General features: G+C 46.9%; 4 protein-coding genes, 4 long non-coding RNA genes and 1 pseudogene across 12 annotated transcripts; 5 read left to right on the top strand and 4 right to left on the bottom strand.

Moving 5' to 3' along the window:
• The first annotated feature begins 783 nt into the window (after nt 1–783).
• Nucleotides 784–17,339, top strand: VAMP8 (vesicle associated membrane protein 8). 2 transcript variants are annotated; one of them, XM_081922610.1, is made up of 3 exons: nt 784–857; nt 12,399–12,560; nt 15,954–17,339. In XM_081922610.1, the coding sequence occupies exons 2-3, from the start codon at nt 12,420–12,422 to the stop codon at nt 16,095–16,097; spliced, it is 285 nt and encodes a 94-aa protein (XP_081778736.1). In that variant the 5' UTR covers nt 784–857; nt 12,399–12,419; the 3' UTR covers nt 16,098–17,339. The 2 variants fall into 2 exon arrangements, with proteins under 2 accessions (XP_081778736.1, XP_081778735.1); XM_081922609.1 differs by having other exon boundaries at nt 852–974.
• Nucleotides 17,340–49,925: 32,586 nt separating this feature from the next.
• On the top strand, nt 49,926–66,611 carry VAMP5 (vesicle associated membrane protein 5). 2 transcript variants are annotated; one of them, XM_081922608.1, is made up of 3 exons: nt 49,926–50,085; nt 61,359–61,496; nt 64,933–66,611. In XM_081922608.1, the coding sequence occupies exons 1-3, from the start codon at nt 50,083–50,085 to the stop codon at nt 65,119–65,121; spliced, it is 330 nt and encodes a 109-aa protein (XP_081778734.1). In that variant the 5' UTR covers nt 49,926–50,082; the 3' UTR covers nt 65,122–66,611. The 2 variants fall into 2 exon arrangements, with proteins under 2 accessions (XP_081778734.1, XP_081778733.1); XM_081922607.1 differs by lacking the exon at nt 49,926–50,085 and adding an exon at nt 58,097–58,254.
• Nucleotides 66,612–68,900: 2,289 nt separating this feature from the next.
• LOC309376339 lies at nt 68,901–70,000 on the bottom strand. Its single transcript, XR_014171171.1, has 2 exons — nt 69,745–70,000; nt 68,901–69,331 (listed from the first exon to the last, which is right to left on the bottom strand). It is a non-coding gene; the product is annotated as an uncharacterized lncRNA (long non-coding RNA).
• An 82-nt stretch (nt 70,001–70,082) lies between these two features.
• Nucleotides 70,083–78,073, top strand: RNF181 (ring finger protein 181). The gene is made up of 5 exons (XM_081922602.1): nt 70,083–70,249; nt 75,921–76,054; nt 77,389–77,504; nt 77,617–77,691; nt 77,841–78,073. The coding sequence occupies exons 1-5, from the start codon at nt 70,158–70,160 to the stop codon at nt 77,898–77,900; spliced, it is 477 nt and encodes a 158-aa protein (XP_081778728.1). The 5' UTR covers nt 70,083–70,157; the 3' UTR covers nt 77,901–78,073.
• Nucleotides 78,074–82,341: 4,268 nt separating this feature from the next.
• On the bottom strand, nt 82,342–99,429 carry TMEM150A (transmembrane protein 150A). Of its 2 annotated transcripts, none has more exons than XM_081922585.1 (7): nt 99,314–99,429; nt 87,984–88,031; nt 87,564–87,650; nt 86,826–86,893; nt 85,654–85,781; nt 84,870–85,047; nt 82,342–82,749 (listed from the first exon to the last, which is right to left on the bottom strand). In XM_081922585.1, the coding sequence occupies exons 1-7, from the start codon at nt 99,412–99,414 to the stop codon at nt 82,508–82,510; spliced, it is 852 nt and encodes a 283-aa protein (XP_081778711.1). In that variant the 5' UTR covers nt 99,415–99,429; the 3' UTR covers nt 82,342–82,507. The 2 variants fall into 2 exon arrangements, with proteins under 2 accessions (XP_081778711.1, XP_081778710.1); XM_081922584.1 differs by lacking the exon at nt 99,314–99,429 and adding an exon at nt 92,539–92,692.
• LOC309376337 lies at nt 97,699–98,757 on the top strand. Its single transcript, XR_014171169.1, has 2 exons — nt 97,699–97,789; nt 97,825–98,757. It is a non-coding gene; the product is annotated as an uncharacterized lncRNA (long non-coding RNA).
• Nucleotides 99,430–102,487: 3,058 nt separating the features above from the next.
• Nucleotides 102,488–104,569, bottom strand: LOC309376333. Its single transcript, XR_014171165.1, has 3 exons — nt 104,396–104,569; nt 103,593–104,363; nt 102,488–103,271 (listed from the first exon to the last, which is right to left on the bottom strand). It is a non-coding gene; the product is annotated as an uncharacterized lncRNA (long non-coding RNA).
• Nucleotides 104,570–105,511: 942 nt separating this feature from the next.
• Nucleotides 105,512–111,164, bottom strand: LOC309376330. Its single transcript, XR_014171162.1, has 2 exons — nt 106,887–111,164; nt 105,512–105,762 (listed from the first exon to the last, which is right to left on the bottom strand). It is a non-coding gene; the product is annotated as an uncharacterized lncRNA (long non-coding RNA).
• Nucleotides 111,165–117,579: 6,415 nt separating this feature from the next.
• LOC309376343 (tubulin polyglutamylase complex subunit 2-like) lies at nt 117,580–120,675 on the top strand (annotated as a pseudogene). Its single transcript, XR_014173500.1, has 2 exons — nt 117,580–118,468; nt 119,809–120,675. The product of XR_014173500.1 is annotated as a tubulin polyglutamylase complex subunit 2-like (transcript).
• Nucleotides 120,676–141,384: the final 20,709 nt, after the last annotated feature.

Consider the following 141,384-nt stretch of genomic DNA (forward strand, 5'->3'; position numbering starts at 1 on the left):
GCAAGGAAAATCAGCTCTCTCTCTTCCCTGTAGACTGGGGGCAGGTGTGGGGGCTTGTTTATGAGTGCAATATGGGGTGGGGTGGGGAATGGGGATGTTTGCTTCACTGGGCACAGTCACACACACAACACCAGCCAAGGGGGAGGGGATCAGTTGTGTATTTAAGGCCTTTGGCTAATTAAACAACCTATGGCCTTTTAAACTGGGGGGGGTGTTTGGTTTTAATTTATTACATTTGTACACCACCATTCATCTCAGGATGGTTCAAAGCATTACTATGTTATGTATTTTTGTGTTGTTATATTGCATTCTGCTCTGTGATCCTCAGGTGAAGGGCGGTATAGAAATTACATATACATATATATGTACCTAACCAACCCCTAGGTCAAAACAAAGTAAAAAAATTCCTTCCAGGAGCACCTTAAAACCAACTATGTTTGTTACTGGTATGAGCTTTTGTGTGCATGCAAACGAAAGCTCATACCAATAACAAACTTAGTTGGATTTTTTTTTATTTTGTTTCGACTACAGCAGACCAACACGGCTACCTACCTGTAACTACAACCCCTGTGTACATGGGTGTAGCCAAGATTTTTATTGGGGGGCAGGCCTTTTGTTGGGGATGGCAGAACTTGAGTCTGCTCTGTATTTTTACTGATTTTATTGCTTTAGGGGGGCAGGGAGGGGCAGCTGCCCCCCTTGGCAACGCCCATGCCCTTCGAGCCACGTCAAGGAAACACAAAGCAGCAGCAGCAGCCGCAGCCGCCGCGGGGGTGGGGCTCCTCCCGGGCCGCTCTCTCGGAAGGAGGCGCGGCGTGGGAGGAGAGGACCCGCCCCGGGCCACCTGAGACCAGAAGGTAGGCGGACAGGAAGGGGCGGCCGCCGGCGGGGAGCGAGAGAGAAGCAGGAAGTTTTGGGGAGCTGGCCGAGGACCGGGAAGCGGCTGCTTGGGGGACCCACTCGACGGGCTCATGGTGAGCTTTCCAGCCGCGCCGAGTTTGCTGCCTTCTCGCCGCGCCTCGACGTGGCTGGGCCGGGGGCGCGGAGCGGACGCCTGGCCAGGGAGGGCGGGGGCTGCCTCTCGAGGCCGCGTCCCTGGACGTGGGCGCCCCCCTGGCGCGCGCTCGGGGTTCCCCCGGCTCTGGCGCGCCTTCCTTCCGGCGTCGAGGCGGCGCGCAGGGGCGCAGGGCAGGAGTGGCGGCGGCGGGGGGGGGGGACGCGGCTCCGGCCCCCTCGGGAAACCTCTTTTGCGGGACTTGGCGCTCTTCCTGGGCTGGGCTGCTGGGGCGAGTTGGGCTCCTCCTCCCGGGCTTCTCCTCCAAACCTTTCCGGCCTTGGCAGACGCCCTCTAGAAACCAGCAAGTGGCACTTTTGCGAGCTCGGGCAACAGTTCGCGGCTTTCCGTGGCAGCCGGTGCCCCCCCCCCCGAGTCCCGCCCGCTCTTTGTCTTCCCAACAAGCCTGCGAGGCAGGTTAGGCCGGGAGAGGTGGAAGTGGCCGTGGCTGAGCGGGGATCTGAACACCGCCCGCCTTGACCCCAAGCCCCCAACACATGAACCGCTGCAGCCATAGAGGAGCCAACTCCTAGGGGTTGTGGGGTCTTCGGCATCCCAATTAAATATTTGAGGGACCAGCGCCCCCCAAAGCTGATGAGCCTTGCCTTCAAATAGTGCACCGTCTCATATGATCAATTATGCAGGGCAGGGAATACCTGCCCCCCCGCCCCACTTTTTATTCAAGTTGTCACCCTGGCTGCAGTTTAGCACTCTGTGGGGGCACTGAGATCTTGCCCCCAAGGTGCCCCAAATGTCATCCAGTCCTACCCCTGCCAATGCCAGAAGCCTATCGCTGCTGGATCCGTGCTCAGAAACCTCTTAAGAGAGTCCAGAGTCCGTCCCACTGCTAGGATATTTCTTCTGTTAATCTCATCACTGAAACTTTATTATGCTGCTCTTTCATCCTCTGGATTCTTCATACACCAGTCCAGCATTCTTGAGCCATAAGCCATCCAGCTGTCAAATCCACGCTGTACAATTACAGCATATTCAATGCACATTTAAAGCACATGACTTCCTCCCAGAGAATCCTGGGAATGGTAGTTTCCTCCTCACAGAGCTGCCATTTCCAGCACACTTTACAAACCACAGCTCCCAGAATTATCTGGGGGAAGTGTGAGGCAAGGTCTGCACTTTAAAGCTCTGTGTCTGAGCACCCGCCCTTTTTTTTGCCCCAGAATTTTCACCACAAAAACCCACTCTTTAAAGCTCGCTTGGAGCAAATGGCAATCTGTAGAAAACTTGAATTGACGTTTGCTCTGACTGAGTGCTAAAGAGCAAGATTTCACTGGGGCAAAAAAAATAGAGAAAACATTCTGACACGGAGCATTTAAATATGGATTTGTGCCTGGAAAGAGTGGGGCAAAATGTAAGTGTGGATGAGCCCAGAATCTGTTTCTAGACTACATTTCCTGTCACCTCCACCCAAGTTTGATGATGGGACCGATGGGAGTTGTAGTCCAAAACATCTGCAGAGCATTTTGTTGGGAGAGGCTGCTATGTTCACTTCCAGCTTCTCATTACTCTTGACCTGCACTCGTTGCTCATTAGCTGTGTAGCGGTTTTTCTACATGGAAATAGCTTTTATGGTCTGTTATTGACTGTCATCACAACAGCCGTGTGAGGTCAGTGGGTTCCTTGTGCAAAAGTGAGTGATAGCAGAGAGTGAGTGCCTATCCCATGACTTGGGTGTGAGCCCAGGACTGCACTGGGTTTTGACCAGATGTAACCTCAGCCCTGTATCCCCTGAACTGTGCTGGGTCTTGCACGGAGGGTGCACTTAGCTGCCTCAGGGTGACTGTAAATGGTGGTGGTGTTTTCATTGTGTAGAGAAGCAAGCACAGGGTATAGCAGACCTGCCCTGGTCCAGACTTTCGGACTCCCGCTTTGCATTTCCTAGCAAACAGCTTCCAGGAATAGGTCTGAAGATAAGGCAGCTATTAATTCCAGCCCTGGCAGTGTGTGGGATGTTTTGCTCCAGTTTTGATGTCAGAGCTGCCAAAAGAATGTTCAAGGAAAAGCCAAGCTTCTTTGTTCTGTGGAATGTTGGATTTTGAAATGCTGGCTGTCCAGGAAAGCCACTTCTCACCCCTCTAGGGTCATCCTTGTACACAGTTTAGATCAGTGGATCTGAAACTTTTTCAGCCACAGCCCCCTTAGTTCCATGAACTCACCCCCAGTGCCCCTGACCCCTGTCTTTGGCATCTGTCTGTCTCTAGAGTCAAACCGTTAGAGAATGGCAGCACCTGCTGTGGCTGTAGTGACTGCTGCCTCCCGTCTTGTTTCTGCTGTATTAGCAGCACCAAAGTGACTTTTCTGGGGTTCAGGCCTGGGCAATGTGTATGGAGGTCCTAGGCTGTCCAGACAAGACCCCTCTCTTGGCCTCACTGATGTGGTTCAAAGGCAAGCACCAGCTTGGCTGAGGGAGTTTCTGGAAGGAGGCATACCAGGTGCCATCCAACTGTCTTAGGGACTCTACTCCAAATTTGCCTGCTACACATCACAAAAAAAAATATTATTCAGAATAGATGCTTGTACAACCCATGGCCCCATAATAACATAATAAAATTCAAAACAATTTATTGCACATTTATTCAAAATTAGATTCCCTATGCCCTACCTTTAGCTGAATATATTACTGAATTTCTATTATTGCTTGCTTGTATTTGTGGTTCTGTAAAAATTGACCTCCGTTCAGACTCTAGCAGCTATAAGTAGAATGCTAGAGCACAGAGGGCCCCTCCAGATTGCTTTGTTTGTTTGGGGGGTGTACCATAACATGCCATTGACACAATCATTGTGCATTAGTGGTGTATTTATCCTGGACCATGCGCATATCGTTCCGCTTCCCCAGTGTTATTGTCTTATTGCTGTTGGGAGGTATCCTCTTGCACTATAGTCCAACAAAGATGAGACAAAAAAAGTAAACCAGAACATTTGTGGAATGAGGAGTTAAAGGATTTCAGCAGGAAGTTACAGGACATGTGTTGACCAGAAATGAAGCAGTGTGTCCACCCTGAAACTGTTGGTAGGCTCAAACCGTATTGAAAGTGGGACTGCTTATAACTGCCCCAATACCATCAAAGAATTATGAATGCAAATTGAAAAGTTCATCTGGAGCTGCCCAGAGACTATAATGGCTGAAGCCAAGCCTTTGAACCAACCCTGCAGGAGTGTAAAAATTGTGGGAACGAGAAAACCTGGGTATAGTTTACAAGGTTAATAATATGACTGTGAAAGAATTAAACCCAATAGTCCTTTGTTCCTTGGCAGCCAAATTAAAGTACTAGAGCTTGCTTATGGAGCTCTGATTACAAAGCCCTAAGACAAATGGAATCAATCCTTTTTGCAAATGCATTTGGGAGTACACAATTTTCTAGTAAGGAAGAAAAATCACAGTTGTGGGTTTGGACATCTGTGTGGCGAAAAGGAGCCCCGAGTCAAAGGGTTTGGTGCTTGGAGCCTCTTTGGGGCAGTGAGTGAGGAAAAACATTTCAAGGCACATAAGCGGTATGTGGATCTAGGCACATACCTTGGGGCATGGGAAGAGAAGACATGGCCCCCCAGACCCACAAACCGCCATTATGGCAGCTTGGATGTGAAAGACACCCCTAGTGAGATCGCCCTTCCAACCTCTGGAACTGGAAGTGTGTCACAGAAGAGGCCTGGCATGCGCAGGGAGGAAGTTAAGTACCCCCAACATCTAATCTAAGATCATGGCATCCATATTTCTCTGTGAATCTGAAGCTAAACTATGTAAAATAAAATCCCACCATACTGAGTAGAAATCACTGGAATCTTCCAGCCCTTTAGAGACCTGTAACGTACGTGCTGTTTTTTCCTGCAATAACCAATTTCCATATATTTTTATACCATAAGGATATAGACATATTTCTTTTAGTCATTTCCACTGTTGTGCTGTAAAAATCCTGACAGCTGACAGCATCCATGTCAAAATTTCCTTTTGGCAAAATGTCTTCGTGGTATATTTCAACATATTTAGTAAGGATAATAGAGGATAAATTTTAATATGTGTTTTACCGGTAATAATTTTTTATATCTCCTGAAAGATTTCATTTGAGAATACAGCAGCCTATGGGCATTCCCACCAGAGACAGGAAAAGTCCCTTTATTCCCTTACTAATTTTTTGAGGAGTTATACCAGTAAAGATGTTTTTAGGTTAGCCAACACTTCATGGAGAGGGTCAGATAGCCTAAAGCTCAGCATGAACATAGGCTTGCAAGTGAGGTCAAAAATAATAAAAATATTTTTTCCCATCTATGTTTGAAACAAGAGGAAGAACAAGCAGGTAGTAGGTCCTCTGTGTGTAAACAAAACAGAAATGCTACTGGGTGGCAGAAGCCGAAACTGCTCATCACCAGCTTTGCCTCTGTCTTCACTCAGAAAGAAAGCTGCGCCCAACCTGGTGGTGATATAATAAATGCTGCAGAGTGGTAGCTGCAGCCCAAGATAGGAAGAGGTGGTAAAGGAACACTTAGCTACTTTAAATTAATTCAAATCAAATCAAATCTCTAATGAGCTGCAGCCAAAGGTACTAAAGTAACTGCAGATGTGATCTCAGAGCCTCTGTCTATAATCATTGAGAATTTGTGGAGAACAAGTGAGGTCCCTGTGGACCGGAGATAGGCAGATGTTGTCCCCATCTTCAACAGCGATAAAAGAAGAGGACCAGGCAACTACCGACTGGTCAGTTTGAGGCTTATAACTGGAAAGATGCCCAGCAATCAGCTGGGTGGCAGGGAAAAAGACGGCTCTCCCTGTTCTGCTGTTAGAGCCCAGGGACAACACTTTTGGCTGCACCAGCATTGCTGGGCTCCAGAGGTTGAAGCCTCTTGCACTACACAAATGCACAGAGTATGGGAAACAAACAGGATGAGAAACAAACAAGATGAATTGGAGCTTTTAATACAAATACAACCTGGTAGGCATTGCTGAAACCTGGTGGGATGAGACTCATGACTGGAATGTAGGAATTGAGGGGTATAACCTGTTCAGAAGGAATAAGCCAAACAAGAAAAGATGAGGAGCAGTAGCATTGTATATAACGGATGTGTACACTTCTGAAGAAATCCATGACCTGGAGCATGAAAAGCAGATTGAGATTTATATGGGTAAAAACTGTAGGAGAGAGAAACAACATTGACCTTACTGTGTGTGTCTGCTACAGACCACCAAGCCACACTGAAGACTTGTATGATGCCTTACTAGATCAGATTACCAAACATTCAAAAGGGAGAGAGATAGTAATCATGAGGGACTTCAACTTCCTTGATATCTGTTGGGACTCAGACTCTGCCAAGAGTGTAAGGTCTGAGAAATTCCTCCATTGCATCGCTGACAATTTCAATACCCAGAAGGTGGAAGAACCAACAAGTGGCTCATCTATTTTTGATCTGGTCCTCACCAGGAGAGAGCAACTGATAATCAAAGTGGAAGTACTCAGAAACTGGGAAAGAAGTGATCATGTTCTCCCGGGTTTCAGGAAAAAAGGGGAAACAGTCAGCAACACACTCTGGACTTTAAAAAGGCCAATTTCAAAAAAGCTGAAGGAGCTACTGGGTGTGATCCCATGGTCGGAAATACTAAAAGAGAAGGGAGTCTAAGAAGGATGGGAGTTTCTAAAAGGAGAAATGTTGAAGGCCCAAATGCAGAGGATACCAACAAGAAAGGAAAGTGGGAGACATCTAAGGAGCTTACAGATGAGCTGGGAGTTAAGAAGGGCATGTATAAGAAATGGAAGAAAGGGGAAATCACAAAGGAGGAGTATGCACGAGTAGCCAACAGTTGCAGGTTTCAGTAAGGCTTTTGATAAAGTCCCCCATGATATTCTCACAAGGAAGCTGGTAAAATGTGGGTTGAATGAGGTAACTGTTAGGTGGATATGTAGCTGGTTGACTGACCGAACCCAAATAGTACTCATTACAGTGGTGCCCCGCAAGACGAATGCCTCGCAAGACGGAAAACTCGCCAGACGAAATAGTTTTCCGTTTTGGAGGTGCTTCGCAAAACGAATTTCCTATGGGCTTGCTTCGCAAGACGAAAATGTCTTGCGAGTTCCTGCGGGTTTTTTCCCCTTCCCCCCCTTTTTCTAAGCCGCTAATAGCGCTAATCCGCTAAGCCGTCAATGGGCTTGCTTCGCAAGACGAAAAAACCACTAGACGAAGAGACTCGCAGAATGGATTCTTTTCGTCTTGCGAGGCACCACTGTAATGGTTTCTTGTCATCCTGGAAAGAAGTGACAAGGGGGGTGTCGCAGGGTTCTGTCCTGGGCCCGTTGATGTTCATCGTATTTATAAATGACTTGGATGAAGGAATTGAGGGGGTGCTCATCAGATTTCCAGATGACACCAAACTGGGAGGGGTAGCTAATATCGCAGAAGACAGAGATAGAATTCAAAACGACCTTAACAGATTGGAGAACAAGCTAACAAAATGACTTTCCGTAGGGACAAAAGTAAAGTTCTGCACTTTGGCAGGAAGAACCAGGTTCACAAATATAGGATGGGGGACACCTGGCTTAATAGCAGTACATGTGAAAAGGATCTAGGGGTCTTGGTGGATCACAAGCTTAACACGAGTCCACAGTGTGATGCAGCAGCAAAAAAAAGCTAACACTCTAGGCTGCATCAACAGAAGTCTAGTGTCCAGATCAAGGGAAATAATAGTACCACCTGTATTCTGCCTGGGCCAGGCCACACCTGGAATACTGTGTCAAATTCTGGGCACCACAATTTAAGAAGGATTTTTTAAAATAACATTTTATTAATTTTCCAAAAATAACAACAAAAACACCATCAATTTTTTTTTTTAAACCAAGTCAGGCACAATTTAAGTAGGATGTTGACAAGCTGGAAGGTGTTCAGAGGAGGGCAACCAATATGATCAAGGGTCTGGAAACTAAACCTTATGAGGACCTCTTGAAGTAGCTGGGTATGTTTAGCCTGGAAAAGAGGAGACTGAGGACTCAAACCAATGGCTTCAAGTTACAATAAAGGAGATTCCGACTAAACATTCGAAAAAACTTTCTGACCGTAAGAGCTGTTTGGCAGTGGAACGGTCTCCCTCTGGAGGCTGTAGACTCTCCTTCCTTGGAGGTTTTTAAGCAGAGGTTGGATGGCTATTTGTCATGGATGCTGTAGCTTAGATTCCTGCATTGCAGAGGGTTGGACTAGATGACCCTAGGGGTCCCTTCCAACTCTGTGATTCTGTTACTCCCCACTAAAGCAACTCTGGACTGGGGATGAAGGAAACAACAGTCCAAAACATCTAGAGGGCCCCAGGTTGGAGAAGACTCTGTGTGTGTGTGTGTGTGTGTGTGTGTGTGTGTGTGTGTGAGAGAGAGAGAGAGAGAGAGAGAGAGAGAGAGAGAGAGTGTGTGTGTGTGTGTGTGTGTGTGTGTGAGAGAGAGAGAGAGAGAGAGAGAGAGAGGCAGGCTGTGATGCCAGGCTGTTGACTGCAGAGTGGCTCTGCTGGTTCTGGGGGATGCTTGGCATATTCTGCATTCCCAGTGGAAAGTATGTGTCACTTCTGCTGGGAACTTGCTCAAGACCTTTGGTGCCTTCCTGCACAGCATTCCTGGTTCTTTGCTGGAGCTTCTCCAGAAGCACTGACTTGGCAGCAGGCTCAGGTGCCGGGGCAGGTAGGATGGAGCACTGTTTGGGTGTCTCCCTGCCAACATCCTTAGATGTGTCTGGACCGTGAGCTGGAGTTCTTTGGTCTCTAGTTTTCAGGAATGGTTTCAGAAGATCCAGAATGGTTTCATGTGTTGAAGATGGCTGGTTGAAGCAGCGGTTTGGTGTCCTTAAGCTGTGGCATTTTTGCTCTTTGCTATAGAATTCACCACCAAACCTGGCTGGCCCCAAGCATTCTTGCCTACCACCAGGTGGTACAACCTGTTTTTAAAAGACTTCAGGCCAGTGAGATGTGGAAATCAAATTCCAGTTACTCTATGACATCTGAAATAAAATCTGTCCACATTTGTTTCATCTGACTTGGTACTAAATGACTGCAGCCAATGTTAGCTGTACTCAGAGTAGGCCTATTGAAAGTAATGCACATGACTTAGCTCCACTAAGTTCTGTGGGTCCACTATAACTTGGTGGGATACAGCCCTAAAGCAGCAATTACAGTTGGAAAAAATGAGCCTTGAATGATGTACCGTATTTTTCGCCCTATAGGACACACTTTTCCCCCTCCAAAAATGAAGGGGAAATGTGTGTGCGTCTTATGGGGTGAATGCAGGCTTTCGCTGAAGCCTGGAGAGCGAGAGGGGTCAGTGTGCACCAACCACTCTCGCTCTCCAGGCTTCAGGAAGCTCTGCGCAGCCCTTGGGAGCCCGGCGCGAAGTCACTGGAGAGTGCATCCAGGCTTCGCGCAGCTCTCTGCAAGCCTGGGGAGACCAGGGCGACTTCCCGCTGGGCTCCCAAGGCTTGCGGATAGCAGGCTGTTCTCGGGGCTGGGGTCAGGGGAAGCTCGGGCTTCCTCTGCGCCAGCCCCGTGCCTGGGGGGGGGGAATATATATTTTTTCTTTATCCCCCCCCCAAAAAACTAGGTGCGTCCTATGGGGCGGTGCGTCCTATGGGGCAAAAAATACGGTAATATGCTTCTATTCCCTAAAATGGTTATTATTTTTTATATAAAAGTGACACAGTGGTTAATAGGAAAGGTGGCATTCTGAGTACAGCTGTGATTTCCACACTGATCCTTACAGGGTCTGTCATAACTGATAATTGATTCTTATTTTATACAATAGTAATGAAATAAAATAGAATCAGTAAATACCAGGTCAGTGGAGGCTGCCCATTGTATCTCTGCATTAGTTCAGAAGACGTGTGTTGTAGTGTCCAGAAATTGTGGCCACGGTGACTGCACAGGAGCCAACCCCAGGGGCTGTGGGTGCTTGGGCACCCACAATAATATAAGTGTGGGGGCTGGGCACCCACAGAGTCAAGTGAGGCCCCCTTTTCCAGGGAGGCAGGGCTCCATGTCTGAGCCCCTCCCCACGGAAAAGGGTGCCTTGCTGGCTGTGAGGAGGAGGAGCCCCCCACCAACAGTGCAATGCGACTTTGTGCGTTGTGCCAGTGTGTGTGTGTGTGTGTGATGTCGCACGTCCTCGTTATGGTGGCGAGCACCCACAATCCTGAGGGTGAGATGGCAGCCCTGGGTGACTGCAGTCTCCACTTCTGGAGTTTGGTTGTCTTTGCTTTCTTATCTCCCAGTTTGGTCATCTGACTCTGATAATTTCTGAGGAAACAACTCTGTGGAACTCTTGAGTGAATCTGGTGATACCGGGATTGCAACATTTATGTGAATAAGGATGACGAATGGTTTCTCTTCCTTGAGACAAGTATTGTTTATCCGTTTGGCCTTGTCTAACACGCCTGGCATTTTAGTGGGGTTTCTAATGCTGAGTTCCTCCTGTGCTTTAATTAATATGAATAGTACATAATATAGCATAATTAATATATAATAAAGTACTTCTTCACATGGTCCATAGTTAAACTATGGGATTTGCTCCCACAAGGTGCAGTAATGGCCAGCAACTTGGATGGTTTTCAAAGAGGATTAGGTGAGCGATGGCTCCCAGTCACAATTCCTATGTTCTCCCCACTTTCAGAGGTAATGTTCCTCTGAATACTGGCCGCTGGGTTAGAGCGCTGTGGCTAGAGCGCTGCGGCAACCAGGTCCTGCTTGCAAGCTTTCCATTGGGGCATCTGGTTGACCAACTGTAAACAGGATGCTGGATTAGGTGGGCCTTTGGCCTCATCCAGCAGCCCAGCTCTTTGTAATGTTCTAATAATGTAAAAATACATTATGGTTTTAACAATCTTAATGTCACAGCACCTGTATGGTGCAAAAAGTTGCCCTCGAAGAAATGCGATGCTTGGGCCGAAGACAGCGGTGGAGCAAGCTGATCGGGCACCTGGGGTGGCGGGCGGGCAGTTTGGGGCAGTGCGGAGTCTGTGGGCGCCCAAGCCGCTGTGTCACTCCCAGGCAGGCAGGGTGAAAGTGGCCTCTCTTGTGCTCTTTCTGATCAGACTTGGTTCCTATTTTCAGAATGTGTCTTGGTGCAAGGCCAATGGATTAATTTGAGCTCTCTCCCTCTTTGGTCTGTTGGTTCTTGTTTTGCCCTGGCACAAGTGGCATTTGCATGAGCAGCCACTGTAGTGGCAAATTGTGTGCCCTGTTAGGAATAGGAGGAGAGCCTGGCTGATGGAGCAGGCCAAAGGGGGCCCATCTAGCCCAGCACCCTGTTCTTGCATTGGCCAGCCAGATGGCCCAATGTGAAGACTGTAACCAGAACCTGAGTGCTGGAGTCGTACTCTCGCCACTTCAGACTCCCAGGAACTGTCATTCTGCCTTGGACAGTGGAGGAACCACGTTGCCATCATGGCGAGTAGCTGTTGATACCCTTATCCTATATTTATTTGTCTGGACCCCTTTTAAAGCCATATGAGGTGGTAGCCATCCTTGCATACTGCGGATTCTGTGATAAGTGCTACCTCTTGTTTTTGTCTGTCCTGGATCTTCCAATATTCCATTTCATTAGATGATTTCTTTGGGTTCTAAAAGAGTCTACTTTCTCCACACACTATGCATGATCTTATGTGCCTCTGTCCTGTCCCCCCTGCCCCTTACTCACATTTTTTTAGTCCTAAACTAAAACTCCTAAAATGTTCCCTTTCCTCCTTGGGAAGTTATCTCCAGCCCCCTGACCATCTGGTTGCCCCTTTCTTCACCTTACCCAGTTCTACAATGTCCCTTTTGAGGTGTGGCAACCAGAGCTGTTTACAGTATTCTAAGGGCAGTCAAACCATAGATATGTATAAAGGCATTATGATATTGGCAGTTGTGGAACAGAGATCTTTTCTGAACAGGGGCCTAGGCAGTCAGCAGCTCCTTCATTCACAATCCCCTGGATCAACCTTGCACAGTCTGTCAATGGAGGCAGTGATGGCTACTAACCTAGATGGCTTAAAAATAGGGTTGGACAAATTCATGGAGGAGAGAGCTATCGATGGGTACTAGCCAGGGTGACTGCTCTGCATCCACGATTGGAGGCAGCAATGCTTCTGAAGACCAGTTGCTGGGAGCCACAGGAAGGGAGAGTTGCTCTTGTGCTTGGGTCCTGCTTGTGGGTTTCTCAAGTGCATTCTTGTTTATGTTTTGTGAGGGTTGTGCAGAAGACCTTTCCCGTCCCATATTTGTTGGTGTGTGGGACGCTGGGAGCTCCATTTGGATTTCCTTCTTCCGGTTGCCAACGTCCATGGCTGACCCAGGTCTTCCATCCTAAGCCCCCTTCCTTCCTTCTCTTCCCTCCAGGAGGGTGGAAGTGCCCCCGGGATGGCAAGCGACAAGGTGAAGAACCTCCAGAGTGAGGTGGAGGGTGTCAAGAACATCATGACGCAGAATGTGGAGCGTATGCTGGCAAGGGGAGAGAACCTGGACCACCTGCGCAACAAGACGGAGGACCTGGAAGCGACGGTAGGTTCTGAGACTTGTGCTCTGAGCAGAGTCGAAGGGGGTGAGGTTTTCACGGGAGGCCACCAAGCTCCTTTCATTGAAGAGTGGGGGGACTTGCCTAGTGACCTGGTAGAGAAGAGTAGAGTCCCCAAGCAAGCATTGGGGAAAGTGATGGTAGTTCCTAGAATCCCAAGGGTCATCTAGATCAATCCCCTGCAATGCAGAAATCACAGTTAAAGAATCTCTGACAGATGGCCATCCAGTCTCCGTTTCAAAACCAATGAAGGAGAGTCCACCATCTTCCGAGGGGGTCTGTTCCACTGTCAAGCAGCTCTTACCGTGAGAAAGTTATTCCTATTCAGTTTTTATTGATTTTCATTATTACATATACACATAGAATACATACACTCATTATACATTTATCCATCCACCTGCCGAGCTTCGGACTTCCCTCCGTCTCTTCGGTAAGTATCATATAGTTATAACATCGCGTATTCTATCTAATAAAAAAAAAGAGAGAGAAAGTTATTCCTAATGTTTAGTTAGAATCTCCTTTCTTGTAATTTGGGTCCACTGGTCTGGGTCCTTTGTTCTGCACCAGCAGAAAACCACCTCACTCCATCTAACATGGGACAGCCGCTTAAATATTTGAAGATGGTTATTCCTGGTTATTGGGGGGTTGGACTCTTGGTCTCTTCCAACTCCACAATGTTATGATTCGATTCTCTCTCAATGTTCTCTTCTCCAGGCTAAACATACCCAACTACCTTAACTGTTCCTCATAAGTTTTGTAGACCCTTGATCATCTTGGTCACTCCCTCTGCACATGTTTCAGCTTGTCAATACAATTCTTAAACTGTGCTGTCAAGAATAGGACCCAAAACTCCAAGTGAGATCTGGCCAAGGCAGAGTAAAGTGGTACTCTTCCATTCCTGAGCAGACTCACGTTAGGCTTGCGGTCCACAAAGACCCCTAGATCCCTTTCACATGTACTACTGGCCAGCCTGGTGTCCCCATCTTACATTTGTACATCTGGTTATCTCTGCTTGTGCCACATCTGCAAGTTTCCATGGGAAGGAAAGATGTTTTCCAGTTAGAAACACAGACCTAGGGAACCTGTGGTTGTCTTAAGTTTTGCTGAGCTACAGCTCCCATAATCCCTGACCATTGGCCATGCTGCCTCAGGATGATGGGAGGAGGCACCTGGAGGGTGCAGACCCCCTGCCCTCAGCAAACTAGCTCTGAGCTTGAGAGCTTCAGCTTGAAGGGGAAGTTGCTCATGGATAAAGCAGGGGCTTTTTCAACATAGCTGGGGCTCTGGCAATAGTGCCATCAGAACCATAAGGTGTGACTTGGTGTGATCCTCTGGTTTTCCACACAGGTTCAAGAATGTTGCAAGCGGCAAGCATGTTCTAACTCTATAGGTGTATTTAGACATGTGTTTGTAGCCCACTGTACAGCCAACGGAGGCATTCTTTGCCTTCACAGTGTTTCTGCTGCAAATTAAAACTCCTCCTCCTTATCCACGGATAACAGTGCCTCAGCCCAGCCACTGCTCAGAATTCAGAGCGGGCAAAATGTTTAGCTCCTTTGGCTTTAAAGTGTGATTTTCCCTGCAAGTAGCCTGCACACTTGTCCTGTTGGGACGGGGTCTTAAATCCCTCCTTACCACAGAGAGGGACTTGCACCCAGCACATTTTCTTCCCAGCTGCTCTGAAAATAACATGCAGGTTTTCTCCATGGTGCGCATCTGATCCCAGTTGTCCTTTTATCATTGCCAACTTGGGCTCTTCTAAACCGAGGTCTCCTCTGACTCAAAAGTCAGAATCTGGCATGTCATTTCTAGAGACAATTTGGTCTGCGTCAGCCGTGTGAGCAGCCTAGGGGTGCTGAAGCAGAGGGTGGGCAAGGCGCAAGGCCCAGCTCCTTTTAGGCAGCGCTCCAGAGGTCCTGTGTCTAAGGAGCATAGTGGACAGGGTGGAGCTGTTTGTAGTGTGGCTGATTAATCCCTGAGCAGCCCAGGAAGGCCCCAACCACCCTCCGCCCTTTATTCTACCTTTGGTATTTACAACTTCCTGGAATGAGGCGGAGCAGTTGGCCGTACCACCTAAGACTAGCGTACAGGAATGTGCAAGGTTTTAGCTGACTTTTGAATCTGTCACCTGGGTTTGGTGGCTGGAAAGTTGCTCAGCAGCCTTAATTGAGGGTACCTGATCGAAACAGGGTGCCATGAGCTGCCGTTGTTGTTGTTGTTGTTTCAATTTATTATCCAGCCCTTCAACAAATGCTCCCAGGATGGGTAATACAACAGTAGAATAAAAATATTAACTATAAAATATCTACAGGATTCCAGAGACACTTTCAACACAGAGACACACTTGCTAATTATTATTTTATTGGCATTTTTATCCCGGTTTTCAGCACACACAAAAAGTGCTCTCAAGCTCAGCTTACAAATATAAACGAGAAGATTGCCTCAGGCTTACAACCCAAAAGGAAATAGGTCGCGGGGAGGGGGAAACAAGCACTAATCCTTAGTTTTGGAGGTCTTGAGCAGCAGGAATGAAAAGAATTTGGAGCAGAGCCAAGCATTTGGCGGTCTCTTAGCAGAGCTGATGGAGAGGCCCTGCAGTTCCATTCCTGATGGAAAGGCTGCTGTAGATGGCCTGATAGAGCTGCAGAAGATGCAAACAGCACATAGACTACTGCCATGCATTGTGTGTTGGGCTGCCTTGGATGACTGGAAACCACAGCTAGGTGGCCACTTTAATAACTGGGACTAGGCATTCTGAACCCATCACAATGATTATAGCCTGGCTGCCAGTCCATTTCTGTGCCAAATTTATAACTGTTGGGTTTGACCTATATTGGGACCCCAGTAACATTAGGATAGGAACTGAAAATAAAACTGCTGGTAACTTGATGCAGTTACACAAATCTGCTGTACAACTGCATTTGGAATACTATGTTCACTTCTGGTTGCCTTTCCTCAAAAATGGGTTTTGCGGAGTTTGAAAAGCTCCAGGAAAAAGCAAGCAACTGATCAAGAGAATGGAGCAACTCCCCTGGGGGGTTTGCAGTGTTTGGGACTTCTAAGTTGAGCAAAAAGGTGACACAATAGAATTGTATAAATGATGCATAGCATGGAGGAAGGTTGTCCTCCGTCTCTCATAGCGCTGTAACTGGCATCTGGAGAGTGCTGCTAGCAGGTTTCCCACAGGCACCTAATTGGCCACTGTGAGAAAAGGATGCTTCACTAGATGGGCCATGGCCTGATCCAGCAGGACTCATCTCACGTTCTTAATTCTTGTTTGTTTTTTGTGAGGAGACCTTTCCCGTCCGACATTGGTTGGTGTGTGGCTGAGGGGGTCTCTCTCCTGTGTTCACAGCTCGCTCTCTCTCTCTCCATTGCAGTCGGAACACTTCAAGACAACCTCACAGAAAGTGGCACGCAAGTACTGGTGGAAGAATGCCAAGATGATCATCATCATCTGCATCATTGTGGCCATCATCCTGATCTTGATCATTCTCTTTGCTACGGGTGTCATCCCAACCTAACTCTCTTCCTCCTTGCATTGGATCTTCTCGGCTCACTCCAACCCTGGCTCCTGTCTGCCACTGCTTCTCTTAGTCCTCAAAATTACTAACGGAACCACCAGGCCCTTGGCTGAGCACAGCCGTCAGGGGTCCTTGACTGCTCCTTCAGAACACACAAACACACTCCCCTCCCTAGACTGCCCTTTCCTTCCTGACCAGCTCCTCCTCTCTTTAGCCTCAGGGCAATAAGAATCTCTGCCACCAGACCTTAAGAGCTTCGTTTCCACACTCCCTAAGTTTCCAAATTCACCTGGGACTCGCTGACCTGCCACTCCAGCCTGCAGATTCTGGTGCCAACAACTGTTTGCGATGCAATTCCTCTTATCTGTGCCTGGCAGCTGCTAAGGTTCCCTTCATCTCTCCTGCTCCCTGCAGGGTTCTGATTCCCAAAGTGCCTTTAGCCGCTCCTTCCCAAGCAGCCTCTTTGAGGGACCTGGTTGGGTCACTCCCATCTCAATTAGGTGACAGTGTTGACAAACGTTGCTTGGGGGGAGGGATCAGCGTTCCCTGCTGGCCAGAATGGGTTTGGGGAGCCCCAGAAGCCGTATGGGGGATGCTCCTTGTATAGAGGTTTTCTTGGTAATTAATGTTTGGGGTGGGGAAATGTCTGTATTCTCCTTTAAAAGCGGGGATGGGCATTGTGCAGAGGGCGTCCAGGCATCCAAGTCTCCTGTGAACACTTTGGAGAGGAGACATTTGTCCATAAGTGGCTTTTAAAAAACCCCAAAACTATGAGGCAGGTTGGTTTGTTTTTTAAAGGTGCTCTAAGTTCCTGCTTCATTCACTGTTGTGTATTTATTTCCCTTTGACAGCCTTTGCCAATCAAGTACCCTCCAGGTGTTTTAGGTTACAACTCCCATCACTACTGGGGCTGGCATGAGTTTGTAGTCCAAAACATCTGGAGAATGCCCGGTTGGCCCAGGCTGCCTTAGACCTTGATTCTGAGGCAGGCCTTTCTCCTGGGGTTTGCCACCCTGAATGGCAGGGCATGGGAGCCTGCCTCTCTGCCCCTCTTCCTCTGCCTGCCCTGGCCCTCCGCTCCAGGCCTTCTGCCTTTCCTGATCAAGTTCCTTGGATCTTTGCAGGGTCTCCGCTGTAGCTGATGGTTTTGTTTTTGTTGTTTCTCCCTGCATACACAGATTTGCTCACTGTAATAAATGTATTTATAAGTAATTGGCTAATACAGAAATCCGTTTAGAAGAAGCTTGTCTCTGTGACTCATTTCATAGCACTGTGGGATGGACCTTGGGGCTGACGGAAAAGGAGAGGAGGCTGGGTAGGCCTGTAAGAAAAAAAATGTGTGTGTGTAATTTTTGTGTGTGTCATGGGAAAAAGAAGGTACACCCTCTTTGAATTCTGTGGTTTTACAGATGTGGACGTAATAACAACCAGCTATTCCTTAGCAGGTCTTAGGTAAATACAACCTCTGATGAACAACAACAAATGACATATTACCAACATCATGATTTATTTGACAGAAATAAATCCAAAATAGAGAAGCCATGTGTGAAAAACTGAGCACGCCTTATGATTCAGCAGCTTGTAGCACCACCTTTAGCAGCAATAACTTAAAGTTATTGTTTTCTGTATGACTTTATCAGTCCCTCACATTGTTGTGGAGGACTTTTCTCACTTTTGGAGATTTCAACACTGGTCTCCTAGGTCTTAGTCCAACACACTAACCCAGTGTTTCTTGATCTTGGGCCCCCAGCTGTTGTTTGACTACAACTCCTATCATCCCTAGCCAGCAGGACCCGTGGCCAGGGATGATGGGAGTTGTAGTCAAACAACAGCTGGTGGCCCAAGATCAAGAAACACTGCTCTAACCTCTACACCACACTGGCTCTCAGATCCCAAAATCTGTATTAGAGCCAGTGCTTTTTCTTTTTCTTCTGAAAATAGTGTGCTAGCTTTTGTCTACTGCAGAACACTTCATTGGGCTTGTTCAGGGGAGGGGGCAGGCCCAGAGGCTTAGAGACTATTTTAGTTAAGCGATATATAAATTGTTTAAAGCAATCAATAAACACACACACCACGCCAAACTTACCAGTTTTCACTATGCATATCAACAGTTAGTGAATTCCGCCTTGTGTCCAAACTGGAATGGGTCCTGTGTGTAGCAATTGTATCTGTGTCTCTCATGTATGTGCACTCACCTTTGGGTTTACTTATTGCTATAGGAATTCTAAGGTCTTATATATATATATAAAATAAATGCTCATGAATGTACAAGGCAAACACATACCGTATTTTTCGCTCCATAAGACACACTTTTTTCCTCCTAAAAAGTAAGGAGAAATGTGTGTGCGTCTTATGGAGCGAATGCAGGATGTGCAGCGATCCCAGAAGCCAGAAGAGGAAGAGCTGCACAGCGCCTCTTGTTCTGCTGGCTTCTCGGCGAAGCAGGAGGAGGAACAGAAGGGAGCCCTTACACGGAGCCCCTTCCGTTCCTCCTCCCACTTTTGCTGAAGCCAGCACAGCAAGAGCAAGAGGCTCCCTTCCGTCCCTCATCCTGCTTTGCTGAGAAGCCAGCACAACTAGAGGGGCTGCGCAGCTCTCCCTCTTGCTGTGCTGGCTTCAGAGATAGCTGCGCAGCTTGCTCTAACTTTTCCAGGAGGTGGGAGAAGGGACGGAGGGCAGTCCGTCAGTCCCTTCTCCCACCTCCCGGAAAAGCCAGCAAGAGCCGCTCTATCTTTAAAGAGCCGTGCCAAGCAAGCGTGTCTGCGGCTCTTGCTGACTTTCCTTGTTTTCCTCCTCTAAAAACTAGGTGCGTCTTATAGAGTGAAAAATATAGTGTGTGTATGTGTGTGTGTGTGTGTGTGTGTAGACCATGTGTCTGAAATAGTACAGGAGAACAATCCTGAGCCATTTTGACTCTCCCAAATTGACCTCAAATATTTCTCTGCAACAAGGAAGGAAATGGGAAAAGCTTTCTAGTTGTCTTTGGACTGTAGGGGCTTACACCTCCCTGTAAATACAGTCTGGTAAGTATCTGTTAAGCTGAGCACACTATCGATATGTGTAAGAGATTAAGGAGCTATTTACCGTCTCAAAAGGAATGGCCAGGCTATCCAGAAAAGGCAATCAAATAAGGTATTATCAGGTATCCTGGCTGACAGGACTGAAGCAACACTCAAATTTCTGCTGGGCTTGGGGACCACCTCTTTTTGTGATGTATGTATGATGTTTTGGGGGGTGATCTTGAGCTACAGGGTGGGCAATCTTAAAAGTCTATATAAGGGCTTGCACAGCAATGTTTTGGGTTCCCCCTTCCCTGTGGGGGGGGGAGTGGGGGACCCTTTTGCAACATTTTAATAAAGATCAGGCTTACTAGCCGCTTTGCTTCTCAATATTCTCTGGTTGGACTCTGCTATTTTCCCCTACAGATAGAGAACCTACATAAGGACTCTATACAGGCTCTTGGATACCCTGTAAGGGAAAGAGAGCTGTATTTTTCTTACAACACTTATGTTTTCCCATCAAATTGCTATGTTGAGCATGCTAGGCATTCAGGGGCTTGGTTTTTAAATGCAGAATTCAGAAACATCTCAAATGTAATACAAAAGGATAATGGTTTGGGGAACAAATTCCTGCATTGGCTAACTTAAAAGGACAGCAGTGCCCCCTGCTGTCCTGAATGAAAACTCCAAGGAAATGGTTTCTGAAAATAACATTGTGTGAACTTGTGAGGGTGGTTTAAAGCACTAACTGAGAGTGTTTCTATGTTGGCATTCTAGGCAGGAGTGAATAATGTTTTGCGTTTGTGTCAATAGCTTTCTTAAACTGAACTGCCAATGAAAAACATCATCATGTTGTTTTGACTTTTTTTAATGTGGGTGTTTTAGAACTCAAAATTTGAAATGGGTTTCTGTAGGGGGAGGCCAGTGCTTTTTTCTGGGGGTACTCAAGGGTATGCAGTACTGGCAGTTTTCTGTGGGTTGTTTTTTCCAAATGTTAGAAGTGCAGCACTTAACTGTAACAACTTCATGCTGAGCACCGACACCTTTTTTTATATTAAAAAGAAAACCACTTGGGAGGACCATGGTTTGAAACCATGTCATCTAAAGCAGCCTTCTGCACAGCGCTGGCTGGAACCAATGGGAGTTTTATTCCAAAATAAATGAAGAACATCACATTGCGACTGAAAGATTTAAAGGGGGGGGGGCATTCTTGTTTGCAAAGCTGTGAACTTACACTTGCATCTTAGTCTTCTGACTGTAAAAGCTTTTTGGTAAAGTAGAACACAGACTGAGGTTGGGTTTTGGTTAGGGCATTCTTTCCTTTTAAAGAAAAGTACTAGATTTTGTTTTGCCTTTCCTGGTTGCTTTGAAGATTCCCATCACCACCACCACTGCCTAATGAAAACTGGGTGGGTCATGTGAAGTTGAGAAATAAGCACGGAGTGGGGTTTTGCCCAGCTTGTAAACAACTTGTGTTTGCTTTGGCTTAATGATTGTCTGTGGTCCAAAGCAGGCCTGCTCACTCCTGAGTCAATCTGTTTAGGACCATGCTGATTTACTTCTGATTCAGCCTTTATCTCAGTTGCAGATTCTCTCTGTGTACAAAAGATTGCTGGCTTAGTCCTTGAAATTACCCAGTTAAAGAATCTGAGGTTTCAGAGTTGGGAAATGCTCTTCTCTGCCAGAGAGCTTGGAGAGGTGTGGATTGTCAGGGAAGGCTGTATTCTGCTAGAAGACAGAATTAGAGGTTAACTGGATCCCACCCCCTTCTGCAAAGTCATTGGGGAGCAGGCTGATGTACTTCTATGCAAGCCTTGTTGATCTCCCCAAACCTGCAAAGAAGGGGAATGTGTCTTGCAAGTATTAATGTACCTTCCATGGAAAAGGCGCACATGGGCCTCCATGTATGTCTTTTTGTCTCGCTAACTTCCACCCCAACCAGTTTTTGGTGCATAGCCGCAAGCTGCTTAACCAAGTGAGAAAATGGGTCAAGTGGGTGGATCGGAACCTGCCTATCCTGAAAGCCACACCATGGTGCTGCTAAACTCTGGGTTTCAGTGTTTGCAATGCTAACCTTCCTTTAAAAAAATCATCTGCAGCTCCTCCTCAAGATACTGAGAGGGAGGTTCTTTCTCCTAAAGGAAAAGCAGCTAATTGTCAGGATGTTAGGGGAGCAGTAGCACCTGTGGTGGGGGACACATTGGCTTGATACGGAAGGGGGGCATGTCTTCTTCACCTTCTTCTTTGCTACAATATATCCATTTATTTCCAATTATTTATATCCATTTATTTCCAATATCCATTTATTTCCAAAAGGGACTAAAATCTATAAAATTCATAGAAAATCAACGTGCCAATTTGCTCAATTTCCCTAGGACTCCATGACACCTCCCCTGTCCTCCATAATCCCTCAAGCAAGGTGTCAAGACCCTAATCCTGTCAAATCACTCTGCCAAGCCTTTCCTCCAGGCAATGCCAGTACATGGACCATTGTCTTCTCATCACCGGTACTCAGGATGTGCTTATCTGCGCATATCTCCAGCTCTGCATATTCCCCCCTCCCTCCTCCATATGTTAATCCTGTGTAACCCAACCTCTTCTTAATGTATTCATGATGTAACTGGGATGTGTTTTGCACTGTATTCTGGGACATGGAGGGAAGTTTCAAAAGTTCATGTCACCCCTTCCTCGCTGTTCAATCTCGCCTTGAACCTGTTGTGCAATAAACTTGGATCTTCTGCAGCTTGCTCCTGTCTCCGGCTGAGCTCATTTTCCTCCGCAGGGACCGGCGGACTTAGTCCGACGAGCTGGGTGGCAGAGCAGCCTCGCACCCAGAGTTTACCGTAACAGGCTGCTTCTGGAGTAGTTTGTCCCCACCCTGCATTCGGTTATCACCTGTGGCTCCTAGAAGCTGCCAGCATGTGACAGTGGTCACACCCCAGGAATGGCTTTGATTGGCCAGCTGAACCAGGTGAGGGCAGCTGATGGGTCTCAAACCCTCTGTGACTAAGGAACTTCCCCTCCATGCAAAGAGAGGTGGATGGAGCAGTTTCTGTACATGCAGAGACGGGAGGGGCAGATGGGGCTCGTCAACTTGAGAAGGGAGCCCATCTAGGAGAAGCAAAACACGGATCCTAAACTTCCACTGCCTGGTGAGATACTTTCAGAATAAAAGGCTACAAATCCAGAGTGGAGTCCCTAAGGCAGTTGGGTGGCATCTTGTATGCCTCCTAGTGGCAACTGCTGCAGCCAGTCTGGTGCTGAGGATGGGGTCCTGTAATCTGGGCAGACCAGGACCTCCATACACACTGCCCAAGCTTGCACCCTGGGGAGGTCACTTTGATGTTGCTAAGACAGCAGTAGTGCATTTGATTCTGGTCATTTTGGTCTGAATAGAGACAGTGGTTTCTTGACCCACAAGAAGACAGCAGCCAACCAGATGTCTCTTACGGGGAGCCAGTAAGCAGAATCTGAGCACAAGAGCAACTCTCTCCTCCTGTGGTTTCCAGCAACTGGTATTCAGAAGCCTTGCTGCCTTGACAATGGAGGCAGAGCAGAGCCCTCATGGCTGGGAGACTCTTCTGTTGTTGTTTAGTCCTTTAGTCGTGTCCGACTCTTTGCGACCCCCTGGACTAGAGCACGCCAGGCACTCCTGTCTTCCACTGCCTCCCGCAGTTTGGTCAGGCTCATGTTCGTAGCTTCGAGAACACTGTCCCACCATCTCGTCCTCTGTCGTCCCCTTCTCCTTGTGCCCTCCATCTTTCCCAACATCAGGGTCTTTTCCAGGGAGTCTTCTCTTCTCATGAGGTGGCCAAAGTCTTGGAGCCTCAGCTCTTCTAAAGCTATCCAAATTGGTGGCCATCACTCCAACTTGCAGTGTACTTTCAATGCTAAGATGGCTTGTTAAGGCCAATTATGTGAACCAGTTACCAGGAACAATCACTGAGTATACGAAATGAGTATCTAAATTAATTGAATTGTCATACGAAATGAGTATCTAAATTAATTGAATTGTCAGCCTGTGCTTTTCATTGCTGTTTATTACAACCTTTTAACAGTCCACTCACTCACATGGTAGCTAAGGGTATCACTTTATATAGGGGTGTTGTAAACAAAAATTGCCCTTTTCCCTTATGGGGTATCCAAGAGCCCATATAGAGTCCTTACATAGGTTCCCTATTGGTAGAAGAAGATAACAGAGGCCAACCAGAGAATATTGAGAAGCAAAGCAGCTAGTAAGCTTGATCTTTATTGATCTGCTGCAACAGGGTCCTCACTCACCACACACAGAAGGGAGGAGGAACCCAGAACAATGGCGTACAAGGCTTTATAAAGACTTTTGAAATTGCCACCCTGTAGATCAAGGCCACCCCCAGAAACATCATACATACATCACAGAAGGAGTGTAACCTAAGACCACCCCTCAGATACATCATACCTACATCACACAAAAAACAGAAATTTGAATGTTGTTTTTCTCCTGTCGTTTCTAAGACCTCAAAATTCCTATCACAGGGGCAGCACTAGTTTTAAATGGGATCCTCAAAATCAAGATGCCCTCTTCCCCTTCCCCCACCCCCTGCACCCAGTGCTTCTCTAGGGGGAAGGCAGGTGATGACAGATGCCATTGTCTGAAAGCACCTTTGACCTAGTGACCTGGGACTCCCATATAATAGACCAGCCTTATAATAAAGGGAGTTTCTGGCTGAGGCAGGCACAGCCCTTGCTAGCATCATGCTCAGATTCCTTATCCCTTATGGATGGAGATGAGGAAGTATGTCGGCAGCAGCCACCCACCGGGCCCATTGTGTTTCTTTATTCTGTTGTTGGCATCCGTCTGACTCAGGAAACAACAGAGGAGTGCGCCTTTGGGAATGAAGTCAAAACTATTGGAGAGTTACAGTGCCTGCTGTGGCTGTGGAGGCCAATGCAGGAGAGACATGTTTTGTTGCAGCTGGAGCAACTGAAGGCGCCTGGTTGTGCTGCTGGCATTTCTAAGGCTGGTCTATTAACATATCAAAAAGTTTTTAAATGGGAAGGAGTTCTGTGGGCACAGGCATTTGCTCCTTTGTGCCAAGCAGCAAAGCTGAGACTGACTCTGTGCGACTGGGCTCTTAAAGTCATAGAATCTTCGAGTTGGAAGGCACCCATCTCGTCCAACCCCCTGCAATATTGGAATTTCATGTAAAGAATCCATGATAGCCATCCAATCTCTGCTTTAAAACCTCCAGGGAAAGAGAGTCTATCACCTCTCATGGAAGTCTGTTCCACCACTGAACAGCTCTGACTGTCAGAAAGTTTTTCCAAATGTTTAGTCAGAATCCCCTTTGTAAAGGGAATTGGGGTTGCTTGTGCGTAAGTGGCCGCTGCTCTAGGCAACGTTGTCTGGCTAAACTTTTCCCTGGCTGAACAGCACTTTCTCCGTGACTGTCTCCACTGGCAGAATCCGTCAGTGGGCGTTTCCTGAACTTCTTCCAGCATAAAAGCTCTTTGACACCAAGTCGCCGCCTAGCCTCCCTGCGCGGAAGTTTTCTGCGCAGAGTGGGTGTGGCCAGCGGAGGTCCTGGGCTCTCCCCGCTGGTCTCTGTGGAAGAGTCTTGGAGCCATCTCTCCTTCCCGGCTCCCTTTTCTTCCTGGTGTCACGCTGATTTCCTTCCTCCGAGGAAGTGTTCCCTCTCTCCCAGCTGGGCCCTTCTCCTGCATCGCTAGGGAGCCTTACCTCCACACTTGGCTCCGATGGCAGTTCCCTGACACCCTTTCTTGTAACTTAAAGCCAATGCCTCTAGTCCTGCCCTCAAGAACAGAAAAGAACAAGCATGCTCCCTCTTCCATGTGGCAGCCCTTAAGATATTTGAAGATGTCTATCGTATCTCCTCTCCTTTTTTCTAGGCTAAACATACCCAGCTCCTTCAAACATTCCTCATATGGTCTGGTTTCCAGACCCTTGATCATCTTGGTTCCCTCCTCTCCACACGTTACAGCTGGTCAACATCCTTTTTAAATTGTGGTGCCCAGAATTGAACACAGGATTCCAGATGTGGTCTGACCCAGGCAGAATACAGTAGTGCTATTACTTCCCTTGATCTGGGTACTGTTGGGATACTGCCAGGGAGACAAAGGCATCAGGCAGCCTGCACGTCGTCTCCGGACGATCACCGGTCTCCCATGGAAACAGCATCAGTCAATTAGCGACATGAGCCTCAGAGATATTCCAAAACTCGTGTACACCCTTTTCAGCAGAGTTTCCACAACGGAAGATTCAGACAGGAGAGTGTATTTACAGCTTTATTCAACGTAGGTCAGAACAAAGGAAAAACATGACTGCGTGCATCTGTGTCAGGGAAAACAGACGGAACAAAAGCTATATACAAAATGGAAACTCCCGGTGAGCACAGTGCTGGGAGTAAACAGGCATGTGACACACAACAATCATGCCTGACTCTTTTAAGGAGGAATGGAACTATATCCTAACAGACACTAGACGTCTGTTGATACAGCCTAGAATAGTATTAGCTTTTTTTGCTGCTGCATCACACTGTGGACTCGTGTCAAGCTTGTGATCCACCAAGACCCCTAGATCCTTTTCACGTGTACTGCTAGTAAGCCGGGTGTCCCCCATCCTATATTTGTGAACCTGGTTCTTCCTGCCAAAGTGCAGAACTTTACTTTTGTCCCTACGGAAATTCATTTTGTTAGCTTACGTCCAGTTCTCCAATCTGTTAAGGTCATTTTGAATTCTGTCTGTCTTCTGTGACATTAGCTACCCCTCCCAGTTTGGTGTCATCTGGAAATTTGATGAGCACCCCCTCAATTCCTTCCTCCAAGTCATTTATAAATACGATGAACATCAACGGGCCCAGGACAGAACTCTGCGACACCCCCCTTGTCACTTCTTTCCAGGATGACAAGAAACCATTAATGAGTACTCTTTGGGTTCAGTCAGTCAACCAGCTACAAACCCACATTTTACCAGCTTCCTTGTGAGAATATCATGGGAGACTTTGTCAAAAGCCTTACTGAAATCAAGATACACCATGTCAACAGCATTTCCCTGATCCACCAAGTTTGTAATTACATCAAAAAGAAAGAAAGAAAGAAAGAAAGAAAGAAAGAAAGAAAGAAAGAAAGAAAGAAAGAAAGAAAGAAAGAAAGAAAGAAAGAAAGAAAGAAAGAAATCAGATTGGTCTGACATGACTTATTTCTGAGAAACCCAGGCTGGGTCTTAGTAATCACAGCATCCTTTTCTAAATGCTTGCAGACCAACTGCTGAATTATCTGTTCCAGGACCTTCCTTGGTATCAATATCAAGCTCACAGGTTGGTAGTTACCTGGGTCTCCCCCCCCCCTTTTGAAGATGGGGACCACCTTTGCCTGCCTCCAGTCTGTAGGGACCTCACCTGTTCTCAAAGAATTCTCAAATGCTCTGAAATTACATTTGCAAGCTCCTCTAGTACCCTTGGGTGCAGCTCATCAGGCCCTGGAGATCTGAATTCATTTAAAGTGGCTAGGTGTTTCCTTACTATCTCTTTTCCTATCATGGGCTGCAGCTCCCTCCTTCCATCATTTATTCTGTTATCACCAGTTTGGGCATCGCTTTCCTTTTGGGTGAAAACAAAGGCAAAGTAGGTGTTGAGTAGTTCTGCCTTTTCTCGGTCCCCAATAGCATTTCTCTGTGTTCCCCAGCGAGAGGACCTACCACCGGCTTGTTCCTGCTCTTGCTTCGGACATAGTCAAAGAAACCTTTATTATTATTTTTAACATCTCTTGCAAGCCTGAGCTATTCTGAACTTTAGCCAACCTTATTTCCTCTCTGCAACTGTTGGCTACTCATGCATACTCCTCCTCTGTGATTTCCCCTTTCTTCCATTTCTTATACATGCCCTTCTTAACTCCCAGCTCATCTGTAAGCTCTTTATGCAGCCACACCAGTTTCCTTAGATGCCTCCCACTTTTCTTTCTTGTTGGTATCGTCTGCATTTGGGCCTTCAACATTTCTCCTTTTAGAAACTCCCATCCTTCTTGGACTTCCTTCTCATTGAGTGTTTCTGACCATGGGATCACACCCAGTAGCTCCTTCAGCTTTTTGAAACTGGCCTTTTTAAAGTGCTGAGTTTGTCTCTGACTACGCTCAGTTTCCCCTTTTTTCCTGAAACCCAGAAGAATATGATCACTTCCTCCCAAGTTTCCCAGTACTTCCACTTCATTTATCTGTTCTTCCCTACTCGTGAGGTCCAGGTCCAAGACAGATGAGCCCCTTGTTGGTTCTTCCACCTTCTGGGTATTGAAATTGTCAGTAAGGCATATGTCCTAGAATCTTTTTGTCTTGCGGGGGGGGGGGCATTCCTGCTGTTTTGGGATGGGATTCAATTACAACTAGCAAATTCAGATTCCACAATTAAAGTCAATTTGAAACAAACCCACTTACATTTAAAACCACACTTTTGCATTCAGGAAAGTGGTGGGAAAGTGCACCAGAAACTATGGGACAACACTTGCTTGACACAATATTGTCTAACCACCACCACACCAACAAATAAATGAATGCACAATAAATAGCAGACACTCTCAAACCCCCCTGCACACTTTGTACAAAGAAAGGAACCTTTCTGACCTAGCTCAGAGAAAGTTTGAGGTGTTCACTCAAAAAGAACCTTACATTTATTCCATTTTCATTTTTGCACAATATTGAAAAGAAACAAGTAGAATCAAGTGTGGGTAAAAAGGTTTGTATGGTGCTGGGGATCTGACTGGGAGATATGAAGAAAGTACAACAGCTCTTCCATTGACCACTGAAGACTTTCACAGAAGAATGTGTCAGGGAACTGTCATCGGAAAGAGAGTTGGTGCAGAGGCTCCAGCAGACTCGGAGAGATTCTGCAGCGGAGGAGGGAACCAGCAGGGGGAGAGCAGAAGCTCCGGCAAAAGGGGAGTCGGAGGAGGGAGGGCTCTGGGATACTTCTAGTGAGAATAGTGCAGAGGTAACAAGACCCCCGTTGGCAACTCCCACCCTTCGCCGGAAGCTGTCACGTAGAGAGTCACGAAGGCGCATGTCCGTGAAACAACTTTTATGTTGGCGTAAATTTCGTAGACGCCCACTGTCAGATTCTACCAGCGACTAACGGAGTCATGCCTTGGGAGGCTCCGTTAGTGCCTCGGTTTGGCTGAACTGCCAAACACCAGAGGGATCAAGCTTTTACGCACAAGCAGCTCATTATCCCATCACAGCAATCTGACAGTCTTTGTAAGCTGCTTGTGCAAGCAGAGGGCATCATGAGCGAACCAGCCGGAACCGCAGGAGCTGGAGCGGGCGCAGGTCCAAGCCTGGAGGAAAGGTACAGAGCGATGGAGGTCCAGCTCGCGCTGCAAACGGCGAGGCTTGAGGAGAGGAGGGCTCAAAATGCGGATAAGGGGAAAACCGCCCCACTTGCCAGAAAGGTGCCTGGATTGGTGCAGAGATTTGGGGGGGATCCCAGGAACTATCAAGCCTTTAGAACGGAGATGCAATATGCTCTCAATCTACTGTTTGATGACTTCACCGATGAGAACTCTAGAGTGGCGTACGTAATTAGCCATCTAGAGGGAGGGGCGAGGGACTGGGTTCGACCCCTGATGGCAGCCAATAATGATATCTTAAAGGACACGAGGAAGTTTTTTCGCGCCATGGACTTGATGTTTTCCAGCGAGATTGAGCAGGGGGTGGTGCGGAGGCAGTTGATGGGGTGCAAACAGGGGAGCCGATCTGTACGTGAGTACTGGACTGAGTTCACTATGCTTATTCATAGACTGGGGTGGGATCTAGCAAGCGAACCTATTCAAATGTTATTTGAAGAAGGGCTCTCTCCGACCGTGAAAGATGAACTTTCCCGGGCGCCCAGGGCGGAGTCTATGGACCAGCTGACTAAATCTGCACTGTCCATAGGAGCGCGCCTAGAAGCAAGAGCTTTGGAAAAGCGGGAAGGAAAGGGGGAACGTTGGAAGGACTTCCGCATTCCAGAGATTCCGGAGCAGTCTTTCCCGCCCGCAGAGCCGATGGAACTGGGAACAGCGCGCGCGCGCGCAGTTTCAAACACCAGTGAAGAGCGGAAGAAGGAGGGAAAGAGTGCCAAGAGATGTTATCTCTGCCAACAGCCAGGGCACTTTGCCAGAGTTTGTCCGCAAAGGAAGGAATGGCAGGGCATGGCAGGAACTGTTGGGGGAAAGGAGGAAGGAGAAATAGAGGAGCAAGTAAAAGCCAACGCCTGGTTGCCAACATCAGGGCACAGCAGCCAGGCCAGGGAGTAGTGAATGTGCCCACGCCGGAACCTCCAAGACCAGCGCTTGTGATAGAGGTGTTGCTGGAACTGCCAAACGGACACCCACTAAAGATAAAAGCGCTATTGGATTCAGGCAGCTCCTGTAATTTCATGAGTAAGGAGTTTGCTGCTGAACACCAGATACAAACTCTCCCATTAAGTAAGCCTTTGCAAGTAACCACGATTGATGGGAGGGAACTGTTGGGGGGGAGAAGTGAGCCAACAGACTGTACCAATGATTATGAGGGTGGCAAGACACACAGAACTGATAGCGTTTAATGTAGCCACCTTGGGAGGAGCTCCCATCATTCTGGGAATGAGCTGGCTGGCACTACACGATCCGCTAGTAGGCTGGCATCAGAGGGTTGTTTCCTTTGGTTCAGCACATTGCCTAGAACACTGCAAGGAGGGAGAGGGTCAGGCAGGGGCCAGAGCCACTCTAGCAGGGATGGAAGTGACTGACAAGGGGAAGGTGCCACCACAATACGCTGATTTGGTTGACGTCTTCAGTGAAAAGGAAGCAGATAAACTGCCCCCGCACAGACCCTTTGACTGTCAAATCACCTTACTCCCAGGAGCACAATTGCCAGTGGGCAAGCTGTATGCCATGTCAGACCGTGAGATGCAGGAGTTAAGGGAGTTCATTGACAAGAACCTCAAGCGAGGTTTCATCAGAGAGTCACGAGCGGTGGGGGGCAGCCCAGTGTTCTTTGTGGACAAAAAAAACACGGGCAAACCCAGGCTTGTGTGTGATTTCAGGGCCCTAAATGCTGTGTCAGAACCAGTGACTTTCCCTATGCCCAGAATTGATGACATTCTGACACGGGTGAGAAAAGGGAAGATTTTTACCAAGCTGGACCTTAGGGGGGCATATAACTTGATACGTGTGAGGAAGGGGGATGAGTGGAAAACCACTATGTTCACCCCCTTGGGGGCGTTTGAGTACTTAGTTATGCCTTTTGGATTACAAGCGGGCTCCGCCTGCTTTCAATCATTTATGAATCACGTCCTGGGGCCATTGCTCTACAAGAACTGCGTGGCGTTCTTAGATGACGTCCTGGTGTACTCAGAGAATGAGGAGCAGCATGTGCGAGATGTTAGAGAAGTACTGAGCAAACTGCGAGAAAATCGGCTGTGGGTGAAACTGGAGAAATGCCAGTTTCATAGCAGGGAGGTGGAATTCCTGGGGTACCGGTTGTCTGACAAGGGGTTGGCTATGGATCCCGGCAAGGTTCAAGCGGTACTGGAATGGAAAACACCAAAGACCAAGAAGGACGTGCAAAGGTTCCTGGGCTTCGGAAACTTCTATAGGAAGTTCATCAAGAACTTTGCCCATTTAACAGCGCCCATCACGGATTGTCTTAGCAGCAAGAAAAAATTTGCTTGGACGGAAGAAGCGCAAGGGGCATTCGAACGCTTAAAGGCAGCGTTTGCGTCGGAGGAGCAACTCTTGCACGTGGATCTACGGCAACCAATGCGAGTGGAGACGGACGCGTCAGACCGAGCGGTAGGGGCCGTGCTTCTCCAGCCGGGGAAAGATGCGTCTGAATGGAGACCGTGTGCATTCTTCTCGCGGAAGTTGAACAAATCCGAGAGGAACTACACAGTATACGACCGAGAACTGCTCGCCATTCATGAAGCATTCCGGAGATGGCGGCACTTGCTGATTGGGGCGCAGCACAAGGTTCAAGTCCGGACTGACCACAAAAATCTGGAGTACTGGAGAACAGCCCGAGTGCTGAACCAGAGACAAGTGAGATGGGCCCAGGAGTTCTCCAAATTCAATTTTGAGATTCGTTACGTGCCAGGGTCCGAGAACGTAAGGGCGGACGCTCTTTCCAGAAAGCCTGAGTACTTAGAGGGGGAGGGGGCGCCGGAAGCAAGGCACGTAATCCCTGAAGACCGCTGGGTGTGTGGGGCGGCTTTGGTGGGGCAGAAAGAACTGTTAGAGGGTACGGAGAACGACGAATACGCCCAAGAGAAACTCAGAGAACTCAGGAGGACAGCGGAGAACACAGGGGGGTTTGAAGAAAAGAGTGGGGCGTTGTATTACAAAGGGGCACTGTACATACCCGATGGGGAACTGAGGGGCAGAGTACTCAAGCAGTTGCATGATAGCCCCACAGCGGGGCATTTTGGACAGCACAAAACCATGTGGTTGGTTACCAGGGAATTTTGGTGGCCCAAGGTGAGGGAGGATGTACGGGAATATGTCAGGGGTTGCGACAGGTGCCAGCGAGCGAAAGGGGAGAGGGTGGCGCCAGCGGGGCTCTTACAACCCTTACCCACACCAGAAAGGCCATGGGAGGCAGTCTCCATAGATTTTATGACGGACCTGCCAAAATCCAAGGGCAAAACGGCGGTCATGGTAGTGGTAGATCTATTAACTAAGATGTGTCATTTTATAGCCTGTTCTCATGCGGTCACAGCGGAGGAAACCGCCAAGTTGTTCGTAGAGCATATTTTCCGGTTGCATGGCGCCCCCTTGAGGGTGGTCAGCGACAGAGGGAAACAGTTTACTTCCAGGTTCTGGAGGAAACTTATGAGCTTACTGCACGTGGAAATCAATTTCTCCACTGCCCGGCACCCGGAAACAAATGGGCAAGCGGAAAGGGCAAACGGGATTTTACAACAATACCTGAGGTGTTATGTAAAGGACCGAGAAAATGATTGGGTAGATAAGTTACCTCTGGCAGAATTTGCCTACAACAACGCTGAGAACGTGTCCACAGGGCTGAGTCCCTTTCTGGCAAATTATGGGTGTCATCCCAGGGCATTTCCAGGGGAAGGAGGGGAGAGGTGGAGTGTGCCGGCGGCGGAACATTTTGTTGAAGAGATGGAAGCCATCCACCGTCAGCTACAACTTAACTTAGAGAGAGCCAAGGAAGAATATAAAAAGCAAGCAGACAAAAATAGGAGGGAAGGTGAAACTATAAGGGTGGGAGACCGGGTGTGGCTATCCACCCAGGGACTACCTTTCAAGGGGGGTTGTAAGAAACTGAAACCCAAAAGATTGGGACCCTTTGAGGTCATACAGCAGGTGAACCCAGTAGCATTCAAACTCAGACTGCCCAGTCACATGAAATTGCACCCAGTATTTCACAGGTCATTACTGTCGCCGTACCGAGAGGGACGTGAATGGGGGGGGGGGAGCGTGAGAGAGAGGTCTCCCGAACGCCCGTGATAGAAGAGAGAGAACGCGACATGAACGTGGCAGGAATCATTGATTCCAGGTGGAAGGGGGATCAGGTGGAATATCTGGTAGAATGGGAGGGGGAAGTAGAGTCGGAAAACACTTGGGTACCCGCTGAGGTAGTCAATGACGAGGTTTTAATAGAAACATTTCATCGGCGTTTCCCAAAAAAACCGCAACCCGTGGCACGATTTAGAAGGGAACACTTTGGGACCACTGATGAGGAAGGAGAGTTTGGAGGGTTCCCAGAGTCAGGGGTGGGTGAGGAAGCCGACTCCGACGAAGAAGAGGAAGACGGGGAGAGAGACGGTACGCCATGGTTAGAAGTGTTTGAATCCTCGGACGACGAGGAGAGTTCCTTTAGGGGCTTTCCGCCCTCACTGCCAGTGGGAGAGGACGCGGGGGGTGAAGGGGGCCCTGAGGGGGAGGTGGATGTCAGGGAACTGTCATCGGAAAGAGAGTTGGTGCAGAGGCTCCAGCAGACTCGGAGAGATTCTGCAGCGGAGGAGGGAACCAGCAGGGGGAGAGCAGAAGCTCCGGCAAAAGGGGAGTCGGAGGAGGGAGGGCTCTGGGATACTTCTAGTGAGAATAGTGCAGAGGTAACAAGACCCCCGTTGGCAACTCCCACCCTTCGCCGGAAGCTGTCACGTAGAGAGTCACGAAGGCGCATGTCCGTGAAACAACTTTTATGTTGGCGTAAATTTCGTAGACGCCCACTGTCAGATTCTACCAGCGACTAACGGAGTCATGCCTTGGGAGGCTCCGTTAGTGCCTCGGTTTGGCTGAACTGCCAAACACCAGAGGGATCAAGCTTTTACGCACAAGCAGCTCATTATCCCATCACAGAATGCTTAGAAGAACCACCTTTAGCAGAGCTGCAGCTATGGCGGGGGCGGGGCTAGCCAGGTTTGCTGCCCCAGGTGCAGCCTCTAGAGGGGTGCCATTGAGGCTCCCAGCCTGTGTGTGTGTGTTGGCAAATGCACATAAAGGTAAAGGGACCCCTGACCATTAGGTCAAGTCATGGCCGACTCTGGGGTTGCGGCGCTCATCTCGCTTTACTGGCCGAGGGAGCCGGCGTACAGCTTCCGGGTCATGTGGCCAGCATGACTAAGCCGCTTCTGGTGAACCAGAGCAGTGCACGGAAACGCCATTTACCTTCCCGCCGGAGAGGTACCTATTTATCTACTTGCACTTTGACGTGCTTTCGAACTGCTAGGTTGGCAGGAGCAGGGACCGAGCAATGGGAGCTCACCCTGTCACGGGGATTCGAACCGCTGACCTTCTGATCAGCAAGTCCTAGGCTCTGTGGTTTAACCCACAGTGCCACCCTCATCCTTGGCAAATGCACATAAGGGGTGCCAAACTGGGTCTTTAACCTGGGTGAAATAAAGCCTAGTTTTGACCCTGCCTTTAGCACTAGAAGTCCAGGCATCCAGGATTTTATGTTAGGGAAAGCCCCTTTCTTGATTTTTCAGAAATTGTCTCGGACAGTCCCTGTCCCCCTTGATGGCCTCCCACAAGCCAGTTTCTTTGAAACAACTTTCTGCTGGGAATGCTGTTATGAAACTGTCAGGTCAAGAGGAGGGGTCAGCCTTTCTTCTGAGCAGCTGGTCTGATCTCTGCCAAAGATGGAAATCTGTGTAGATATTATGGAGCGAGGCAACAAGAAGCAGGGTTTGAGAGGCACCAGCTCTGGAGTTCTTCTCTTCTCATCTTTTAGACTGGGCAGAAGAGGCTGGCAAGGACATGCGCTAAAGACATTTGGAGAGAAACACAATGTGCACATGTCCATGTAATAATGATGAACATGGATATGTCCACTGCCTCAGAAACCTTGTAGATCACTGGACTATGGGTATCCCTCGACGTAAGGCTTCACAGAGCCTAGGACTTGCTGATCAGAAGGTTGGCTGTTCAAATCCCCGCGACGGGATAAGCTCCCGTTGCTCAGTCCCTGCTTCTGCCAACCTAGCAGTTCGAAAGCACGTTGACGTGCAAGTAGATAAATAGGTACCACTCCAGCGGGAAGGTAAACAGTGTTTCTGTGTGCTGCTGTGGATCACCAGAAGTGGCTTAGTCATGCTGGCCACATGACCCGGAGATGCGCGCCACAACCCCAGAGTCATCCACGACTGGACCTAACGGTCAGGGGTCCCTTTACCTTTACCCTGACCTCTAGATGTTTAAGACTGCAACTCCTATTGGACCTAGCATCATAGGGCTGAATGGCTGGGGGTGATGGAAGTTATAGTCAAAACATCACGTTGCACGGAGCTCAGAGTTAAGCACCACATTGTTGTCAGTGCGGCTTAACTTCTGGGTCACTAGGTGTTGCAACAAAAAGGGCCATAAAGTCCAATAAACTAGGGAAATTAAGAAGAATATGGGAGGTGGAGCAAGCTTGTTTTCTGTAGCTCCAGGGGGGAGGGGCTGAACCAACATTATAAGAAAGGAGATTAAGAAGTGTGCACGCACACGAAAGCTCATACCAATAACAAACTTAGTTGGTCTCTAAGGTGCTACTGGAAGGAATTTTGTTTATTTTGTTTCGACATGAGGAAGAACTGTTTGATAGTGGAGCAGGCTCCCTGGGAAAGTGGTGCACTCGCCTTCATTTGATGACCATCTGTCATGGATTCTTTAGCTGTGATTCTGGCATTGTAAAGGGCTGGGCTGGATGACCCTTTCGTTCCCTCCTAGCCCTGCAATTCTGTGATTCTATGGACAGCCTCCTCACAGAACTGCCGTAGATTAAAATAAGGAAGAGGATCCAAGGTAGTTTTTCTTTCTCTCACATATTTCAAGGTCACCTCATGAAACTGACTTGGAGCAGAACCAGGACAAAATGTGGTTTAGAGGTAAGGCTGGGACCTGGGAGAGCAGGATTCAACCCTCCACTAAGTCATGAAGTTCAGTGGGTGACCTTGGACTGCTTACTCACTGGAGAACTACGTCTGTCAGCTTGATCCCCTTAGAGGAAAGGTGGGATATCAATGTCATAATAAAATGAAAATGAAAATGAGACTACATGGTGCCTTGGGCTTCTGAAGCACCTGTCTCAGTAACTGGATGGCGCAAGGTGAAAGTGAAAGGGACACCTCCTTTGCCATGTGGTTTGATTTTATTGGCTACATCAATCAAAATGAACATGGGAGGAATGTGAGAGATCTAGCTGATTTTTTTGCCCTCTTCCATCTTTCTCACTACTTTCTCACTATCCTTCTGGTGCATCTGGAAGATTCAGCAGAGATAAGCATGACAAGACCTCTTAAAGTAATTGTGCCAAACACGGCTTGCCAAATGCTACCCCTCTCTTCTTTCTTTTTAGTATTTTGAAATGTTGTTTTCTTTGTAATTGCTGTTACTATATCAAAATCTCTGATAAAATAACTGAAGCAATAAAAATGAAATTGATTGCACCTTTGGGAAATTGACTAGATTTGGGACTGACAGCACTTAATTCATTTACGGAATTTTGCTGCTGAATTATGTGGTGGTCATGGCTCACGAGTCTTTTTAAAACGCTCAGGACAGTCTTCACCAACCGGGTGCTCAAGATGTTTTGGACTATGACTGTGACTCCCATCAGCCCCAAACACCCTCCCCACAAATCATACCGCTTGAACACTGTTATTTAAAACAAAAATAGATTAAATCACACCATGGCACAGACCAGCTTTGGTGGAGGGAGACACAATGAGAGGCTCACTCTTGGCTTCTCTTCTCCCCCCCCCCCAATGGTGCAGGACCTATGAAGCCCTGTGGGCAATAGGGATGCCATTGTTTTTTCCCTGGCAGAACTCCTGAGCCCTAATAGCCCTGTGAGAAGCAGAAAGTGGTGCTTCCGAAGAGGAACATGGAACAATCTTTCTGAGTGGCTGAGTAATGTTTTGAACTGATTGGGGAGTGAGGGGGGGGGTGGGATCCTAACAGACTGAAAATTTTAAAGGCAAAAATAAAATTAAAAGTGGGGTGGAAGGCCTGGCACAGTACCAAGGTTTGGCAAAGAAAAGAGAATTGTTACATATGAAAAGGGAGCAAATGATGATTCATTGTGTTTGGGCAGTGGGTCAGCATCAAAACCAAAGAGCATGGCTTAAAAACAATATTAATTGGCAGCAGGAAGTTTTGACTATAAAGCAAATAGTGATCTTGGGCAACTGGAATTTCCCAACGCTCAATATGATCATGCAGTTGTCAGACATGTAAAGAGGTGCAATTAGGTCTTAGTCTATCTTTGGGGATTAAAAAAAATGCATTAATAAGGAACCTTTCTTTTTCTGGCCCCAGTGATAGGGCAAGCATCCTGCCGCATATGTAACCAACTTTTCTCCTCCTACAGCTGACAAATAGTTAAGCTGAACTGAATCCCAAACACAAGCTGTATGAATACCGTTCTGTGCAGTTCAAAAATGGCTTCCAATGAACTAAAATGTTACATGCCACCCTAATCTCTGAGTGGTAACAGATTCCAGAGGCTTCCCTAGGTTTGGTTTCCTTGGAATAAAGATCACCAAAGCCTGTGGTGTCTTTAGATATATGGCTTTATTTACAACCTGAGCATACGATGGAGGGGCTCGCAGTATTAACACCCCAACAGATCTTGCTTCTCCATGAGTTACACGTTTAGATCCAGCACACAGCAAGCAGGTCTCTATGTCTCCAGCTTCCAGCAGCTCAGCCCAGACAGGTTACAAACACCATTGTTCTCCTTGCTAGCAACTAGGTGATACAGAGAGAAGGAAGGATTCACCCCTTGGCCTGGAGGGCACAATCAGTTGTAGCTCCTTCTTTTTGGATGCTGACAGGACACTTAAGTGGCCAGCTAAGGCCTTGTCTCGCTAGTTCAGCAATAGATTCTATTATTTTTTTTAAAAATTATTAGATTTCCCACAATTATAACAAAAACCACAAAGCAGTATAACACACACAAAAAAGGAAAAAAAGGAAAATGCATCAATGAACGAAAAAAGGAACAATAAACAGATAAACAATAACAACAAACAAAATTCTTTACAAATCCAACCTTTTAAACATCTTGGTTGACTTCCTCTAGTCCCTCCCTTCTGAGTTTCCTTGTAGTTGAAAGTAACAGCTTTCTAATATCATTATTAAACTAAAACAATTTCCAATTATGATCCATCTTATTCACTTTTCTTAATATTCTAAATCCCATTTATTTAATTATAACTTAGTTTAATCCTAGGCCTATTTGTTTCTTTCAAGTAATTTCTAATTTTTTATATTACAATATTTATTCAAATTGAATTTCCTCCAGTCCTCTTGAAACTCCTCTTCTTTCTGGTCGCGGATTCTTCCAGTCAGGTCAGATAGCTCCGAAAAATCCATCATCTTCATCTGCCAGTCTTCCACTGTTGGTAGTTCTTGTGTTTTCCAATTTTTAGCAAGTAATATTCGGGCAGCCATTGTGGCATACAAAAATAATTTAACATCTTTCTTGGGCAATTCTAAACCTAGAATCCTCTGTTAGATTCTAATCCTCAGTGGATGCTGGATCCCAAGAACTGGAGGGGACTCAGGGCATCATCCAGACTAACCCACCCCCGCCAAACCAGTAACATAGCTGTGGGAAATTGCAGTCAAACATAACTGTGCATAGTGCTAGTTAGTGCATGAAGGGGTTAAGACCAGAGAGGTCTGTTGCTAGACTTGGCTAGGTCATGCTCCCTTACCTCCGTGAGAGGGAAAGTGAAGCTGCTTTTTCCTTTCTCACACTCTCTTGTAATCTACCAGGACAGACATATCTTAACTTGATCCAAGTTCATACTGCATGTTTGAAACTACATTCTGTATTTTGCACCCAATAGTAATTTACCTGTGTTCTCCTTGCTGCTGTATGGAAGAAAACATGAACCAGACCTTCGGATTTAGTAAGTAAAGCATTTTAATCTTACTTAACAGAGTGTGGTCTGCTCATTGTTAGAGGGCTAGAGATGGGCTTTGCAGGGGCATAAGAAAGGGGGGGCGGGCTGCCCCATGTGCCGTCATGGAGGGTGTGTGTGACAAATTATCAAGGAACAATTACTGCCCTACTAGGGCGGTTCATAAAAAACCTTTTTTTGAACATGCCTGCTCCAAAGGTCTTATCTTACTACACTACGGATTGTATAGCTACATATGAAATTTCATGCATATCAGTTAATATCTTGACCCTCCTCCATGAAAATAGCTGTTTACTTGGCCGTTTTCCTATGTCGTGAAGGCTGAAATTTCAACAAAGCATGTGCCTTTGCTAGACTCTTTTCGGGCACCTGCTAAAAGCATTCTTCATTAGGCAAGTATACCTAGATGCTTAGGAAGTTGAAGTAATATTTTAGCTTTTGTATGTTTTAAAGTAGGATTGTTAATTTTTCTTGATTTTACTGCTGTGGTGTTTTTGTGTTTTTTGTTTTGGTAAACCACTTTGCAGGTTTTTAAAAAAATAAATTTTATCAAATAAATAAAATACATATAAATAAAATAACACAAGCCAAAACACAAGCCATCCTGTAGATTTAAGTATGTATCCATAGTCGCCTACTTGCTATCAGAGGCTCAGAATCCACATTCCTTTGTAAGAAAATATGAAATAACGTTAACTATTTTTGCAAATAAATAAATAAATAAATAAATAATCAATGTGGGGGGGTGTGTGACAAGAAATTTTCCGCACCGGGTACCACCTGACCTTCCTTCGTCTCTGGGGCTTTGCCAATTCCGCATGATCCAACGCTTTACTTATCCATTCTTATTTGGTGGTAACTACTTCTTCTTTCCATTTTTGTGCACAGAGCATCCTAGCTGTTAGCTATATAATCCTATAAAATCCTGTATAAACAGCTTAATCATCTTTCTTGGAATTTCTGTCCCTACAATGCCTAAAAGAAAAGCTTCGGGGTGTTGTTGTTTTTTGGTGTGTAATCACTTTAAACATCTTTTTTATCTCATCATATATCATATCCCCAAATACCCTTGCTTTATTGCAAGTCCACCATATATGAAAAAAAGATCCATCTACTTGTTTACACTTCCAGCAGTTATTGGGAACCTTCTTATTCATTTTAGACAATTTGTTAGGTGTTAAACACCATCTATACATCATTTTCATAAATTTCATATCTGTTTTCCACAGCCTTTGCTACACATTTGTTTCTAACTTATAGCCTAGATCAGAGCTTTCCAAACTTTTCATGTTGGTGACACACTTTTCGAGACACAGTAATTCAGTTCTACAAGCAAACCAGAGGTTAACATTTCCATCCCTGGTAGAAGCGTGGGGAGCATTTGTGCGACACACCTACACACTGCAGCCAACACACTAATGTGTCACGACACACAATTTGGAAAGGTCTGTCCTAGATCCTTAGCCTGTTGTATCGTTACTGATCTAACCATTTCATATTTCGTCTCCCGTTCTAATAACAATTGATACATTTTTGAAATGAATTTTTCTCTTCCTTCAAGCAGAATCTTTTAAAAGTCAGAACTTCAATCCATGAAACCTTTGAATAAATCATTTTAAAAGTAGTCATTAATCTGATAATATTGCAACCAATTAAAAAAACACCATTCTCAGATTTCTTCCTTTTTTTTCAATTTGCAAACATTCCCAGAGAAAGCCAGAGTTCTGTTTTCTGTGGATGAGGTTGATGGACTGAAATATACTCAGAGTCGCAAAGTGATTTCATGCTCTTTATTCAGCTCATAGTGGTGAGGAGGAATGAATGAATGTCCCCTCAAAGTATCTGCTTTATATACATTATTTACACAATGGGCTGCACATGATTGGCTAATTCCGGAATTCTACTGTAAGCCAATCAGGTTGTGGATTCACTTCTATCTGGAGCATGATTGGGTGGTTCCTGCTAACCAATCATACTGCTGCATTGTTCTAGGACCAATCAGACTGCTGCATTCTGAATCCTATTGTTCTAGGACCAATCAGACTGCTGCCTTTTGGAGCCTATTGTTCTAGGACCAATCAGACTGCTGCAGTTTGGATCCTATTCAACTCAGTACATAACATGGACCATCTCTGTCTGTCTGTCTGTCTGTCTGTCTGTCTGTCTGTCTGTCTGTCTCTGTTTGTGTCTCTCTCATACATACACACAGACACACACAAGCCACAGTGTTCTGGATGAGTGGAAGAGTGATATTTGTTATGTACTGAAGTTCTCACCCTGGGCCAGCAGGGGGATACTGTAGATAGTTTTCACACAGGTCCACATATGCAAATAAGGGATTGAAAGTGATGTTCAGTGATTGGATAGTTACAGAAAATGGTTACTGTTGCGTTCTAGTGGAGCTCTATATAAGCAGGCTGGCTGAACCCTTCAGTTCAGTTCTGTTCTGGCCTGTGAATAAACAAGAGCTGATTGGAGAATTACTGTGTCGTCTGATATGTTCACCCACAACTTAACAATATTGGTCTGAACAAAAAGTCTGAAGTTAGAAATGCACACATCTTAAAGAAGAGTGGGGATGGGGTAGACCTGTCCTTCCCTTCGAATATCGAAGCGTTATAGCTTTAACCATCTTGAATATCCTTAGAAGCTAGTTGCATTGTCCCTATGCCAGGTTCCAAAGGACTGGCACGTAATTCAATAGTACATTGTCATCTGTAAACCTCAAGGAAGTGTCCAAAACCATATTTATGCAGCTGATGACCTCTGACCAAAAGACTGTGACTCTAGGACAGGGCCAGATCATGTGACAGAGCAAAGCATTTGAGACATGTTCCATCCGTGCGAGTTAAAGTTTCTCCCAAAGTATGGCATGAAGCTCAATAAACTGTGAAAATATTTTCGCACTGTATCAAACACAATCAAGTATCTGTGGGAATCAGCCTGACAGAAATCTCCCCCCCCCCACACACACACTGCTGAATGTGAACTGGAGATTCAAATGCACCCTTTCCCTAAGTCCCTCCAGGAAAGAATGCCCAATTTAAAATAAGACGTCTCCTAATTTTCATTGCTGATGTTTGCTGTTCAATGTCTATGCCTGAAGAAATGCTGTGTGCCATTTCCATTTTTGTATAATAATTTTTATTAAATATTTTCTTTGTTTACAAAAGTATGTGCATCGTCTCTTTTCTCAGGTAAAGTCTTTCCATATATCAGCTACATATAATGTGAGACATCAGTGTTGTATACAGGATAAAGTTGGGGAAGAAGAAAAAGGGGGGGAGGAAGTGGTAAATTTATATTTTTATACTTAGTGTGTACAATATGTGGGTTTTTTATGTCAGCGTCATTTGAGTAGGTTGTTTTTCTGTTTGTTTTATTATATTTCCTTGGTAGTGAGGGAGCTTGTGGGGGGGGCAGGGCATGGTTGTGTTTAATTGGCAGCAGTGAGATTTGTTTGTGTGTGTGAGGCACTATGGTCTAACCCAGTGTTTCCCAACCGGTGTTCCGCGGCACACTACTGTGCCGTCAGACATTGGCTGGTGTGCCGTGGGAGGGAGGCGGGCGAGTCGGGCGGTGAGAGGCGGCGGCGGCGAGGATCCGCGTCGAGCCGGGGGCGGCTCCGCGGTGGTGGTGCCGAGCGGCGGGGCAGCGCATGCAAAAGGGAGGAGCGCGAGACAGCGGAGGAGGAGGAGGCCGGCATGTCCGGGCAGCAGCAGCAACAACAGCAGCAGCAACTCCCGGCGACGGCTCCTCAAGCCCCGCCGCCGCCCCCTCCTCCGCCCGCTATCGCCGCCACCACCACAACAGCCGCCGCCGCCTCAGTTGCCGCCGTCCCTCAGTCCCTCGCTCTGCTGCCTCCTCCCACCCCCAAAGCTTGGAGGTTCCCCGGCAAGGGGGAGGGAAAAAACTTTCACTTTCGTGCGTCCCTCCCGGCGTGACGCTGCGCGCTGACGTCACGGGGCGGGGCTTTAATGGTGGTGTGCCGTGAGATTTTTTTTCAGTAAACAGGTGTGCCGTTGCCCAAAAAAGTTTGGGAAACACTGGTCTAAACCACTGAGCCTCTTGGGCTTGCCGATCGGAAGGTCGGCGGTTCGAATCCCCACAACGGGGTGAGCTCCTGTTGCTCTGTCCCAGCTCTTGTCTACCTAGCAGTTCAAAAGCACACCAGTGCAAGTAGATAAAGAGGTACCGCTGTGGCGGGAAGGTAAACGGCGTTTCCATGAGCTTTGGTTTCCATTACGGTGTTCCATTGTGGCAGAAGTGGTTTAGTCATGCTGGCCACATGACCTGGAAAGCTGTCCATGGACCAACGCCGGCTCCCTCGGCCTGAAAGCAAGATGAGCGCCCCAACCCCATATTCGCCTTTGACTGGACTTAACGGTCCAGGGGTCCTTTACCTTTTTAAAAAAACCTTTTTTGGGTAAAGTTAGCCAGATTGTTTTGCATGCTGTCTGTTGTGTGCCTTTGGAACACCAGCTGCTCAAGCAGAAGATCTCACCTTGCCTGATTTTACATCTGTACTCAGAAATCCCTCACAAATCCAGTGAGAGCTGCCCTACTCTGACCTTTGCATCTATAACAAGCCTGGGCACTGGGCCCCCCCGATATGCGTGCCTGGCTGTGACTGAGTTCCCAGTGGGTTGCTGTGGGAAACTGCCTCCACGGTTTTAGGAAGAGAAGTAAATGCCTTCCTCCCTGTTCACGTTCCCTCGATGGCACTTTCCATTTCGGCTCCAGAAGTGGAAAGTTTTGCTAAAGAAGGTAATTGCATAGTAAACAACTTCTGCTGTGCAGTACGTTGGTCTCAGTGAAACTGATCCTTGGTGGTGTTTCATTCGGCGGGGGCAGGGGGGGAAGGTGTGATATGTGTGTTTGAATGTGGAACCCTGGCAGACCAATCTTCTGCTTCAAGACCATAGACAAGCAGGGACAGGTGCAAGACTGGAACCGAAACTCTCAGGATCTTCTCACGCATGCAAAGTAAATGCAACAAAGTCTTGAGTCACCTTAAAGACGAACAGGTTTATCACGGCATTAACTTTCTGCAGTATGCTTCATCCATGAAAGTGGATAAATCTTTTAGGGGCTGTCCCTACCTTGGCTTAATGTGGATTGTGAATCCCTTGGTGCCTCCTTTAATCCCCCCTCATCCATGCTGCGTTCTCCACCAACCACCACTCTCCCACACTTTCTCTTTCCTAAATCTGGGTATTCCCTACATCTTGAAAATCTGAATTAGAGAGATACACCAAATGCATTGGGAATCTCCAGATTTTGGGAGAAAGAAATGTGGGATAGCAGTGGTTGGAGGTGCTGGGAAATAAATAACTGGGCAATACCAGTTAATCCTGAAGTCCCACATGTGTGGGACACTGCAAAAAGAAAGAAAGAAAGAAAGAAAGAAAGAAAGAAAGAAAGAAAGAAAGAAAGAAAGAAAGAAAGAAAGAAAAGGTGACTGGTTGAATTAAAAAATCTTGACTCACTCTCTGGTCAAAAGAACCTACAGCAAAGTTTAAAACAGAAATAACAGAATCATAGAATTATACATTTGGAAGGGACCATAAGTGACATCTAGTCCAAACCCCTGCAATGCAAGAATATGTGCAGCATTTGCAAAGCACAGGAAATAGAGGTTGTTAGACTTTTAAATGTTCCATTATTAAGTGCTCACAATTGTGCTCCGCCATGTCTATCTCTCTCACAGTGAATAGACTACAACCCTCAAGTAAGTTTAAATGCCTTACTTACAGTAATTAGAGGTCTCACTCATGCATCGTTCAGTGCTGCAGCAGAAACAACACAGGTAAGGTATTCTTAGTTAGGTATTCTTTTTTTCTTTTCTTTTCTCCTCCTGCGATGAGGCTACATTTTAATATTTTAATGTTTCAATAGTCTAATGTTGTATTTTAATTTTGTTTTTAAGTTGTAATCATTCAACTTGTTTTTAATTATTGCTTGTTAGCCGCCCTGAGCCCGGCTTTGGCTGGAGAGAGCGGGGTATAAATAAAAATTATTATTATTATTATTAGTTATAAATACAGTTAGTCTCAAATACATGGCATGAGTCTGGAGCCCCAGCTTCAAATGTCTGTTCTGTTAGATGATTCAAAGAGAAGAGAGGGAGAAAAAAGAATGGGAAACGGGCCTTCCTTATTTCCTCCCTCCCTGAAGGTGAGGGTGTGTGACCAAGCCATGCTTTCTCTAGAAATTTACAGCTCTGTACTCCTTCATTTCCTAACGAGCATAGACATGCATTGTTGAGTTCGACTGCAAAATCTCTTGCAAGAGAACGCCACATGGACAAGAGGGAATTAAAGGAAGCATAGGGGTTCACAATCCATATTAAGATAAGGTATGGACAGGCCCTTCGTCTTCCAAGTGTTGCAAAGTTCCTGGTTGTTTTTGGTGGGAAACCCAAAGGCTTTTTCCACACCAGAACAAACTGTGTCTATCCCAGTGTTGGCTAGGACATTTCCCATTTTCTCCAACAGGGAGAGGAGTGGGGAAGGCCATGATGTCGAGGAGAACATCATGTGGACAACAGAGAATTAATGGAAACACAGGAAGCTTATTATCTAGATTAAACAACAGATGAGCCCTTTAAATGCAGAGTTTTTCTGATGCAGACTTTCCAAGAATCCATGCCTCCAGAAGCCCCATCGTTTTCCCAGGGAAAGGTCCGGGACAACACTGGGATGCACCTAGGGTGACAAAATGTACATTAAATGGAAGGCAGGCCAGGAGGAATCCACTTTTAGCTCCAGGGCTGGCAAGACCTAACACAAAAGGGAAAAACAATGGAAACTGAATTGACCAATTGACAGTGTGTGTGAAATTTTCCAGCTACCAAGGAAGTTGTGTGTTTCACCAAAAAATGGAGACAGACCCTAGCAACAGCCTGATTTCGTATTTCAAAGGTCAACAATTCAGGTTTCTTAGCAGCGCCAGATGCAATCTGAAACCTGCATAACATCTAGCAGAGCCTAATCAAAATAAATCTGCTCCTTTCTCCTGCATTCCATCTTAAGACTGCGACTCCATCAGTCAACTTCTGCCCTCTCTGCTTTGTTTAACATCCAGCCTGATGAAGTGTCCTAGGGAACTTGAGAGCTTGGCTTGCTACTCTGAGGCATTTTGGCAGGCCTAATGAAAATACTGTGCCCCCAACATGCTGCGCCACTATATAGCTGCCTGCACTGTGGGAGGCTCTGCATGGGGGGGGGGTTGAAAGTGAGACTGGGGGTGTGATAGAAGGCTGGCAGGGGAAACAATCCTGGAAGCCTTATCCACAAGGACTGTGGCAGTGAGACCTTCTTCATCTTCTTCTTCTTTGGCGATCATTCGTAGCCGAGCAAGATTGTCTTCCATAAACACGGTTTTAACAATGAGTCCGTAAGCGACTGCGGAGGACAGTTCTGGAGTCACACGTCCTTCCACAGTGGGGACATTGGTTTCCGGGCAGAAGTTGATCACAGTGCCTTCCTCTTAGCACATTTCTCCCTTGTGTTCTGAGTTTGAGTGTCTTCAAAGTCCATGACACCTTTGCTAAAGGCTGTTCTCCAATTGGAGCGCTCGCAGGCCAGTGTTTCCCAATTGTTGGTGTTTATTCTACTTTTTTTTTAAGATTTGCCTTGAGAGAGTCTTTAAACCTCTTTTGTTGACCACCAGCATTACGCTTTCCATTTTTAAATGTTTCTTTGCTTTTCAGTCCATGACAAGGTACTGCAGTGGCTTCTATTGTTGATTTGAATCAGTATTAAAATTTCATTGAAACTAGCTTATATTTAAAGCACATTCCCCACCCAAAAAAGCATCCCAGGGACTGTAGTTTGACCCTCACAGAGCTACAGTTCCCAGCATGCTTAACAAACTGGGATTCTTTTTTATGGGGGTGGAGGGAAATGTGCTTTAAATGCATGGTGTATATGCAGCTCAAAGCATGTCAGGCAAGCTTCTGTTGGGAGAGGATACTTTCCCCCCACAGAGAGAAAACTCTCTCCATAGCCGTCAACCTAATTTCCACTGGCTGTGCCACTTGGGAGTACAATGTCGTAAGTCAAGATGACCTCCAAGCTTCCTCGGGAAAGGGTGTGCTTTAAATTGCCTCGCTGGCCTCAGGCCATTTAGGGAAGTCGGGGTGGGGGTGGGGAGATGAACGATGCTGAATACCACAACTGAAACAGACCACAGATTAGCTAGCTCCCATGCAGAATCAGTCCCTTGCAGGTGACCAGAGAAGGTCCTCTGGGTGTCTGCCTTCTCAGGAGACTGGGCAACTTTAAAGAGTAAACAATGGGAGAACAAAGGCAAGATAAGGCTGCATTCTATGTAAAATCAAAGAAATCCCTAAAAGCAGGATCACCTGCTTGCTCTCATATAACCACAGGGATCGGTGGGACACTGGAGGTCATCTACCCCAACCCTTTGCTCAGTACAAGATCTACAATGCAGGATACAACCACAGCATCTCTAACAGATAGCTCTCTCACCCAGGGGTTGGCAACCTAAGGCCCGTGGGCCACAAGCGGCCCACAGGGGCCATTTAACCGGCCCACAAGCTGCCCCCGAACTGAGCCGCCCGCTTGGCAAGCCCCTGTGGTGTGGGGACTCACTTCCTCAGTGCTGGAAAACGCATCTGCGCATGCGCAGATACTGAAAATCACGTCTGCGCAAAAGCCAGAAACTGCACCTGCGCAGATGCTGGAAATCGCAGGTGTGAGTGCTCGTGTGCATGCGTAATCTGGTCCACAGAGGTAAACCTTGCTGACCCCTGTCAGATCACCTCTGCTTGAGTATCTCCAGCAAAGGAAAGCTCACCACCTGCCAAGGAAATCTGTCCCATCATCCTGCTATCCAGGAGCGTCTCCAAAATACCATGGCTTGGCAATAATTGCTTGTGCTTAAACAACGTAGACAAGAGGCAAGGCAGCATTTATTAGTGTCTGTCCATGTGCGAGTGTGCGCACGTGTATATGCCTGCACATTTACTCCTAGTTATCAATGACAGTGGGACTCTGACCCAAAGACCTTTTACCCAAAGGCACCCTCTAAAACAGCAACTGACTGTCTGAGTCTGGGTGCCAAGCTAAGTGTTTGTTGCCTCAGTATTTGCATGGAGCCACCAAGCTGCACCACTGTTCCCTTCCATGTCCCCAGGTCTTTTCTTGGTGACAGTACTCACTGGATGCCCTCATCTGCCCCAGCTGCAATAAAACATGTGTCTCCAATATTGGCCTCCACAGCAGGCGCTGCAATCCTCCAGAGTTCACCCCCAAGGGCGCACTCCTCCGTTGTCTCTCAAGACAGACAGATGCCAACAACAGCAACTCATGCTGGAGCAGAGTACTAACACCTCTTTCTTTTGCTGCTCAGAGCAGCCATTTTGTGCTGGCCCCTTCTATGCTTGCATCAAGTAAGAGTACTGGTACTTCAATTTTTACCTTAAAAAAGTAATGTCTGTTTCACACACACCCCAACTCCACCAGGCTTTCCGATCTCAATGTGTCAAAAAAGAGAGGGGAGACAGAGCCCCTTTTTCAAGCCAATACAAGCTACTTACATTTTCAAAAATGGGGTTCTCCAATGAGTTGTATTGGGGCTGGTGATTTTTTACTGGTTCCTAAGTGACTTGAAGGGACACGGGTGGTGCTGTGGGTTAAACCACAGAGCCTAGGGTTTGCCGATCAGAAGGTCGGTGGTTCGAATCCCCACGACGGGGTGAGCTCCCGTTGCTTGGTCCCTGCTCCTGCCAACCTAGCAGTTCGAAAGTACGTCAAAGTGCAAGTAGATAAATAGGTACCGCTCTGGTGGGAAGGTAAATGGCGTTTCCATGCGCTGCTCTGGTTCGCCATGCTGGCCACATGACCTGGAAGCTGTACGCAGGCTCCCTCGGCCAATAAAGCGAGATGAGCGCCGCAACCCCAGAGTCATCCGCGAATGGACCTAACGGTCAGGGGTCCCTTTACCTTCTTAGTGACTTTGAGTTAGGGGTGATATGGGCATAGCCAGGATTTATGTTGGGGGGGGGGTAGGCTTTATGTTAGTGAGGGCAGAACCAAGCAATCTGCAATGTGATTGGTCAGTTATTGGTCAGCAGCTGCCCCCCCGCTATGCCCACGAGGAATGAGCAGTGAAGTAGCCATGTTTGCTGTTGCTACCAAATTGTTTAGGGTGGTCAAAGCAAAACAGGTTTGCAAGTTGCTCCAAAAGGATCTCTCCAGACCAGATTATTGGATATTACCATAGCAAATGTGATTCAATGTAAGCAAGCCATAAAGTGACTCTTAACTTCCCATACACACTTGATGCTATCTGAGATGGCCAGGAAAGATATACTGGTATTGTGGTTGAAGGCTGCATTAAAATGTTGACTCAGAGTGTGACAGCTGTGAAAAGTAAACTCCATGCTAGGGATCTTTACGATTAAAGTAACGCTGGCACGATCAGAATGCTTCCATACAAATCTATGATGCAACCACACTTGGAATACTGTGTCCACTTCTGGTCATTGCAGGGCTGGAAAATGGTTCAGAAAAAGGCAACCCAAATGATCAAGGGGATGGAGCAACTCCCTCATTTGAAAGGCTTGTGGCATTTGGGGCTTCAGAGAAAAGGCAAGGGAGAGGGGACAAGACAGAGGTACAGTGGTACCTTGGTTTAAGAACAGCCCTGTTTTAGAACTACTGTATTCAGTTTACGAACTCTGCAAAACTGGAAGCTGTGTCCCGGTTTGCGAACTTTACCTCGGTCTATGAACGGAATCTGAACAGTGGAAGGGCAGTGGCGGCGGGAGGCCTCATTAGGGAAAGTGCACCTTGGTTTAAGAACGGCTTTGGTTTAAGAACGGACTTCCGGAATGGATTAAGTTCATAAACTGAGGTACCACCGTACATACAATTATGCACGGTGTACAGAAAACAGCCCAATGACTTTTTCTTCCTCTCTCATAACACTGGGACCCAATGTAGTTAGTTGAATGTTGAAAAACACAGGACGGGGAGAGGAAATCCAGGTGGCCTATCCTTAAATGATGGAACAAGGAGCCGGTTGTAGCCATGGCCACTAGCTTTAAAAATCCACGGAGGAGGAGAAGGGCTACTAGCCAGTGGCTACTGGCCGGGTGGGTGATATTTTGCCTCGGGCATACCTGGGGAACACAGGTGTTGCTGTCGCGCTCAGGTCCAGCTTCCCCGGGGCGAGGGAGGCGTCTGGAGGGCTCCCGTCTTCTCCCGGCCCTGCGGCTTGGGCCGGGCCGTGACCTTGGGCTGCTCCCTCCAAGGACTCGGGCGCCTCTTTGGGCGAGGGGACGCCCACGAAGGGGCCGGCCCGCCCGGCGCGGAAGGGGCTGGGGCCGGGAAGCGGCGCCCCCCCGGGGGTCCTTTTCCCAGCGTCCCCGGGGGCCGCCAAGGAAAGCGAAAGCGGCGCGCGGAGTAAGCGAGCCCCTTCCACGTGCCGCCCCCCGAAGCGCCGCCCCGTCGCCGGCCGAGGGGGCAGGAAGGCGGCGCGGCCGGCCGCCAGTCCGACGAGAAGCGGGCGCCCGTCCTGCCGCCGCCGCCGCAGCTCAGCCGAGTTCTCCGACGCGCAGGGCCAGCCATGGTAGGAACCGAGGGGGCGGGCGGCACAGCCGTCGGGTCAGCCGCCGAGGGGGAAATGCGGCGGAGGGCAGCGCCGCGCCCTCCCTCCCGGCTTCTGGGCAGCCCACGCCGGGGGCACCGAGGAGGCGGCGCTGCGGGCTGGGTCCGCGCCCCGACGGCTGCCGTGGGGCGCTTCGGGGCGGAGGTTCCAATCCGGCGCACGCTTACACGGGAGCGCAGCGCAGTGGCGTAGCGTGGGGGGTACAGGGGGGTCCGGCCGGCTGCACCAGGCGCAACATGGGGGGGGGGCGCACTGGCAGCTAACAATAAAGTGTTTGAAAGTAAACTTGTATTTAGATGCATTTTACTTTAATTACATCAGTATTTTTATAATACATGTGTTTAGGGGGTAAGGGTTTCTTTAATCTAGTGGAAGAGACTCGAGTGCCAAAATCCACAGGTTAGGGGGCACAAATTACTTGCCTTGCCCCGGGTGCTGACAACCCACGCTACGCCACTGGCGCAGAGTTGCTTTTTTAAAAAAAGATTTTTATTAAAGTTTCAAAAATTTTATAATAACAAAACAAAACAATACAATAATGCAAACAAACAAAAATAAAAAAGGTATAATTTCAATCCCTTATTTTCTTATAATTTACTTCCCCGACTTCCTCATACCTCCCCTTTCTGTATTCCAATTTCTAATTTATTAATTCAGCAAATCCTTTCCATTATTTTCCATTTAGTTTTTAGTCTCTCTTTTCTTTTTTACTTATCCATTACAGCTGGAAACCACATACTTTCTAAACCAACGTCATTCTAACATTCATTAATTTTGCAGTATTTCTTAAGATAGTCCATGAATTTCTTCCAATCTTCTTCCGCTGTCTCTCTTCCCTGCTTGCCTCTGAAGACCCTATGAAGGGGCCGGGCAGCGTCTCTTTCTGGAGCTTCTTTCCTAATCTGGGCGCAGCCGGGAGTTTGTGGGGCTCTCCCGCTTCACCAGACCCAAGACCGCCTGTTGCTGCCTCGAGAAGAGTCTGTTTGCCCCTTCTAGACAGAGTCGTTTGAAGGTACAGTGGTACCTCGGGTTACAGACGCTTCAGGTTACAGACTCCGCTAAGCCAGAAATAGTACCTCGGGTTAAGAACTTTGCTTCAGGATGAGAACAGAAATCGTGCTCCGGCGGCAGCAGGAGGCCCCATTAGCTAAAGTGGTGCTTCAGGTTAAGAACAGTTCAGGTTAAGAACGGACCTCCGGAACGAATTAAGTACTTAACCCGAGGTACCACTGTAGTTGCGCCCTGGCGCCAGTAGGGGACGGAGGCTGCGGGTTGGACGTCTGCCTTACAGCGCAATTCTAACCATCTCTACTCAGAAGGAAGCCCTGTTGAATTCAATGGGGCTTACTCCAAAGTAAGGATAGTGGTTAAGATTGCGGCTCGCTTGCCTCACCTCAGAAAGGATATTTCAAGGTTGGAAAAGGCTCAGAAAAGGACAGCCGAAATTATGGGGTGTGGGGGGTGTGGAGCGACACCCCTGTGAGAAAAGGTTGAAGCGTTTGAGGCTTTTTAGTTTGGAGGGGAGGCAAGTAAGAGGCGACATGATAGAAGTTTGTAAAATGATGCAGGACGTGGAGAAAGTGGGAAAATAAAGGTTTTTCTCTTCCGAAGAACACCAGAACTCGTAAACATCCAAGGAAGCTAAATGTTGGAAGATTCAGGACAGATAAAAGGAGGCAGTGGGGCCACCAGACGAGATGGCTTTAAAATTAGAGATATTCCTGGAGAAGAAGGTGATGATCCAACTTTTTTACCTCATGTCATCCAATTTTCTTAATATTCTGTACACTTGTTGGATGATTAAAACTAAGTTCAAATCTAAAATTTTAATTTTTTATCTCATCCCATTTTTGAGCTATAAGGGTTTGAAATTTTTAAAAAATGACAATTTGGCCTTGCCAAAACCCAAAAAACCCTAAAATGCTCACCCCAGAATTGAGATACGTCAAAACTAAAAACACCAATCTCTTCAGAACTTCATGGGCTTTAATATGATATGTCACACGATGACCTTACTTTAAATTATAAATTTCAGTTACAATATTTAAAATTTAAAAAATTAATATGATTAAAATTTTCCAAAAAAGGATTGATTATTTAATATTTCTAAGAGCTACCTGCAGAATTTCATCATGGGATCACATTTTAAAAATATTTTATGCATCATTGGGTTCTATTTAGGATAAATTGGTCTTCTTGGAGTAAAATATAACAGAATAAATGAGACTTCACACTATAATATCAGTTACTTCAGGCATTCCTTTAGAAAGTTATTCAGTTAAAAAGTATCTGAACAGCTAGGATTTTCTTTTTAAAATGTGTTCCAAATCTGAATGATAGCTTGCTATTGCATTATAGAACTAACACTTTGACAGAATTCTTCTTAGTAATTCATTCCATGAACATTACAACAAAATGCATATCAAACAAAATTATGAAAAAAAAAACCTTACACATGAGAAATGGGTCTGAAAACATTGAGCCTTCCATTATTTATACTTTACACCAAACACTTTTCAGGAGCATTTGTTGCACATGACATTTCATTCTTTGTCAAAGTGTGCTCATTAAGTACTACCTTAAGTACATCCCGACTAGATGGGAAAACAGATGATGATACTGGGCAGGTGTAAGAAGGTCGAGGTTGCTTCTTCACTTTCATAGTCCACCAACAGCACATAGGTCAACTGCAATTCTTTAATATATTCACAGGTCATATAGCCAGTTATCTTAGCCATATTCAGAGATTTTTTACCTCCTTCAATGTCGAAATTCTCTCATTGCTAAAGCAGTATACCTTGGTCACAATTTCTGTTGGACTGGGTGTAGATGGAACAAAGCAATGAAATCCTTGTGTTCCCTTCATCACTTTCACTCTTTCAAAGTGTCATTTTAGGAATATTCTACTTTTTATACTCCTCATTTGTTAGCCATACGCCCAGAATTTCCCAGACATACCCATAATACTGCAGTCGGAAGCAGTGTGGTCAAAAATGTCCAGACATATGGCAATCCACGTCAGCAGTGTCGTTTTCCTTAAAAATAGTTCCAAAATGTGGGGTGGGGCATTTTTTGGTGTGGGGTTTTTGAGCTGGATTTTTACTTCTTGATATATGGCAGCCCTTCATTTGTTGAAAGAAAGAACTGGATAGAACACTGGTGGAGAAAGGGGGGCTGGAGGAGCAGCCCACCCCAGGTGCCCTGGGGCTGCACAGTGAGATGGGCGCAAGCGTGGCGCACTGCTCTTCCTTTCCCCCCTCCCTCGCCTTCCCACTCCCTCGTGCCTGTGCTGCCCCCTGAACCCATTCAGGCTCAGGCCCTTACAGCCACACTGGGAGCCAAAGGCATCCTTTGCCACACTGGAGGCAGAAGGCCACATTAAGTCTTCAGGACAGACAGAGGGATGTATATAGCTGCGCCTGCTCCCCCACCCCCAGGAACCTGCCACCTGGCAGTTGTCTCCCTCTGCGCCAGGAGGGCCTGCTGCACAACAGACTGTTCTGCAGACTTCAGAGGACAGGCAGCTGATGTTATTTTCCCAGGGTGGCCAGTGAGCCACATCCTTATCTTCTCTACCCCTCACTGGCCAGATTTGAAAGGCGAGTGGAGCTGCCCACCCGCCAGTCTCCTGACATCAGAGTAACATCAGGCGCTGGAGCACTTTGAAGTCCTGCTAATTATTGGGACTTTACAGCAACAAGCTGGGGTTGCAGAGAGCCCCGTACTTTGTTGTTGTTTTTTCCAAACTTCTTTTTATTCGTTTTCTATAACCAAACAACAGCAAAGAAAGAAAAAGAAAAATAGCCAACACATACCAAAAAAGAAAAGAAGAAAAGAAAACATCAACCAAATCAAAACACCTAAACCAACCAAAACACAAACATTAATTAACAATAAATAATGTTTGACTTCCCTCCATCTCGGTTTTGGGTTATGTGAATTTTAAATCCATTCTGCAGTTTTTCATGTTTTAGTGTAAACACATTGCAAGGGTTGTATTAAACCTACTGTGATTTTTATATCTCTAGAATTTGAGAGCCCCGTACTTTGAAGCACCACCGATCAGCTGAGCAGGGCTTTTTGCAAAGGGCTCTTTGCCAGTCTCTTCAAGGACTGCCTGGTTTGAAGTGAGTGCCTGTCAGCTGGTGGGCACTGACTTTGCCTGCTTCAGGTGGCCTTACTGGGCAGGAAACATTAATTCACTTTGAGAGCCTCACTGGGTGGATATTGAAAACATGCTGCAGATGTTTGCCTTCCTCTAATGCTCATGAAGGTTTTCAGTTTTCACATACAAGATTTGCCCACTTGACAGGAAGGATGTGGGTTTTAGTTCCCTCTTCTACCAAGAGGTGCAGACATAGTATTTTTCTGTCTAAAGTTGACTCCACCCTGGGGTGGGTTAGATTTCCGCCAGCTTAGCGCCATCCAGTTGTTTTGGACCACAGATCTGATCAGTCTCAGCTGATGGGAGCATGGCCATAGGGTGCTATGGTTAACAGGAAAGATAGTCCAGCACATCTGGAGGGCACCAGCCTTGAGTTGTTGCTATTGCAGTTCAGACAGGGAGCTGAGAAAGAGGGGCTTCTCCAAAGCTGCCAGGGCTGTGGGCTCACATGACTGCGTTGGCCTGCTTTTCCTCTGTTGACTTCAAGAGATCAGAACTTTTTTCAGCTGCCTTCCTCCCCAGGAAAGACAACAAGCTGCTTGAGTATTCTCAGTCTTGGTCCGCTGTGACTCTGGCGTTAGAGATGAGATATGTGCTCTGTCAGCTGGTCATTCCTTCACAGAGTTCTGACACTGTGGCCTTCCTCAATTAGTCTCCCAGTAAACAATAGGAGCTTGGCAGGAGGGAATAAACATCCCCGCTGCAGAGCACAGGAAGCCCAACACTTGGAAGGAGGAGGTACCTTCCTTTCCCAGCATGTTGGGTGGCTCTTCTTGATGGCTTTCCTCTCCTGTTAGCAAAGTGCCTGGTTTGTTGCATCACAAGAGGGATGCCACCTTCAAGAACAAGGGCCCTGGTGCCTTTTTTGCCGCCAACAGAAAGAAAGATTCCTGCAGCAATTATTGCGCATATTTTAATGTGTGTGCTTATTTCTAAGCATGAGATGCACGCCTAAGAATCTGTAACATTAAAAAAATAAAAACCAGATGAGGCCTAAAACCACTGGGTTAACATGCAGCACTGATAAGGCCACCTCAAGACATGATGAGCAGAAGAGCTGCTGCAAGTCAGTGTTGGTATAATGCAGTTGGTATAATGTTGGTATAATGCAGCGCCATGTGTTCCCCAACCTTGTGCCCTCCAGATGTTTTGGACTACAACTCTCATCGGGCCCAACGCGTGGCTGGAGGGCACTAGGCCTGGAGGACGTTGCGGCTAGATTTCTCTGCTCATTAGGTCTGGGCTTAGAAGTGACAGGTGTGAGAGGAGAGGCAACAGTGAGGAAGGGGAGCAGCTGGCAGCCAGTCTGCTGAAAGAATAATGCACAGATGCTCAGATGGAGGAGTGTGTGTGTGTGTGTGTGTGTGTGTGTGTGCGTGCATGCCAGTGCATCGGTGTATTTCCACACAGCCTCTCAGCCACAACCTGCTGTGATGAAGGCACAGGAGACACTTGTTAGTGTACCAAGCCTCTGAGAAAGCATGTGGAGTGCTGTGTGAGGTCCCAACGAGGGTTTTTGTGTTTGCTTTCACTTTCATCTTCTGAAATGTCTGTGGGGTGAAGAACACCACAGGAGCTCCTGCAGATGGATCAGGCCAAAGACCAACATGTCCAGCATCTTGTGACCTACAGAGGCCAACTACATGACACTGGGAAGGTTAATTTAATGGACACTATGAAGGTGTTACCAGGGGCACAGGTGGCGCTGTGGGTTAAAGCACAAAGCCTAGGACTTGCTGATCAGAAGGTCGGCAGTTCGAATTCCCGCAATGGGGTGAGCTCCCATTCTTTGGTCCCAGCTTCTGCCAACCTAGCGGTTCGAAAGCACGTCGAAGTACAAGTAGATAAATAGGTACCGCTCCAGCAGGAAGGTAAACGCTGTTTCCGTGCGCTGCTCTGGTTCGCCAGAAGCGGCTTAGTCATGCTGGCCACATGACCTGGAAGCTGTCTGCAGACAAACGCCGGCTCCCTCGGCCATTAAAGCGAGATGAGCGCCGCAACCCCAGAGTTGGTCACGACTGGACCTAATGGTCAGGGGTCCCTTTACCTTTACCTTATGAAGGTGTTGGCAAGTCAGTACACCCTCAGGTTTACCACACATAGTGCCTTATATTTTTGTATAAGACGGCTTTCCTTGAAGTATGACTGGGTCAAGATGTGGAACATGTGTTTTACAATTGTACAAATAGTTTTACAGTGGTACCTCGGGTTAAGTACGTAATTCATTCCGGAGGTCCGTTCTTAACCTGAAACTGTTCTTAACCTGAAGCACCACTTTAGCTAATGGGGCCTCCTGCTGCTACCGCGCCGCCGGAGCACGATTTCTGTTCTCATGCTGAGGTACTATTTCTGGGTTAGTGGAGTCTGTAACCTGAAGCATATGTAACCCGAGGTACCACTGTATTCCTCTTAGTTTACTGAGTCTATAGTGTTTGGTATTTTATCTTATTTTTGTCTTATTGTACACCACTTTGGTATGGTATGCAAAAATATGCACAGAGAGAATCAAATAGAGACTGCAGTATGGAACTCTCTAAGCATTTTGAAAAATGTCCTTCAAGAGATTATCTTGATCAGGTATCCTCAACCTCTTCAGACTGAAGACACACTTTTAACCCAAAAATGCATTTGGGGGACCCATTTCTTAATCTTTTAACATATATTTAGTAGTGCCGTTACAACCCACCACAGATCAGGCCCACCAGTTGAAGACCAGTGATTCTAGATCTTGAGGGATCAGCGTGAGTCACCCTTTCAAATGCAGTACAATCACATTTTGCATGGGAGTTTGGTTCCAAGGGTTCCATGTATATGCAAAAATGCACATACTCTTTGTACCAGCTCTGGAGGCCCCAGGATGCTCTCTCAAGATCTGGTGGGGCCATCATTATCTCAGGGGAGCATCCCAGACTCAGCCCACAGAGAGTGCCTTGGATCCCAAGCAAGTCATAGAGCTTTTAAGCTTTTTTTCCACTGGGAAGACCCAGCACAAAAGAGCTTTTGAGCTCTTGCTCGCATTTAACTTGCGGGATTTCAACGGCCATCAGCTGCTTATGGTTGAATTAAATGAGTATAAGATACGATTTTATTGTACGTGTCATGGTGTACTTCAAAGCCATGAGACCAGGTGAGTCTTCCTTAGCCACTGTCCTTGCACTTTTCTCTTCCTCCCCTCCTCAAATGCAAAGGGTCTTGGGGGAAAGGCTCTCTTTCTTGAGCTCTCCTCCCAGTGACCTTCACCTTCCTTGGGAGTTCTCCCCAGCGTGACACAAGTCTGGTGTAGCAGAGGCTGGTTTGGGCCAGGATCATTGCCTCAGGCTCCTTGTCTGCCAGCTCCGGCTTTCCAAAGGAAACAGCAATTGAAAAAGACCTTTATGTTTCCTGTGGCTTTTGGCTTGGTTCCCTGAGTGGGTTCAGCCTTCCATTGCAGCAGCAGCAGGAAACCAGCTATTTCAGGCAATGGGTTGGTCTTTGCTTCTCATTTCCTGTGGGGAATTCTAATTCCAACAGGAGATGAAGGGGACACACTCCAGGAATGACCAAGGCCAGGTCAACTGCCACTTCTTCTGAGCCTTTATACTTTCGTATTGCTGTCTTTAGCTTCCAGCCGTAGTTCGTGGGCCCAAGAGACTTCAGAATGTATTGCCTTCAGGGTGAACTCAGTTGCCAGGGAGCTCCAGTGCTGCGGCCATTTTTAGAGCACCCCACTTGGTTTATATGGAGCCCTTGTGAGCCTGAGAATCTTGTTGGTGCAGATCTCACGCAAACCCTTATCTGACCTATTTCAGCTGCACACGCATTTCAACTGGTATCTGTGAATACAAGATTGGCTGTATTAACCAAAAAGTGAAAGGCAGATCTGAGTGCAAAGACACCACAGAGGTTTATTCCCAGTTTGCCTTTTTCTGCCTGAACACAGAACTCAACACCTGAGGCCCTTTTCTGAGACCCAGATGGCTACTCAGGTGAGTTGGGTGGTGAGGACCAGAGTGGGGAGCAGGCAGAGAGGCCCCACGCTGTTGTGGTCCCTGCAGGCAGACTGGTTTTTCCAAGGAGGCTCATCTGGTACTAAATCTGATGGTTGATCAGGCAGAGCAGTCTTTCCGGCTCATCAACCAGCTGGTTTTAAAATGCTGTTTTCATTTTATGATTTTTTAAATATTTGCTTTTCATGTACAGCTCTGCTGCAATTACTTATTGAATACCACAATTGTATTTTTTTACGCTTATTTTGTTTTATAATTTGGTCAGGTGTTGAAGAGCACATACATTTCAAAATAATCAAAGCAAAAATATGCACTAATGGGTTTATTTCACTGGGTTTTGACCTCACCGGGGAGACAAGTCAGGGATGCCATATATTAGCACATTTGTTTGTTCTGGCTTTAAAGTCCTTTGTAAAGGGAGGGGGCCCAAAAAGGTAAAAGAGGTGAAACTGAAGGAAAGGGAGGGGAAATAAAATAATGTGTGGGTGGTGTAGCTCTTTTGCTAACAAAATCCAGTGGAATCTGTAGCTGAAGTAGAATTGTTAATAAAGAAATGGGGCTTACTCACTGGTTAGAAAGTTAATGGGTCATAACCAGAGTTAGTCATACTACTCAGAAAAAACTGAAATTAATGGGCTTAAATTGACTCATTAATTTATATGGGTTTACTGCGAGTAAGACTTTGTAGGATATCACCCAATAATATCGGACTAGATGATCCATTGGGTCCCTTCCAGCTCTACATTTCTATGATTCTCAAGGGAAGTCAGAAATTTTAGGAATTAATAGGACAACAACAACAATTTTTTATTTATGCCCCAGCCATTCTGGGTGGCTTCCAACACATATAAAAACAGAATAAAACTTCAAACATTAATAGTAACAATCTGATCCAATATAAAAAGTCACAATAACTTTAAAATAAACAACTTATATCAAATAAAGCAATATTCAATAATCCATTAGAATTTAATAGTAAACAGTAAAATTAAACATCAGCAAATAATAATTAAACAGTTTACACTTATCAGTTACAATAAAGCATTACTAATCTATAATCACTAAAAATAAGTGCAAATCACAGTGCATAAAATACCACAAAACCTACAGAACCATATAAAAGGGTTAAATTGAGAGATAAGGACACACAACTTACAAAATTACTTATAGGAAATGCTCCCAGGGCCGGAAGGTGAGGCAAGGCAGGTGGAAAAGGCATTGCCTAATAACCAGCAGAAAGTCTCTCTCCCCTCACAGTTCTGGGCTGGTTGGCAGCATTTGCACTGCCAATCATTCTTAATGGCCCAGTATTCCGCTCTCTTTGTTCCTTGCTAATAATGACCCATCTTCTCCTGAGCATGGGAAACTGGGCGGCCGGCCTGCCTGCTGCTGCTGCTGCTGCTGCTGGATTCAGCGTCTGGTAGCTTCCATTAATACGCCAAGCATTAATTTATTCCTAACATTTACTAAATCTAAGAATTTAGGGGGATCTGGCCCCCCACAAACTCATAACACATTTATGGGGGATCTAGGCGCTCCCGCTCCGCAAACTCATAACATCATATAACAAAGAGAGAGCACAGAAATTTCCAGCTCCTGGCAGACAGTCTCACACCCCTGAGCTGGGCTGCTTAAATAGGGTCGCCATATTTTAAGAGGAAGAATCCAGACACAAAAAGTTGTTGAGGTTTTTTAGGGCAGTCGTAAAAAATAATAATTGAAGTACAATTGTACATTTCATCATAAATGCAAACAAAAACAACCATCACATTGCCTTCTCTCACTCCAAAAGGAGCCCATCTTCCTCCTGGCTTTGAAATGCAATCAATCTGCCAGTGTGGTGTAGTGATTAAGAGCGATAGACTCGTAATCTGGTGAACCGGGTTCGCTTCCCCGCTCCTCCACATGCAGCAGCAGGGTGACCTTGGGCCAGTCACACTTCTCTGAAGTCTCTCAGCCCCACTCACCTCACAGAGTGTTTGTTGTGGGGGAGGAAGGGAAAGGAGAATGTTAGCCACTTTGAGACTCCTTCGGGTAGTGATAAAGTGGGATATCAAATCCAAACTCTTCTACTCTTCTATTTAGGAGGCTGAATCCATTGTCCATCTTACCATTCCTTTATGTTGATGAAAGCAAGTCTTTTGAAAAAGTGGGAAAACAGGTTTGGGGACGGCTCTGGCTGTAGGCATCCAGGTTTACAAATAGGTGGAACTAGAGTTCGATCTTGGACAGAAGATGGTATTGTATCCCAGAACAACCCCCTCCAACCCGTCTCCATGACTTAAAACAGCCTCTACCAACCTGTGCCCTCCAGATGCTGTTGGACTACGTCTCTTATCCGTCCCAGCCAGCATGTTGTTATTGTTGTTTAGTCGTGTCCGAATCTTCATGACCCCCTGGACCAGAGCACGCCAGGCCCTCCTGTCTTCCACTCCCTCCCGCAGTTGGGTCAAACTCATGTTGATAGCCTCAAGAACACTGTCCAGCCATCTCGTCCTCTGTCGTCCCCTTCTCCTTGTGCCCTCAATCCTTCCCAACATCAGGGTCTTTTCCAGAGAGTCTTCTCTTCTCATGAGGTGGCCAAAGTCTTGGAGCCTCAGCTTCACGACCTGTCCTTCCAATGAGCACTCAGGGCTGATTTCCTTAAGAATGGAGAGGTTGGATCTTCTTGCAGTCCATGGGACTCTCAAGAGTCTCCTCCAGCACCAGAATTCCAAAGCATCAATTCTTCGGCGATCAGCCTTCTTTATGGTCCAGCTCTCACTTCCATACATCACTACTGGGAAAACCATAGCTTTAACTATACGGACCTTTGTCGGCAAGGTGACACCTCCAGAGGCTTGTGTCTGCACCTGGAGCCTCCCTGGCAAGTTTCATGGGAGCAAAAGGTCCCCGACTTCCCTGTGACCTGAAAGGGCAACCAGGTGTTCTGACCCAGTCCTCTCCTCCTGCCCTGGTTTCTCCAAGACCTTGTTATCTCTGTACGCACGTACACTCCTCTCACTCAGCTGCTGTGTTTCAGCCTCAAGCAGCGTGAGGGACCAGAGTTCCTTCTGCTATGATCACCCTTTCTCTTTCTGCAGGGGGAAAACAATTTGAAGCGGTGTCAGGGGGAGGCTGAGCAGGTGACAGAGATCATGCTGGAGAACTACAACAAAGTGCTGGACCGTGAGGGCAAGCTCAGCGAGCTGGATGAAAGGGCAGATGAACTTCGCAACCAGGTACAGCAAGGGGGCGGGCAGGAGGGAGGGAGCAGCTCCTTTGCAAAAGGCACTTCTGGGGTGGTAGGCTTTTGCACACCCCACAAGTGATGGGTGGACCCTTGTTTGCAGTAGATTGTCGTCAGCATTTCATCCAGAGTCCTTGAGACAGCAGGAGAATCATGTGGCCTTCCCCTCCAAAATGGTTCCCTTCTTCCAGTTTTCTTTTTTATTAAATATCCCAGCCTAACCCAGAAGCTGGTGTTGAGGTAATGCATGCAAAATATCAGCCAAATAAGCTAATGAGTTTTAATTCCAGACTACTACTTGTAAAGAAGGTGATAAACAAGTCATGTTAACAAAAAGGTTTTACAATGTGAGGGGAGTCCTCTGTTTTTGTTTTTAGCCGTGTACGTAATAAAAATGTGTCTTTCAATTACAAAGGAGTCTTTGTGCATCAGGCTTTGTGCCAATTTTATTCTATTATTTACTTATTCTGCAAGAGCTATTTGCCATACTTTGTTGTACCAACTTGTCACAGACTCACCCTCAAAATCCTTCCAGGATCTTGTTATTATGAGCTTTGCTGCTAGTGGAAGAGCACCTAGTAAACTAAAGTTCAAGCCGTAAGTTAATATTATCTCCCATGAAAAGGAGGAGGAGCAACAGCTCCAGCAATTTACAGACATTTTGTCTAGTAATTGCTGTTATTAGGACAAAATAGTTCACTTCTGCTGCCCCTCGGAGTCATTTTGTCTAGTAATTGCTGTTATTAGGACAAAATAGTTCACTTCTGCTGCCCCTCGGAGTCACAGTCCAAGAGGCCCAGGTTGATTTGGGCTTCCCTCTCCCTGGCAGAGCTTAAAGCAGGGGTCAGCAAACTTTTTTAGCAGGGGGCCGGTCCACTGTCCTTCAGACCTTGTGGGGGGCCAGACTATATTTTTTTTGGGGGGGGGAATGAATGAATCCCTATGCCCCACAAATAAGCCAGAGATGAATTTTAAATAAAAGGGCACATTCTACTCATGTAAAAACACACTACTGATTCCTGGACCATCCGCAGGCCGGATTTAGAAGGCGATTGGGCTGGATCCGGCCCCCGGGTCTTAGTTTGCCTACCCATGGCTTAAAGTAAGATGTGGGGAGCTAGCAGGCTCCTGTGGATTTCTGTGGTGGCCGGGGCTGTTTTCTTAAAGTAAAGAATGGGAAAGGAATGACGGGACAGCAGTACTGGCCAGGGCTGGTAGGAGTTGTAATCCAAAACACTGTTGGGTACCTGGTTCGCAAAGGCTAAAAACATAAGAAGAACAGGCTGGATTGGTCCAGATGCCTATCCAGTCTAGCATCCTGTTCTCATGGTGGCCAAACAGACGCCTCTTCTGGGAAACAAGCAAACAGGACCTGCACACAAGAGCACTTTCCCCTCCTGCTGTTTCCAGCAGTTGGGATTCAGAAGCATCTCGGCCAGGTATTCGCCTGCTCCTCCAAGAATTGGTTTAATCCTCTTTTAAAGTCAATCAAGTTGGTGACCATCACTGCCTCCTGTGGGAGAGAGTTCAGTAGTTTACCTGTGCACTTCAGGAAGAAGTGCTTTACAGTGGTGCCTCGCAAGACGAAAAGAATCCGTTCCGCGAGTCTCTTCGTCTTGCGGTTTTTTCATCTTGCGAAGCAAGCCCATTAGCGGATTAGCGCTATTAGTGACTTAGCGGGCTTAGCGGATCAGCTGATAAGCGGCTTAGCGGATCAGCTGATGAGCGGCTTAGCGGATCAGCTGATGAGCGGCTTAGCGGATCAGCTGATAAGCGGCTTAGCGGATCAGCTGCTAAGCGGCTTAGCGGATCAGCTGATAAGCGGCTTGGGAAAAAGGGGGGGAGAGGAAAAAAACCCCACAGGAACTCGCAAGACATTTTCGTCTTGCGAAGCAAGCCCATAGGAAATTCGTTTTGTGAAGCACCTCCAAAACGGAAAACCCTTTCGTCTAGCGCGTTTTCCGTCTTGCGAGGCACCACTGTATTTTATCTGTCCTGAATCTCCCAACCTTCGGCTTCATTGGTTGTCTGTGAGTTCTAGCATTATGAAAGAGGAAGCAAAACGTTTCTCTGCTCGCTTTCTCCAGGTCGTGCATAATTTTGTAGCTTCTATCATGTCACCTTTTCTCTAAACCAGGGGTTGTCAGCCTGGTCCCTACCACCCCCTAGTGGGCGTTTCAGGATTCTAGGTGGGCAGTAGGGGGTTCTATTGCTCCTTCCCTTGAGCACTGGTGGGCGGTAAGGAAATTTTACTGTGAAGAAAAATGCATTAGTGAGCGGCAGGTATAAAAAGGTTGAGCACTCCTTCTCTAAACTATAAAGTCCCAAATGTTGCAACCTTTCCTCAGGATCGTAGAGAACATGGAAATTCTGCCCACTGAGCTGCCGATAAAGCCAGATCAATCTTTTCTTCTGGTTTATGACATTTCAACAGAAGCAGCAGGGAACATGTGGATTCCATGCTTTAAAAAAATAAAATATTGTACCAGGCAATCTAAACTCTGCCTAGTAATTGCACATTGTGTAAATTTAGTCCATTTCCATCTTATTGCCTTCCTTCCTACCTACCTACTTAACACTAGCATCCTGCTTCTCCAAATCTCAAGACAGCTTCCCCCAAAATTACTTATAAAATACAATTTAATAAGACAGTGTCAATAAGGCAGTATAATCAGAGCACTGGGCTTTTGTACGATGAAGGTTTTGCATCCTTTCGAAAAAGCTGTTCCAGGAGATGTGCTCTGAAATAGCTTTCCCTCCCCCTCTTTTAAATGACTTTTCATGACTTATTCCGTACGCACACCCCATATACACACATAATAGTAAAGGTGGGCTTGTGGGACATTGGTGGAGACTTTAGTTCTTCCTTGTGGCAAATGTCTCTTGTCTCTTACAAATGCCTCATTTTATATTTTCCCAGCCAGGCTTTGCAAATGAAAGTGATTCCAGGAGGAGTTGGGTGGTGGGGTGGGGAGCCAGTGGGAGAAAGCATCTACAGGGGAAAGGTGTGTGTGGGGGGGTGCTTCTCCCAAAACTGCCTCCTGCCCTTCCTGTGACCTCAACAAGTGTGAAGACAGGGCCATTTGTTTGCTGAAATGACATCTTGTTATACCCTCTGGAAGCTAAACTCTATCCCTCTCTGTCCTGCACCTTTACTGTCTTCAGTTCCTTTAGTTCCTTTCAACCAGAGCTGAAATGCTCCAAGCCCTGCACCCCTCGCCCAGTGCCAGATCCAAATCCCGTGTCTGCAGCAGTTTCAGAACTACATAACCTTTCCTTGGCCTCAGCTTTCCCTGCTAAAACTGATTGTGGGGTGTGTGGCTCTAATTTATAGTTTGGGTTGGAGAGCCTCCAAAAAGGGTGGGATATTAACAATCCTGTATGCCTATGAATAAGAGAGGCTGTATCCCTTCTCTGTTTCTTCCTAGAGTGTTGCCTTCTCCAAGACAACAGGCACAGTGGCTCGGCAGATGCGCTGGAAGAACATGAAATGGAAGATCATCCTTGTGGGCGTGGTCGCGGGAGTCCTCATCCTCATCCTGGCTATAGTTCTTTACTTCACCCTCCCCAGTTCTGCAAACATGGACACCCCAGCAAAGGCTGATGGTGGACACTGAGTGGCTTAGTGGGACAACTCCCAGATCATCTGCAGCAGAGCAGGTTGTCTCTTCCTGCCCCTTGCATTGGTGTGTTCTGGATGGACTTGAGCAGGACTTGGTCACAGATTTGTTGCAGCAGAAACAGTGTGCAAGAGAAAAATCTGCTGCCACCATTCTCTAGCGCCCAGCAACAGTGCTCAGATAATATTTGTGCTCGTTCCTAAATGGCAAAGCATTGTATGTTTGCAACCCCATTCAACTGTGAGCCGTGCCACATGCTATTCAGAGCTTCTTTGCGTATTGCATATCTAGAAGAGAATCCATGAGATGTGGTCCTACGCTGCTACTGTGTCTATTCTATACCCGGGCAAATCTGGAGGTGTGTCTCTGTGTTGGCAGAGCAGGTCCTATCCTTTTCTGCATCCTGCAAATTCCACTCCTGAAATTAGCCATAGTATACAGAATCTAGGTTTTGTGTTTTGATCATGGTGCAAACAAGGCAGTTGCCCCAGGCAGCTAAGTTTGGATGCCCTGAAATGTGGCAGAGAAGGTGATGAGATGATTTTGAGACCTGGGGCACAGCAGTGTTTGGATGATGGTCCTGTTCGTTTAAGAGCATAAGACGAGGCTGCTGGATCAGGCCAATGGCCACCTAGACCAGCATCCTGATCTTGCAGTGGCCAACCAGATACCTGTGGGAAATCCACAAGCAGCACCTGAGCACAACAGCCCACCCGCCTCTTGTTTTTGGAGGCCTGGGGATATTTTAAATGTGGGTATGGCAGGACACTGGAAGGTTCGCAGCAAGAGCGAGGTCTGCAAGGGCCAAATTCATGCAGGTTCACTTCTCCCAGGTGCCACAAGTCTTTGCATGCTTGAATACATGCTCTGTTGCAATTTGTGCCTTACTTCAGGATCTTTTTACTGTGAAATCTGGTACAGAGGTACCAGCTTTACTGCTATGCTCATTAAGCACTAGCAGAACGCTAGCCTTTCTTTGCCAGCTGTTTCCCTCTCTGAAACGAGCATGGCCTGGTGTTTGTCTGTTTCCGTTAATACATTATTGCTTTTCATTATTTTTGCACATGGCTGCTTATTTAGTGATCTAGTAAAACCCACCTTTCCTCCTTGTTTTGCTCTTGTGTTTAGCAGCATATGAAGGAGGTCTGTATATATATATGCCTATGTACAAACCAATTCAAGAACTGCCCCATATTATGAGATGGCCCAAAGTGAAGAGGGGGCAGCCTAGATAACATGTGCGGCACAGGATAATAAGGAAGATAATTTTAAGGATTACTGGCATGGAAGAAGCCAAAACCACTCCTAGCCTCCACCTAGGACTGTGCTCCTCCAATTTCAGCTTAGCAAGTGACTATAGGTTGATTTCTTCAATGCTAACTTGTAAAAACATGTCTCCTATTTTAAACAGGGATTGGGGGGGGGAGACTCTTGTTTCTGCTGTGTTCTGTGGCAAGAACAGTAAAAGGTGGATTGTTTTATAATAATGAGTTGCTGTGCATGAATTGCTACATCTTCTGACAAAGCAATAGAGGAAGGGCAAAGAAAATAAGAAGGAAGGGTTGTGGTGATGACCTAGAGATGGTTCTCAGGTCCCAAGGCTGAGAGGAGCCAGAAGCCTGTCTCTGAATTCAGGATTTCCCAAAGGGTGTGGGGGCAATGCCTGCCAGTAGGCCATAGATGCCATGCAGGTGGCTCTTCACACTGCCAGCTGGCTGGCTAACTTGGTTCGTTTAAATATTGATAGGCTGCAATTCACGGATTAATGGGCATGCCAGCCTGTAGGCTTTGCAACCATTGGGTTTCCCATTTGTTGTGATGGATATGCTGCTCTCACAAAACTAGAGGACCGGCAAATCTTCAAAACTGGGATTCAGGACAAAAGCAAAGCAATAATGGAGCGATTGTCTTCCCCCTCACTTCATGTGGAGGACAGTGTCCTGGGACAGACTTCACCAGCCAGCTGCCTCCCAGAGGTTTTGGGCTACAGCCTGAAGATGATGGGAGTTGTTGTCCAAAACCCCTGGAAGACAGCTGGCTGGTGAAGGCTCTCCTAGAAAGTGGTGACAGGCATTCTAGGACAGTTTCTGAGGGAAACCAAGAGACTTAGAAAACTCAGAATGAGTTTTCTTTTTTCTTTTAAAAAATGTGTCCCTAATTTAGGAAGAGCCTGGGGTAGATGTTAGGGGAACAGGTTTCAGAGCCAGCAGGTACCTAGGTGGTGCATGCCTGACAAAACAAACACCTGTGACTGCCCACCTGAAATACACCTGCAGTGTTTCAGGTGAGGATGGATTTGGGGATCAAGAGCAGGAGTTTCTGGGAGTTTAGCAAAGTGGTTTCTGGTCATGTCCTGCAGGGCAGTGCCTCTCAGGCTATCTGATGTAGTGGACCAGCATTCTGTTTTCCTCGGTGTGCCAGGAACCAGAACCATATTTGGTTCCTGAAGCATTCACACCTTGGGCCACTTTCAATAGCACTGCTATGGGGACAGTGTTCTCATTTTGGAGCCTCTGGGTCAGAGAATTGCAGAGTTGGGAGAATTGCAGAGATGAGGGCCAAGGCCCATCCAGCCCAACCCCTTGCAATGCAGGAACCACAGTTAGAGAATCCCTGACACATGGCCATCCAACGTGTTTAAAAATCTCCAGTGAAGGAGAGTCCACCATCTGCCGAGGGAGTCCATTCCACTGTCAAAGAGCTCTTACCATCAGAAAATTCTTCCTCATGTTTGACTGGAATCTCCTTTCTCGAGATCTGAATCCACTGGTTCTGGCCTCACCCTCTCAAGCAGCAGGAAACAACCTTGCTTGTTCCATGAGGATGGAAGCTCTTCAGATATTTCAAGGTGGCTTTCATGTTTCCTCTCAAGTCTTCTCTTCCCCAGGTTAAACATACCCAGTTCCTTCAACCTTTCATCCAGAGGCCCAGGGAAGTAGCCAAGTGACCACGCTTTCTGGAGTCATAGAAGGCTCCACAGACAAAATAGCAGCTCGGGGGGGTGGGGGGTGGAGACACCTGGAATGGACAGTCTTTGGCAGCTTTAGAGATGGGTTAACCATCCTGCTGATAGTGGTGCAGCAAGGATGGCACCTCAGGCCTGAATATCAAGTCCCTGCCAGCTGGTGGACCATCTGGAGAAGAGCAGATGATGGCAAACAGGTCTGACATCTGTACCTGAACCCACCAGGGCTTTGTATTTATTTCTTTTTTTAAAAGCTTTTTATAGATGGGAGGCGGGTGATCTGTACAAGTTTACAGATGTTCATTTTCAGCTTTTTACTTCAAAGGTGTGTTACCCTGCAAAGTGGTGCTTGTTATTCCCCAGTAAATGTATTTAGTATCAGACTGCCCATTTTATTCCTGTAGTTGTAATGGTGCTGTGTTGTTTTTTTTAAAAAATGTATCATATTGGTTTTTAATATCATAAACCCAACTGAGAAAGCAAAACTTGGAATACTATACGTAGGGTGAAATTAAGATACACATATATTATAAATTCACTAAGCAAAGGTAAAGGGACCCCTGACCATTAGGTCCAATCGTGGATGACTCTGGGGTTGTGTGCTCATCTTGCTCTATAGGCCGAGGGAGCCGGCGTTTGTCCGCAGACAGCTTCTGGGTCATGTGGCCAGCATGACTAAGCCGCTTCTGGTGAAACAGAGGAGCACACAGAAATGCCGTTTAGCTTCCCGCCAGAGTGGTACCTATTTATCTACTTGCACAAAAAAATCACTAGGTAGACCTTTGTATAAAGATACATGTGACGCAATAAATGAAGACCATACACCGAGAAGTTTATTCCTCTTGGGCTGTCTGTCAATCACTCAGCTGTGCTGGGTCACACATTCAGAAAGTGCTATTTCCCACATATGAGCATATGAAGAGCCCGGCTGGGCCAGCGTCCCGTTCTCAAAGTGGCCAGCCAGATGTCTCCCATGGGAAGCCTCTAAGCAGGACCAGAGTGCAACAGAGTTCTCCCCACTTGCAACCCCCAGCAACTGGTACACTGGAGACAGAATGTAGCCATTTAATCTTTTTAAAGCCCCCAAACAGATGACCATTGCAGCATAGTCCTGGATCTTTCTTCAGCTTCTCTGGATGGCACTGAGTTTTTTTTTTAATTTTAGTGGCATTAACACGCCCATGTTCAGTGTTTGTGTGCGTATTCCTCCTTTCAAAGTAGGGTTGGCAAACTATACTTTTGCTCTAAGATGTCAGGAATGCAGAAGCAGTTATAAAGCACAGAATGGGGGACAGAGAAATGTTAATTGTCTGCCTCACAACTGGCTAATGCATTCCACTTCCCCAAGCCAATGACGTCCAGTGTTTGAAAGACCCTTTCAAACGTAGCCGCAGGGGGGCAACTGCCCCCCATCAAGTAAATCAATGAAAATACTTAACTGAGGTTCTGCCAGCCGCCCCCCATCATAAATCCTGTCCACGCCCATGTTACCAGGTGCTCTCCATACGTTTTGGCCTTTCATAGGACACAGCTGGATGGGAGTGGTGGTCCAAATCGTCTAGAGGCGGCAGGCGCTTGAGGAAGGCTGACCACCCGCTTCCTGGAACCCAAACGCATCTTTAAGCTGCCCGGAGCTTCGGGGGGGGGGGTTTCACCTTTTCAAAAGCAGCCTGTCCTCCCCTGAGCAAAAAACTTCAGCTTTGCTTGCGAGAAAGGAATGCAAGAACTCAGAGCCGCGGCTCCGCACGTGCTTGGCCCCCCGCAAAAGCAAAGCCAAGCTGGGAAATGCCCCCGGAATGAAGAGCCTGCCCGGCCGCCCGGCCGCTTCCTCCTTCTTCCTGCACCTCCCTTCGGCCTCACCCCGCGCCGCCGGCTGCCAAGTCCCGTCGCGCCACTTCCGAGGCCCCTTCCCACGACCCGAATCCCCGCGTCTCGCCGCCCGCCCTGATTGGCCGCGGCCTGGGGCCAATGAGCGCGCGGCGGCGGCGGCGGGGCGGCCGGCGTCCCGGCTGTGGTTGGCCTCGCGAGGAGCCGAGTCACGGGCGGAGGCGGAGCGGGAGGCGCCGCCATGGCTTCCTACTTCGAGGAGCACGACTGCGAGCCGGGCGCCGGGCCCCGCCAGGAGGAGCCGCATCGCCAGGCGCTGCTGGAACTGGCCAGGTGGGCGACCCGGGGAGCCGGGCGGGGGGCTCCCTCCCGGGGCAGAGCCGAGAGGCAGCCTCGGGACAAAATAAGGGAGCAGCAGCCTCCCCTGGCCCGGGACAGTCTAAGGCATAGCTAACAATCCGGGAGAGCAGCGGGAAACGGTGCTGGAAGAAGGGTAAAGGGACCCCTGACCATTAGGTCCAGTCGTGGCTGACTCTGGGGTTGCGGCGCTCATCTCGCTTTACTGGCCGAGGGAGCCGGCATACAGCTTCTGGGTCATGTGGTCAGCATGACTAAGCCGCTTCTGGCAAACCAGAGCAGCGCACGGAAACGCTGTTTACCTTCCCGCCGGAGCTGTACCTATTTATCTACTTGCACTGGTATGCTTTTGAACTGCTAGGTTGGCAGGAGCAGGGACCGAGCAATGGGAGCTCACCCCGTTGTGGGGATTTGAACCGCCGACCTTCTGATCAGCAAGCCCAAGAGGCTCAGTGGTTTAACCCACAGCACCACCAGCGTCCCTCACTTGCAGGTAGACTCCCCCTTAACCTGAGGCTCCCTCTCGCCATCACAACAAGGTTTCCAGAATCTGTTGCGTTGTTGTTTCTATATTACAGTGGTACCTCAGGTTACATACGCTTCAGGTTACATATGCTTCCGGTTACAGACTCCACTAATCCAGAAATAGTGCTTCAGGTTAAGAACCTTGCTTCAGGATGAGAACAGAAATCGTGCTCTGGCGACGCAGCGGCAGCAGGAGGCCCCATTAGCTAAAGTGGTGCTTCAGGTTAAGAACAGTTTCAGGTTAAGAACGGACCTCCGGAACAAATTAAGTTCTTAACCCGAGGTGCCGCTGTACATTGTGTGGTTAGCGTTCAGGGTCCTCGCCCCCAAGGAACCTACAGTCTAAAACTCCACACAGGAGAAAGGGGACGGGAAGGGCCTGAGCCGGGCGGTGGAGCATCTTCTTTGCATGCTCAGGCCTCATGCTTCATCCCCAGCATCTCAAGGTGGGCTTGGGAGGGACCACTGCAGTCTTGGGAAGCTACTGCCAGTCAGTGAGGGCAGCAATGAAATAGCTGGGCCAATGATCTGGCCTGGAATAAGGCCGCTTCCTGTGTCAAAAACGTGTTAAACATGGAAACAATAAGGTCTTGTTTCAGTTTCATGTGCTTAGGCTTAGTTCACAGGGCAACTAAGGAGCCACAGCAAAGGCATCTTACAAAAAGGGAGGTTGGATGGAGGAACGAGCAGGATAAAAATCATACTATATTTTCTTACCTCCCAGGATCTTTTTGGCCAATGCAACACCAATTAAAAAGTGATCCCAGGGAGAATCCTGGAAATTATAGGCTGGTTAGCTTAATGCAGTGGTTCTCAAAGGGTGTGGAGAGGAGAGGATGGCAAGTGTGTCGGGAAGGGCAATCGAAGCATTTAAACATTTTGGTATAGTACAGTATTATATGGTATAGCATATATAATTTTTTAAGCAGAATATTGTTAGATATATTTTCAAACTGAGAGCAAGAGCATCAAGTGATTCTGTGAACAATCCTAGTTGTGGTTTCCAATGTATTTTATCATTTTTTTAAAATGGTGTTGTGCAAGCACTTCTGAAAGTGTGGCCCCAAGAAAAAAGTTTTGAGAACCACTGGCTTACTGTCTCTTCTAGGGCGCATTGCTAAAGCGAGTTCGCAGGCATGTAGAAGTACCAGTTTTGCTGAAGTAGAACTAGGATGACTTGTGCAAGGGTAAATCCTGCCTCACGATTCGGCGGTGTACGCACACCTGTTTACTCTGCATCCATTATGCACCCACTGCTGGTTTGGGAAGCAAAGTACAATGTGTGCTTAGATTTCTAAATGCTGTTGACAACCCTTGAGGAAGCTTAACGGCCATTGAGCAAGGGGAGAATTGTGAAGAGTTCTAAAAGGATTTCTCCAAACTGAATGAATGGGCAGCAAAATGGCAAATGCAATTTAGTGTAAGCAAGTGTCAAGGGATGCACACACAAAAATCTTAAAATGTCACATATTTCCTCATGGGCTGTGAACTTTTGTAAAAAAAATGTTTTATTTAGAATTTTCAGGCAGACATTACATTTTTAATTTCCACTGTTTTTTCTAATAAATGCGAACTTCCCCTCCATAGTTTCCTTATTTCCCCTTAGTTTGCTGCATATTGTAACTAGCACCCCACTTCTCTCCTTCCTTATTATCTAAACTACTTTTCTTCTGTTTACAATTCATATCCTGCTTGCATATTAATATGGTTATTATAGTTCTTCAAATATTCTATGAAAGGCTTCCATTCTTCCCTAAACACTGACTCCTCCTGGTCTTTGATTTTCATTCTTAAACTTTTTAACTCCACATACTCTGTCAATTTATTCTGCCAGTCTACTTTGGTTGGTATCTCATCATCCTTCAACTTAGCACATATATTATTCTTGCTGCCATTGTTGGGTATAAAAATAAGCTGACTGACTTTTTGGGGACGTCCAATTCCCTTATTCCAAGGAGAAAGGCTTCAGGGGTTTTTTGTGTGTTTTTTTAAACGTCAATTTGAACATCTTTTTCGAAATCCTTTAGCCTTTTTGCATGTTTGCCACATGTAGAAGACTGTACCTTCCAGTGTATATTAGAACCTTTTTTACACATCTTAGCAAGTTTACTTGGGATCAAGTACCATCTATAGATGATCTTTAGATAGTTCTTCCTCAGGGTGTAACAGGCTGCAAATTTCATATTAATCACCCATAGTTTTTCCCATGATGCCATCTTGATGTTGTGTCCTACATCCCTTGCCCAGTGTATCATGGCAGCTTTGACCAGTTCATCTTTCATTTCCTATTCCAGCAGGATTTTGTACATTTTTTAAATGAGTTTTTCATTATTCTCCATTAAACCCCTTTCAAAGTCAGAACTTTCTTCAGCAGATCCCTCCAGATTATCTTTTTTGTACATCTCAGATTGGAACAACTCTGTTATCCATTCCTTAATGTCCTCTCTTTTTTTGAGCATCACTCTTGCTTCACCGATCTCTAATATGTCTCTGTAGGTGCCCCATTTCTTTTTCATATTCATTTTCTTCATAGAACTTGCTTCAGTGGGCTGGAGCAGGGGTCACCAACCTAAGGTCCATGGGCCAGAAGCGGCCTGCGGAGGTTGTTTGACCGGCCCATGAGCCGCCCCCGAACTGACCTGCCCGCTCGCATGCTGCGCTAAACCGGCGCAGCGCGGCACGGGGACTCACTTCCGCAGCGCTGGAAATCATGTCTGCACAGACACCGAAAATCGCAGGGGCGCACGCTCACACGCCCGTGTGATCCTGCCCATGGAGGGATCTCTGCGGGACCGATCCGGCCCAGGCAAGATAAACCTTTCCGACCCCTGGGCTAGAGCCATAGTGGGGTATTCCTTTCAAACAGGTTTTTATACCTCATCCATACTATACAGAGGCTTCTTATAATATGGTTTTAAGAATCCAACCATATTGTCTATCAAATCCTTCTAAACCCAATAATCCAACATCTTCCAGAGCTATCCATTCTGTTAACCAGCATAAACATGCTACTTCATAATACAATCCAAGATCTGGTAGTAAGAATCTGCCTCTGTCTTTTATATCTGTTAAAATTTTGTACTTAACTCTTGGCTTCTTCCCCTGCCAAATGAATCTTGATATGTCTCCCTGCCACTGTTTAAAACAACTTAAATTGCTTATTACTGGTATTGTTTTAAAAAGAAATAGCATCATAGGCAGGACTTGTTGACCTTTTTTAAGGGGGAGAACCCAAAGTTTTTGAAGGGAGGGGGACTTCTCTTCTTTGCCCACTCACCTCACCTCTGGGGCCAAAAATTATAAACTGCCACCAGGGAATGGCACCGCAACACTGCAGAGGTGCTGAAACACACTAAAGAGGTGAGTTCCGTCTGGAAAAAAAGCCCTGGTCTTAGGTAATATTTTCATTTTGATGGCAGATATTCTTCCTGATAAGGAAAGTTGCATCTTCCTCCACTTTTCCAAGTCTTTTTTTTAACCTCTTTCCACACTCTCATACAATTACCCATGCAGCTCTCAACCACTTCTGGAATGGACTCCCTTTTTGTATTCCAGAAATTCAGGTCGTAAACTTAGTCCAATTAAAGTCCATCCAAAACACACTGTTTATGATCCTCACTTGGTTTTTTGGGAAGCTGCTGCTACTAGATCAGCTTGCGAGGCTTCCGTCTGCGAAGAAAGCATGGCTTCCTGTGCTGAGCGTCTACCCAGGTCAACCTCAAAAAGTGCTCTCCAGCTCTGCAAAGGTTGGGGGGAGCCGTAATTCATGCCGTGGGGGTGCAAGACAATCCGGACCTTTATTAGGAGGTTTAGTGCCCACGCTTTCCTCCCTATGTTCTGCGACAGCCCAGTCTCACAACAAGCAGCCGAGGTCCTTCATGGCAACTCAGAAGTCTGAGGAAAACATGTTCCCCCTTCCAGAATAAAATAATAATCCCACCTCTTCTTTCTCTGCTGCTCCCAGTGAATGAAGCAGAAAAGATCCCCCTGGGTTCAAATGAGCACCTTATTTTGGAAATTGGGTCACAATTAAAAATTGAAAAATAACCAAACAAGTATTAGAAACCACCCCAGAATTGGCCTTTCTAAACATCTTTCAAGACAATAATGCCCACTTACACCACAAAGAACTCATAACTCACCTACTTTCAGCAGCCAGAAACGCCATAACCAGACACCGGAGAGACCTGTCAGGAGTAAGCATGGACCAATGGTACCAAACAGTATGGGAAACAGCCTTACTAGAAAAATTAACCAATAAACCGAAACTGACACAAATAGAAGAAGACACATTCATGTCTTCATGTATGGCTCCCCTTTATCACATACACAGCCCAACAAGACAATGACAAAAATCCACCAACGGCATACAAATCCATATGGCTAACCTGATCCAAAACACCCACCTACCCTACTCACATGGGAAAACAAAGACCACCACAGCCAACCACAAATGAACAACCACACCCTAGGCCAACCCCAACCTCTCTCACCACCAAAGGAACACAAACGAACAACAAAGAACCTGCACAAGCAACGCTGACATCAAACCCTATGTAGAGTAAGTAAAATAGAAACACCGTCGCCCGACCCCCCCATCTTTCCACCCCCTCCACCTCTTTCCCCCTTTTCTTCCCAATGTCTCAACAAATGAAACTGATTTGTAAAAATGTTACATGGGGAAAATAAATATATGAGAGAGAGAGACATTGCAGACACTTTTGTAAATCAAGAAAATCTTTAATAAAAAAATTGACAATTAAAATGTGAAAGAACGTATGCAAAGGTTAATATCAAATATCTTTTTATCAAAGATAAACTAATCTAAATAAAAGCACAAACCAAAAGGAAAACTTCCATTTTTTGTGTCAGCTGTATATAGAAAATGATTCAAAACATCCATTCCAAAATAGCACCCAACAATTCTGCTTTCTATAAACAAATGTTTTCTCCAGTCCTCAAACCCAGATATTATGAGTTCATTTTCTTTTTTCACTCAGAAAGTATATAAGGAGTTTCCAATCTTAAGGAATTTGGATCACGACCTCTCTGGTGGCGCAGAGCTCTCTGACAAGGAAGCCTGGTGGTGGCTGCTCACACTCTTTTTCTCCAACATACGCAGGTCCCTCTTCAATGGCCTGGAGATTGATGTGGGCTTCTTGGAGAGTGAAGACTGGGACCACCGGCTCCCCCCGCCAGCTGCCAAGCAAGCTGTAGAGAGCCTTCCTTCAGTGTCTGTTACCCCGCAGCAAGCAGGTAATAGTTTAGATTTCAGTCTGGGCCTTGTATATCACAGCACTTCAAGAGCTGTGGTTAGAAGACAGTCTATGTCAGCCTTCTCTAGGTGTTTGGACTACAACTCCCATCAGCCCCAGCCGGCACAGTCATTTAAGAAAGTAGCAAGAATTTGAGTGTCTATGTCTCCAAGACCTCTCCATCTTGGAAAGCGTCCAACCCAATTTCTGTGGAAGAGATGGTCCAGATCAAAAGCTGCCTGGGGAACTGGGGGAAAGTTGCAGGATGTAGCTTTATCTCCACCTGCAATGGCAGCAGCTGTGCCCCCATTTCCAAGCTCAGTAGCAATAAGGTGCATCTCTCTCCTTGCCTGCCTGCTGGTTTTCCTGCCTCTGCTGAGCACCTACTGCTCTTCCTTTCTTGCCTTCCTGTTTGTATACTCAAGGTTTGCTTTTTGGTCATGACAAAGTTCAAAAGGCCACCTTTAAAAAGTTTTATTTATTACATCTACAGTCATACCTCGGGTTGAATGTGCTTTGGGTTGAGCGCTTTTGGGTTGCGCTCTGCGGCAACCCAGAAGTAACGGAGCATGTTACTTCTGGGTTTCGCCGCTCGCGCATGCGCAGACAGTCAAAATGACGTCACACACGGAAGCGTCAAAACACGACCTGCACATGCGCAGACACGCCATCGCATCTTATGTTCTGTTCAGGATGAGAACGGGACTCTGGAACGGATCCCTTTCATATCCCGAGGTACCACTGTATACTGTATCCCACCTTTTCTCTAAGGAGCTGAAGGTGGGGTATACGGTGCTCTTCCCCTCTCCATATTATCTTCACAACAACCCTGTGAGGTACATTGGGTGAGTGGCAATTTGAACCCTGGTCTCCCTGGTCCTAGTCTAGCACTCTAGCCGCTACATCACAAGGGCTCTCTGCAGTGTTTTCCACCAGCTCTGGTTCAGGATTATTATTATTAGCAGGGTCTTTTCTGATGGATGATACTTCCAGGAAGAATCTGGCACAAAATGTCATGACTCCCAGGTGTGAGGACTTTTGATGTTCTGGCAGCATCTGTCAAAGGCTTTGGCATCCAGAGGGTGGAGTATTTGTGCTTGGCTTACCCAGCTTTTCCATCATGTATGCTCCACCCCTTGCTCTTCTAGTAGCAATAATCCACTAGTAATCTTACAGTAGAAAAATCCAATTAGAATAAAATGCTTGTAAATATGGGATTGGCAGGATTTCTGAGCTTTGCAAAGGTGTAGCCGTGCTGTGTTTTGGTAAGAGTGGAGCCAACTTGATGGAACTGTTTTCTGCCTTTTCTTTTCTCCAACCACTTGTGGGGGTTAGACAAAGGGCTGAAGTGTCCCGTGTGCCTGCTGGAGTTTGAGGAGGAAGAGGTGGTCAGGAAGATGCCCTGCGAGCACATCTTCCACCAAGGCTGCATTCTTCCCTGGCTTGGAAAGGTGAAGTATTGGAACAGGGACATTCCCTCTCTGGTACCTGGGATGGCTCCCTCCACCCTTTCCCTTTTCTCAAGAGGCTGCTGCTGCTGCTAACTCCTTTCTCCTTGCCCAGACCAACTCCTGCCCTCTCTGCCGTCATGAGCTGCCCACCGACGACGAACAATATGAAGAGTACAAGAAGGACAAGGTGAGTGCTGATCCCTGTGGGCAGGTGCAGGGGTTAGATGTAAGTCTTTTGGCCTGAGGTGCTGCATTATCTCGTGGAGAACCACCTGGGGGCCACATGTCAGTCGTGAACAGAGCCGGAGGCATTCATATTTACCTTTATTTTCCAAGGTGCGGCGGCAACAGCAGGCGCATCGGCTGGAGTATCTGCATGGTGCCATGTACACGTGAGGAAGGCGTGCCCTCTGTCTCTCCTTCCAGCTCAAGGCTGACAACCACAATCTCTCTCACATTGCCAGGAAGCAGGGCACCCCCAGGGCTAAGAAAGGCAGCGGCCCTCCTTCCTTCCCCACTTCCAAAAGCTTGCTGCACATCCATAATAAATGTCGGGCTTCATTAAGTAACTTCTCTCACTGTAGTTTCCCTCACCGCACAAGTATGTGATCATGTGGAGGGCATCGCAAAGTAGGCAGAGGGTGTGTTCTCTCTGGGGGAAAGCATTGTGGCCCCAGCATTTCTGGGGAGGTGGCCAGAAGCTGAAGGCAGAACAGCTCAAAATGCAAGGCAGCCAGTAAATCAAGAAAATTCTCCTTACCCGTTTTTGTCTCCCCCCCCCCCCCCGTTTTATTTACATGCCTCTTCTCCTGATTTGGTTCTTGCCATTTCCTCTGGCAAGACTTGGGCTGACTCTTACAATACCTGGGAAGAGACATGCCTTCACCTTATGGGCCAATTTTGGCCTGCCAGGTTGTTTTGCGGGTATTTGCAGGCAACTCAAGTTCTTTCAAAGTGTGAAGCAGTATATAGATATGTGATCTAGTTGACACTGTGTACTTTGATTTTCAGAAAGCTTTCAACAAGGTACCTCATCAAAGATGTCTGTGTTAAGCTTTGCAGTAATGTACATCAGGATTTGGTTAAGTAGCGGGAAATAGAGAGTAGGGATAAATGGGCAGTTCTTTGAATGGAAGGGTGTAGAAAGTAGAGTGCCTCCCCCAAAAATGATTGGTATTTGACCTTGCACTTTTTAACTTGTTCATGAAAGATGTAGAGTTAGGGGTGAGCAGTGAGGTGGCCAAAGTTTGCTAGCAATACAAAATTGTTCAGTGTGGTGTTTGTATTTAAGTGTGAAAAACTCCAAAAGGACCTCTCCTCATTGAGCAAATGGCCCCCCAAAGTGGCAAACACAGTTCAATCTAAACAAGTGCAGAAGTGATGCATCTCAAGAAGAAAAATCTTAATTTCATTAATATACATTCATGGGGTTTGAACTTGCGGTGACTGGCCATGAATGAGACCTTGGCATAGTGAAGATTGTGACCCAGTGTGCGGGAGCCATGAAAAATTCAAATCCCATGCTGGGTTTCATTAGGAAAGGAGTTGAAAATAAAACTGCTGGGATCATAATGCTGTTATACAAATCTCTTCTGCGACATTTGGAATACTTTATACAGTTACAGTCACCTCACCTAGGATATTGCAGAGCTGGAAATATCAGAAAAGGGTAACCCAAATGATCAAGGGGATGGAGCAACTCCCCTGTGAGGAAAGGTTGCGGCATTAGGGACCCTTTAGTTTATAGAGAAAAGGTGAGCAAGAGGTGACATGAAAGAAGTTTATAAAATTATGCATGGCAGGGAGAAAGTGGATAAAGGTTTTCTTCCTCATAACATGATTTGTGCGCAGTCAGTAAAGCTGAACCTTGGAAGATTCAGGACTTCACACAGAACATAAACTACCAGCTAGGATGGCTTAACAAGGGTATTCGACAAATTCATGGAAGCTACTAGCTACGATGGCTATACTTTGCCTCCACACTTGGGAGGCAGTAGCAGTTCCAAATACCAGTTGCTGGAATCCTCAAGAGGAGAGAGTGATCTTGCACCCGGGTCCTTGGGGGTTTCCTATAGGCATCAGGGTGCCCACTGTGAGAACAGAATGCTGGACTAGATTATTCCTGACCCAGCAAGCTCCTCTTAAGCACGTGACAGGCACTTCATTACTGGTTGTTTGGCAAGCACTGTCTTGACAAGTGTCAGTCTGATGCCATTAATACAGATGACTGACAAGTGAGTAGTGTCAAAGTGAGAGGGAGGGGGTTGAGATGGAGATCTGGTCTGCCAGAGCAAAAGTGTTACCCAACCCTTCATTATATCATGCAAAATCCCCACAGCTTGCATGAGTCCTCTGTGTAGCTTGCTAGATGAAAGGATAGCATCTTCAGCCATGGCCATGTTGGAGAACCACTAGGAACTACACACAAGTGGTGGCTCTGCTTCAGAACATCCTTAGCTAATGGTAAAGGATGATGGGAGTTCTAGTCCAGCAATATCTGGAGGGTCACTCTGCCCCTCTTCCTGCACTTTAGAGGGCTCTGTGGCCAAGAAAGGCAGGTGTGTACTCTCATCTTCTGTGAAGCAGCCCTCGGGTGCTATGTTTGTACAAATGCTGGCTGCTATTACCAAGTCTCTGTTTTTGTGTGTAGAGAGACGGCAGACTGAACCTACATTTTGGCGAGCAAACTCTGGAAATACACACAGCCAATAAAGCCAGCTAAAGAAAAGGCCATTCCCTTGGCATGTGTGATTTTGGTCTCTAAGTTGGGGTGGCAAATATGCAGGAGGGGCTTAAAGTATGCAGGACAGCCTTTTTTGGCCAAGGTCTGCAACGGCAAGGGGACAAATCGGGCCAACAAATAGGTGGGGAAATGGCTGCTGCTGACTTAGAGGGTCCATGAGTGGAGACTAATCCCAGGGACAGCAGAGGGAGCAGAAAACTACTGCAACAGTAACCAAATACAGTGGTGCCCCGCAAGACGAATGCCTCGCAAAACGAAAAACGTGCAAGACAAAAGGGTTTTTCAGTTTTTGTGTCGCTTCGCAAGACGAATTTCCCTATGGGCTTGCTTCGCAAGACGAAAACGTCTTGCAAGTTTGTTCGCTTTTTCCCTAAAGCCGCTTGAAGAGGCGCAGTTGCGACGGACCGTGCTTCGCAAGACGAAAAACATCGCAAGACGAAAAGACTCGCGGAACGAATTAATTTCATCTTGCGAGGCACCACTGTAACACCAAACTCTGGCACTCTCCCATTCTGCCTGGAGAGAGTGATTTCAGAGCACTTAGAAGCCGCAGTCCCCTATTGTTGCCTTCCAGACAAAATTGCATTTATCAGAGTGGAGCCTCCTCTACGACCCACTTCCCAAGCGACAAAGCAGGGGAGGGGGTGCCTCAGGTCTGCCCCCTTCCCTTTTCTGTAGGCACTCTTCCTCTTGCAATTCCTGGATGTGCACAGGGTGTGGAAGTGGCACCTTGCTTGTGATGCTCTTCTGCTGCTGCTGTACACGTAGACAGACACACACCCATCAGACAAGGCAGCGCTGCTCTGATACAACTCTCTTTATACACATTTTATATAGAGATATATAAAAAAAACTTCTAAAAAATACCAAAACAGTTTTACCCAAACATACCATCCCAAACATGGGGGGCTGAGGAACAGAATCCTCCTCCTCCCTGTTCAGCCCAGATACTTATGGGGCAGATCGTGGAAATCTGCCTTAGGTAGTGTGCCAAGTCCTGGGGTGGGGGCACTCGTCTTTTCCCTAAGACAGAGTCTCCTTTTGTTGCTTCTCCACCCTGTTTTCCCCAGGTGCATCCATATTCTTGTTGCGTCGAGACCACATTACTGTACTTCTTACAGGCCAAAGTATGGAGGTGGTGGTCACCTCCCAGAGAGTAGTGAGGGGTATCCTTCATTCACTAAACCCACCTGTCCCCTGCCTCTTTGCTCAAGCAGCTCACGTAGGTCCCTCTATCACCCCAAAAGGAAAGTAGGTGGGGAGCGGCAGTGAGATGCAGTCATATTTTCCAAGAGCAGCCATTGTCTGCAGGCACCCAAACTGTATTCCAAGCACCTTTGGGAAACGAGTCTGGCTCTGCTTGGAAATGAATCTGGAAACAGCGGTTTCCTTTGGCACCAGTTTGCAGGCCCTGGGCAGCAACCTCCCCCAACCTCCTGCTGCCCTCCAGGTGCATTGGATTACAACTCCCATCAGCCTCAGCATCAACTGGCCATGCTGGTGGGAGCTGTAGTCCAAACCCCCAGAGGGTGTGTGCAGTAGGTTGGGTGAGAAAGCTTAGCTGCCAGCAAGGACAGGTTTTCAGGAAAGGTTGTCATGATCCAAGCTACAGTGGTGCCCCGCAAGACGAACGCCTCGCAAGACGAAAAACCCGCTAGACAAAAGGGTTTTCCGTTTTGGAGGCGCTTCGTAAAACGAACTCCCCTATGGGGTTGCTTCGCAAGACGAAAATAATCTTGCGTCCCCCCGCGGGTTTTTTCCGCTTTTTCCGCCCTTTTCTTAAGCCGCTAAGCCGCTTATCAGCTGTTCCGCTGATAAGCCGCTTAACAGCTGATCGCTGGAAGCCGCTTGACAGCTGTAGCGCTAATCCGCTAAGGTGTCAATGGGCTTGCTTCGCAAGACGAAAAAACCGCTATACGAAGAGCCTCACGGAACGGATTAATTTCGTCTTGCGAGGCACCACTGTATATAGGTGGGGGGCTTATTTGAGAGTTCTGCCTCCTGCCATCCAGTGCTCTTAGACAAATAGGCACTGTCTTTCCTCCCTTAAAAGTGCAGCACCGAGCAACGGCAGAGGGGAATTAGAGGGGAGTGTTGGCAGCAATAATATTTTTCTTTTTTTAAAAAAATCTTTTGGTACAAAATTAAAATCCCCAGGAGGGAAAAGGTGCCCCTCTTCCCCCATTGGGGGAAAAAAAGGCAGCTCACCAAAGCTGCCGGATGTGGGATGGAAAAGCAAAGCCATCCCCACCCGTTTCCCTCAGATCATAGCGATGCTCTCAGGGTTACAGTTAAGGTGAGTTGAGGTGCTGCTGCTGCCTGGTGATTTGCACCCCCTGCTGTTCGAATGCTGCAGCGCAGCCACCATGGTGTCATTGGAGACAGCACCAAACTCGTAGGTGAAAGTGCCGTAGAAGATGAGGATGTCAATGACGAAGACCCATTCGCAGATGGCAGCCAGGTGCTGCAGGAGGAAGCTCTCATGGATGAAGAATATTCCACCTGTGGGAGAGTCAAGGAAAAGTAGGCATGCCTGCGGAAGGTGTGTTGGCTTGGCTGGCTTTGTGATGGTGGCAGAAGATGCCCTCTTTGAGCAAGAGTGGGCAGAACTGGGACCTACTACTCATTTGTTTAAGCTATTGCATTTATACCCCACTTTTTCTCCAAGGAGCTCAAAGTGGCATACCCAATTCTCCCCTCATTTAATCCCCACAAAAATCCAGTGAAGTACCGCATTTTTTGCTCTAGAAGACTCACTTTTTCCCTCCTAAAAAGGGGAAATGTGTGTGTGTCTTATGGAGCGAATGCAGGCTGCGTAGCTAGCCCAGAAGCCAGAACAGCAAGAGGAATTGCTGCTTTCACTGTACAGCGATCCCTCTTGCTGTTCTGGCTTCTGAGATTCAGAATATGTTTTTTCTTGTTTTCCTCCTCCAAAAACTAGGTGCGTCTTGTGGTCTGGTGCGTCTTATAGAGTGAAAAATACGGTAGGTTAAGCTGAGAGGAAATGGCTTGTCCCCCAGGTGAGCTTCATGGCCACGTGGAAATTGGAACCCTGGTCTCCCAGGTCTTTGCCCAACTCTCTAATCACTACACCACACTGGCTCTCTAGTACACCTCTGGATGTTTGCCAATCGATTAGAATGGCTTTCCAGCTCCTATCTAGCCTCAAAGTAACGTTTGTCTCCTCAGTTATACTGCTAAAATTAAGAAAGCTACCAGCAGATTTTCTTGTGTGAGAAGGACAACTACATTAAAATTCTTAAAACAAATTCTATACGCAGTCTATATACAGAAGCAACCTGTTTTTAATTTGGAGTGTGAGTCTTTCACACCTGGCTCTGGCTGGTATATCCTGGATTTATAGTTTAAAACAAAAACAAGTAGACTTGGCAAGCCTGAAGTCCGTCCACTCCTGAGACATGACAGAAAGAACTGATACAGCCACCTATTGGGCTCTGGTGGTGCTTTAGGACTCAGCTCCATAGGCCCAGGCTGTGGACCCCACCTTCCTAAAACTACTAAACAGGATGGGTCTGGTCAGCACCTGGATAGGAGATCACTTAGGAACCACCTGGACACCTCCTAAGGTTCCATTGATAGGAAAGGATGTAAATGCAGCAAACTCGCATCTGGCATGGGGTGACACTCCAGAGATGGCACAAAAACGATCTTGCCATCTGGAGCTGGTGCACCAAACAGGTATTAGCCCCTAAGCAAGGTTTGCTTTACTGGGCTCTGGGAGGCTCCTGCAAGTTCTTGCAGAGCCACCCAAGTTCCCGCAAGATCTTGCCAGACCCTCCCAGAGTCTGATGAGCAAAACGGAGCTTAAAAGCTCTTTCCATGACAGGAAACTCCTGTGCAAAAGGAGCTTTTAAGCTCTCTGCCTTCCAGGCATTTAACTTGTGTAATTTCAACTGGCGGGCAGTCAACTGCATAAAGTTACTTGTGTAAAAAAAAAGTTTTGGTTTGAGAAGTCGTGACCTCCTTAAGGATCTATACGTTTGGCCAAATGTGACAGGGAACTGAGACACCTGTGGCAAATGGGATGTGTGGAGAGGATGAGGGGCTGGCTAGCTGGCTGCAACCCCTTCCCAGCGCATGAACAAACAAGATCTTGAGCCCAGTTTGAAGCAGTGGATCAGAGAACTTTCCTGAAATACGCCCAGGCAATTAATTGTGTGTGTAAACTGCAAATGCCTAAAAAGTGTGGAAAACTTTGGCTCTCCAAGTGTTTGTGAACTACATCTATTGGCACCAGTGGCATGTGGAGGGCCAAAGGTTCCCCATGCCTGCCCAAAAGCTTAGATAGCAAACTTGTGGCTCTCCATGTTGCTGGATGCAGACTTCCCCCAGCCCTTGCAGCCAACATGGTCAGGGGACAGGAGTTAGCTGGGAGGCTGCAGGTCCCTCTTGTCTCTGGCCAGAAGAGAAGCACAGGGCCAGGGTTGGGAGCACAGGTATCAAGAGGGCAAGCTGAAGAACCACAGGATAACGCAGCCCTGGTGAAGCCCTTCAAGCGATCACCTATCCCAGGAGAAAGGAAATCCTGTGTGAGAAAGGAGGGGATTCTCTAGAGGAATGGGTGTCCCCCTGTAGCGCACCCTGCCACCAGAAAAGGATACTCAGGACAAGGGAAATTAAGGCCACAGTGGTAAGGAAGACACGTAGGTGTGCCATCCAGAAGTCCAGGACAGAGATGGCAACATGGTAGGAGAGGACACACTGAAGGCAGACAAAAAGCAGGCCTGCCGGGAAGGCCACACCGGCTCCGATGTAGTGAAGGGATTTGGCATAGTCCACCTAAAGCACAAGGAGAGCCCAAACACAGGTACTGGAGCAATCATGTTCCATTGTGGAAGCCTGACCTTTCCCATTATTATTTTTAAGAAGGCAGGTCTCCTCGTTCCATTTTTAGGCAGTTAAGAAAAGTCTCCCATCCCGCCAAAGTGTCATGGGTTCACCAAGTCAAATGGCATCTTCCCCTACACTTGCTGACAAGCAGGGGCCACAGTCTACAAAGGAAATTCTCCTGCACAGCCTCACTGCCAAGAGAATTTTGCTTTGGGGGAAGGCTCCCGCCCCAGTCGCTTCAAGCCACCCCCTCCCTCATTCCATCCCCCAGTCAGTAGCTCTCCAAAGCGCATCTCCTCCATGTGTGCATTAGGTTGTTCCAACGCAGAGGACGTGGGGTGGGGCTGCCTTTGCAGATGGTACATATTGCCTAGGGTGACTGGATAAATAAAATCCTCTGTCCTCTGCTTCTTGCCCTGTCCACCCCCGCTATGGGCCATAATCCAGCCTTGCCAGAGGCAAGAGGTCACTCCAGGTGAAAAGGAACTCAACTATGTCACTCCCAAATGGGAGCTGCTTTGAGACCCAGTGCTGCCTCCCCAAATTTCTGCCAACCTGGAAATTGCCGACCACAACCAGGCCAGCAGCGTTGGTACAGCCTGTGATCAGCGCAGTTGTGTTCACCCAGGAACTGTGGCTCTGTTCTATCAGCTGCCCATAGCGCAGGAAACAGATCACCAGCACTGTTGGGGGAAGCAAGAGAGATTAAGGAGAGGGCACCATGGATTCTGCTCCAAGTTGTGAGACAAACACTCACTGGACATACCATGCAGCACAGGGGGCCCCCTCATGCCCCCACAAATTAGCAGCAACACTCTTATGTATGCACTGCAATTCTGTGGAAGTACAGGATATGCCCCTGGGTACAGAGCCCAACTTCTTGAAAAGGTCAACCTTTTTATTTTTATAAAATAAAGCATGCTTCTCACTCTGCCACTGCAAAGATGTGGGCAATACCTGCTGGAATCCCAGCAGCCAGGGGCAAGAGTGAACACAGGCTCCAGTGGGTGGAAGATTTGGTTCCCTTGTGTCTTCCGTGACTCAGAGTCACAATAAGTTAAATCAGGCATAGGCAAACTTGGCCCTCCAGATCATTTGGAACTACAACTCTCATCATTCCTGACCACTGGTCCTGTTAGCTAGGGATGATGGGAGTTGTAGTCCCAAAATATCTGGAGGGCTGAGTTTGCCTATGCCTGAGTTAAATGGATTCTTTCCAATTACACAGGTCAAAGAATTCAGTTTCACTTGGTGTAGACCACTTTTGATTGCTTGGTCACAGAAGTTTAAAATTTCTCCATATTCCCCCACATTTTTGATAGCAGAATGCTTTGAGAAAGGAAAAGGAAAGAAAGCCCCTGGACTCAAGAGTCTATCAGTATAAAAATGTGGAGAAAGACTAAGCAGATGTGGATGTTTCCAGGAAGTTAACTGTCAACCTTCAGGATGCCCCTGGATGCAACACAGACCCTCGAGCAATGGATTGGGGTTTCCCTCAGTCCCTGGCTCTTCACAAGACAACCTTTAGCCACATTTGGCAGGCAGAAGGCGTTTCCTCTACAACCAGGCCGGCTTCCTGTATGCCCCTTGAAAGTCAGGCACTCGCTCTGGAAAAGCCTCTCTCTCAGGGGCTCGTATCCTGGGAAGATTATGCTTCAGGAGGGAATGGATCCTGTCTACTGAGGCTTGCTGGCCAGATGTGAAGAAAGGGGAGAAGCAGCACTTACCCATGAAAGCCCCAACATTCCCAATAAGACTGAAGAGACAACTTTCAGGAGGATACGTGCCACATTTACTGCAGGGGGAAAAGAATCAAGAATGTTAGCATGGCTGAGAGAAACCAGCAAGGAAGCCTTTGTTCTACACATATGCCTGGATGTTGCCAAACTGATGGACTTCTGAAGTCATTGTAAGATGGCACAACTGGGAAAACAGCTATTTCTGACCAAGCCAAGTACAATACGAGAAAAGGCAAGTAAGAGGTGACATGACAAAAGTTTATAAGATTATGCATGGCATAGAGAAAAGGTTTTCTCTGTCTCATAACATTATATCTCATGGGTATCCTATGAAGCTGAATGTTGGAAGATTCAGGGCAGATAAAAAAAGAGGACTTCTTCATGCAGTGCAGAGTTGAACTATGGAACTCACACCTACAAGAGGCAGTGATGGCCACCAATTTAAAAGAGAATTAGACAATTTAAAAGGATTAGACACATTCACAGAGAGTGGTCTTGCGTTTGAATTCTGCTTGCAGGTTTCCTCCAGGCATGTGACTGGCCACTGTGAGAACAGGATGCTGGACTAGACTTATTATTGGCTTGATGCAACAGGATCTTATGTTCATATAGGCAATGCCCAATTTTAACTCCAGCCAGAACTGGTTCACCCAAAAGGGATGCAGGGATAGCCTCTGTACCCAGAACAGCTCCATTGCAAGCCATTACAATTCTTTCCCGGCTCACCTGATCAAAGGGACATCCTCCAAGGTGCAGCAGCTTTTGGGGTATCCATGCTTGGCAGAATCAGCAGAGCAGGACTCATTATATGACCTGCAACAGTTTGGACAGGTTAGCTGGCAATGTAACGTGCTCCAAGAAGGGGTACAAACAAGAAACAGGGCCAGTTTTGCAGGACAAGGAATGTTAAGAAGCTAACAAGACTAGGAACGTATGAAGTTGTCTTATATTGGGTCAGACCACTAGTCCACTTAGCTCAGTTCTGTCTACACTCTATCAGCAATTCTCTAGGATTTGTTTTCAACAGGGGACATTCCCAACCCTACCAGGAGATTCTATGGTGCAAATCAGGGACCTTCTGCATGCAGAGCAGCTGCTCTCCCCCTGAGCTAGGACTCTGTCCTCTTGCTTTATGGAAGGACTTACCAGTTCTCAACAGGACACACATGGTGGTTCATTACTGCCATGGCATACCTGCGAGAGGCAGAACAGAAAAATACAGTTAAGGGTGGACTGGACATGAAAGCATTCAGACCAAAATGTGTGAGCATAGCAGCCAAATGGGGCCGGATCAGCAAATAAAAATTATATTACAATTGTTCAAAGATTATATCGCCTATACCACCTGAAGCTGACTTTCCAAAAGCGAAGCACATCCAATTAGCTTTGTATAACTCAAAGCAGACAAACAAATAAGCTTTAAAAGCCTACAACGGGATGCACAAGAATGGCAACAGAGTTCTGGAAGGTGTTCAAAACATTCTTTTTATGCCAAGAACAATTCAGGTTTACAGGCAGCAAACATATTTTAAGCTGTTCTAAGTAAAAAGAAAAACCTGCTCGGGTTGCCCCTAAGAGGAACTAAGATGAAGACAAATGTCTCCCTTTCCCCTGACCTATCAGAGGACCAGTGTAGGTCTTTAAGGCAGCCAAGGAGGATTCAAAGGACTCTGCCTCTCCCTTCCCTATATGCCAGTAAAGGCTAAGGGCACTGGGAAGGGGCTGGTGTTGCTCCTTAAACTGCTTAAACCTGCTGCTCTGGAATCCCTTGTATCCCAGCCCGAGAGTTTTTGCCCAAAGCCCTGCTCACACACTCTCTGGGTGCATTTCAAGTTCCCATCTGTTCAGAGTGGACCAGAGGTGACACTGCCCCAGGCAATTGCAATTCCTGCTCCACTGCTTTTCCCCAGGGTACGCAATAAAGCAGCAGTAAAATGTGTCACCCCCAAGACTGGAAATTTCCATCACCAAGACAAAGGACTTTGGAAAATTTCCACAATCCGATGAGCTTTGGGAACTCTCAACCTGCTCTCTGCTTTTGTGTTGTTTACCCAGGAAACTGGCCCTGCTGAGAAGAGATCCAAGCTAGGAGGGCTGTTCCAAAGAAGCATCTGGGAGACAAAGATAAAAATGCAACTGTTGCTCTCCAATTCGCCTGCAGGTTCAGCTTCAGCAGCCACCTCCAATTTTAGGCTGACAAATTACTACTGAGTTGCAGTCTGTGTCCAGCGAGGCTCTCAAGCAGGAGAGGATTCCTATGTTTGCACCTAAGTATGTTTGAGGAGGGAAGCTGCTTCCCTTGAGAGAGCTTCCTTGGGGGCACGAAGCCATTGCAACAAGGCTAACCCAGAACAGATCCGAGGGCTGATGGGTCATAATAGCAGGAGAGACTTGTAGGCAGCCTTATCTTCCCTGCCACAGCTGCCTGTCCAAAATGCTACAAGAGAACCACGCAAAACCAGCTTTTCACTCACAGGCCTATAGGCTCCTGTGTAATGTTGTTCCACATCAATGCCAAAAACACTAACTTCTCAGCAAATGCACAAATCACAGGTTGCAGTGGCCAGCTGATTTGCTGTGGCTTGAAACCCGCCTGCTCCCCCAAGCAAATTCCTGCTCCCAGGTTGTTTATACAGGGCTGTAGTTGCCACAGAAGATGGTTTGTGTTTGGGTTAGGACATTTCCACCCCGTCTGTCTGCCTCTGTGCTTCTGTCATAGAAGAAGAATTGTAAAGCTGGAGGGCACCCCAAGTTCATCTGGAACAAGCCCAGTGATGAAGGAATCTCATCTAAAGCATTCATGACAGACAGCCATCCAACCTCTGCTTAAAGACCTCCAATGAAGGAGCGTCCGTAATCCTCCCAAGGGAGACCATTCCACTATCAAACAGCTTTTGCTTTTTTCTGCTGGACCCACATGGAACAGGTGGCTCTAGATCAGACCCTGTCTGGAGTCTTGTGTCCTGTTCTGGGCACCACAGATTAAGAAGGATATTTACAAGCTAGAAGGTGTGCAGAGGAGGGCAACCACGATGATCAAGGGTCTGGAAATCAAGCCTTATGAGAAAAGAGAAGACTGACACACGTGTCTAATTTGGATCAAAGACTGGATTCTGTTAGAAAAAAACAGACATACTGGATTTAGAGAGCTTTGATAACAGATATGGGTGGCATGCCTACCTTGGTTAAAGGTAAAGGTACCCCTGACCGTTAGGTCCAGTCAACTCTGGGGTTGCAGCACTCATCTTGCTCTATAGGCCGAGGGAGCTGGCGTTTGTCCACAGATAGCTTCTGGGTCATGTGGCCAGCATGAACCAGCAGAGCAGCGCATGGAAACGCCGTTTACCTTCGCGCCGGAGCGATACCTATTTATCTACTTGCACTTAATGTGCTTTTGAACTGCTAGGTGGGCAGGAGCTGGGACCAAACAACGGGAGCTCACCCCATCACGGGGATTCGAACCACCGACCTTCTGATCGGGAAGCCCTAGGCTCTGTGGTTTAGACCACAGCGCCACCCGCGTCCCACCTACCTTGGTTACAATAAAGTAAAACGTCTTGCGAGTTCTTGCGAGTTTTTTTCCTTTTTCTTAAAGCCGCTAAGCTGTTAATAGCCGCTAAGCCGCTAATAGCCGTTAATAGCCGTTAATAGCCGCTAAGCCGCTAATAGCCGTGCTTCGCAAGACGAAAAAACCGCAAGACGAAGAGATTCGCGGAACGGATTAATTTCGTCTTGCGAGGCACCACTGTAAATAATGTTTTCAATTTGGATAAAAAAATAGGCTTTGGAAAGGAAGAATCTAAATGACAAAAAGTATTATTAAAAAACAATAAGAAACTATTATCCAAAGTGTATGATCTGATACTGGAATGGGACCTAAAAGACGGAGAAATAAAGAAAGTAATGGTCGAATGAGCCCAAGACATTGGCCATGCAATTCAAATAGATCAGTGGGAATGGCTCTTGAAGATCGATGTCAGATAGCAGCCATAAGATACCAGACAAATCAGGAACTAGGGTTAGAATGGCAATGTTTTGAAGATTGTATGATTAAACATTGTTCTAAGGACAACATGTCGATATGTATAGATTGCTTGTAAAGTAGAACTATAAAAAATTACTATATTAAGAATATTAAGGATGAGATGCGTAAGATGCAATGTAAACAAGAATTTAAAGATTAAGGGATGATGAGTTTTGGGGGAGGGAAGCCACATGGATGTATTTTTACTTCCTTTTTATGGTTATTATTTTGTATTTCTGTATTTGTGAGTGATTAGTGTGTATGTTTTTGAAAAATAAAAATAAAAGAGAGAGAGAAGAAAAGACTGAGAGGTGATATGATACCCATTTTTGAATAGCTAAAGAGCTGCTATATGGAAGGCGACACAAGCTTGTTTTCTGCTGCTCCAGAGGGGGGACCTGAATTAATGGATTCAAGTTACAAGAAAGGAGATTCTGACTAAAAATTGGGAAGAATTTTCTGACTTTAAGTGGTACAGACTCCCAAAGAAGGCGGACTCTCCTTCATTGGAGGTTTTAAAACAGATGATTGGATGGCCACCTATCAGGGATTCTTTCGCTGTGATTCCTACACTGCAGGGGGTTGGACGAGAATGATCCTTTGGGTTCCTTCCGGCCCTACAATTCTATGATTCTGCAATGTTTCCTCAGCTGCATGTAGTCCTCATCACAAGCAATCATTAGTGGCAGCCGCTGTGTAACTGGGACCAAAAACAAGGGCACTTTCCCAAAGTGCTGTTAACTGAGCTGGCTATCCAGAGCCGGGGCCCAAAGAGTAGGGAAACATTAAAACCCTTTTCCATAAAAGCAACGCACAGCACCACCTTCCATTCTGTCCCCACTGGAATGGAGGCATGCTAAAGGTGTATTACAGGCTTCTCCAACCCAGCCACCCTCCAGGAGTTTGGGGCTGATGGGAGCTGGTGTCTAACACACCTGTGAGTCTCCACTTTGGGGGAGACTGGCCTGCCTATACAACAGCACACCACAGGGTCCCTGCCACAGTTTTCAGCAAACATTCTCTAGTAAAGTTGTGGTGCGCACACCACCTTTTATGAGGCTGGAGAGAACTTCCTCTCAGTGGCTGCAGGTGGGAACTGCAGGGTAAGCCAAGGACACAGCCTATTTCTGAGTCCTTGCAGAGCCGAAGACAAGATGTTATCGTGGAACTTATGCCTGTCCCTCCAGCACCAGGGCTGTTACCCCCCACAGCTGCTGACATTTCTCAAAGGGGAAGTTTTCCCACCTTGGTGCTGTGAGGAAGAGCAGCCAAAAGCTCTTAATAATACTACAGAAGGGAAGATTGCCCGTACAGTGATCAGTGTGCCTTTTTGTCAGGCAATCAGGCCCTATATGATAAAGACAGGGTCCACCCTGGCCAGAATACCCTGATCTACTGTAAAGAATAATCAAAAGTGTCGCCCAAGTGCTGTTTAAACTGTAATGGGGCAAAACCTCGAGTCAGCAAGATCTATCACAAAAAGCTAGAACTTTTATTCAGAGCACAGCTTTGGGACAGATTTGCTGAGTTGCCTTTGGCAATCTCCTAAATAGAACAACAGTTCAGGGAGAGAAAGAACCTGCTGCTTATTTGCTGGAAGCCACAAGCCAGCCACACACACACTTTCCAGGCTAGTCCTTCATGCAGAACACAGGCAGCAATCAAGACAGCTCTTACACAATCCATATTCCAGTGATCGAGAAGGCAGAGAGGCTAATGGGGAGGATGATCCACGCTGTCATTAGTGAGTGCAAGTACACAACAACATGTGTGGTGGGGAGGGGGGGAGATTCAGATGAGGGAGGGAGGGGAGGGGGGGAAGGAAAAGAGGAAAAGGGAGGGGTGGGTGGGCACTCGCTACAACTGTAGGCCTCCAACTGGAACCATCAGAAGGCACCTGCTGCAATAAAAGAAAAAAAAGTGTGGGATTAATCTCAGCTGAACCAAAATTTAAAAGAAAAGATAGAGTCAATCTGGCAGCATTCCCAACCCACTTTCTACCCCCATCTCCAGTCAGCAGCATGCATGCACAAAGGCCTTCCCAGTTCCCTCACTGATTCATCCTTGACCTTAATGCCAAGGCAGAAGAAACACAGGATATTAAAATGTAAGAAAATAAGTACATCTGCATCCTTAGTGGACCCTGCCTCAATCCATGCAGTTCTGAGACTCTAGAGCAGGAGTAGGGAACCTTTGGCCTTGCAGATGTTGCTGAACCACATCAGCCCCAGCAAGCATGACTAGCACACCTGGAAGGCAAAGGTTCTCCACTCTTGCTCTAGAGCAGCCTTCTCCAACTTGGTGCCTTCCAGGTATTTGGGGCTACAACTGCCATTACCCCCAGCATCATATATATGGCTGGGCTAACAGGAAGCTGCAGCATGAAACATCTGGAGGGCAGCAGCTTGGGAAGAGGAAGTTGCTCACTGGCCAGCTGCAATTCTCAGCTAAGCATCAGTCTTCTCCGCCTCCCCTCGCTGTGCTGCATGAAGCAAGGTCTTTGCATTCAAGGGGTGCTTGTGAATTGGAAATGCCTCTTTCAGATGGCATGAAGTCCAGGCATGCTAAAGGTGACAGCAAGTCTGGATTATACAAACTCAGCCCACAGATGGACAAGCCCCTCTACCGCTCCCACAAGCCGACCTTGGAAGACCGTCCTTTATTGACAACTGTTTTGTCTCTCTCAGCCATTGCAAGGTTGTGGTTTTTTTTGGGGGGGGGTCGTCTCTTTCCATGCATGACAAAAGATTCCAAGATTGCTATCAAGCTGATCACAACACTCCTTCCATGCACACAAAGGAAGATTCATTTAAGGCTTAATGCAACAAGTTATTGTTGTGAACTAAAAAGTGGATTAGCCATGCTCAAATACATAATATAAGCCTCCAGGCTCAATTTAGTCACACTCCATGTCCTCATTAAGACACATCTAGTGGATTAAGCCCAAGGAGACTGGCTGAAGATTTAGAGAAAAGTAAAACATGTTGATGTGCATAAGAAGTCCTCAAGAACAGAATCCCTGTAGTTCCAAGAATATCACAACGCAGCCAGCCAGTCGAAATTGCACAAATTAAATGCATGGAAGGTAAAAAATGACAAAATAGCTCATCTAATTACAGAAGAATATAAAATTGCTATCACACACCATCACTAATATGGAAAGTCTTATAAAACGTACCCGTCTCTGTGTGCATATTTCCTGTTCTTCCTGTAATTAGATAAGTTAGTTTGTCATTTTTTCCCTTCATAGATTTACCTTTGGTTCTAAGCTAATAATTGTGTATTGTCTACATTTTACTACACAGGTAATGTTGCATATTTGCATTCTCTTCACATTTTATTGAAAGATTTGCTTCGTATTTTGAACAGTAATCAACCAGAAGATTATGACACTTCCTTTAAAAATAAAAATCCAATGAATTCATTCCCAGCGTCTGTTTCATGAAACACAGCAGGGATTCTTTTCTTGTTTTCCATGGAATATTTCAATCTGGGATATGAGTCCACAGAGACTTCAAGGAACAGCCTCTCAAGTTTATAGCTCAGTTGTAGGTGACTGTGGGTTTCACAGAAATATTTCCTATGCAAGTTAGGGTAATTCACACAGAGTCTTTTACATCAGAAAATGTTGATCCTCCTAGAGACAGAACTTAATTCTGATTTATATTACTTATATTTAGTAAACAAAGCTAAGACTTTGAAACTGACAACCTTGCCTAATATTTGCAAGTGGCATCCATTCATTATTAATTATTAATGAACATTTCTGAGGAAAAAAATCAAGCAAGGGAAACTGTCCCCCCACACCCTTGCTTTAATATATGGTGTTCAGACGTCTTGTGGTACTACTATTCTAAAGTAAGCCCATCATTTGTAGTGGCTATTAGATATCCCTTCAGCTTCAGACCTGGTTCGCATGACACCCTAAGCTTACCAAGACTATGTGAACAAGCTACAGGGGTACCTTGGGTTAAATATGCTTCAGGAGTTACATACGCTTCAGGTTACACACTCCGCTAACCCAGAAATAGTGCTACTGGAAGGAAAATTTTTTTGTTGTTCCAGAAATACTGCTTCAGGTTAAGAACTTTGCTTCAGGATACAAACAGAAATCATGCTCTGGCGGCGCAGCAGCAGGAGGCCCCATTAGCTAAAGTGCTGCTTTGGGTTAAGAACAGTTTCAGGTTAAGTACGGACCTCCAGAACGAATTAAGTACTTAACCCGAGGTACCACTGTATTTGTTCATAGACAACTTGGCTCCTTCCAAGTCCATTTTGTTGCTGCACCAAGGTTTGCCTTACTGTAGGGGTCAGCAAACTTTTTTCAGCAGGGGGCCAGTCCACTGTCCCTCAGACCTTGTGGGGGGCCGGACTATATTTTGAAAAAAAATAATGAACAAATTCCTATGCCCCACAAATATCTCAGAGATGCATTTTAAATAAAAGGACACATTCTACTCATGTAAAAACACCAGGCAAGCCCCACAAATAACCCAGAGATGCATTTTAAATAAAAGGACACATTCTACTCATGTAAAAACACACTAATTCCTGGACCGTCTGTGGGCCGGATTTAGAAAGCGATTGGGCCAGAAGGCGATTGAGCAGGTTTATTAGTAAGCAACTTCTAACTGCTTGAATACTGCTTCAAGGATTGACCTCCAGTTAAAATCCAGCACCTTGAATCAATAATTGTCTTAAAGATGTCAACGCTGTTGTCATATGTGGAATAAGCTTTCTAAATAAGCAACCATTCCTAGACCTCTTTATCAACCAGCGTTCTTTGGACTAGGTGTTTCAGCTAAAACCTCTTGCATCAAGTTTTAACACATCTGTGGTTAAGATATGACATAGATTTTTTTCCTGAAATCAAATTTGAGTCACACACTTCACCCTCCCATTATAACCATGCCTAGTCTTCCTAGAACACTATAACATTTTCATTTCTTTTAATATTTGAAAGGCATTAATGTATTTCCAAAAGGAAGCCCAAGAAAGACAAGATATCAAGGCAAATACAGTATGAAAAATGACATTAAATCATAAAAAGTAACAACTGTTGCATAATACCACGGAGAATGTACACAATCTAGAACTTGTTGTCATCTAGCTGAATTCACCAAAACTTCTATGGTGGATAGGTTAATGATTTTAAAAGTAAATAACAATTTAAAACCAAGTTCAATTACAAGTTCCTCTTTTAAAATGACATGGTTTAGAATTAAATATGAACACAAAAGGTCAATTCATGACCTCTTATGAAAGATATATTTTCTTTGCAAAGAACAACCTGGGTAAAAGGAGATCTTTCTTGGTCATCGAAATAATTTCATGTCCGTATACAGTACTAGGGTACAAGGTGCAGGTACTGGAAAGCCACAAGTGTAATCTACTGATCCATCTGGCTAACCTTTCATTCCTATTTTATGCCTAGTAACTAAGTAATCTCTGCAACTGGCTCAAAGTACCTGTCAAACATTTACTTTAAACAGAAGAGGGAAAACTGGGCTGCCCAGTGATTACTGCCACCCCTTGTTTGCTCCTGAAGGAATTCATTTTTTGTGCGATAGGAATGGTCTGGGCAGTTATATATAATGGGAAGTTGCTTTTAAAAATTACAATTACTGTGCTGTATGGGTAATATAAATAAGTATTTTTTCTAAAATATTGAGAAATATCTGAGAAACATGTGTTCCCTCCAAGGCTCCATGCAGTTTTAAAACAATGTGTTTAATTAAGATTTACAGCAAGCAATTGATTTGCAGTTTTATTTCAGCAGGATGTAAAGAAATGGACAGTTCTGACTTAGAGCACTGTTTTTAAATTTATTTTTTCCTCTGTAATTTAACCAATGATTTCCCCCCATATGATTCAGTTCCATTTTATCTTTATCCTTTACAGTATAAGGCCACTGGCACCTTCCAAAGTGCATGAACTGCTGGTGGTGCTTATGTATTTTATTTTTTGTAAGCAATCTAGGCCTTTCAACATATCCTGGTAATCTGTTACTAGCATTTCATTGATCTTCTGGGACCCTTGCTATCAACCTCTTACACCAAATCTAAAGTAACTATAGATAATGTGTTCATCAAAATCAGTGGCCCTGCCTTGACTATATACATACCTGCAGTTCTGATTGCATTTACCTAGAGCCTCTTTAAATTTTCCAGAAAATATGACTAATCTGGTATTGATGTGTTTCAGCTTGCAAGGCTTTGTAAATTAAACATGTCAAAGATGCGCACACCTTCCAAAGCAGAAGAACTCAATGCACCCATGAGTGGTTCTCTCATTTGTTTCTGTTGGTGTACTTCACCTTGGGAATCTATCTAGTTCAACCATCCCCAACCAGGTGCCCTCCCAATGTTTCCAGCTACAACTCCTATTAGCCCCAATCAGCACATTTAAGGAACTAAAAAGAATTTGCCTGTGAAGTTAACTAGGAGTAGGGGAAGAATGCACACATGTTGAAAAGTTGTTGAATAATACGAAGTAAATAATAAACAAATACTGCTCCCAGACTTGACAACTTTGCAGCCACTTCCACCTTGGATTTTATGCCACGCACAGTACAATACAATACAAGGAGCTCCCCAAACACAGCTTTGTGCCAACAGCTTTCAACCACATATGAATCTATGTTGCCTCCTTCACTTGGATATCTAGTAAAGAATGCAGCATTTATTCTGGGAGTTTAGCATGCTTCTAATGTAGCAATCAAAACTGCTTTCTTACTTTTCCATGAGAAACAACACAGATAAGGATTAAATACTTGTTACTTCTTCACCTGCTGCATCAAGAAACAGCTGCCGCCTGAAGCCTCATCTTTTTTTATCTGCCCCATAAGACAATTCAGTTCAACTACCCTTTCACTCCTCCAGTTCCTGACTACGCTTTCTTCAAACATTGTGGGGTGGGGTGGGGTGGGGTGGGGTGGGGTGGGGTGGGGTGGGGTGGGGATAGCTTTGCTTAGCTGCTTTTCTTTCAGATTATGGTCTGCTACAGTGCAGTTAAACTCAGTAGATTGACACCAGGAGGAAACAGAGTAAAGAAACATTTACTGATCCTGCGCAACTCTTACACCAAGTGGTCTCAGTGCACTGGGTTCAAATTTCTGCTGATAAAACCCAGAAACCATCAACTCCCCGCTCCCGCTGACCCAGTCTGGTTTCTCCTATCAACAACAGGGTTAAATGCTACAGAAAAAGTTAGCGTAACCCAGGCATGTCTGAAGTCTGTTTCGGGAGCCTAATTTGGCCCCCGTGGAAGCATATGTCAACAAATTTGGGGTTAAATCCTTTTAAAAGCTCAACATTTTTTTACAAAGCTCAACAACTTTGGACGGCCCTCACACATGTTCACTTCATCAAATCTGGCCCTCTTTGAAAAAAGTTTGGGCACCCCTGGTGTAACCCAATCCACTCAGACCTTCCACATTACACAGCAGGCTGCTGCTTGCCATAGCTTGGGCTACCTGTAGCCACCCCAACCAGATGAAAGCCAGCCTGGACCAGATGGAGTTACAGCTTGCAAGCTGAGTGCCCGTGCCATGTTTGCAAAGGCCCAGTAGGGATACACAGCACCCTCCTCAGCCACCCACCAGCTGAGCAAAACAAAGTGGACAATAGGGTGCAGGTGAAACATGCAAATGCATTTCACAGCTGTGCTTCTTAAAGTATCCGATGGGATGGGCAACCAGCGATTCCACACACAATGTGCCAGGGACCGATACCATACTTGGTGCCTGAAGCGTCCCACCAACCTGGTCCACCACATCTGTGTAGCCTTGCTTATTTATTTACTTCTTTGTTGCCCCACCATTTTCTCCATGGAGCTCAAGGTGGCTTACATAGTTCTCCAGCTCCCAACAACCACCTTGCAAAGTAGGCTTAGGCTGAGAGGCAGGGACTGGCCCAAGGTCACCCAGCAAGCTTCATGGGCGAGTGGGGAAAGGAACCCTGCTCTCCCAGGCCCAGGTCTCTCGCTCTAACCACTGCACCGTCAACTGATTCCCTGACAGCCCTGCCCGCTGTGGGGGGTTGGGGAAAGAGGGCTCAAGCCTGTGAGGCGGGGACTGGCCCGGGGGCCCCGAGGGAGGATTTGGTCCCTGGGCCCCAGTCCAGACTCCCGAACCACTTCACGCTGGGGCGAGATAGAGGGGAAAGGAAGGCGGGCGGGCGGGGCGGACCCCGACCCCGACTGGGCCCCGGAGCCCAGCCTTACGGCAGCAGCCGCCCGAGCGAGGCGCGGAGGAAGGTCGCCCGGCCCGCGAGGCGGAGCGGAGCCCACGGGCAGCGCGGGGGAGCGAGCAAGGGAGGCCTCGGCGGGACCGCCCTGAGGGCCAAGCGGCAGGCAGTCATTCAACAGGGCCAGCTCTCCTCAGCGGAGGCCCCCAGGGCGCGCGAAGGAGGGGAGGGGAGGGCGGGGAAAGGCCCCCGCGCCCCCCGGTTACCTGGTCCCCGCCGCAGCCTGACGAGGAGCACCGCCGCCCTCGCCCCCTCGCAGACCTTTAAAAGGGCCAGGCCGGCCCCGCCTCGGACCCCTCCCTCGCATAGCTAGCCCTCATATATAAGCACACCGGGCGCAAAGGCCGCTGGGAAGTGTAGTTCCCCACGCCCCCACCCACTCCCGCCTTTTTTTAGCGGAAGTAACTTCCTCCTCCTCCTCCTGCAGTCGTCACCTTCGCCCTCAGCGGCAGAGATACGAAGAATAGACTGGCGCATCTTACTGCCTCGCCAGGGAGTTTCCGAGTTCGCGGCGCCCCTCCCGCTTTTCCTTTTTAACAACTCCCTCTCGGGGCGGAAGGGGCAGAGAGCAGCAGCAGCAGCAGCAGCAGGGTGTTCATCCGAGGGAAGCAGCAAGGGAGAGAGGCAGTGTGGTGTAGCGGTTCGAGGGTCGGAGCAGGAGCTGGGAGATACCGGGGTTCAAATCCCCAGTCGCTTGGTCGTGAAGCTGTCACTGAGTGGCGTTGGGGCAGTCACTCGCCCCCGGCCTGGCCTACCTCACAGGATTGTTGGGAGGTCAAAATGCAGAGGAGGAGAACGATGTATTCCACCTTCAGCTGCCTGGAGGAAGGGCGGGATATAAATGTAAAAATAAAAATAGACGTTCTGCTCTTTCCCATTCCAGTCGTATTCTGAGGGCTGTGGGAATGGTTTTTCAAAAGTCCCTTCTAAACCTTTTAAAAACAACTTTGCGCCTTCAAATTCCAATGGGAAAGACAGCTCATTCCTCCTCACTCTTTTAAAACTGGGGGAAGCATGTGATCCTCCCCTTTTAAGAGTTTCCTAGGTCCACCGACTCCTCACTCCATGCAGAACACTTGGGAGGTTGCAGCAGACGTGGCTCACTTTAAATTGCGCTCGCCTCGAGATTCTCCCAGCCCAAATCCAGTGCTGGGTTGCGCCCGAAAGACGCGTTGATTTCCACGGAGCTGCATTTTAGAAAGTTCTAGCTCACAATTTATTTCCTGGCATGAAATAACACCTATTCGAAAGAGCACGAACTCCAGCAGTTGCCGTTTGCTTATGGCTGGGCATGCGTGGAGCCACAGCAGCGACTTTAAAGCCTTGTGATTTCGCTTCTCCTACGGACAGCTCTCTCTTCCAAGAAATCGGAAGCTGGACGTGCGGACGTCAATCTATCATTAAATCAATGCGCTGCATCCAGTTCCGCCGTGCCTTTCGCGGCAGCTGCGACGGAAGCCCTAGGGAGCCAAAAATAAAGAAATGCCCACCCTGTTAGCTCTGTCACCCGTGACGTGGACGTAAAAATCCTCTTCGAGTATAAGGGAGCTTACTCTCGCGTAAACAAAAAAAAAAAATAAGTCCTTCCAGTAGCACCTTAGAGACCAACTATGTTTGTTATTGGTATGAGCTTTCGTGTGCATGCACGCTTCTTCAGATACTTCTTCGGGTAAACAAGTAGAAGATCGACGCTGGAAGTCCCCCCCCCCCCCGCATCCACGCGCTACACCCGCCAAGCGAGTGCCCTTCAGATTTCTAACTCCTATCGGCTGCAGCCAAAATTGCCAATTATCAAAGGATGATGGGAGTTGTAGTCCAAAGAAGAAAATGCTCCCGAGCAAAGCTGATTTTCCACTCCCTCCCCTAACTTCCACCACGGGGTCATCTGAGGATCGCCTTGCCCTCTGGAGATGCAGGGAGAGCACAGAAAAGTCTGGAATGTTGCCCCCCATTCAGCTCAGCCGTCTGCCCCAACCCTTCAGATGTTTTGGACTACAACTCCCATCAGACCCACCTGGCACAGTGTTACCAGACTTAAGGGGTGTATCTTTAATGGCCTAACTCCCCTTTTAAGGGACTCCAAGTTCGTTATTGGTCAGAGATGAATGAGCTGAAGGCAGATCTTTATTCTGTTGCAACGAAGTCCTTTCTTAGGAGACAAAGAACAAAGTATGTCACATATTTTAAAGAAAACATCCCCAACCTCTGCCTTCTAGCTGTTTTGGAACTACAACTCCCATCATCCCTGACCACTGGTCCTGTTAGCTAGGGAGCATAGGAGTTGTAGTCCCAAAACATATGGAGGGCCAGGATGCCTATGCCTGTCCTAGATCAAATGGGAAATTTTGCCTTAAAAGCCTGGATTTAGAAATATCCCAGGGGCAAAAGAGAAGATCACATGTACACTTCGGAGAAGGCAAGCCTTTAAAAAAGAAGAAGAAAAAGGGAAAGTAGCAGGTATTTTTCCTCCAAACAAAGGTAACTAATTTGGGGGGAGGGGGCAAGTGTGCCGAAGGTCAGGTCCAAAAGATGGGAGGCTCCAGGCAGGATTTTCTGCCATAGCAAAGTCGAAGGAGAGGCAGTGTGGTGCAGTGGTGAGAGTCCTCGGGGGTGTGTGTCAATCAGTGCCTGTCAGCGTAACCTGCCTCAGTGTTGTTGTGGGGGTTAAAGGAGGAGGGAGAGAACCATCTGGGCCACCTTGGACTCCTCAGAGAAAAAGGCGGGACAGAAATGCAATCAAATAAGCAGCCTTGGAGCATTTCCCGTGCTTCTCCTTCTGGCTGACCTGCCTCCCAGGGCTGTTGTGCGAATAAAAAAGGAAGGGCTCGGGGGGTTGGGGTTGGGCTGGCAGTCGCTGCCTCTCAGCCTGGCCTCCCTCCCGGGGCTGTTGGGAGGAAGCGCCATGGAATGAGCAAGGGAGGGAAGAAAGGCTCTGGGCAGTTTCCATGCCAACCAGGGATGCCAGGGGAGCTTCTCCAGGTAGGGCTTGGTGCGGCTGGAGCTGCTGAGGCTGCGCAGGGCCTTCTCCTCCCTCTTCCTCCTCCCCCCCTCCCGCCTCAGCCTCTGACCACCTGCACCTGCACACCTGGCAGGGAAAACAGCACCAGGTGGGGGCCTTTTGCCTCTTCTCGCGACCCGTAGCTGGGAAGCCGCGCCGCGTTGGCTGTCGGGAAACGCAGTCCTCCCTGTCATTCATTTCCGTTCTGTAGGTGGGGAGGACTAGAGGGCAGGTACTACGAGTCCCAGAAGGCAGTGGGCGAGCCGGCGCCAACCCCTCTTTCCTTTCCCACGCGCCTGATTCGAGGCCTCCCCATTGGCCGGCTCTTCCGACTCGGTATCTGGGCGAAGCCCGGGTCCTGTCAGCCAATGGGAGGCGAGAGTGGGGCGCGGGGGGCGTGGCAGGGCGGGGGGCCGTTGCCCGTTGCTTCAAGATCTCGGCTGCTGCCCCCGAGCCCGGGAGCCGAGAAGCAGAGCCAGAGCCTCTTCGCCGCTCCCTCCTCGCGTCCTGGGGATGAAGACAGGGCGGGGGGGGGGAGACGTATATTGCACGGCCCTTGAGGGGTCCTAGGGATGATATTGTGTGTCTCCCTCCATAGCCTCTCCCTTTCACGCAGGGACCCCCGAGCCAGAGCCTCTTTCGGCCCCAGAATGCGGCGTCCCACTCGCCACAGGAAAGACTGAGGGTCCCTGCCCCCCAATGGTCCCACTTCTCTATGGAGCTGGAAAGGGAGGCTCCGACCTCCAGGCTCCCAGAGGCAAAGTGAGGAGGTTCTGGGAGGCCTCGCATTGCAGGTCTACCAAAGAAGGCCACCCTGCACTAGTTAGCTCGGTTGGATAGAGCATGGTGCTGATAATGCCAATGCTGCAGGTTTGATCTTCGTAACGGCCACCTGCATTTTCCTGCATTTCAGGGGGTTGGACTAGAGGACCTTTAGGATTCCTTCTAATTCTGCAGGTCTGTGATTCTAACTCTCTAAGGAGGGGGGCACACATCTTGCATCTCCAGCTAAAAAGAGCTAGATGAGCAGCTTACGATTAACTCCATGTGGTCATATTCTGGGTGCATGTAACTGTTGCTGCACCTCCTCCCCCCAACGGGGTCTTTAGCAGTGAGTGACTACTGACCTGCATTTACTACTGACCCTGTGCCTTGGATTTCAACCTCTGTATTTGGCTAAGACTTGCCGATCGAAAGGTCGGCGGTTCGAATCCCTGCAGCGGGGTGCGCTCCCGCTGCTCGGTCCCAGCGCCTGCCAACCTAGCAGTTCGAAAGCACCTCTGGGTGCAAGTAGATAAATAGGGACCGCTTACCAGCGGGAAGGTAAACGGCGTTTCCGTGTGCAGCTCTGGCTCGCCAGAGCAGCGATGTCACGCTGGCCATGTGACCCGGAAGTGTCTCCGGACAGCGCTGGCCCCTGGCCTCTTGAGTGAGATGGGCGCACAACCCCAGAGTCTGTCAAGACTGGCCCGTACGGGCAGGGGTACCTTTACCTTTACCTTTACTGGTGCAGTGGTTGATCAGCTTGCAGTCTCTTTGTGTTGTGCTAATTGTTGCCACCCACCCACTCCTTGGGTCCTGGCTGGGCCCTTCAAATCCAGAGAGAAGCTGGGGTTATGCCAAAGCAGCCAGCCCACATTGATAGGTAGTGAATTACATACGATAGGATGTTCCAGCCCCAAATGACAGAAGTGTGGAAACTTGCTCTGAGTTTAGGAACAAGGCAGCAAAAATTACGCTTGTCCTCCTCTCTGGTCCTCTCCCTGGTCTTTGGTTCTGTGTTGTGATTGATCCTGTTCTAGCCGCTGAAACATGGCTTGGAATAAGACTTGTCAACTTCATGATTGTCTAAGAAATGGTAGGGAGGAGCATAGGCTAATTGCTCATGGAATTACAAAGCTTTATCAAGTACCTCCAAAGCCATTAAAAATCTGTTTGGTATACAAATAATTGAGCTTCTTCTGATAAAAGTGTTGAGTATAGTCAGGCAGCTGATGTGATAACTGGGGTCTATAAAAAGACTATTAATCTTTGGTCTGTGGTGTAACCCTGCAGGACTCTTCAACCAAGCGTTCAGCCCCTGTCTCCGGATGGGAAGAGTTAGTCCAAGGTGCAGGGTTCTTGGTGTTGGGCAGCGTTATCCTTGGGCCTTCCTAAGTCTGGGCTGGTTTGTTTTTCTTCATTAAGAGTTTTTTCCTGGGCTGCTTAAGCTTTTCTTTCTTTGGTGCTGCTTTCACTTCCTCTTTTGGGAGGGGAAGCTTCCGTTTGGGAAGTGCTTTGTAAGAACAACTTGGACGTTTTTCTGATCTTGTCTGCTCAATCTCTACGAATTTCCAAAGAGAGGAATTTTTGAGCAAGACACCTGCTGAAAGGTCAGAATGGGGAAGTGAAGGCAAAGATGCCTTCAGCTGCTGCTCCAGCCCCAATGGATGCCTGCAAAAGTACAGGACAAGCGCCTGGGCAGCAGGTCGGTACAAATATAAGAAGTTTATTAGCTTTTGAAGACTTCTTTGAAAGGAGTAGCTGAATCCAGAAGGGCATGTTTTCTTGGTAATGTCTAGCCACAACTCCCAGTCATGCTCTTCAAGAGGCATCACATAGAAGGGGTACAAACCCTTTGTTCATTCTTTGTTATCTGTGCCACAGGCCTCTGTTGGCAAGAAATGGCAAGCTCTCAGAGGGGGAAAAGTATTGTATTGTTAGCCTTCACCAATTTAAAGTGGCATCTAAGGGGATGGAGACATCCATGTGTTTGAAGACTCAAAAGGTGAAAGGGATCGGTTTTAAAATCACTGAAGAATGCCTTGTATTTGATGACTTGCCTAGTAGCCCCAGGCAACCAGGAATTTCATGCAGGTGACTGAGCAGCCAGCTCACTTGATTTCTTGGCTAGCTATAAAGGAAGTGTACTCTTATCTTATCCGCAGTCATCACAGAAACACAGTGGACTCTCAGAGTGTCTCTCCTCCACCATCCTTCATGGAAGAAGGCGCTTTTTTGCTGCGTTTCGATGCTGACTTTGGAGGAGGGGGCAAAACAAATATTGCAGGCTAGTAACTTTTTGACATTTGTAAGGCTGGCTGAAGAAGTACCCTTCTTCAAGGCCAAGTCTCCCCTTTGTGTACAAAATGGATGGAGCAGGTGGAAGAAGAACTGTTGCTGCATCCTTGTTGAGCTCCTCTTGTCCTGGCAGGAGTACAGCTATGGGACTGGGGCCCTGTGCTGTAGGATCACCCTATACGAGTTTAATAACTCGGGTTGAGTTGCTATGTCACCAGAGAAATGGATGGTTGTTTTCAACCCTTGCACAAAGCAGAGACAAATGCCTAGACAAGGGCTGGGATCTAAGAAATACCCATGCTTAGATGTGTGTCTATAATGTGTCTGTGTTGAAAAAGGTTCTAAATTTATATAGATATATAATAATTTTATTAAATTTTCAATAACAAAAATAAAAACAACCACAACAACAACCACAAACAATACTTGAAGCCTTTTCATCTCACTAGCTTCCTGATCTGGTTAAGCCTTGGTCCAGAAGTCAGTTTGACACCTGCTTACTCACATCTAGGTTCAATGTTGAGAGATGTACTTCAACGGGAAGCTGGTACAGCTCTTTCCTGCTCACAGGTCTTTCAGGAGTCAATCCAGCCATGGCTACGGGAGAGAAATAATAATCATCATATGGAAGAACCACCATTAATCCAGGTTTGCAAAATCATAAAGCTTGGGCTACTAGTTTGATGAATCATGTTGGGACCATAGAGGGGACAAATTGCAAAAAGGGGTTGTTTTGTAAAGGAGAAAGTTTGCTGCTATTTGTTTTACATTATTATTATTATTATTATTATTATTATTATTATTATTATTATTATTATTTTATACCCTGCCTTTTTCCCTGAAAGGGACTGAAGGCAGCTTATAAAAAAAATAAGAAATAAAGATATAGAAAAAAGAAGCCATTAAATTTCTTTAAACCTTAGTAGAATTAGTAGAATTAATTGGCTCTTGAGTTGTTTTTGTTTTATTAAGCATTTTGTGTTCTGATTTTGTATTTTTATGTTGTGATCTGTCATTTGTGTGTTTATATGATAAATGCAATAATACAACCTACACCTCACCTCACCACAGCCATAGCAATGGGATGCAGGGAGCATCCTTAGGCCAAGCCCAGCCACTGATCCTCCAACCTTGGTGTTGTCTACAGAGAGTCTTTTCCCAGCCCCACCTGGAGATGCTGAGGACTGAACCTGGGACCTTGTGGATCCAAAACAGATGCTCTATTGTTCTACTTCTGGAGCACCTTGGGGTCCCCATGCCTGGTTATTGGACTCCAACTACTCCTGACTGTTGGCCATGCTGACTGGGGCCAATGGCAGCACACCTGCAGAAGGACACATTCTTCAACTCTATTTCTTTTCAAAGAATGAAAACCTTTTTGCAGCCTGTAGCTAGAATGAAGGCAAGATATCCTTTGAAGTCGGGGAAAGAGCCACAGGGGTAGAGGTTGTGGTAAGACTTTATTTCTATACCACCTGTCCATTACCCGGGTGAGGGAACACCTTTTAAATGACGCACATACCGAGAGAATTGAGAATATACACCCAGGGTCTCTGGTTGTTACATCCTTGTGATGGGCCAAGTATCTCTGGCAGCATTATTCGTAGCTTACACGGCTCAGCCTTTTTGCCCTCAGATTTTTTTATCTGGCCACAGTTCCAGGCTGTACTGACAAGCCATTTCCCTCCGTTCAGATCCCTAGAAGCAGAAGGTCCAGTTACCTGCATCTCTGTTGCTCGCATGGGGCTCCCGTCTCTCAGCTTCGTCAGCTTCTGGGAGGGCAGAGAGAAGACCTTCATGATGCTTTTCTCCACCAGCTCCAATCTAACCTGTGCGTTCAGAGGTGGCTGCAAGGCACTGAAGAGGAATGAGAAAGAAGGGGAGGGGAAATGATCCAAAGCTCACAGAAAAAGTGCTAATTCAGCAGCTGTGGAGCATAATTATGGAACCAGTTGGTAGGAAAGCAGGGCTGAGAATTTCACCAGAAAACAAAATGCAAAGATCAGTCACCAAAGTGACCTCTACAAAGGGTCACTGACAAGGAGGCCACCCATGTATGTGCCTTCAGACAGTTTGGGCAACTCTGTCAATAGGTTAAGAGGGCACTTTACTATGTCAGGAAGCTGAGACAGTGTCAGGACTGCTGTGATTTAGAGATGCCTCCTTACAGGGAGGAGTGTGGGTGGAGAATGTATTGGGCTGGTACTGGGAGACGCCTGCAAAGAGTTCATAGGTGGTCTCAAGGCACTGAAGAGGAAAGAGAAAGCACACAGCATGTCAGGGAACTGGAGACACCATCCCTGCCACCACCACACGAAACCCTGAATTGTGCTATCTCTCCAGCCCAGCCCACTTGACACCTTCTTTGCAACGGGCACGTGGGTCCTAGTAGGGGAGAAGAGTGGGCACTGAAGAGGAAAGAAAGAAGGGAGGAGGAAATGATCAACACCCAGCAGTCCATAAACCTGGTGAGGAAATATGCACTGTGTCTGGCCAAGGGGTAACATTTCAGGGCATGGCAAGGGAGGTGCCAGGAATAGGTGGGGCAGTGACAAGCTGTAGGGAGACTAGAAGTACCTCCCCGTACTTACGTCATGCGGATTATGGTTTCCGTCGCTTGGTGCAAGACTGAGAGCGATGCCAGCGGCTCCTCTTTGATAACCTCCTGTTGTGGGGAAGCACCCAGCATGTCAGAACTGGAGACACCATCCCTGCCACCACCACACCAAGCCCTGAATTGTGCTCTCTCTCCAGCCCAGCCCACTTGACAACTATGGGAGAAGAGTGGGCCTCCTGGATCTGGGAATAAGATCCATCTTTCACCTGCACAGAGCTCTCCCTCTCCCTCTCCCCGCCTGTGGCTTCCAGCAACTGATATTCAGAAACACTGCTGCCTTCCGCTGTGGAGGTAGAACAGGGTCCTGAGGCACCCTGGACCGAAGATCGTCAGAGCTTTGTAAAAAAAATTATTTACTTACTATGAGGCAGGTATTCAGCTCCACTTTATGGGGAAAGATGACATTTTCCCCCTGAAGCGCTTTGCTTATTAGAATTGTCCTTCCATCAGACTTTTCTTCACAGCCTCATCCTAAAAGGAGAAGGGATTTTTTAAAATTGAGGCACCCAATCACAGAGCAGAGAGGCAGGTAATTTCACTCTCATGAATAATGGATTTTCCATGATCAACATTTGTTGTTTGGAATCCATTATTATTGGAAACTGAACTTGGTTATCACTGGTTCCTCATCATATAAAAAGTGGGTTTTCGGGGGAGGGTGTTGTATGTTCACTAGGCATTTGGACACCTCTTTAGCTATTGTCAGCAAATTTTTCATGGTGGTTTCTGAGACCAAGGAGCAGTTTTTGTCCATACATGGATGCAATGGGATGCCATTTGGAATCAGGACTCATAAATACACTGATTTAAACCACTGATTTTTTAAAACTGCACTGTTTTTTCCAGTGTCTTAGAATTCTCAAGCGACTCTAGGTACTAGGATAGTTTAACATACAGTGGTACCTCGGTTTTTGAACAGCTTAGTTCACGAACTACTTGAAATTTGAACGCCGCAAACCCAGAAGTAGGTGTTCCGGTTTGCGAACTTTTTTCGGAATCTGAACTGTTTGTTTTGAGTGTTACACTTCCTTTTTCCGTGCCACACTTCCGTTTTGAGTGCCCCCACTCCTGCTTGCACAGAGTAGGAGCTGGAGGGGGCTGCTCTCCTGGTGAGGTGCAGGCTCCGTCAGACTATTCCGTTGAGGGGTGCGTGGCTGCATTCACCTCAACAGAGAAGTTGAAAGGAGCATCGGTGGCCATGCGGAGACAGCCCGACAGCTGCCTCAGCAGCAGTTTAGGGGCTCTCAGACGCAGCTGCCCGGCTGCCTCCACATTCGCCACCCCAGCAACTATTCTGCTTGGCTGCCTTCAGGTGGTGCAGGGGCTCTGATGCTGACATGGGGGCTCCTTTGAGGGGAGAAGTTTAAAGGAGCCCCCAGCCGTGAACCCCTCAATGGAAAGTGTGACAGAGCCTGCACCTCCCCAGCTGAGCAGCCCCTCCAGCTCCTACTCGCGTGCAGGAACAAAAGATTTTCTCCTGACCAGCCAGAACATGGGAAGTCTTTTTAAATAATATAATTTGAAATGTATAATTGGTTTTATTCTTTGTATTATGATGTCGCAAGATTTGATATGTTATTAATTATTTAAAAAGAATGATGCTATATAAAATGACAAATCTGGATAACAATACATGTTATCCCCAACTGACTCCAGCTTCAAGGCCTCAGGAGAACTGGTGTATGTTGAGCTTAAACTAGGAAAACGATGAATGGTGCATAACTGAAGTAGGCAGTGGGCTTGGCTGAGGAGCAGGGAGCTAGAAAAGCAGGTGCAAGGCTTATTAGCGCTGCTTCCAGATGCTAGACAGCCAACATACAGCCCACTTTGTTTAATCCTTCAATCGATTGCAGCAGCACATCTTCCAGCCTTTTACCATAGCTCAGAGGGCAGAAAGCAGAGACTATCTAGAGTGCCCCTGCAAAGCCCGTACTAGGCAGCTGGATTATTAAAGGGGCAGTGCAAGTTACAGCCGCACAAACAGCAGCAAGGAGGCTTCTGCTGTTGCCCCAATTTGTGTTCAGCAGTGAACCAAAGACAGGTTTGGCTGAAGTGGATGGCCATAGGAAACGACCCTCCTGCCGTCTTGTAAGCTTACATTCAGCGTTGTAACTGTTGTCTCTGTCCCTGACCTTCTTGCCAGCTAGGTCAGGAGGATACATAACAATTCACTCCTCCTCAGGAAGCTAGGTTGCAACAACGGCATTGGGATAATTAGTAAGCAAAAAGGCACCAGGAGCAGGTTTTGAAATTCTGAAACTTTGAAACTCTGCTTTAAGATTCTGGTGCCCGGTTCCTTCAACCAACTGGGAATCCTGTAGAAGTGAAAATGCAAACTAGACAGAGCAATGGCACTTCCAGGATGAGTCGGGCAACCTCAGGTCAGATCACCTGCACACTCACAGATTTAGCAGCACTCCAGCAGGTGCCAAGAGAACTGACTTGTGACTATCTTGCTAATTAACTTCCCCCTGTTTACTTTGGGGCCTTATTGAGAACGCTTATTTTAGAAAGTTAGAATATTGCTTTTTTATGTGCCTAGAATTGTGAGTGTATGCTGCTGCACTTTGTTGTTAAAACTACCTTTATAATAAATTCCTTATTTTTTATATTATTTCCATGTGGACCCACCTTTGTCGTTTGGGAGGGTTCAGATACACACATTAAGGAGAGCACTCTGTGTGACTCCCGCTAAAGATCCTTTGGGAGGGAGTGTGCTCTCAGGACCACATGGGTGCTGGTTTCACAGTGTCTCCAAACACACATGTCTATCAGGCCCCATGTTAGCATGTCACAGTCCAAAGCAAGAACTTGTAGGTGCTTGGGGAGAAGCAGCAAAGTGAGATAGGGCACAATTTTCCAGGCCATCCATGACACAAGGGAGACAAATTTTGTAGGAAACCCTTTGAAGGCCTTCCTGCAACAGCAGCAGTCTCTTGCAACAGAGATAGGTAGACGACTGCTCCATGTCCTGAGAGCCAGTGTGGTGGTGTGGTTAAGAGCTGTAGACTCGTAATCTGGGGAACCAGGTTCGCGTCTCCGCTCCTCCCCATGCAGCTACTGGGTGACCTTGAGCTAGTCATACTTCTCTGAAGTCTCTCAGCCCCACTCACCTCACAGAGTGTTTGTTGTGGGGGAGGAAGGAAAAGGAGAATGTTAGCTGCTTTGAGAATCCTTCGGGTAGTGATAAAGCGGGATATCAAATCCAAACTCCTCTTCTTAAAAAACAAAACAAACAAAAACTGCTCCATGTCCTACTTGATCATACCTGTGCCAGCAAGGAGTGGTAATACGCTTTTAATAAACATGAATGCTTCAATTTCATAACAGTAATTGGAAAGAGAGTCTCATCCTAAACCCGATGCATTATCAGACAGTTTATCCTCACCTTGCAAGCTCCTTAATTAAGTTTGCTATGCGCCTCTTGTCTTCAGGACATAAATCCTTCAGAGAAGCACTCTTCATTCCTCCTTTGCCAGGGACCTGAAAATTAAAACCAGCTTTTAAAAAAGCAATCATGCCCTTCCTGATTGGCGGAGGCAGGCAGCTGCAAGGGATTTGTTAAAAGGAAACATGTCTTCCTGCCATAGCTGTCAACTTTCAGGTTTGAAAATAAGGGATCAGCAGCCTCTCCTGTCCAGTCTACGGGATATCTAACAATCCGGGATCGCAGCAGGAAGCAGCGGGAAACAGTGCTGAAATAAGGGAATTTCGCGGGGGGAAAGGGAAGGTTGACAGCTATGCTTCCTGCTCCTCCTATTTGAGGTTGAAAGGCAGCTCATCTGTCACAACACTATACACAGCTGCAAGAACAGGCAATAATGGAGGTGTATCCGGAGTTTTGACTCCCTAAAAGAAGCTTTTAATCCTTGGGCACTGTGTCATAAACTGGTCTTGCTTGCTCCATTTTGGCCCCAGGCTTGCAAATATTAATCTAGGTAAAGGTAAAGGTACCCCTGCCCGTACGGGCCAGTCTTGACAGACTCTGGGGTTGTGCGCCCATCTCACTTAAGAGGCCAGGGGCCAGCGCTGTCCGGAGACACTTCCGGGTCACGTGGCCAGCGTGACATCGCTGCTCTGGCGAGCCAGAGCCGCACACGGAAACGCCGTTTACCTTCCCGCTGGTAAGCGGTCCCTATTTATCTACTTGCACCCGGAGGTGCTTTCGAACTGCTAGGTTGGCAGGCGCTGGAACCGAGCAGCGGGAGCGCACCCCGCCGCAGGGATTCGAACCGCCGACCTTTCGATCGGCAAGTCCTAGGCGCTGAGGCTTTAACCCACAGCGCCACCTGCGTCCCAATATTAATCTAGCCAGTTACAAATGCTAAAGAAGAGTTTTAGACGCCTGGACAAGGAGGATTTTTCAAGGCTTACACAATTACTTTATCCTTGCCCCTTGAATGCCACAATGATGGCACAAAAAAAGAAAGAAAAAAGGGCTTCTAAGCCAGATACAAACAGCCACTTTTGAGCTGTGGGAGAATAAGAAGAGAGCAAGGGAGGCAGAAAAAGTCTGCATTCAATTGGACTGCCATCGCTGCCACCATCCTAGACCACGTTTACATTATACCTAATTTGTTTCAGTATTTTAACATTGCAAACCGCCCTGGATACCTTGATAGCCTCAGCTTCTCTCTGGATTTGAAGGGCCCAGCCAGCACCCAAGGAGTAAGTGGGTGGCAACAATTAACACAATACAAAGAGACTGGGCTGATCAACCAGGGCTACTGAATCTATTGAATCATCTGCCTGAAGAAAATAACTTCTTGTAGAAGAAACATGAAGAAAATTTGTCATGGAAAATTCATCTACCTTCAAGAAACAAATTTCTTGACATGGAACTAACTTCTAAGGGCCAATACAGAGAACACGTTTTCACACAAACAGGAATCATTCCTGGATCTGACAAAAAAATATAGGTATATCATGGGAGCAGAGAGCACAAGTTGGACTCGCTGTCAGATGGGTTAAGCTGTTAAAATTATCCATGAAAATATTTCTCTTTTCAGTAACAGCAGTCAGAATATAAAAGCAAGTCAAAGCAGGCCAACAAAACTCTGTCTCACCTTCTCTGATACCTCTGAGTAAGGAAGAGCCAATTGGGAGTTGGCTAGGCAGGCAAATGAAACTCAGAAGCCCGGATCTAACTTGTCAGGAAGTCAGTGCGTACAATGACATTATTCACAGCTTGATCTCATATACTCCCAGGATAGGGAGACTGCCTGAGAACCGCGTGTGCATGTACACTACCTTGGGCTCCATGATGGAGAAGGCTAACTGTAAGCAAATAAACATGTAAGTATGAGCAGCTAGAGATCAAATGTTCCTAAATGGCAGCTTTAAGCCATTTCTCTAGCTCTATAAGGAGTACCTAAGGCTGCCTGCCAACCTGTGAAAATGAGATGATGGTGCCTAAAAACACACCAAGACTTTTCCAGCCCTCCTAAAGGACCTGAAAAGGTTGTATCCCTAAGTCATCATTTGAGCTCTTTTACTTCTAGCCCTCTCCCCAAAGATACAAACAGACCCCCAATCTCATTTTAACCTGTTGCTCCAAAGTCGCTGAGACAAGGGTGCATGTGCCGTATGCACAGAGTGAATCCGAATCAGGTCCTGGCCCAATTCACTACCCAACAATTCAAGCTAAATTTGGCAACCATTCAAAGATCATACCTGGGACATAGGCAGGTGGCTGCTCTTCATCAGAAACTGAATGCAATTTCATTCAAGGAAAGCAAGGGAAAAAGGTTTGTTCCATTCTACATTTTACAGTCTGGAAATATTATCTCCGTGATTGAGCTAGTCTGAAAATTCTTCTGCATCAAAATTGAAGTTGAGACGCAGCACAACACTGACTGGGAGACTACAGACATTTCTGTAAATCCACTTTGTTATTACTCTGAAACAGACCTGACTGAAAAGCTGGTCTTTTATTAAAGACCCTGTAACTAGCTCAATCACAGAGGTAATGAGCCACATTTGTATTAGCCTTTATTATAATAGCAACTCCTGGAGGCTATACACTCAATGAATGCTCCTCAGACTCTTATTATGGACACAGACTAAGCTTTAAAGTCACACATTTTTGAAAAAGCTATCTGGGGTTCTTACAAGCAGGTACTGGTATCTGAGGGATCAGGAGAGAAATCTGGGTAAATTGCACCCACCAAGACCATACCATGGGACCCTTCCCTGTTGGACCATCCAGTCTCCCATCAGACTGCATATCTTTAGCAGTCATTTATCATCTCATAGTAGATTCAATTAAGTTGGCCATCAGCCCATTGCCAAGTATTGGCAGCAAGTTACATCCAAGAAGTTGTTCTCCACACATCATCTCTTCTAGATGCTGAAAGGAAGCTTCTTATTCTGCCCCCCCCCGGGGGGGGGGGCAACCAGACAGACTAAAATCCATATGGAAAGATTTAGTTTAAATACATCAGCTGAAGACCTATGTATGCAAATTAGTTCAAAAAGGATGTGAACATATTAATACCAAATGGATATCTTGGGAAAGAAGTGTATGTGGATAATGACAGTAAGCATCAGTAAATGCAAATAATGATTACAGTACATGGAAAACAAAATAGCACGTTTATGCAATTACTTGCATATACTGCTCCTTATACAATGTTCCCTATCCAGGTACTATTTATTTTTCCTCCTCTCTCCCCATTTCTCTCTATTGACTGTAAGCCTTTATTAACATTTTATTCTTGTGCACTGCACTAGTACTTAGCCAAATAAAAAGGTTGAAATCCAAGGCACAGGGTCCAGGTCAGTAGTAAATGCAGGTCAGTAGTCACTGCTAAAGACCCTGTTGGGAGAAGGTGGTGCAGCAACGGTTACGTGCACCTGGAATATGACCATATGGAGTTCTCGTAAGCTGATCATTTAGCACTTTTAAGCGGGAGATGCAAGCTGTGTGCCCCCCCCCCGATATGTTAGAATCACAGACCTGCAGAATTAGATGGAATCCTAAGGGTCATCTAGTCCAAACCCCTGAAATGCAAGAAAATGCAGGTGGCTGTTACGAAGATCAAACCTGCAACCTTGGCATTATCAGCACCATGCTCTATCCAACCGAGCTAACTAGTGCAGGGTGGCCTTCTTTGGTAGAACTGCAACCCGAGGCCTCCCAGAACCTCCTCACTTTGCCTCTGGGAGCCTGGAGGTCTGAGCCTCCCTTTCCAGCTCCATAGAGAAGTAGGACCATTGGGGGGCAGGGACCGTCAGTCTTTCCTGTGGCGAGTGGGACGCCTCATTCTGGGGCCGAAAGGACGCGAGGAGGGAGCGACGAAGAGGCTCCGGGTCTCTTTCGCAGGGTGACGGGCTCTGGGGTCCCTGGGTGAAAGGGAGAGGTTATGGAGGGAGACACACAATATCATACAGAGGACCCCTCAAGGGCCATGCAATATACGTCTCCCCCCCCCCCAAGCCCTGTCTTCAGCCCAAGGGCAGCCACCAAAGTTAGCAAAACTTCCACCGCAGGGAACTACTGTACAAACAAAACTTGAAATCAGCTGCAGAAGCTCAGAGAGTTGACGGGAAAGGCGGGAAGCTCCGAGTTCAAGTGTCAGTTCTGCACGACTATTAGGGTGGCCACGGTGTGCGTAGAAGATTAGATTAGATTTATTTATTGTGGCCATTGGCCCATATCGAAAACAATACATCAAAATTTATCCATAAACAATACAATTTAAACAGTTCCAAGTTAAAACACCCATATAAAACCAATTTTACTTCAGTTAAGTAAACACTATACACAATAAGCTCCCTCTATGTAAACCGCAATTCAAATCCATCAGATTTTGGGGGGTATGCGTCTTAGTTCTGGCACTTATTGATGGTTCTTAAGTTTAGCTAAGCTGTCAGAGTCATACAGTGATCCATTTCTCCTCTTATGAAATAGGACATTAATCAGGTATCTAGCAACTGCAAGGGATCTCCTTGTATCTTCGTCGTTTAATAAGTATATTATTTGGGCTTCCTGAGGTCCGTCAGCAATTCTCGATAAATATGGGGCCAGAAACTTGGACCGTGAAGCCGAATGTAATGGACAACAGAAGAGTGTGCGTAGAAGGAGCTCTGGGGAATGTAACGTGTTAGCAGCTCCATTTGCACTAGAATCTGAAGCAGCAATATTCCCAACCCGCTCTTTGCCGAGGAGGGCGAGGGGCAAGAGAGAGCGGGACCAGGGTCAGCCCGCCCTGGGAGTGGGGCTTCAGCCGTAGCCCCTGGGCCTGGCTCTGCACTCGGGGACAAGGCCCACGGAGCGAGCGGGGCTCGCTTTCTGAGGCAACCGGGGCGGCTCTCTGCACATGCTCAGGAACCACGTCAGCCTTTGCCCTCGTTTATCACCGCCCCGCCGTCAAAACAGCCCCGCCCCCACGCCTTTTCTTCCCCTCCCGCCGCCTCCCTCCTGAGGGAAGGATACGGTCCTTGCTCCAGCGAGCGGCTCCTTCCGCTCCCACAGCCAGATCCGCCATCTTGAAACAACTGCCCCGCCACTCCAAACATATCCCCGCCCCCAAGCCCGACTCTCGCCCCCCATTGGCGAGAAAGGGAAGAGTGGGAGCCGGCTCTCCCATTGCCTCCTGGGACTCGTAGTGCCTGCTCTCTAGTCCTCCCCACCTACAGAACGGAAATGAATGACAGGGAAGACTGCATTTCCCAAAAGGCACGGCGGTGCGGCTTCTGAGCTACGGGTCGCGAGAAGAGGCAAAAGGCTGTTTTCCCTGCCAGGTGTGCAGGTGCAGGTGGTCAGAGGCTGAGGCGGGAGGGAGGAGGAAGAAGAGGGAGGAGAAGGCCCTGCGCAGCCTCAGCAGCCCTGGTTGGCATGGAAACTGGCCAGAGCCTTTCTTCCCTCCCTTGTTCATTCCATGGCGCTTCCTCCCAACAGCCCCGGGGGGAGGCCAGGCTGAGAGCAACACCGCTACAAACACCTCATACAAACACCCCATAATACTCACTCTGCATATGTAATAAATCAATGTTTTAGTGCAGCAGCGCCCCACTTTGGAACTCCCTGCTTATTCACAACAGGCAGGCGACTTCGCTGGACTCTTTTTCGGTGTCTTCTAAAAACATTATTGTCCAGGCAAGCCTACCCAGATGCTAAGAAGAATGGCATGTGTTTGAATCCGGTTTTTAGCTTATCATTGATTTTAATTAATGGAAAGGGTGTTATTGGTTTCATTTGTTTTTGTTCCTGTTTCTACTGAATATTTTGCGTTTGCCCCTTCCCTTGTGTTTTTGTGCTGTGAACCAGCCAGGGATCTTCCACCGCCATAATGTTATGTCCAATGTCTTGTGCCCATTTAATCATAGCTGACTTAACCATTTCATCCTGCGTGTTCCATTCTAACAGCAAGTTATACATTCTTGATAATATTTTAGCTTTTGGATCTAGCAGTTCCGTTTCCAATTTTGATTTCTCCACCTGGAAGCCAATTTTTTTATCCAGATTATAAGCCTCTCTTATTTGAAAATAATGTAACCAGTCTCGCACTTTATCTTTTAATTTCTCGAAACTCTGCAATTTTAGTTTGTCTCCTTCTTGCTCTAAAATTTCCCCAATATTTCGGCCAAGTGGCCTCCATATTGAGTTTTTTCACAGCCTTTGCCTCCATTGGTGACAACCACCTTGGGGTCTTATTTTCCAATAGGTCTTTGTATCTTGTCCAGACATTAAACAAAGCTTTCCTGACAATATGGTTTTTGAATGCTTTATGAACTTTTACCTTGTCATACCACAAGTATGCATGCCATCCGAATGCATTATCTCAGATGGGCAGTATACAAATAAATAACTTCTGAATGGTTTTAAATAGCTCTTTTTAACTTTTTGTTGATCATTTTTATTGATATCCGCTCTGAGGGTTTTTCTCATTGTTGAACAATATATAAATGCTATGAAATGCACAAGAAATAAATACATTCTTATCTGATCACAATTGCATCCGCACACCCATTTCCTCTGCTTAAATTGTGTTCTGTCTTTAATTTGGGAGGTGGGGCAATGAAACAGGAGCTGTTCAGCAGCAGGAAGATTCCTATTTCAGCAGCAGCACTCTGCATGCTACCAATCCCATCTTTGTGGCCGTGACGGTTTAGGCGCTTGCTTGTTGCAAAAAGCATGTAAGCAAGCAAGCTGAGATTCTTCTCCAGAGGGCACCATGTTCTGTGAGCCTTCGGTGCTTCTACAGAATCGTGGCGTCCATGCCAGCAACCTAGTAATGGCTGCCTTTTTCCCAGACAACCCGATGCCCCTTGGCTCCATGACCATCAACAGCATCTCCAAGCTAAACTGAGTCAGAGCGTCGCCCGTCTATGCCTTGCCCAATGCTGATTTGGAGGATATCGACGATGAAGGAGATACTGCCCCACCTCACCCCTTTGTCCATGGGAGACCTCGGTCCCCCTCTCCGCCCCCACTTGCTGCCCCACCAAAAGTTTCTGTGACCCTATACACGAGTCCCATCAACGCCCAGTTTCCCAAACTGCATGGTTTGAGTTTTCCTTGCCCTGCATCAAAAGCTCAGCCTCGCTCAGCCTTTTCTTTCTCCCCAAAGGTAATGGGGCAGTTAGAGAAACCTCACTTGGACTCATGGAGCCTGGTGTTTGAGCTGGACCCATGCGGAGGGAATGGGAAGGTCTGCCTTGTGTACAGGAACACCAAGTCAGGTATGTTGTGTGATACCAGCAGCCCAAGAGCTGCCTGCACTAATCGACCCTGTCTGCAAACCCGTTAGCTTTTGCCTTTGTGGGAGATGTTTTGGACTACTGTTCCTAGCACCATACAGTTGTGCTGGCTGAGACTGATGGGCTTTGTAGTCCAAAACATCTGGAGGGCACCAGGTTGACAAAGGCTGTTATCTATCATAATAATAAATAATAAATTATTATTATTATTATTATCATGGCCTTTGATGAAGTCTTCCTGAAGCAAGCTATGCCTGGCTTTCATCATTTCCCATTATTATTATTAAAATTTGCATACCGTCCTTCATCCACAAATCTCAGGGCGGTTTCCCACATAAAACTGCAATATAAAAAATGCATAATAAAAATAAGAAGAAAAACAAACATCCCCCACCCAACACATTTAGAAAGCTGTCAGATGTCAATCAGCCAAAGGCTGAGTTGAAGAGGAACATTTTCGCCTGGCACCTACAGATAGGCAGCGAAAGTGCCAGATGAGCCTCCCTGGAGAGAGCCTTCCACAAACAGGGAGCCACTGCAGAAAAGGCCCGTGCTCGTGCGGCCACCCTCCGGACCTTTCGTGGAGGAGGCACCCAAAGAAGGGCCTCAGAGGATTAATTTCCCTTGGAAACGCCTTTGTCCTTTGCAGTGGCGTAGCGTGGGGGGTGCAGGGGGGGCCGGCCGCACCGGGCGCAACATCTGGGGGTTAGGGTTAGGGGGCGCAAATCCACGGGTTAGGGGGCGCAAATCCACGGGTTAGGGGGCGCAAATTACTTGCCTTGCCCCGGGTGCTGACAACCCACGCTACGCCACTGGTCCTTTGTAGAAAGCACCAAGGCCCAGTTAATCATCCCTAGGCCTCAGAGTTCCTTATTAAACCCCCTTGAAAGGTTGGTGTTATGTACTGAGTTGAATAGGATCCAAACTGCAGCAGTCTGATTGGTCCTAGAACAATAGGATCCAAAAGGCAGCAGTCTGATTGGTCCTAGAACAATAGGCTTCAGAATGCGTCAGTCTGATTGGTCCTAGAACAATGCAGCAGTATGATTGGTTGGCAGGAACCACCCAATCATGCTCCAGATAGAAGTGAATCCACAACCTGATTGGCTTACAGTAGAATTCCGGAATTAGCCAATCATATGCAGCCCATTGGGTAAATAATGTATATAAAGCAGATACTTTGAGGGGACTTTCATTCATTCCTCCTCACCACTATGAGCTGAATAAAGAGCATGAAATCACTTTGCGACTCTGAGTATATTTCAGTTGGGTGGTCCGTTCTTCTCACCCTGCGGTCTAATAGTCTCTCTTCTCTCTTCCAGTTGTCACCCCGCATTCTGAGATCTGGTTTCGAGACTGAGCTCTCTACTGGCATTTCTTCACCAAAACCTTCACCGCTTACTGCCGGCTCCTGATCACCCACCTAGGGCTGCCACATTGGCAGGATGCCTTCACCAGCTACGGCATCAGCCCCCAGGCTAAAGTGAGAGAACAACAGGCGGCCCGTCCCTTTTCCTAGGCTCTGCCACTCCTGCCCATTCTGTCTTCAAAAAGCCCTGCGAGGGAGGGTCAGGCTGAGAGTGAGTGACTGGTCCGAGGTCACCCAGTGAGCTTCATGGCCAGACAGGAATCTGAACCCCGGCCTCCCAGGCCCTAGACGGACATTCTGATCCACTGTTTCTCCCCAGCTGTTGTCTGGACCCAAGTCTGAGAAACATTGCTCTTACCACTATGCCACACCACCTCTACACTGACTGGCTGCTGCTCTCCAGGGCTTCAGGTGGCATGGTGGGGGTCTCTTCCAGCCCTCCTTGGAGATACCAGTGAGGATTTGCCTACAACTTAAATGCTCTCGCCTCTGAATTGATCCTTTTGACCCAGGGCTGAAGTTCTTCCATTCCCTTGCTCTGTTCTGCATCATTCCCACTTTCCTAGAGAGGCATTTGAACACTGACTCTCCAGGATGTGGGCAGCAGCCGATGTCCTCAGTCCCACTTGGAGACCCCAACTTAATTCAATGAGTTCCTGGATGCCGTCTGCCGAAATTGTCTAACAATGGATGGTTACCATTTTATAACTTCAAGCTGAGCATTTGCAAGCTGCCAGATCCCCTTAAGGAATCACATTAGCTTATGATTAACCCATAAATCAGAACTGCTATCAGTTGACTCTTGGTAGATGTTACTGATAGGAAATTCCCATTAAAAGCCGGAGAGGAAAAGCTTTTAATGGGAATGAGTCTTGAGCAGATTTGGTTGTTTGTTTGTTTAAATTTATTAAAGATTTTCTTGGTTTACAAAAGTATGTGCATGGTCTATTTTTCAGGTTGTGGAGTCCTTTTACATTCCATGTGAGACATCAGTGTTGTATACAGAATGAGGTTGGGGAAGAAGCAGCAGGGAGAGAGAGGGTGTGGTAATACTTTGTGTATATGTGGGGTTTTTATGTCAGTGTCATTTGGGTAGGTTCTCTTTCTATTCCTTTATTACAGTGTGGCGTTTGCCCTCCTAGGTGTGTGACATCATACTGGGTTCATAAGGAAAGGGTTAACTACTGTAATTGTAAAATGACTAACCATTGGGAACCCAAGGGGAGGAGTTAGAGTTAGAGTTGTTAAGAAGTCAGTCTGGAATTAGAGAAGAGACAGAGAGGATAAGTCTGTGGGTTCATAGAATCATAGAGTTGGAAGAGACCACAAGGGCCATCGAGTCCAACCCCCTGCCAAGCAGGAAACACCATCAGAGCACTCCTGACATATGGTTGTCAAGCCTCTGCTTAAAGACCTCCAAAGAAGGAGACTCCACCACACTCCTTGGCAGCAAATTCCACTGTCGAACAGCTCTCACTGTCAGGAAGTTCTTCCTAATGTTTAGGTGGAATCTTCTTTCTTGTAGTTTGGATCCATTGCTCCGTGTCCGCTTCTCTGGAGCAGCAGAAAACAACCTTTCACCCTCCTCTATGTGACATCCTTTTATATATTTGAACATGGCTATCATATCACCCCTTAGCCTCCTCTTCTCCAGGCTAAACATGCCCAGCTCCCTTAGCCGTTCCTCATGAGGCATCGTTTCCAGGCCTTTGACCATTTTGGTTGCCCTCCTCTGGACACGTTCCAGTTTGTGAGGGTTGGGCTAGTCTGATGTGAGAGATGGAGAGAATTTGTTAAGAGGAGTCAGTCAAACAGTTGAGATAATCAGTCAGACGGTATTAGGAAGGTACAGTATAGGCCGGTAAAGAAACTAAAGTTAAGAAACTGACAGGAATATTATCTGAGAAACCATGAACTTTTTAATGCTTATAAAATAAACTTGTTTATTTGGTTCACTCAGTGTTTTACCCGAGAGTAACAGGTTGGTGGCAGCAGGGAAGCGAGCACAGTGGTGGCACAGGGATCAATAGACCGTTAGATGTCCGGGGACCCTGTGTGATCGCCACCCAGAGGTTTTCAACCTTTTTGGATCCATGGCTCCCTTAACCAACTGCCTTCTTTCTGCGACACCCCTATGGGGCTCAGGAGCCCCGTTAGGTCACCCCTTGCCTGCGGAGCTGGCAGCCCCTCACCCCTTTTTGAACACCCTCCCTTGGGGAGTGTTTCCTCAGCCTCCTCTCCCCCCTTTCTTTGGGAGTCCTGCTGCCACCCATCATCTCTGAGCTGCTCTCCTTGCCCCAAAGAGAGGTGGCTCCTCACACTGCCCCACAGGGACCTGGCAAGCACGCCCTGGCCAGCCCCAGAGGCACCATTCGCCTGCTGCCCGCCCGCTGCACCCCTGGCAATCATTCATGGCACCCCAGGTTGCCACAGCACACTGGTTGAAAACCACTGCTTTATTATACAGTGGCACCTTGGGTTACATACACTTCAGGTTACATACGCTTCAGGTTACAGACTCCACTAACCCATAAATAGTCCTTCAGGTTAAGAACTTTGCTTCAGGATGAGAACAGAAATCGTGCTCCAGTGGCGCGGCGGCAGCAGGAGGCCCCATTAGCTAAAGTGGTGCTTCAGGTTAAGAACAGTTTCAGGTTAAGTACGAACCTCCGGAACGAATTACGTACTTAACCCGAGGTACCTCTGTATTTCCTTTAAAAAAAAAAAAAAAAATATTCATTTTCACCAACATAGACAATAACAGAAACATACAAAACAAAAACAACAACAACAAAACAACACAAACTAACACAAATGTGACTTCCCCAAACCTCCCCTTCACTGCATCCTTAGTTTTAAAGTGTTAATTCTTAGCAAACCTTTGATCAATTTCAAAACTCTTTTTCCTTAAGTTTTCTCATATTTCAAATTTAACCGCTATAATTCTGTATCTCATACCTTTTGACATTTTAACATTCCAAAATTTTACAACAATTCTTAAGATAGATTTTAAACTTCCTCCAGTCCTCTTCCACCGTCTCTCTCCTCTGGTCACGGATCCTGCCGGTCATCTCAGCCAGTCCCATAAATTCTGTCACCTTGATTTGCCATTCTTCCAGAGTAGGTAGTTCTTGAGTCTTCCAATACTTTGCCAGTAGAATTCTTGCCGCCGTGGTTGCATACATGAAGAATGTTCTGTCTTCCCTTGGTACCATTTGGCCGACCATGCCCAAGAGAAAAGCCTCCGGTTTCTTAACAAATGTCCACTTAAGGATTTTCTTAATTTCATTATAGATCATCTCCCAGTAGGCCTTAATCTTTGGGCAGGTCCACCAAAGGTGGTAAAAGGTTCCTTCACATTCATTACATTTCCAGCAATTATTATTGGGCAAATGATATATCTTTGCTAGCCTGGTTGGGGTCATGTACCACCTATAGATCATTTTCATTATGTTCTCTTTTAAGGCGCTACATGCCGTAAACTTAATGTCTGTGTTCCATAACCTTTCCCAGTCTGCAAACATAATCTCATGACCAATGTCTTGTGCCCATTTAATCATCGCTGATTTTACTGTTTCATCCTGTGTGTGCCATTTCAGCAACAAATTATACATTCTAGACAGAATCTTAGTATTGGGCTCCAATAATTCTGTTTCTAACTTTGACCTCTCCTTCTGAAATCCTACTTTCCTGTCTTGCTTGAACGTCTCATTAATCTGCTGGTAATGTAACCAGTCTCGGACTTTAGGTTTCAATTTCTCCATACTCTGTAATTTAATCTTTTCACCATCATATTCTATGATTTCACCATATTTTGGCCAGTCTGGATCCATATTGAGGTTTTTTACCGCCTTGGCTTCCAGGGGTGACAACCACCTGGGGGTTTTGTTCTCCAACAAATCTTTATATCGGTTCCATACATTAAACAATGCTTTTCTGACAATGTGGTTTTTGAAACCTCTGTGCACCTTTACCTTGTCATACCATAAATATGCATGCCAGCCGAAATTATTATCATATCCTTCTAAATCTAAGATGTCTGTATTCTCAAGAAGTAGCCATTGTTTCAGCCAGCAAAAAGCTGCTGCTTCATAATAAAGTCTTAAGTCCGGCAGGGCAAAGCCCCCTCTATCCTTTGCATCTGTTAAGATTTTGAATTTTATTCTGGGCTTTTTGCCCTGCCAGACAAAATTAGATACATCTTTCTGCCACCTCTTGAAACAGTCCATCTTATCCAAAATTTGCAGTGTCTGGAATAAAAACAACAATCTTGGCAATACGTTCATCTTAATAACAGCAATTCGGCCTAACAAGGAAAGTTTCAACCTAGACCATGTGTCAAAATCTTTCTTAACTTCCAACCAACATTTCTCATAGTTATCTTTAAATAGATTCGCATTTTTAGATGTTAAATTCACCCCCAGATATTTAACTTTTTTTGTTATTTCCAAACCGGTTTCCCTTTGAAAATTCTCTTTTTCCCCCAGCGTCAGATTTTTCCTGTACCTCTGTATTTCCTTGGTAGCGAGAGAGGCTGGGGGACAGGGTGTGGTTGGTTGTCTTTAGTTGGCTGCAGTGAGATTAGTTTGTGGGGGGGCGGCGTCCTGGGCATATTTATGAAACCAGAATGATTTTATCTGCAGGCTAAGCAACAGGCTTATCAGCTGGCTCAAAGTGAACCATCAATTGAGTCTGAACATGAAATTCATTGCAAAAAAGTTGTTAGTTTTTCTCTGGTTGCAGCTATGCAAAGGAAAGCATTTGGTGGATGTGGCTCTTAATGGGATTCTCCCAGGGATGAATTTTGCCTCCCTTATTTGATGTGGTAAGGCCTGTGGTTAACTCCTGCGATTTCCGCTTTTTAGAAATGCCTGGAGCAATTCCGTTAGCTGTTCTTATGGGAGTCTCCTCAGAGATGCTGAAACAACGAAGAGGTTTGTGGCACCAGCTTTCACCGAAGGTAGTCTGATGCATCTGATGAAGGTTTGGTGATTGTGGAGAGAGGGCAGAGTGGAAGCACAACGCACTGGGGCTTCCAGCCCTCAGGGTGGCAGTTCAGCTTTCAGTGCTAGGAGTCAGTGTATGTGTCCAAGGGGCCAGATTCACAGCAAGGTTGAGTGGTCTGATACATAAAAAATAATAATAACACACACGCCCAAGAAGTGCATTGATTGTTCCGCCCTTTTCTTAACCTCCATAACAGGTTTCCTCAACCTCGGCCCTCCAGATGTTTTTGGCCTACAACTCCCATGATCCCAAGCTAGCAGGACCATGTTTCTCCCATCAATCAGGCACATACTCCTCATATCAATTACAGGTGGCCTTTGTGAGTCACTGGGTCGTATTTTCAGCATCGGGATCAGAACTGGTGATGGAAAGAATCCATTTCAATCAGCTTTAAATGATTTCGGTGTCCCTGGAACTCGAAGGAACCAAACATCAAGAAAAAGTGCTTTTCATGGCAAAACTCTGCTTTACTTTGTGGACTTCAACAGTACTCTGTTTTAGATCATTTTTGTTAATGAAAACCATTCTTGTTTCCTTTGACTGTAGCGGACGTGGGTGGTGCTGAGGGTTAAACCACAGAGCCTAGGACTTGCCAATCAGAAGGTTGGCGGCTCAAATCCTTTCACGGGGTTAGCTCCCATTGTTCGGTCCCTGCTCCTGCCAACCTAGCAGTTCGAAAGCACGTCAAAGTGCAAGTAGTTTAATAGGTACTGCTCCGGCAGGAAGGTAAACGGCGTTTCCGTGCGCTGCTCTGGTTCTCCAGAAGCGGCTTAGTCATGCTGGCCACATGTCCCAGAAGCTGTACACCAGCTCCCTCTGCCAATAAAGCGAGATGAGCGCCACAACCCCGGAGTCGGTCACGACTGGACCTAATGGTTAGGGGTCCCTTTACTTTTTACTTGACTGTAGCAGGCAATGTTCGCATGCTACATTAACAGGAATACACATGGCAGCCAGAAGAGGGCAGCCTAATCCCATAGTCTGCTCGGCTACAAGTTTTCTAAGATAGAGAGCGAACTTTATATCTTTTACTGGTGAGCTACAGACAGGCATTGCTGCATGTAGGTGACTGGACACTCCAGATTTAATAGATCTGATGGGGAAGAAAGCTTATTTCAATGGTAAGGTGTCTTTATTTCAACTTGTGGCAATAAGCCAGCTCTGCTGTGTTTGGGGCCCCTTCTGTGCTTTCTGCTGAGGGGCCCCCCAACGGCTGCCACACAGCTGCCTCCCCCCCCCCGGAAGCTCTCAAGTTGTGCAAAATTATGGCCTTTGAAAGCTCAACAGGCCATTTAAAATTATTTTCTTTTATTATTCGTCCTGCTGGCATTTCCTAAGCAAAGACCTGAAATGAACGTTTGCAAAGATTCACCCAAGTTTCAAAGCTCACCAGCGATTCCAATTCCTCCAGTGTAACATTTCCATTTAAAAGATTGAATTCACATTTTGAATGTGAATCTTTGCCTCGGAATTTCTGCACCCGCTTGGAATACTTTCAGTAGAACAAAAGAAGATCCTTGCTTAATTCCAGGCCCATCCAGGAAGGATTCCATTGATACACTAGAAACATCTGAAGAGCTCGCAAGCAGGACAGGGGTGCCCCAATCCCTCTCTTGCTCCTGATCTGGCATTCAGAGGCCTCCTATCTGCAGAGCAGGTAGGAGGAGATTGGCTCTCAATCCTCACAGCGATCATATTGTTACATGCAACCTCTGTCTCCGAGCAGGGTGAGACTTCAGGGGTTCCCGCTACTTACCCAGGTTTGAGTTTCAAAAATCAGGCACAATGGAGACTGCAGTGTCTTTATGAAGTATGGTTTATTTACACATATTTACAAGCTGCGTCTAGATGGAGAGAGTTCAGAGCATTCACATCCCAAGTGGGTCTGGCTTCCCCCTTTAAGGGGGACTCCAAGGACAGCAAATAGCCATCCTCTGTCACTCTTTGTTTCCAGCCTGTCATCCGCAGCTCACATGGAGTCCTGCCCCTGCTTCTCCTCCTCGCTGCTAACAGACTCCAAGCCTAAATTGAAATCCTAAACCTGCCCTTTGTCTGCTACCATTGGGCCTTTGCCTCTGCTACTCACTGGGGAGAGGGGGCTCCAACCTCTCTGCCAACTGGCCGTATTTGCCTTGCCAATCATTCTTAATGGCCCAGAACTCTGGTCTCTTTGTTGATTGCTAATGGTCTTCAAAACTGGTTTGGCCTCTCTTTTTTGACACTACTAGAATCAGCGTCTGGAAGCTTCCCTTAATACCCCAAACATTTCTGACATTTATCAAATCTAAGAATTTAGGGAGGTCTGTGCCCCTGGCATCCCACAAATTCATAACAACATTGAGCAGCCCAAAACACACACATTATTCCACAAACATCTCCGGCGCCACTAATACCACATCTACCTTCATGGTAGTAAGTTATTGGACTACAACTCCCATCATCCCGACTAACTGCTGATCTTGGGAGCTTCTGAGGCTCATATTCGGAAGGCATCATATTGAAGAACCCCTGAGCCACATAATAGGTGTGCTCAAAGAAAAGCCTTTTTTATACACAAACATCTGTGAAACAAACTACTGGGTTGCTATATACAGAAGAAGACAAGGCATATGGGTGGGGGAATAAGGAGGTACTGTGTCTCCTCGCTTCCTTTTCTGACCAAGGGTTCAATCCTGTGGGGTGCAGGCTGCAGCCAGCACAGCATGATGGGAGTTGTTCTTCAGAGCTGGCCCTCTGTGCAAAGAGGGTGGTGGCATCTGAGGGATCTTGCCTTTGACTGAGAAGGACCCAGTGGAGCCTTGCTCCTTACTCTACCCATCCCTCTGCTAACATGCATGAGAGGCTTCTTCTCCAAGCCAAAACAAAGTGTGCAGCAAACCCTCCAGCGTGTTAGTCATCGCTTGACACTCACCCATTTGAGGTCTCCTGCTCTTTCCTCCCCGTGACTTTGAGCACCATCTCAGAACTTACTGTAACGATTGCTAATCCGTATCTGTGGATTAATTGGGCAACCCACGGTCTGGGGAATGTGCTGTTATCGGCAGAGAACATCTGTCTGTGTTGGAGCAGATGGTGATTAATGTCTGGGGGCGGTATGGGGTTGTGTGAACTCTGGAAATGTGAGGGGAGTCTCCGTCACGCCAAGGATATTCCATCAGGAACATCTGCAGTGCTGGATGGAGGAGGAGGAGGTGGCCACGAAAACAGAGAAGCTGGGAGCCTCCATGACCAAACCACTTCAAAATATTTTTCTAAAAACTGGGTTAGAATTAGGGATGCTTCCCTGGTTGATATATGGCGTTATACTGCTATAACATTTCAGTGTTCTGAAACAAATGTGGGAATAACCCTTTTCGGTCACCTCTACAATGTAAAGAAAGGCTGTGTTAGGTTTTCTTTCTTTAAAAAAAAATAGTATTACAGTGTCACAGCACAACATTTTAAAAATCTTATTAACGGGGGGAAAGACAGCTAGACAAGCATGTTAAAGGTAAAGGTAAAGGTACCCCTGCCCGTACGGGCCAGTCTTGACAGACTCTGGGGTTGTGCGCCCATCTCACTCAAGAGGCCGGGGCCAGCGCTGTCCGGAGACACTTCCGGGTCACGTGGCCAGCGTGACAAAGCTGCATCTGGTGAGCCAGAGCCGCACACAGAAACACCGTTTACCTTCCCACTAGTAAGCGGTCCCTATTTATCTACTTGCACCTGGGGGTGCTTTCGAACTGCTAGGTTGGCAGGCGCTGGGGCTGGGACCGAGCAACGGGAGCGCACCCCGCCGCAGGGATTCGAACCGCCGACCTTTCGATCGGCAAGCCCTAGGCGCTGAGGCTTTTACCCACAGCGCCACCCGCGTCCCTACAGACAAGCATGTTAGTGGTACAGTAATTAAAATATTGTTTGAAAAAGAAACAAGTGATAACATGGAATTCACTGCAAAGGTTATAGTAAATGTGTGCTTAGTTTAGCTACCTTCCTGTTCCCCACCCAGATCACCTGTGTCTGTACAGTTAGAAGGTTTGGGTCCCATTTTTGTCATGTTCCGTCCACACCAGGTAGATAGGTGTACCTGGTGTGGACGGAACATGACAAAAATGGGACCCAAACCTTCTACAGTGTGGGAAATAAGTGCAATTCTGCCTGCAGCTTACAATGGACTGGGTGTTCCTAGGAGCCATTGTTCTGGAAGCAGCCCGGGTGTCAGCAATAAGGATTTGTGCTAATCTCAAATTATTCAGAGTTTTTGGTGAACATTTTGGTAAACTCCTTTTAGCAATTTTTGATACTCCTTTCAAAAAGGCTTTCCTTTTTCCTTTTTTGCTTACAGTACATTGCCCTTCATTGTCCTTCACCCAGCTGCCTTCCCTTGCCTTCAGCGGTGTCATCACACAGCCTAAGCTGATTGGCTTTGTAGCACTGTGACATTGTTTCATTGATCCCTGATTGGAAGAGATTCCTCTTGAGACTAAGACAGGAAGAAGGAGAAGGAGATGCTGCGAAAGGAAATGATGGCACAGCACCAAAGAGGACCAAACCAAACCTCCCCCACCCCAAATATTCACAGAGCCTAAATTACAGGGAGGTGACATGTTTCCAGCAGAGCTTTGTATAGTCTGTGCTTTAGCCTTCACGTTTTGGAGCAAATGAACTCAAACGTGACTCTCAGAACATGGTGGCAGATTATATTTTGCAGCTGCTAAGTGTGCTTTGCCTCCAGTCCCGTGGCGCTGAGCCCATCGCTAGACAGAAGCCCATTAAACACTCTTTGCTGAAGAGGCCTTTATGCAGTGAGATCTGAAGTGGGCTAAGTATTGACTTTCCGAAGGGCATGAATTGGTGGCTGCTTCGGGGCCACGCTTAACGGTCTCAAGGCAACGGAGCCCATCCAGAAGCCCCTCTGCCTTGTGCACACACAGCTGCTTAAGAAAATTAAGAAGCTCTTTGACGAGGATCTTCTGAAAGGCCTAAACATCCCTGGTTTGGCTAGACATGCTGGCAGGAGACAGGAGCGCATAGGACAATCTCTCGGGTGGCTGGCAGTGAAGCTGAGGGTTGGCAGGAGCAAAAGGTCAGTGGGCTGGGCTGGCCAGTGGCGGTCCTACATTCGGGGGGCCCTGAAGCTTGAACTGTTTTATTTTTATTTTTTAAAAAGAATGGCAAACTGCCACATGCAGCGCCTTACTTGGATGTGTCTGGAGTCTTGGAAGCTTGACTACCCTACGTTCTCCTACAAATGGACCTTGAGCTTGTTTGGAGGTTCTAGCAGGGGAGCGCAGCTATCGTATACCCTTGACCGAAGAACGGTACACTCCTTCTATCTGGGATGGTCGTCCTCTTCCACCGAGCGCGCAGCTTCGGGAGGGACGCACATGGAGCGGTGAGGGAGGAAGGGGACCCCCGCCTAGCCAGCCAGAAGAGCCAAATCAACGCTGGCGATCAATGGGGTGACAGATGTCGCAGCCAGATCGCCCTCACATCCCTGAAGCTTGAAATGATATAGCGGCCCCTTCGCAGCCAGCAACGAGGTCTGGGTACCCACTGTTATCTTCTTAAGGGACAGATCACCGTTCTGTGACAGATCACCACAATTTATTTATTTTTTAATAACTACAACACCTCAGATTTTGATTAAAATTGCGGGACTGGATTATCTCACATGTCAAAGTCACTGGTGTGAAAACAAAATTCCTACACCTTATAGTTGTGCGACTCAAATTGAGTCTACTAAACCTAATTTTTTTTAGCAATGTGGACTGAAGTCACTTTTGGGGCCCTCCTGCAATTAGGGGTTCTGAAGTTAAAGCTTTATTAGTTTCATAGTAGATCTGCCCCAGGGTCTGTCCAGGCCAAGCCTCTTCCTCTGCAGCGACCAGTCCACTTTTTAATCTTGAACCAATTAATCTATCGCAACTAGGGCCAGGGCCTTTTCAGTACTGGCCCCAGCTTGGTGGAGCACTATGTCACAGACTAGGGCCCTGCGGGACTTGACATCTTTCCGCAGGGCATGCAAGACAGAGCTGTTCCGCCTGGCCTTTCGTTTGGACTCAGTCTGACCCTTATGTTTTCCCTCCCCTTATGGTTTTGATCTATGGGCTACTTTTAAAATGAGGCTGCATTTTAAATAGCATTTTAACCTGTATTTTAAATTGGTCCCGCCCCCCATTATGATTTTACTGTAATTTTACTGGTGTTAGCTGCCCTGAGACCGGCTCTTGCCTGGGAGGGCGGGGTACAAATAAAATTATTTATTATTATTATTGTAATGGTTCTAGGGGGTTACTCGTGCGTAAGTTGCCACCACTCCTGGCTAGGTTGCCTGGTTGGACCCTTTCTCTCTGGACAGCCTTTCACCCGTGGCTGTCTCAGTCGCTGGCAGAATCCGTCAGTGGGCGTTTCTTGAACTTCTTCCAGCAAAGAAGTTCTTTGATGCCTAGTCTCCTCCTACTCTCCCTGCGCGGAAGTCTTCTGCGCAGGGAGGGTGTGGGCAGTGGAGGACCCGTGCTCTCCCCGCTGGTCTCCGGTGAAGAGTCCTGGAGCCTTCTCTCCGATTCCCCCATCTGCCCCCCTTCACCACTGGTGTTACGCTGATTTCCTTCCCCAGCAGATGGGCTGCCTCTCTCCCTGCTGGGACCCTCTCCGGCATCCCTCTGGAGCCTTCCCTCTGCCTCTGGCTCCGATGGCAGTTCCCTGACAATTATTTATTATCTCAGTCTCACTTTTAGGGGAAAGGAGCAATGCAGCGTCCCTGGCATCTCAAATTTCGCGATATTCTCGCTTGCTTATGTGATCGGGTACAGAGACTCTGTCAGCAGAACAGGAGATTTTTAATCTCGGGGTCATGGGGTGAAGCCCCTCCTTGGGCAAAAAGATTCCTGCATTGCTGGGAGATGGACTAGGTGACCCTCACAGTCCCAGCGTTACAATTCGAGGATTCTATGAATAGCAAAAGAGTGCTGGGGAGGAGGTTATAGACACATTTTCCACGCTGGTTCCCACTATAAAACAGGAAATATGTATGTAAGTGAATGACCTGGTCCCTTGCACACCATTAATTGTACTACCAATTTGTCAATCCTGTTGTAATTAGTATTAGCATTATATTAGTCATAGTATTGTTATGAGGTGGCGGTGGATGCAAGGCAGGATTGCCATACGTCTGGAATTTCCCAGATATTGATGGGAACCCGCCATCGGAAACAGTTTCCGGGTGGAATTTCCAAAAAAAATACAGTGGAACCTCGTTTGTCGAATGCTCAGGAAGTTGAACGTTTCGGCTTTCGAACGCCAAAAACCCGGAAATGAATGCTTCCGTTTTCTAACGCGCCTCAGAAGTCAAACAGCTTCTGAGGCGCGTTTCTCCATTTTCTCAATGGAATTTGCCGACTGCCTATTGCACCTTGGTTGTGGAACGTTTCAGAAGTCCAATGGTCTTCCAGAACAGATTATGCCTGACAACCAAGGTACCACTGTAGCTCAAAAACTTCTTCTTCCTCTTCTTCTTCTTCTTCTTCTTCTTCTTCTTCTTCTTCTTCTTCTTCTTCTTCTTCTTCTTCTCCTCTTCCAAAAAAAAAAGTTCAAAAAGCTCAATAACTTTTGTGGCCAGATTTTCACTTTTTGAAATATGGCATCCCTAATACAAGACCCTTGTACCCTCTGAACCCTGCAAGTGTTAAAATATAAGCCAGACCAGTTTCCTGTGCTGAGGTGATAGCCTGGGTGATGGGCCATGAAGGGAAACAAAGGAGATGGCAAAGCCAGAGTCTAGAGTTCAGCTGCGGTGAGGTGACCTGGAAGGAAAGCAGCAAGCTGGAGAGAGAGTCAGCAATGTGTGAGAGCAGTGTTTGGTTTCTGCTTGAATCCTAGGCTGCGAGGATGGGAGAAACAATACTCTTAGGGGCTGTTACTGCTGTGTACCCATCCATTGTAGGCTAAGGTTGTGTGTGTGAATCATATACAGTGGTACCTCGGGTTACAGACGCTTCAGGTTACAGACTCCGCTAACCCAGAAATATTACCTCGAGTTAAGAACTTTGCTTCAGGATGAGAACAGAAATCGCGCTGTGAGAGGCCCCATTAGATAAGTGGTGCTTCAGGTTAAGAACAGTTTCAGGTTAAGAACAGACCTCTGGAACGAATTAAGTACTTAATCTGAGGTACCACTGTATCCTAAAGACACCACCATCTTCACTAGGCCTCATTTCCAAAGCAATGCTGGGTTAGGCACGTGGAACCCCCAGAATCTTGCACTGCTCATAGATTGGGGTGCAGTGCAACAGTATTTGTTTTCTTTTGTGCAGTGGTACCTTGGTTCTCAAACTTAATCCGTTCCAGAAGTCTGTTCCAAAACCAAAGCGTTCCCAAACCAAGGCATGCTTTCCCATAGAAAGTAATTCAAAACGGATTAATCTGTTCCAGACTTTAAAAAACAACCCCTAAAACAACAATTTAACTTAAATTTTACTTTCCTAACGAGACCATTGATCCATAAAATGAAAGCAATAATCAATGTACTGTACTATAAAATAAATAAGACAGCATTGTAGATGATAAAAATTAAAATTATTTTTTTTCCTTACCTGCACTGATGATAGTCATTGTTTGCATGGGGGGGCTTGTATCCATTTCCACACAGTCACATAGTCAATCAATCAGTAGCTGAACTGGGTTCCACACAGTCAAAAAAAATTAACCGAAAAACACTCAAAACTAGAATTGCAAAATAAATAGCAAAAACAAAAGGGCCAAATTTAATCTGTTCCGGAAGTCCGTTTGCTTTCTGAAATGTTCAAAAACCAAGGCGCAGCTTCTGATTGGTGCAGGCACCCAGGAAACAATAGCCGACAGCTGCGTCAGATGTTCGGTTTCCGAAAAACGTTTGAAAACCGGAACACTTACATACGGTCTTTGGCGTTTGAGTACCAAGGCATTTGAGAACCAAGGCACCACTGTACTGAGCATGCTGCACAAAAGTACTGCGCTTCTGAATACCAGTTGCTGAAAACCGCAAGAGGAGAGGAGAGGGCTCTTGTGCTCAAATCTGACTTGCTGGTTTCCCACAGGCAACTGTTCAGCCACTATGAGAACAGGATGTTGGACTAGATGGGTCACTGGATCGACCCAGCAGGCATATGTTGCTCCTTCGCTGTATTCCACGCCAAGGCGGCTGGGGAAGGCAGGAAGGCTGTGTGTGGAAGGCTCAGAAGCACAGCTACACTGATGTTGCTAAGGATGCGCCGAGCGGTACCCGCATTGCGCAAAATATACAGGATGTGTACAGACCGACTTCGACTTTCTAAGAATCTCAGCCCCTTTGAAAAGGAGCTGGATTGCATCTGTTACGGATGCGGAGAGATTTGGTGGGTAACATTTGCTGAAAAGTGGCTGAACAAGGTTCTCAGTGATTTGGGTAAGGGTGGGTTGGTTGTCCTTGACCCGTGTGTGACCACCAGAACCAGTAGTAAAAACCAGAATGTGAAATGACAAGGCAACAAAAGTTCCAGAAGAACTTGCACATATTTATTCAGGTTGCAGAATAAATGCCGGTTGGAGAATTCTACTTTTCTTAGTGTGGAATTTGGAGCAACTGGTGCAGAATATATTTTTAAACACACACAGAATATAAACTGCTCTGGTGATATGCCTACCCACAGCTGCAGGGTGAAGCCAAGTTAGCTATGTGTGCTGCTCCATGAGGTCACCCCCTTGAGAAATCCAGCAGCTTTTAGGATGTGTTTGTGCTTGGCAATTGAGCATGCTGATGGTTTTTCCGCTGGGCTGCTGCTGCTGCTGCCTGTCTCCTCCTTGCTGGCAGCCTGCTGGGTCGTTTACATAGCCATTCAAAGGCTTTTCTTGTTCTGCCCTCTTGGCTCCTGGAAGCCCCCAAAAGAAGGCCTCCTTTCAGGAGCCGGCTTTTCCTAGACAGAAAATTGTCATTTTCCAAACACAAGTCTCGCTTCTCTCGGGCAGAGGCTTTCAGCTCCTGCAGATTGATGCTGGGGCAGGCGGGGAGCTCCTCTGTCGTGCTCTCTGTCTCTTGGTACATTTCAGTGACTGCTTGGGAGAGCAGCTGGACAGCATTTCTGGAAGGGCAAAGGAGCACAACCATCATCTGCCGTCATCCCATAATTGTCAAGCACTGGGAAAAGAAGCTCAGACTCTTAGTCCGGCCCTCACAACAGGAATGAATGGGTCTCTCCAATCTGATTCATCCTCCTCCTAATCTTAAACTCAGTTCATCCCATTTCCACATCACTTTGTGCTTGTTTTTTTTTAAAAAGAACACACACAGGATCCCCTGTGAATTACTTTGTGCATTTCTCCTTATATATGTATGCATTTTTGCCTGATATGCGTATTTTTGCAAGCAATTCCCCCAAATATAATGCAGAATCATATTTGGCTCCTGTGGGTTTTTGTTTGTTTGTTTGTTTTTTAAAGAGCTTTAAGTTGCTTTGATAATTTTTCTCTGAGGATTGCCCTGTACAAAGTAGGGTGCATGGCCACCCTTTTTCTGTGTTGTTAGGAGCTTCAACAGCTGAAGGTGGCAAGGACATTCTGGACCTGCGAGAGGGCCTGGCCTGCTGGTCAGATGTCGAAGTTTACTAAATTCTAGCACATTTAGCACACTCAGAGCAGTGGTTCACAATGAGCAATAAAGGAGATGCAATGGGCAGTCTCCTCGTTCCTGGCTTCCGGCCTTCCTGAGGATGGGCTGTGGGAACACCTGGCCTCAGGAAAACCATCAATGGATGTTCATTGTTCCCCTCAAAGGAGGGGTGCTGTGTACTTGACTGTATATTACAGCAACAGCCAAGGCGACATTTTTCCACCTTCGCCGCATCAAGCAGTTGGTCCCTTACCTTTCCCGCCCCGACCTGGCCACAGTGATCCATGCGACGGTCATCTCCAGGCTTGACTACTGTAATTCGCTCTATGTGGGGCTGCCCTTGAAGCTGCCCCAGAAACTCCAGCGGGTGCAGAATGCTGCAGCGAGGCTCCTCACGGGGTCTCTGCCATGGGAGCATATTCACCCAGTGCTTTTCCAGCTGCACTGGCTCCTGGTGGAGTACAGGGTCAGATTTAAGGTGCTGCTTTTGACCTTTAAAGCCCTTCACGGCCTAGGACCCTCGTACCTACGGGACCGCCTCTCCTGGTGTGCCCCACGGAGAGCCTCAAGGTCCATAAATAATAACACCCTAGTTAGATTGGCTTCAACCAGAGCCAGGGCCTTTTCAACTCTGGCTCCGGCCTGTGGAACGCTCTGCCTCATGAGACCAGGGCCCTGCAGGATCGGATTTCTTTCCGCAGGGCCTGTAAGACAGAGTTGTTCCACCTGGCCTTTGGCTTGGAGCCAATTTGATTCCCTCCCTCTCTTTCTTTTTTCCTTTCCTTCTCCTCCTGCGATGAGGCTACATTTTAATATTTTAATGTTCCATTATTTTAATGTTGTATTTTATTTTTGTTTTTAAGTTGTAATCATTCATCTTGTTTTTATTATTGCTTGTAAGCCGCTCTGAGCCCGGCCTTGGCTGGGGAGGGCAGGGTATAAATAAAAAATTATTATTATTATTATTATTATTATTATTATTATTATTATTATTATTATATCCCAAGGATTATGGGGGAGGGTGGTATCCAAGTTGAGTACGTGACCTGTCCCTTAGAGGATTATGGAGGAAGATGATGCATAAGTCCACCTTTCCTTTTGAAGCAAATTGTCATTGAAATGGGGGAGAAATGCCCTCGCACGAAGTCTTGGGTTTGCAATTTTGGGAGAGGGGTGACTGCAGTGCTGGGGAGCGGGCAGGCTGGCGAGGCCCCCTAGAATTAGAGGCCCAAGTTGCCCTGCCCTCATATGAAGTCTTTGGTTTGCAATTTTGGGAGAGGGAAGACTGTCTGCGACGCTGGGGAGCAGGCAGGCTGGTGAGGCCCCCTAGATCTAGAAGAAGGCTTCAGCCTACTTAGCCTATACATAAATCTGGCCCTGCCTTGGGCTCAGCTTTTTCTTTCCAGAGCCACACGGACAGTTCTATTACGGCACACTAATGTGCTCCAGTCCACTAGGAATTCATGCCGCAGGCAGAATGTGGGGCCCATGTAGGTTGGCATCTTGGACCCTGAGCCTCTGCTCCAAGAGTGCCCATGGGCTGTTCGTGTTGGTCATCTCCCACCGTGACCACCTCTTTTGCTGGCTGGATTTGACTTCAAAACTTTGATCCTGAACTCAGAAGTGTGGAAAGAAACATCCGCTTCAACCCCTGAGGCAGCCTACTCAGCCAATGCCTTTCAGGCCAGAGGGCTCCTCTATTAGATGAAGTGATCTGAGAGTGAAGATTTCCATGGGCAACTGCAGTCCCTAAAGAAAGTTGTTGGGCTGCCCTTGAGCTGAATTGCTGCAGAGTGCTGGATCTACCTGTCAACTTGGAAATATGCAGCAACATTGCTTTTCCGGCCAAGGGTGTCCCACGCTCCCCCTGCCTGGGTCCCATTTCTTGATCAGGAAAGGATCTGAGTGTTTGGTGCAGCCCTGGCTCCACAATTTGTTCTGGAGTTTTCCCATCTCCAGAATAATCCCTTCCCTGAGGTCTCCACAGCGCATGCCCCATTACTTTGCAAGCCGCAACATTCCTTATCCTGTTTGCTTCGAGCTGAGCTAATAAGTGACTAAATATCTTATTATTTAACTGAGCTTCAGAACAGCAGTCTTTGGGCACTGAACGTTCAGTGATGGAAAATTCAGTGAGCACTGCTCTGCAGGGAGAGAGAGACATTCAGTTGCCCAGTAGTAGTAGAGAGGGAAGGTGACAGCAGCCACGAAATTAAAAGATGCCTGCTTCTTGGGAGAAGGGCAATGACAGGCCTAGACAGCATCTTGAGAAGTAGAGACATCACCTTGCCAACAAAGGTCCGTCTAGTTCAAGCTATGGTTTTCCCAGTAGTGATGTATGGAAGTGAGAGCTGGACCATAAAGAAGGCCGATCGCCGAAGAATTGATGCTTTTGAATTATGGTGCTGGAGGAGACTCTTGAGAGTCCCATGGACTGCAAGAAGATCAAACCTCTCCATTCTTAAGGAAATCAGCCCTGAGTGCTCACTAGAAGGACAGATTGTGAAGCTGAGGCTCCAGTACTTTGGTCACCTCATGAGAATAGAAGACTCCCTGGAGAAGACCCTGATGTTGGGAAAGATGGAGGGCACAAGGAGAAGGGGGCGACAGAGGACGAGATGGTTGGATAGTGTTTTCAAGGTTACCAGCATGAGTTTGACCAAACTGCAGGAGGCAGTGGAGGACAGAGGTGCCTGGCGTTTTCTGGTCCATGGGGTCACGAAGAGTCGGACACGACTAAATGACTAAACAACAACAGAGAGGGAAGGCAATCAGTGCATGCCCATAGATGCTCATGTTTATGCCTATTGATTTATTTTGAAACTGAGCATGGTGGGGGTGCTAAAGGAAGAGGGACACAGAGCAACAGAACTCCGGGAGATAATACTTTGTCTGCCACTGGTGGAATTCCCGATTTCATTAATTTCAGTTATGTTGCACCAAATTAAGTAGTTTGATAGCAGGTCCAAATAGCATGTCTTGATTGCTCTCCCTGCAGACTTTTCAGGGGGAATCCAGACACTTTCTGCTTGGTGCGTGAAAACTAAAATCAAGTTCTGGAAAAACAAAGAGACTAAAGTCTGCAGGGTTTTTCAAACTTCTTGGAGGCTGCTCCCAGACTTTGGAACTCCCTCCCTAGAGAAGCTAGCCGGGCTCCCTCCTTGCTGTCGTTACACAGGCAAACAAGGATTTTTTTCGTTCCAACAGGCTTTTGGGGGAACTGGTTGTTTTTAATGAAAGGGTTGGTGCCGTGCTGTTTTTATTGTAATTATTTGTATGACTTTAATAGATTTTATATATGTATGTAGTATCCATGTTTAATTGTTTTCTGATTATTGTTCTTCTATGTTTTTAGCAGTTCTTATTTTTATCTGTAAGCCACCTAGAGTCTCATCAGGGGAAAAGGTGGGTTATAAATAACTTTAATAGTAATAATAATAATAATAATAATAATAATAATAATACAGGCAGTTTTTCTAGGCTGCAATCCTATCTGTGAGCAAACTTCACTGAACATAGAATTTACTTCCCCAAAATATACATAGGACAGCACTGCAACAAGATCTCACTTTCTTATTCTCAAGCACAATTCAAATGCCACAATCATGTAGGGCGGAAAGTTCTGGATAATCACATTCTGGATAATGCACATTTATTGTGGTTTTTTTAATGTGTGTCTATTTATATAATTATGGGATGCGGGTGGCACTGTGGGTTAAACCACAGAGCCTAGGACTTGCCAATCAGAAGGTTGGCGGTTCGAATCCCTGCGACGGGGTGAGCTCCTGTTGCTCTGTCCCTGCTCATGCCAACCTAGCAGTTTGAAAGCATGTCAAAGTGCAAGTAGATAAATAGGTACCACTCCGTCGGGAAGGTGAACGGCGTTTCCGTGTGCTGCTCTGGTTCGCCAGAAGCGGCTTAGTCCTGCTGGCCACATGACCCGGAAGCTGTACGCCGGCTCCCTCGGCCAATAAAGCAAGATGAGCGCCGCAACCCCAGAGTCGTCCGCAACTGGATCTAATGGATCTAATGGTCAGGGGTTCCTTTACCTTTATTTATCTAATTTACATTGAATGCTGAGGTGTGCTTGTGTGTGCAGTGCCCAAGTGCAACAGACCAGAGAATGATTATTTATAGCAACAGAAACAATAAGGCAGCCACAATCTGGCAGTGAAAGCTGGTTGAAACTAATTGATTCATTGCATTGCACTGCATGGCCTTTTGGATTCCTTCCAGCTCTACAGTTCCATGGTTCTGTGAAGTGGAGACCTCTCGACATGTTGGCAGCACTGCACCTTGTGAGCCCTTCTGGTTAAGGAAACCTCCTAGCAGTTCTCTGCTGTCTTTCTCTCTGCAGCACTTCGGGGGGGACGGGACGGGACTGTGGCGTCCTTTGTTGCTGAGCCAGTTCTCAGAACAAACCCAGATACCTGGCACAGCGCACCAAAGAACGGGAACACCCTCCCATGCAGGAAGTAGGACACAGGTACAGTTGGCAGGCCAAATGCTTGGCATTCCTGCTGAGCTGAGTCACACCTGATCCTTGGGGGGGTGGCCCTCTAGGATTTCCCAGGGCTTGCTAATCTCCAGTCCTGGTTTTCAACTTTTTATCCCGAGGCTGGCAGAAGGTGATTCATACCCTCAGGAAATTGCTAGGTCTTTAACCTCTGAAGGAGGGGAAGGGGAGACAGAGAGGGGAGGCGAGGCCTTGGTTTGCTTCTTTCCCCATTCACAGGGACATTTTGCACATAGCGTGGGGGCATATCCAGGCAAACCTTCGCCACAGAGACACAGCCAGCCTCAACGTGTTTGCAAAGGCGTGTTTGCAACTATAAGCTCTCATACATATGACAAGCTCAGTCTTTATTTTCAAAGGGCAATATGTGAAATTATTATTATTATTGTTTTCTCCAAGGAAATCAGTGTGTTGTGGTCATCCACCCTGTATCTCCACAACAACCCTGCAAAGTAGGTCAGGCTGAGATAGAATGACTGGACTGAACAGGGGTCTGAACCTGGATCTTCCTGGGTTTCTGTAGGCCAGGAGAGGGGAGAGCCTGTGGCCTCCCGATCTTGGTGGACTACAATTCCTATCTCCCACCCCAAATCTTTTTTATTAAGTTTGACATTGCAAATTAAAATTCAGACATTAAACATCAACGTCATCATGTAGCATTCCCTGAATCCTTCAACTCCCTTCCCCTCTTCCATGGTTACTGTTAACAATCTTTTTTCAACTGCTTCTCTTAGTTTCTCTATTATTTCTTTTAAATAGTCCATTTTAACCATATTTTTTAGTACATTACAAGCATTACTCAAATCTTGCCCAAGTTTTTAGTTGTTTACAGTGTTCTCTTAAATACATTATAAATTTTCCCCATTCCTTCTTGAAGTTCTTCTCTCCCTGGTTTCTGATTTTCCCGGTCAGTTTCACCCTTTCGGCATAGTCCATCATCTTCACCAGCCATTCTTCTCTGGTAGGGACTTTGACTTCTTTCAATCTCTGGGCCAGTTGTGCCCGCGCTGCAGTCGTCGCATACATAAATAGTTGTTTCTGTTCCTTTGGTTGCTCTGCACCAAAAATTCCTAATAGAAAAGCCTCTGTGTTTATTTTTACAAACGTTATTTTAAACATTTTTTTCCAGCTCATTATAAATTATTTCCCATAATGCTTTTGTTATCTTGCACATCCACCCAGACTACAATTCCTATCATCCCCGACCATACAAGTGCCCTACCCCTGATCTACCTAATACACCCGCCTGACAAATATCCACCTAATAAGTAGTTATAAGAAATGCAGCTAACCAAGTGATCAAATTGGCCAACACTATACGCATGTTGTTCACCCCCCCTTGCTTCAAGGTAGGGGCACTTCTGCTAGCAAGAGGAATCAACCGAAAAGATCCTGGCAAGTTC

This window comes from Podarcis melisellensis, assembly GCF_964234715.1.
Source record: "Podarcis melisellensis genome assembly, chromosome: 8".
Lineage (NCBI taxonomy): Eukaryota > Metazoa > Chordata > Lepidosauria > Squamata > Lacertidae > Podarcis > Podarcis melisellensis.

What these genes read in the sequence shown, in the direction of transcription:
- VAMP8 (XM_081922609.1), top strand. An exon ending in CGGAGGACCTGGAAGCGACG is followed by an intron (nt 12,561 to 15,953) that starts GTAGGTTCTGAG and finishes TCTCCATTGCAG; the next exon opens with TCGGAACACTTCAAGACAAC.
- VAMP5 (XM_081922607.1), top strand. An exon ending in CAGATGAACTTCGCAACCAG is followed by an intron (nt 61,497 to 64,932) that starts GTACAGCAAGGG and finishes GTTTCTTCCTAG; the next exon opens with AGTGTTGCCTTCTCCAAGAC.
- RNF181 (XM_081922602.1), top strand. Translation starts at nt 70,158, where the DNA reads ATGGCTTCCTACTTCGAGGAGCACGACTGCGAGCCGGGCGCCGGGCCC. An exon ending in TGTTACCCCGCAGCAAGCAG is followed by an intron (nt 76,055 to 77,388) that starts GTAATAGTTTAG and finishes TGTGGGGGTTAG; the next exon opens with ACAAAGGGCTGAAGTGTCCC. An exon ending in TTCTTCCCTGGCTTGGAAAG is followed by an intron (nt 77,505 to 77,616) that starts GTGAAGTATTGG and finishes CTCCTTGCCCAG; the next exon opens with ACCAACTCCTGCCCTCTCTG.
- TMEM150A (XM_081922585.1), bottom strand. Translation starts at nt 99,414, where the DNA reads ATGCGAGGGAGGGGTCCGAGGCGGGGCCGGCCTGGCCCTTTTAAAGGT. An exon ending in GTGTGTCCTGTTGAGAACTG is followed by an intron (nt 87,651 to 87,983) that starts GTAAGTCCTTCC and finishes AAACTGTTGCAG; the next exon opens with GTCATATAATGAGTCCTGCT. An exon ending in GAATGTTGGGGCTTTCATGG is followed by an intron (nt 85,782 to 86,825) that starts GTAAGTGCTGCT and finishes TTCCCCCAACAG; the next exon opens with TGCTGGTGATCTGTTTCCTG.